Genomic DNA, 144179 nt, shown 5'->3' on the forward strand with positions numbered 1-144179 from the left:
AAGCTCAATTAACGTGAATGCAACAATTGCAGGGCGGAGCAGTAGAAATCACCTTGGCTGTGAATTGGGAAATCCAAGCACCAGATCCAGCTCCGCCACTAACGAGCTTTGTGGCCAAGAAGAAGCAGGCTCATTTCTCTAGGTCTCAATTTTATAACCAGCAAATCTAATTCTAATCTCTAATTGAGAGAGAGGGCCTTCCCGAGGAGTACCGCTTAACAGACTCAAAACCAGTCAGAGCAACCCCATCTCCAACCAGAAGGTGAACCTCCGCCGAGCGTTACTGTCCTCTCTGCAGTGAGGAAGTTGGCTCCTTGGTCCATTGCCATGAGGAAAACAATTGCTGGGACATCACTCTGAAACACCCTGACCCCAAAGCAACCCAGGAATAATTCCATCCTTGCCTTCTCACAAGCCACCTGCCTGAGCTCAAGCCAGAGAAGAGAGCAGATGAACAATGAATGTCACGGCAATTAGTTTTGGCAATTAGGCAGGCAATTAGTTCTGCAGCATGTAGAATGGGAGGAGAAAGTAAATCAGTGCTGAGAGGTGACAAGGAAATATGATTAGGACATCAGCTTCCAATGACACCCAGGTGGAAAGGCGTGCATCAGGGTCCCAGCCTCCATTCCCATCGCTGCCGTGACAGAGAGGGGCGCTTTCCAGAGGTCTGTGGAAACAGCTGCTGTCATGGAGAGGGTTTCAGCCCACTGTTCTAGTGTCTTCCTCAGGTCACTTCGCATATCTAGTGTTCACTCCAGGCTAAAGATCTAGCTGGTTTCTCACCAAGGATTCTGCCCACAATGTTAAATAAACGGACCAGTAGTTTCCTCGGGACTATCTTTTCTTAGCTGAGAGTGTGTTTGGTTTTTTATATGTGTGTTGTTTTCTTTGTTTGTTTTAATAGTTCTTTTCTAGGAACAAATTAATCCCACATTTTGCTTGGGGTGGATCGGAGAAGATGTTATATAATTGTATCATATAGTGAAGGAAACAGCTGAGCTTTAGAGCCAAAGACCTGGGCTCGCATTCTCTGCTGCTTGCCAGGCTCTGAGCTTTCGTTTCCTCAGTTCCAAAATGGGCACAGTAATAGGGTTGCCAGGTAAACTACACCACATTTCAGTGTCTTCTCCAAAGACAAATTAATTTCACAGTTTTGGTGAGTATATTTATATTAGAAAAGTATCTGTTTTTTTCTGAAATTAAAATTTAACTGGATACTCTCTATTTTATTTGCTAAATCTGGTAACCCTGGATAATAATAATGCCTAGCCCAGGGAGTTCCTGTGAAGATTAAATCAAACATATCTAATACAGAAGCAGAGGAACGACTCCAGTTACTTTCTCTTCACTTGCTTGTTCCACTGAGCACAGAAGCATAGAGCAATGCCAACAGCCACAGACTGACTCAAGGCAAGAAAAAACCTTTCTAATGGGTGGCTGCAGGCTAGGGATTGTTTCCCAGGCCCAGATGCCTTGAAGAAGAGAATGAAGCACAAAGGAGTAGCTGGATATGACCCCCAGGTAGGTCCCTTCCTACCCTGAGATTCTGAATTGGTATTTTCAGCTGCTTTTCCCATGAGTAAGGCCTGAGAACAGCTTCAGAGAAGACAGAGTGCAATCAGGAGTGTGGCGATGTACCAGGCACCGAGCACAACCTCAGTGTGTCCTACACGTTCACAGTGGTTCTTAGGAAGAGTCAGGGGTGGGATCCAGCGGTAGATTTCACAGAGATTTCACGCTTCGCTGTTCTCAGCTGGTGTTCTGATGACCCACTTAATCAAAGGCACCTTCAGGATTTGTGAGGCACGAAGCTTAAACAATTATGGGAGCCCTCTTTAAGAAAAGGAAAGCAGATTTACAAATACAAAATTAGGCATGAGAGTGAATATTTACTCAGAATGAGAAAATAGATCATGACAAATTACAGGAACGCTGGAGAATTAGGTCTCTTTCTTCTGAGTTCTCTTCAAGCAATTTACCAGAAATGCTGACATAGAGATGTTTCTGATTGTAACAGGGCTCCTCTCTCCACCTGGAGTGTCCTACAGCTTTTAGCAACTCGTGCTATCCCAGGGTCCAGGCAAGTGAGGGGACCTGTAGCTTACACTTTATTAGGTTCATGGTATTATCTCCTCCCGCACTTAACTAAATACTTTTATAACTGGGCTTATTACACAAGCAATAGTGTAAGAGTGTTAATGGAAAACTAAAAGGAAAAAAGTAGGGGGCAAAGGGGACCCTTCATAATCCCACCATCTTAACCAACTGTTTCCTTTTTCCATATTCCTTTTTCAGTCCATGCTCATATATGCATAATTTATGTAACTGCAATCATGGTATGGATGCAATTTCATATTCTTTTTCGCTTAACATGCCATCATTTTCCTATAGTGCTCCATTGTCTTAATCAACATGGTATTTCAAGGCTGCATAATAATCACGTATCCTACCATTGTCAGAAATTCATGGTATACAAATGAGAATTATGAAGATGGGAACTAAATTTTACCTGATTGTGGACAGTTCTAACCTCTAAAAAAATTTTTTTTAAAAGAAAGAAAGACCCTAGCAGCATCGTAATTCACAGAAGCATAAATAATCTGTCAATTTAAAGAGAAAAATCAGTCAAACCAATTATTAGGTGTGGGCAGATAAAGAAGCTATCAGCAGGTTGGATTTCCACTTTTCAACTCATTTCTTCAGTTAAGCAATTGAAAATCCAGTGCAAATGACCCTTCTCATGGGGTTATTGAATAGAAATAGAGACTGCCATGTGATTGGGTACTACAGTGGACATTTTTTTCCTAAGGAGTATTTCCTAATGGAAAGTGTTCCTACAGAAGTTACACCACGTCAATTCTATGGCAATAATTTAATTATGCCAATTAGAGTGCAAATTATTCCATAAAACACCATAAGGACTCTCTCAGAGAAACTTCTGAACAAAATGTTTCAATAGGGCCCAGTAGTTTTGCCTTCCTGGGTGGCCATCAGGCATTGAGTACAGTATGATTCATAACTTCATAGAACAGCTGCTGTGGGAGGACTCCTGTCACTCACGGCCCCCTCTCTACCCAAGACCATGCCCCCTTACCTTTTACTTTCTCAGCTTCTCAGTGGGATGCAGCAAGCCAACCACCCTGTAGGGGCTGACCTTTTAGAACTCCAATATAAAAAGACTTGTGGGGTAAAGACATGGCGAAAGAGTCAAAAGTTCCTATTCTAAATTCTCTGAGTGTCATGTCAGATGGCAAGATCAGGGTTTGAGAGATCTTCTCTGTGGTTTGGAACTGTCTCCACAGCCCATCCAATTCATGAGTAAAGAGAATACAGTTCATCACAACTCGCTTATAGCATTATACCAAGATGGGTATAGGCTACTAAAATTGTGGCTAAGTCATTTTTAGAATAGCTTTCACATTAATCAGTGTGACTCACCTTATTTGGGGGTTCCTAATATATCAAAAGTTGTTGCAAAGGTCTCCATGCGCTTTTAAATCTGCACCCCTCATGTTCTCATGTTATGGGCAGGATGTTGGATCAGAAAGCATCTGAGCAGGGGCCAGCTCTCCATTTCAGCTGAAGGTGTCTTGGATGTTGTGACAATGTCAAGGCTTAGACCCTCCCCAAGCCTCAACTTGTAACATCCTCTCAAACTTTATGGCTTTTGTGCCTTGTAATGAGAGGCAAGATTTGGGAGGTAGGTACAAAGAACTGATTTCATAGGGTGTCCTAAGGTATTCATCTTCCTTCTGCATCCGTGACTCACCTAACGTCCCGGGGGTGGTGATGATCAAAGGGTTTCTGCCTGGCAGAGACAAAAATGTGTACAGTTACTCTTTTTTAATTTTATAAAAGCCAATGTCTATGTGAACCAAAAGCAGGGACTGAGATTCTGACCAGCCAATTTTCTCACTGAAGCTTTTGTAAAACGAAATTTTCTTTGCTTCCTATTTTTATGCTGTCTTATAGTGTTGCTGGCACGGGCAACAATCACACTTGGCGCTTCTGTCGTGCTTTTCATCCAAGGATTTCAAAGTGCTCCACAACAGGATTTCATCCTCACTGCAGGGAGGGAGGAAGGTCATTGCTATTATGCCTAGTGAGCAGATGGGACGCTGAGGGGTGACATGACTTATATGCATGCCCTGCAAAGCTGCAGGATGCAACCAGGTTAGAGCCCCAGCTCCCTGATTCCTAACCCAATCTGCTCTTCACTTGTCTGAACTGAGGTGGCCTCTTCTTCGAAGGGCTGACCATCAGGCCCAGTGTGACACGTGATGAACAGCTTGTTAAGCGTTTTCCTGGAAAGCCACGGTACCAAGGTGACCGACCTCAAGGAGAAACCAGGAGCCCAAATAAAAAGAGATTTGATTTGTTTTTGAGAACTACTTGGACAAATAAGCCTAAAAATTTAGCACAAATCTCCTGAGTGAAAAATGGCTACCAGATTTCAATACTTGAAAATATCAAAGTCTTGGCAAGGAAGTCCAGCAATGGGAATCTTATACTCTGCAGCTGAGTATGTAATTAGTACAACTATTCAGGAAAACAATTTAGCGATAACTTGTAAAATTGAATATGCACACACTTCAACCCAGCAATTCCATTCCCATGTATCTGCACGTATGAATACGGATACCTATAATCTGTATATATTCATGAAATGAAATATTTTCCAGGGGTGAAAATGAATGAATCACATCTTCACATAAAATATGGATAAATCTTATATATAGTACTTAATGAAAAAAAAAGCAAGACTGAGAAGACGAGACAAAAGATGAATCTATTTTTGTGCAGCTCAAACATATGAAAACCAAGCATATGCTTCAAAGCACAAACATATACAGGATAAAACTGTTTTTTAAAAAAACAAAGGAATGATAAAGGCCAAGCAGAATGGTGGCTACATCTTGGGAAAGGCAAGGATCTGAGATTGGGGAGTGTATTAGTCAGGGTTCTACAGAGAAACAGAACCAACAGGACACGGATAGGAAGAGATTTATTAATAAGGAATTGGCTCATGTAGGGAGGAAGTGCCATGATCTGCCACCTGCAAGCTGGAGGGCCAGGAAAGCCAGTGGTGCAATTCCAGTCCAAGGGTGGGAGAAGGCCGCTGTCCCAGCTCAAGCAGGCAGGAAGCAAAAGGGGTGAATTTTGCCTTCCTTCACCCTTTAGTTCTGTTCAGGCTCTCAACAGATTGGACGATGCCCACCCCCACTGGAGAGGACAGTCTACTTTACTGAGTCCACCAATTCAAACGCTGATCTCCTCCAGAAAAATCCTCACTGAAACACCCAGAAATGAAGTTAATCTGGGGCACCTCACGGTGCAGTCAAGTTGACACATAAAATGAGCCAGCACAGGGCGGCACACAGAGCAGTTGGTATGTTTTAGTTCTTGGGTTGGGTAGTGGATTTGTGTGATCTTGTTCTACCATTTTTCTTCAAAATTACGTATATATTACACATTTTCTTTTCAAATATTATGAAGTAATTTTAAGTCTGATGAGGTAAAACTCAAAATAATAAGTCTTTTAAAGGAAAGCGTAGGCCTCCCCCAAGGGTTGTGCGTGTGTGTACATGTGTGCAGAGTTTAATATACTGCCTAGCGATCAGAAACACAAGATTTTTAAGGGTTCATATTTTAAGAACAACTATCCAACAATAAATCAAGAAAAGTATTTGAAATAGGTGTGACATAAAAAGAGTTATTATGGTTCGTTTGTAAAGAGTTCATATAAATTGAGAAGCAAGGCATTAAAACAATATAAAACCTAGGAAAATATATGAACCAACAAACAATTTACAGGAAAGTTCCAATGAGAAAGATCTGAAGAAAGTTTAAACTTCATTAGTAAACAGAGAAATGCAGATCGTTTAGGGTAATTTTTTTTTAACCTATAAGATTGGGGAAGATTGAAAAACTGCTCAGTGCAGGCAGGAGGACGGTGGAGCAGGAATAAACACTGCTGATGTACAAGATTTTCCGGAAATGTTTTGGAGATAGGACTCAGCAGCTTTAACTAAGCCCATAACTTTCACCCAATAAGGTCCTGGAAACCTTTCCAAAAGAAATAATTAGAAACCCAAAGTTTGATGTTCACAGCAACATTATCTTTAGCAGCAAACATTAGCCTAAAGGCTGAACAATAGGAGAATGATTAAATAAAGCATAGTACGCCCTCGGTGGAAATCATTCGGCCATTAGCAACGGTGTTTTCAAAAAGTATTTACTGATATGGAAGAATGCTCATGCTAAGTGAAAATCAAGATACAGCTTGTTTATACCGCACAATTTTTGATTTGCAAAATATATGTTTACACACATACACAAAGAACAACTCATGGAAGGGGTTGAGAGCTTCAGTAGCGATCCCCGCATTATGAGCTCATGTGTGGTTTTTAGTTTCTTTTTTATTTCCTTCCACGGTTTCTAAACTTTCTAGTTTACTAGTAAAATATAAATATTTTCTGAGATAATAGAAAGTATCTACAATAGAGGGACAAGCATTTCCTGGAACACGATGGTGCTGGATGGTAAAGTGTCCATTGTAGGGTGATCAACTCTCCCAGTTGGCCTGGGACTGTCTCAGTTTCAGCAAGGAAATGTCACATCCTGGGCACCCTCTCAGCCCCAGGGGAAACGGGGACAGTTGGTCATCCTACCGTTTGGCCTGAAAGAATCCTTGCCGTGGAAAGATTAACCCAACTGTAAATCACAACAGTAGTCGATAATTCCCTCAGTCTCCCTATAGAGTGGCTATTTTGACCTTGCAGATTTATGAAGATTTTTAAATAAGTCACATCTTAAAGAGCTCGTTGAAAGCAGAGCAGATTGCGTAAATGCTAAATAGGCTGGTTAAGCTGCATTATCCGAGCCCTGAATGTGGACTCAAATAGGTCAGGAAACAAGAACTACCTCTGGTCTTAGGGAAGAGAAGTCTGTTTATCTCTCATTTCGTTTTTTGTGCTGTGCATATTCTTTCCTTTTGAAAGAGTGGGGGTGGCAGGTGTATCATGTCACCAGAGGAAAACTGAGCTCTGGAGAATCAGCTTAGAGGGTGGAGCGACCCCCCCACCCCCGACCCAGTCAGGGCTAAAGCCCCCTACCCCTACCCCCCATCCCCCGACGTGGAAGAACAAAGACTCAGGTTAGAGATGGTCTTGCCTGCTTTTCTCACACAGTCAGGACAAGGGCCCTCCGGTGCCAAATCTACGGGAAGTTTTCTCCATCTTTGCTTAGGAAAGCGTCTTGAAAACATGATAGACTAGGATACTGTGTGCACTAACAGCAGTGTCTGTGTCACAGACGAGAGTTCAGGGGGTGACAGAGATGTCAGATGCCTGTGTTTGAGTCAAGCCTTGCCACTCCAAGCTGCGTGAGCACCTTTGGTCAGTCACTTAGCCACTCTCTGTGCCTCAGTTTCCTCACATAGGAAGTGGTGATGGTAATTGCACCTACCTAATAGCGTTGTGAGGATTACATATGTTCATAGATAGTAAGAGCTTTGAGCCGTGCTTGGAGAGGGGCACACCATCAGTTTATCAGGGAGCATGTCTAAAATCAGCACCAGGTGTAGCTAAAAGGAGAAGCAGGATGGAGCAGAGCAAGAGGTTGAGTTGTGACGAAGTCTTGACAGAGCCTTTGGGAACTGTCCAGATCTGTCCTGAGCTGAGGCGAGAGGATGCTTGGCCTTGATACCCCTGCAGTCCATCAGACCAGGACCACCCCAAACAGGGGGCATGACCCTGGTGTGGCAGCCATGAGTCACCTCTCAGGTCTCCTCCTGCAGACCCAGGTCTGGGATCTGAAATCTACGCTGAGTTTGTGCCTGGAGGGGTACAAAGGCAGGTCCCTTCCTGGGAGGTCAGGGACTGATCTGACAGCTTATTTCGTCTGGAGAAATCCCAACAGTCTGGCTGAACCTTCCTGAGATTGCCCAGTGGTCTAGAATGCTTCCACCTGGCCTTCTGCCCCTCTCTCCTTTACTTGGCATCTGATTCCTTAAAGTTTGCGGGGAACACCATGATGTGCCACCCCAATCTCCCTTTAGGAATAAATTTTAAAGTTTGCTGTTTTAAATCCTCTTTCATTTTATTTTACTCTTTGAATATGTAAAACTTGACACGATTCAAAAACCAAAACTAAAAATACTAAACAAACAGAAACAAGAAGTATAGTCAGAGAATTCAGATGCCCACCCTGAAAGCAGAAAACAGGATGGAGGAATTGTTCTAGACTAAAAGAGACTAAAGAAATGTGGTGACCGATTGGCTCAGGGGAAAAAAATCTGCCTAGCTGGAACTAGATATAAAAAAACAAATACGGCAAAATACTAACAACTGTTGATCTAGGTAAAGAACATTATATTATTGTTTGAGTTTTTCTGTAGATTTTGAGAGTTTTCAAGAAAGTAAATTCAGGGGGAAAGTAAGAAGTCTCTCCTTGCTGAAGTGTCTGGCACTTGAGTTCTTATTTATCTGCAAACATGTTAAAAGAGAAAAGATTATCAACACGACCTGAGGGGAGCAGATGAGTCAAACAAGAACACTGCACTCATTTCTTGTAAATCAGGCAAGAATTAGGAGATGGAGATCTCTGGGTTTTAATACAAAACACACTTTAATTCACAACGAAATTCTAGACGCAAGAATTAAGCACATAATCCGTGAGCACTTAGAAAGGAGAGCAGTGATGACTGGAGACAACATACACTCATGAAGAACAGGTCACGCAAAACACACCTTTCCCAGTGGGGAACATCAAAGATACAATATAATTTAATTACAACAAAGGATTGGAAAAAGTCTATCATATTGGCTATGTGATTAAAATGGAGAAGTGTAAGCTGGGTTATTAGCAGAACTTTCCTTGACATTCTTCCCATCCTTCATCCCCTCACTCTCTCATGCAGTGTGAAACACGTGTCCAGCACTGTGCTGGACAACCACTCTGTTAGAATTAATGAACGCATCACTGTCAGCCTAGACTTAAAGGACAGTTCTATAGAGGTCTCCAAAGTGTAACCTGGGGCCAAAAGCATCGGAATCACGTGCGGTATGAAATGCGCATTCCTGGAGTCACATCCCACCCTTACTGGATCAAAATTTCTAGAAATGAGACTCGGGAATCTACGTTTTTGACAAATGTCCCAGACAATTCTTCTTGCGCACTGAAGTTTGAGAACCACGCTAAACTTCTTTGCCCTCCATCCTGAAATCTTAAACATTTTGCTTGGTGAATTCTATGAAGCCCAGTATAAATTTTGCCTATCAAATTCGTAGCCGACTGAAAGTTGGAGGCAAAGCTGATAAACTGTATTAAAGAATTAAACTTGAAAAAGACCTTGACAAAGGAGAAGGGTGGAATGAAATTAACAATATACAACTTAATAGGGTTAAATGTTAAGTTCTACGTCTAAGGTCAAAGAATCAACTACTTAAATACAAGGTAGGAGAGCTCCGGGCTGACAGCAGTTCACTTGAAAAATATTAAAAGTTCAATGAGAGCCAAAAATGTGGTATTATTTTTTTTAAAAAACTAATACAAATTTTAGGATGCATTAATAGAAAATGAAATTAAAGAAAGGGGGGGCAATATTGTACCCATCATATTTTGCATTAACAGAGCACATCTATTTTAAAATATTTAAATATCTATTTTTAAAGAAGACGCTGTCAAACTAGATTGTGTCTGAGGGAAGGTGAGTAGGTAGCAAAGTGTCTTAAACCCACCTCATATGAAGAATTAATTAAGGAATAGAATGTGTTTCATATAGAAAAGTGAAGATTCACATGTCACGATGGCTGACTTTATGGGACTGAAAGCCTATCGAGTTGGGAAGGAATTGATTTTTTCTGTACAGTTCCATAGGAAAGAACCATGGACATTGGGGCAAAGTTATAAGGAAGTTATATTCGGTTTAATGTAAAAACAAATTATGTAATGGGGCTGGCCTGGTGGCATAGTGGTTAAATTTGCATGCTCTGCCTCAGTGGCCCAGGGCTTGCAGGTTCAGATCCTAGGTTCAGACCTACACATCCCTCATCAGGCCATGCTGTGGTGGCAACCCACATATAAAAATAGAGGAAGATTGGTAGAGATGTTAGCTCAGTAACAATCTTCCTGAAGCAAAAGGAGGAAGTTTGGCAACAGATGTTAGCTCAGGGCCAAATCTTCCTCACCAAAAAATAAAAAATAAAAAGAATTATCTAAGAATTAGAGAGCTTTATATTTGATACAGGCTGTTCCCTTTTGAGATAGTGAGTTCTAGCAGTAGGTTAAAACATTTGTCAGAGATATTCTGGAGAGGATGCCAATCAATCGATCAATCAATCAATCAGGGGAGGACTTACATCGACCAACAGTGATGGTAGGCTAGGAACTAAGGAGTATGTTTAACTCAACCTCCATAACTGAAGTACAAAACTCTTTTTTTAAGGAAAAGGAAAATAAGTAAGAAAGGATACCTGCATTACATAGATGGTCCCTTCAAATGAAGATTCTATTCATTAAATTTCTATCTACCTTTACCCAGGATTTTGGTTTCAATGAGAAGCCTTCAGATACTTATCTGGTTATATCAGTCACTCATCCTTCCAAAGGAATCCATTTCTGACCTCTTTTAAGGGGGCTATTTTGGAGAAGGCAAGCGTCAGAATGACCATAACACACTTCCACAGTCTCCTGCAAAGGAAACCTGATCACGGTGAACCTGTAAACTGAGATTTTAATCCCTGAGCTGTGTGGCTCCACCGACACAATGGCCTCGCTCACCAGAAGGGGGAAGTGAGCTCAAGTGCAGCAACAGGTAGGCTGGCTGGTGCTCCACAAGGCAGCTTGGTGCAAAACCTACGTCAAAACGGGAATAATGGTGATTAGCTGAAGAAGGCATTATCGTCCCTCTTTGGGAGAGTTTTACATTTAATACACGAATTGATTTCGGCATTTGGAAAATGGAGCAGAAGCAAAAGATACCCAAAAGAAAGCAAGGCTGTAGAGGCTATGAAGGACCATTGGATCTACTGAAATTATTAGTAAGCAAAAGCTATAAGAAAGTAGAAACCAAAAGATATATATAAAGGAGTGGGGTAGGTGGCTGGTGGGAGTAAGAACCTTTGAAGCAGACGTGTGGATCCTTGCTAGAGTTAGCTAGAGGGCAGAGGATGAAGAATTCGACTACTGATGTGAGGTCAAGATAGTTCAGTTGCCGGGGCCGGCCCCATGGCCGAGTGGTTAAGTTCTTGCGCTCTGCTGCAGCGGCCCAGGGTTTCACTGGTTCAGATCCTGGGCACGGACATGGCACTGCTTGTCAGGCCACACTGAGGTGGCATCCCATCTGCCACAACTAGAAGGATCCACAACTAAAATATACAACTATGTATTGGGGGGATTTGGAGAGAAAAAGCAGGAAAAAAAAGGGGGGGGGGAAGATTGGTAACAGTTGTTAGCTCAGGTGTTAATCTTTAAAAAAATAAAGATAGTTCAGTTGCTGGGGCCAGCCCAGTGGCACAGCAGTAAAGTTCACACGTTCTGCTTCGGTGGCCCGGGGTTCGCTGGTTCAGATCCTGGGTGTGGACCTATGCACCGCTTGTCAAGCCATGCTGTGGTGGTGTCCCACATATAAAGTAGAGGAAGATGGGCATGGATGTTAGCTCAGGGCCAGTCTTCCTCAACAAAAAGAGGAGGATTGGCAGCAGACGTTAGCTCAGGGCTAAACTTCCTCAAAAAAAAAAAAAAAGAAAGACAAGAAAGAAGATAGTTCAGTTGCCAGAGCCATCTTGGATGGTTTAGCTAACTGTTCTTTGAACAGCACTCCAGTCTCCAGCCTTAGCTGTTGTACTGCTCTTACGATGTCCTTATTTCTAAGTGAATCCTATACAACACTTCCCTGGAGGTTTCCACTGAACCAAAGAAAAGACTGTGTCCCAAGAACCGCCTGGGACATGGCCCAAGCAGCTGGTCACAGGTTCAACATTTCTTTGCAGTCTCATGTTCGTTTTATCTTTAAAATTTCATGAGAAATTTGCATTCTCCTCTTTAAGAGATCTGGACTAGTTTTTATATAAAAAAATATTTAATCTATTGAGGAAAATTAACAACTCAGGGAGATACACTACATTTTTTTTTCACTTGCTTCCCATAACTCCTGGCCGATAACTCATGTAATCCTCTAAGCTATGGCTACCTCAGTTTGAGAAACACGGTTTTACAATAAACTTACATTACTTGAGGTTGTCGGATTGACTGTTCCCTGAGGATTCCAACTCATGCAGTGGTTTTATGGAGATACGAGTGTACGTGTGTGTGAATCCCGTTCCAGAACTTCTTCTGAACCACAAAAGCCAGAACAGATAGTATTCTAGATGTCTTAGACACTTGTTAATTTATAATAAAATTAAACACATGCTACGGAAAAATGGAATTTAATGTTCGAACCCAAATATGCTATTAGTAGACATTTTTATATCTTCTTGTATGTTAAAAGTAACTGTATTTTGTTCGCTCTATTGTCAGTTTTAATTCCCCCTCTTTATTGTAGGCCTGCAGAGAGTCCATCTTCTTTCACATAAACCTCACCAAAGCAATAACAGGAAAAAAAGAGAGAGAAAGCCGTGAACATGAGTAATAAGAAGAGAATTGAGGATTAGAACTAAAACTTACTCAAGGTGTAGAGTTGCTGGTAGAGTAATTATTTCTGTTAAATCTTATTTTAAAATTATGTTAAAAATTAAGTGTTTTTATACGCTGCAGTGTCGGTAGTTATTAAATGTTATTATTTATTAAAACCCTAATAAGAATTAGATTTTTAAATTAAATATTGACTCCCAATAAATTAAAATTAAATAACGAAGCCTAATATTAATGGTGAGCGATGCCAGGAGAGGAGGGGGTCCATTGTGAAACCTGCTGTTTATAAAAAGTTTTATGTATAATAATGTGTCAAAAGATGATAATTTTCCAAGCCACCGTTTGTGTCCGTCGCTAGTATCTACTTTCTTTAGAAACTGCTTTGCACTTCCCAAGGACTATTATATCCAGCGAAATTTACTGAGAACCCACTAATGACTATGCCCTGCAGTTTGGTTCAAAAGCCTTTATAGGACAGTAATACGTGCCAGACAAGGTGAGGGGAGAGCACTCAGATATGGCCCTGCCCTCCAGGAGCCCACAGCCTGGAGAGGGGCAGGACGAATAAACACATAGTCACAGGGCAGCACGATACATGCAAGAGGGGAAATGTGGACGAGGCTCTTCTGAGAAGGGTCTTCAGGCATGCGGTGGTCCCCGGGCAGGACTTTGACAGCTGAATATCAGAGCGGAGGATTCCGGGCAGAAGTCCTGAGCACGTGCAGAGGTGCGAAGCAGCATAGGGTGTTAGAGCGACAGCTATAATTTCAGCGTGACTGGGAGAGGTTAGAGGAAATGAATTGTAGCGTGAGTGAGAAAAGAAATGAGGTCATGGCTAGATTTGTCCTTTCTTCCCTCCGTGTCACCTTAGGCAAATTACCTGACCTCTGTAAGCTTCAGTTTCTGCATTTAGAAAATTCTTTCCCGGAGTTCTTGTGAGAATCGAATGAGATAATGCAGTTTAAGATTGTGGACAAGGACCTGGTCCCTAGAACTCAGTGCAGACTAGCTGCTCATGGTGTTTGTGCAGTTTGACACAACTGAATACAGAAATGGGCACGCCAGGCCCGTGATGGCACAGGATCACCTCGAACTCACTGACATGCCAATGTCTATAAACAAGGGCAGAGCGAAAATGGAACTCTGGTGTGCTGCTGCTTCTGTGTGTGTGTGTGTGTGTGTGTGTGTGTGTGTGTGTTGTGTAAGTGAGAAAAAAAGAAGAGGAGAGAGGGAGAGGAAGAAATCGACTCGAGAAGCAGGAAATTCACTCCACTTGTGTCTTCTACCCTCTGAATCCAGAGGATTATAATACTTAATCCACTTTCCGTAGTGGAGTAAGTATGATAGTAGTGCCCCTTTTCTTCTCCCCCTAACACCTGGCCTGGACAAACACGGAGCTTGTAGGTATGGCACATGGTCCTCCCGCGCTCCCTCAGACAGGCACCGGAGCGGGCCAAGTGAATATACCTGTACGGTGAGCGATGACTCTTACAGTGAAACACAATACACTCTTTTTTAACCACTTTATTGAGGTATGGCTGACATACGAGAAGCTATACATAATTAATATGTACCACTTGATGCATTTGGAGATCAGGATACATCCATGAAACCATCACCACAATCTATGCCATAACCATACCCATCACCCCCAAAAGTTTCCTCCCACCTTCTTCTTCTTATTTTTGTGTGATAAGAACAGTTAACAGCTACCTTCTTTGCAAATTTTTAAATATACAATACAGTGCTCAATAACTGGAAGCACTTTGCTGTACAGTAGATCTCTAGGGCTCATTCCTCTTGTATAACTGAAACTTTATACCCTTGGACTAATCCCTCTCTGTTGCCTCCTCCCCCCAGACCAGCAGCCACCATTCTACTCTCTGCTCCCGTGAGTCTGACTATTTTAGATTCCTCGTACAAATGGTAGCATGTATTATTTGTCCTTCTGTGTCTCGGTTATTTCACTTGACATATTGTCCCCCAGGTCCATCCATGTTGTTGCAAGTGGCAAGGTTCCCTTTTTTTTTTTAAGGTTGAATAATATCCCATTATATACATATACCACATTTTCTTTAACTATTCCTCTGTCAGTGGACGCTTGGGTTGTATCCATGCCTTGGCTGTTGTGAATAACGTTGCAATAAACACGGGAGTGCAGCTATCTCTGAGATCCTGATCTTAATTCCTTTGAGAATATACCCAGAAGTGGGACTGCTGGATCATATGGTATTTTATTTTTAGTTTGTTGAGGAACCTCCAAACTGTTTTCCATAGTGGTTGCACAAATTTACATTCCCACCAACAGCGTACAAAGGTTCCCTTTTCTCCACAACACAATACACTGTTATTAAAATTCCTCACATCGAGGTCCAGTTGGATATCTTTCTGTTTTTTTGATAGGAGAGTCACCTTGAATTCATTTATCTGAAAGCCAATTTCCCTGAACCTTGCCCCCAAGCTTGCATCCCCTTCTCCGCTCCCTACGCTGGTCAATAATGACATCATTATACACCTAGAGCTCATGCCAGGCACTTGCAAGTCATCCTTGGTCCTCGCTCTCCTTCACCAGCCACACTCAATCAATCACCGAGTTCCAGTAAACCCAGCCCCACAAAACCAAGCCTGTCTTCTTCCTTCCTCTTCTCCTGTGGCTTCCTAAGTTCAAGTCCTTGTTATTTCTATTTTCAGGCAACATACCTGTAAAAGCCTCATGCTGGATTGCCTGCAACCAGCAGGCCCATCGCACATGGTGGCAGAGAGATCTTCTGTCACACTCCTCTGCTTCACATCCCTTCCATGTGCTCTGTTGTCTACAAAATAAAGTGAAACAGGGTAGACAAGGTTCCTTCTGCTCTGACCCTGCCCCCCTCTTTAATCTCATCTCCCACCACATCACACTTTGTGCTTTGTGCTCTGGTTATGCTAAGTTATCGGCTGTTTCCCAGAAAAACTCTTCCAAGGCTCTGTACCTTCACCCCTGCAATTCCCTTTGCCTAGAACTTTGCTACTCAAAGTGCGGTCCATGGACCAGTAACAGCGGCATCACCTGGGAGCTTGATAGAAATTCAGGCTCTCGGGCCTCACCCCAGGCCTGCTGAATCGGAATCCACATTTTAATAAGATCCCCAGGTGATTCTGATACATGTTGAAATTTTAGGGCTCTGCCTGGAATGGTCTTTCCACCTACTTTGCTCATCTCACTGGTTCTCAGTCTTCGAGACCCAGTGCCCCCTTTTTTACATTAACAACTAACCTACCCTTTACTATCTTGGAATAAATGTCTTGGATAACATATTTATGCTCATAATTTTAAAAAATCCAACGTAATACTTTAACTGTAACATGAAAAGGCAAGTAGTATGGAATAAAAAGTGTATTTATGTGTGTAAATGCTTGGGCACAACTACACTCAAAGACATAGCCAAGTGATGAAATGCTTGCCTAGACTCACTGGGGATTGACAGGTACAGATGAAGACTGATTCAGGTGTATTGTACTGGCGGCACAAATGCCACGAGCAATGAGACAGTCAGTGATGTGACTTTTGAGGACGGTGAACAACCCGTGGCAAAGTTCCAATGAAAGCAAAACACAGTCTTTCTTCAACTCACAAGGGAGTCATATTCCTGGAAAATGCAGTTTTTATTAAAACTGTGCCAAGCCTACTTTGTGTTTATGTGTGACAGGAGTTAGGTTTTAGGCTCAGATCATTATAATCAGATTGTCACCTGCATGAATGTCTGCAGGGACACTCAAAGGTCATGTTGGATGTGGGATGACTCCTCGTCATAGAGGACTAACCCATGCACACAGGACACCTAGCATCTCTGGCCTCCGTCCACCACATGCTGGGGACGGCCTCCCATCAGGGACCACCAGTAACACTCCCTAAGATTCCCAAACTTCCTAAGGGGGCAGTACCTCTCCTGCAGAGAACTGTCAGTCTGCCGGATGCACTCAAAGGCCACCTCCAAGCCTCAGTTGACAGCCACGCTCTCCATCCTGCAGCTTCCCTGGCTCTTTGCTTCATGGCGCTCTCTTAGCTCCCTGAACGTGGTGCTGGCCCCGTCCCTTGTAGTGCAGGAGGGCAGGTGTGTAGGGCAGGAATGCCTCTTAAACACCTTCATACCCCCAGGGGTTCCCACAATCCGAAACTGGGTAAATGCTCCACACAGCTTGCTGAATAAATAACTTAAAAAACAAAGTAAAAAGAACAACTCTGAGAGCATGGGTAGTATAGATACTGCCATCCATAACGACCGAATGTTTTCTAATGTGTCTACTTTACGCTGAAGATAAATGATAAAGATGGACAACATTTGCAATCTTTCTTTTTTCTTATTTATAGCTGCAAGTATTTCTGTATAGTCTTTATTCTTTCATTCGACATATTCAGTGCCAATTGCGTGTCAGGCGCCGAGGTGCACATTCCTTTGAGGAATTCACAATGTGTCGTGAGAAAGAGCTAAAGGCACACAACGTGGCATATTTACATGTGACGTTCTGCCTCCCTGGTGGCACCAAGGGAGGGAGTGACTAACTCTGGCCAGGGGATTTGGGATCCATGTCCTCCAGATATAATAGTGTAAGGTTCACATTTTGGGACTCTCATATAAAGGCAGAATGAAGAAATACATGATTTATTCACTGATGACACTTTTCAAAGTCTCTCTCAAAAAAAACCAAACCACTTGAAGACAGGCATTTCCTCAAAGGTTTATTGTTATGGGGATACCTGTTGACCCTCTGTTGGGTGACTCGAGGCCCTTCTACAGACCTCAGATCTTCCGGTAAAACTGGTCTTTCCAGATGGGATGGCTCCATCACAGCGTTCTTCTCAAACAGGCAATTTGAAATTAATATCATTTTTTCCCCCACTAATGTATTGAATTTGGTACTTGTTCCCTGAGGAAATTGACTACTAAAAAAATGTACTCTTTAAGTTCAAATAGTAACTAGAATAGGTCTTGAAGATATTTGTACTTTTAGGGGTGGGTTGAGGGGATGGTGGTAAAAAATTAAAACAAATTCTTTTGACACTTCTAATATTTAAGAATTACAACATATGTATCTCCCTGGTTCTTCTCTGTCCCAGAGTATTCCTGGCATGTCTGAGGCATGTAACAAATGTTTGTCGAGTGAATTAATGCATTCATATGTAACTGAAATGGTCTATATTTCCATTTGTTCCAAGCTTCAGAATTTTTAGTACAATTGCTAAGCTTTAGGGAAGTCAAAAATGTTACGGAAAGCAACTGAGAAGTGTTTCCCTTCCCATCCTGGAGTGAATGCAGTCTTTGAGGCACTGAGGACTCGTGGTCAGGGAACACTGTGACCCCCCAAACCCCACACAAATGTGGGCTTCTTTTGTTTTTCTCCTTCTCTCCACCGGTTTCCTGAGCTGGTGCCAGCTGAGTCTAGATGGTGCGCACTTTCCACTTGGATGAAACACTCCCTGCCCTCGGTTGTGGGAGCTCCACTCTGCTGCCTCCATCTGCTGCTTCTGATAAATACTCATATTTTAAATATATGACTACCAGTTCACGCTCAAAGTGGTTTGCCGGCTCACCACAGAGCAAACAACCCCCCTGGCACAGAGCCACTTCTTAGGTGGAAAGAATCTGGGCAGACAGAAGACATCTCTCTGAGGGAGGAGAGAGGAGAGAGAAGGGGGAGGAAATTGCCTGGAGAAACTAATGACAAAGACCATGTCTGTGTCCTGTGAGTCTCCAGGGACGACTGGGATCGGAAACCAGCTCCAGGGTGTCTATGCAGAGGCTGAGCGGGCCTGAAACGTGGCCATTCTGAGAGCGAGCAGAGGTGAAGTTGAAGAAGATGCTTTGCTTTTTCTCTGAAAACGAGTTGAACATTCTTAGCCTGGTCGGCTGACAACCCTCCATTATGAATAACCTCCAGGAAACTAAGATACACAGGAATTTGCCTCCAGCCCTCAAAGCTTCCTCGGGCACATACACTGTATTCGCCACTCTTCCAAGCGCCCCTGCTAGTTTTGGCTGGCAGTTGCCTTCCTTTCAGTGTTTCTTCCTTCCAGCAACTGATCTCTAGCCAGCATAATCACCAATTGCATTTGGGAAAGATGGAGTAGCGCAGTGTGGAAGGTCTCCCTGAAGAACCCGATCACAGCAGGAGCCACTGGGGTAGATGTTTATTCTCTCACAACTGTGGAATCCTAGAATGTTAGTGCCAGAAGGAGAATTAGGGATGATCTAATCCAATTCCTTTATCTTGAAGGCATCTTCAATGTTCACGTCCCAAACTGACTCCTGATAGCCCCCTACGCCCCCACCAAGTCTCCCCTCTTGGTTTTCCCCATATCCCCATTCGTGACTCCATTTCTCCAGTTCCTCAGGCCGAAAACCTTGGAGTCATCCTTGGTTTCTTTCCTTGGTTTCCGTGATTTCTCTCACACCCCATATCTGGTCTGACAGCAAATCCTGTGAGCTCTACCTTCAAAATACAGCCAGCATCTGACCCCTTCTCGCCACCTCCATTGCCGTAACCCTGGTCCAATCCACCCTCATCCCTCCTCTGGATTATTGGAACAGCCCAAGGACCAGCATGGGCCAAATCTGGCCTGCCACCGGGGTTGGTAAATAAAGTTTGACTGGAACACAGTCATACTCATTAGTTTACCTTGTGCTACGACTGCAGCGTGAAGGAATTGCATCAGAGACCTCATGGCCTGCGGAAAATATCTACCATCCCTGGCTGACCCTTGCAAATAGCGTGTTAAATTGAAAGCTGGATAATGTCACTGCCCTGCTCAAAACCTTCTGTACCCCCCTGATCTTCCGACTGTTCCCCATACGACTGATTGATTCTTCCCTGCTCACTCTCATCGGGCCACACCATCCACTCGCCCGAGCTCCCCCTCCGTCCCCCACGCCCTGCTCTTCCTCACACCGGCCAGGCATGCTCCTGATGCTTGACCTTGCCTAGACTGTCCCCTCTGCGGGAAACGATCTCCACATTGACAGCTACCTGACTTGCTTCACTCCCTTTCGACTCCAATGTCACCTTCTAGCGAGCCTTCTCTGACCACCTGATTTAAAACAGCACTCCCTCCCCATCCTTTCTCATTGCTTTCTTTTTCTCCATAGCATCTAGCACCACTTAACATTTCCTTCTTTTACTGCTGCTGGTGTCTCTTCCCCGCTCCCCACTGCGTGCAAGCTCCATGTGGGCAGGGTTCTGCCTGGTTTCTTTTCTTGATACACTCACGGTGCCTAGGCATGTACTGGGTGTTCAATAACTGTTTTTGAATAAATAGATAAATAAGTCCTTGGAAGTGGTGATGCTACAGCAAAGGTGAAAAGCATCAGTGTTATCAGCAAGTGTTTCTACAGACACTCCTGCACAGGACAGCATTACTAGGGCGCTCCAGGCAGCAATGACCGTGGACTTGGGGAGCGCTGTATTCTTCCCTTTCCCACCTCCCTTTTTCCATCTGATTTCCTACCATGCGACCAGTGTCCTCATGTGGTGTATTTCAGATCTCACTCTTTCTTTTCCACCTATCATTATTAAAACATATCTCTCTGGCTTCTATGACTAAAAGACTCTGGCCCATTCTATTCGAAGCTGATAAACTCATTAAAGCCCAAATATTAATGAATAATAATGTTTCTCGCTCCTAGAAAATAATTTGCATTTAAACAACTTTCAGTGTCTGCCTGAATCCAAAGAGGCCAGTGATGTGGGAATTCCCAGCAGGCCAGGGCCTGGGCTGGCTGGGGCAGCCACAGAAAGTCTCTGCAGCAAAATCAAATCACAGCTGCTGTCCACTTTGGCTCTGCAGGGTGAGTCCAGCATGTGCGTCCTCATCGGAGCATGCGGGCACACAGATACACAGGGTGTCAATTAGAGGCACTGAGAACGTCTTAACTTGCATGGAAATGAGCCTGTCACTTGTGATGTATCTACACAGTTACATATATTACTATCGATTCCTTCCCTGAGCACTTTGATAGCTTTCCATCTAGCTTACACTCCCGCTGGCACAAAGCCGCTTCTTGGGGAGGAAAAGGAAGCTGGATAGGCATGAGACTCAGGCCCCGACGAGGTGAGTCAGGGAAACGGGGGCCACTATTGGAGCACAAATCACAAGCATGTTCCATGGCCTACTGGGGCCATACTTACCATGTTCCAAAATGCAGTGAGGGTTCTGAGAGCAGAGAGGAGGAAAAGATGGAGAAGTGCAACCTTTTCACCAAAAAAGGACAAAAAAATTTCCTGGTTCACGAGATTGTGTGCTGTGCAAGGAAACCGGTAGTCTGTCTCAGGCAATCCAGTACTACCAGACAAAATTAAGAGAATCATTGGAACAGCTGAAGAAGAGGAATATAGCGAGGAAAACAGCCATTAGTATTACATTTCTGTGGTAATATCCATGAATACTAACATCCATTAGTACCACAGTCAGACAAACCTGAGAGATTTGTCTCTCTGGAGCCCTTCTTACAGCTCCAGAAGAGGTGCTTGTGCATACCCCAGGGACAAGGCCACTTTCTTTTGGAGGACAGAGCAGGTCAAAGGACAAAGAGCTCTTTATCCTGGTTTCCCAGGACCAGCTCCAGGTGGTCTAGCCCACGTGGCTATTGAAATGAACAAATCCTTTTCTTTTGTGTTATGAGAGAGTATGACTCATTTCTCCCCTGCTCCACGTACTGCCACGTAGATGCCTCTGAATTTGTCAACTGGTGAAATGGGTATTGATCTGTCATTGCTCCAGGGAATCCCGGTTTCATTTGCTTCATTCCCTAAACAAATCTAAACAAAGAGATACAATTGTGTAGCTCTATGGAAGATTTCTACATTTTATCAAAATAGCATCTTGTGAGTGGAAACTCACAAGAGATTAGCACAGATTTCAGGTACTAAGCACCTTGATGGACACAGAAGGAAGGCAGTTTGTAAGCAACAATGAAACCAGTTTCTTAAACTACTTCTGAGTTCATTAAATATAGAAGTAAGGAGAGCCTCAAGTCACCTGGATGTACACATTGGTTTCTATCAGAATGGACGTAGGAGATGAGCTCCTTCATCATGAGATGTCAGAGAAATTCCACACAAGAGGCTTCTCTTGTAGCTGACATGATTCTACCTCCTGCGTGCCACTGATGCAAGCCCTGATATCACTTCCCCTACATTAAACCCAGCATATGTGGGGTTAAGACCAAAGCACTCTTTCCCTGCTTACTCTCCAGCTCCCTGGCTCCAGAGGCAAATGGCCAAGGCCACCCACCTGGGTGCCTTATTATCTTTTCCTCCTCCCTGCAAACAATGTCTCAAGGCCAAATGGAGGCTGATGGGAAAGCTCTGACCAGCAAGGCCACTGACTCCCCACGCCTCTCTACAAGCAGCCACACCCGTCACAAACCTTTAAAGCCCCTGGCCTCCCATCTTTCGGGGAGATGAGGTGAAACAAGACAAATTTGAGGGCTCACTCTCGTCTCCCGGCTGACGTCACCTGAAATAAAAACCCTTTCCTTGCCATAAGCCTGGCGTTTCAGTTTATATTTGGCCCCTCTTATGTGCCGGGTAAGGAACCTATATTTATAGGCGCTAACATCACCACAGCTCAACAAGAGTTTACGACCTGTTTCTCACACAAAACGCCCAGTGGGCCAGGAGACAACTGAGCTTTCCAGGATTTCTCCACCGAACCATAGGTGGGTCTTTCCCACCAGATCAAAGGGGATAGAGGAGCTGATGATATTTTTACCAAGATGAATCACTTCCTAGGCAGGCCACTTGACTTCTGAGATCAAACCCTAAGCCAGTGGCTCTCAAACTTTGGGGTGCATCACCTGGAGGAGTCACCTGGAAGACTTCCTATGACAGATTGCCAGGGCCCACTCCAGCTTTTTGGTTTACTAGGTCTGGGGTGAGGTCAAGGACATGCATTTCTAACAAGTGCCCAGATGCTGCTGATGCTGCTGATCCAGGGACCACACTTTGAGAACTACCTCTCTAAGCACAGTGTTTCTGTAACTTTTCCTTTCCTCCTGCCGTTGTGGTTCCCGGGGCCTGTGGTTGGGGAAGAGAGAGCAGAAGCTGCGGCTGCAGCAGCAGCAGTTGGCACAGGCGAGTCTTCAAGTCCAGGCTGCCATTCAAGACAGACAAATATGTGCAAGTGAAAGGGACACAGAAGAAGGCAACCTTCCTCATGATTTCAAATATGTGCATCTGTCCTGTCTGGCTGGTTGATCTTAGTTTACCCACTTCACTTTTAAAGCCCATCTGATGATAGCCGGAGTCTGCCAGCCCACACCCATAGCAACTAGACTAGTATTAGAGGAAAGTAGATTGGCCGATGGACCCAGAGAACTCATGTAGCATCGATAAACAAAATTCATAAGGCAGAGTGTCTCGAGTCATTTTGCACAAGTGGCCATGGTGGTGCAGGGAGGAGCACACCTAGAAAGCTCTGGTTTAGGCAGAGAACCTGGCGGCTGAAGGTGGGGAACTCTCCTGAACTGGAGACGAGACTGTCTGCCTAAAATGCAGACAGCTTCTCTGCAGCTAATTTCAAAGAACATCCATTGCTCTAGGCTTCATTCTTTTTTCTTTTTCCTCTGGAAAACTTGCCCCTCTAAGAACACAAAAGGTTGTCTTTAGAATCTGTTTCTTTCTACACCTTAGCCCCAAAGAGGAAGTACAGGGCAGTGAAATGCTGCCAATGGAGTTGGGACTAAGAGAACAGCAAACTTGCGAAGTGGTTTTGGTTAACGCCGGCATGCAAGGGTATGTGTGTATGTGAGGAAGGATGTGGGGAGCTGCCCTAGCTGCTGGGAATCTCTCTGAACCGCTGAACTGTGGTCATTAAACACAGTTGATAGTGCCCCTCAGGAGAGATGACACATTTATTTCTGTTCTTGTTGTGTTTCCTCTGTAGGTCAGCTGGGGTTCTGCTTTGCCTCGTCCTCACTCCAAGACCCAAGGCTGAGGGAGCAGCCACTGTCTGGAGCATTGCTAATTGCCATGGTGGAGGGAAAGAGAAAGTGGTGAATTGCATTCTGGGTCTTGATGCTTTTGCCCAGAAGTGACATTCTTTACTGGCTATAGTGGGTTGATTAGTGTCCCCCCAAAATTCATGTCCATTCCTGGAACCTCAGAATGTGATCTTATTTGGAAATAGGGTCTTTGCAGATGTATTTAATTAAGGATCTGGAGATGATACCATACTGGATTTAGAGTGGGCCCTAAATCCAATGACTGCTGTCCTTCTAAGAAGAAAGGGCAGGGAGACAGAGAAGAAGGCCATGTGAAGATGGAGGCAGAGACTGCAGTGTTGCAGCTCAAGCTAAGGAACTCCAGGGATTGCCAGGATCCACCAGAAGCTGGAAGAGGAAAGGAAGGATTCTTCTCTAGAGGCTTCAGAGGGAGCGTGGCCCTGTTGACACCTTGATTCAGACTTCTAGGCTCCAGAACTATGAAAGAATACAATTCTCTTGTCTTAAGCCTGTTTGTTTATGGTCATTTGTTAGGGTGGTCCTAGAAACTGAATACACTGGGCAAAGTGAGGCACATATTCATACCCAATTTCAAGGTGATGGGGAGGCACAGGCCTGCCATGCTGGACAGTCTCCCTCAGATCAATTCTCCACCCTTCCATCCTCCGACCTGGAAAGCTAAACTTCAAGATCTGCATAAACAGACTCCTTTCCCTCTGGCTTCTGGTTGAGATCTGCCCGTAGCAGGAGTTCAGAGGGTCGAGGAGAGCGAAGTCAGAGTGTTTACTTTGCCACCTTCCTCTCTGCCAGGCTGGTGGTGGCTGCATTCCTCCACCAAAGGTCATGCCTCCTGCCAGGCAGCCCCTCCTTCAGATTCTCTTTTCTTTCAGGGTTCTGGCAACCATTTCTCCCCCTCGCACCTCCAGACCTAGGGACCTAGGGGCGACAGCTATTGCTAGTTAACAGTGCTTCGCCACTCCTTGTTGATTTCCCTTAACCCCGCCCTTACCCTTATAAACAGTCCATTTATTAAACTCTTCTGAATAACTTCCTTTGAGCATGCCATCTGTTTTCTGCCTAGACTCAGTGGATACACATATCACGTACCTAGGAGGACAACTGGAAGTTTGGTGGATGCAGTGGTGACCACATCACTATGTGGAGAAGCAGCCTTTGCGAAACCATAGTGGGAATTGCAGTGAGAGTGACAGACTGTACCATTGCTTTGCTTCCACTGTTTCCTCTCTCTGGCAGAGGAAGGAGCGTGAGCTCTGAAGCAAGACTCAAACCCCGGCTCCACCATTGATTAGCTGCGATGTAAACTTCTCTGAACCTTAGTTTCTTCATATGCACAATGGGTATGGCAATGCTTCCTGAATTATTGGGCTGTGATGAGGATCATGGGAGATAAATATGAAAAGACTCTCACTAGGGCAGGCAGGATAATGCCTCCCCCAAATTTCCAAGCCCTAATTCCTCAGAATCTGTGAATATGTTACTTTCCATGGCAAAAGAGATTTTGTGGACGTGATTAAGGTTACAGACCTTAAAATAGGGAGATTATCCTGGATTACCCAAGTGGGCCCAATCTAATCACTTGGGCACTGAAAAGTAGAAGGAGAAGGCAGAAGAGGCAGTCATCGCAATGCGGCAGAAGAAAGGGAGGCATAGAGATATGGTCGGAGACTACATGCAGCTACACCTCATGACCCAAAAGAGGCCTCTAGATGCTAGGGAGCCCCCCAGACAGCAGCCAGCAAGGAAACAGGACCTCAGTGCTACAGACACTGAATTCTGCCAACCACCTGCATGTACCCGGAAATGGATTCTCCCCTAAGCCCAGAAGGGAAAGAAGCCCAGCCAATGCCTTGATTTCAGCCTTCTGGGAACAGAAGCAGAGGAATCAGCTGAGCCCATTGGACTTCTGACCTAGAGAACTGTGAGAGAATCAATGAGTGTTGTCTGAAGCCCTTAAGCCCATGGGAGTTTGTTCTGGCAGCAGTAGAAAATGAATACACTAGCAGGGAGAAGTCTTGGTGCATAGCACGCAGCCACTACATGCATGTTACGTGCTCAAAGAGGAGAGTCAGGCAAGATAGGAAGGGGCCTTCCCAGGACCCCAAACATCAAGTACTCTCAAAGAAATTCACCTGCTGTGGTTTTACAACCTAACCCCGAAGCTGGCTTTCTCGAATGCTTTCCAGCTGTCTTGAGCATGGGTCCCCCAACCTGAGTAGCCTCCAGCACCAGGAGGAGGAGGAAGAGGAAAGGCTGTGCTTCTCCCTGATTAGGTGAAACAATCCTGTGCACAGCTGACACCCAGGAGGAAATTCACGCCAGATCAGACTGTCATCTCTCTGGTAGGATATACCTTACCCAAACCCTCCGACTTACTGCCCTCCTACCATGAGGCCCTTTCTGTTTCTAATATTTGCCCTTAGCTGAAGTGCAAGCTAGGAAGATCATTACCTGCTGCTGGAGCCTTCCTCCTGTCTCCCTAAGCCAAACACATCCCTCCAGCTACACGTCAACATCTTGCAGCCACCTAACCACGCAAACCCAGTCCTTGCCCAGAGCGCACAGACCCTCATTGCTACAACGCTTTATTTGATGACTGGGGCTCCTCTGCTTTAATAACTGGGTTAACCTGAAATAACTGGGTAAACCTAGGGCACTGCGCCCTGAGCCAGGAGTCAGCGATGTGGGCCCCTCCATATTCAATCACCAGCAAAGTGTGCAGAAGAGCGAGGATTAAGGGCTGCCCACTGAGCACAGACATGTGCCTCTAGCTTGAATCAAAAATGTAGCCACTTCCCCAACTCATGGTGCTTCTTCAAGGCTCCAGACCGGCCACTGGTGATCCTTTTGATAATAATTGTCACTGCCCTTCTAGGAGATCCATCTCACTGTAAGACGGTTGTAATAATAAGAGCTAATATTGACTGTGTGCTTACTGTGTACCAGGCCCTGCTCTATGTAACTGCAAAAGCGTCAACATTAAATTCCCCCAGCCAATTTGAAGAGTTAATTTTGATTATTTTTATCATCCAGCTTTACAAACGAGGAATGAGGGCTCAGAAAGTTTAAGGAACTTGCCCAAGGTTAATTGGTAGTACGTGGCTGAAGGAGTAACTCAAACCCAGGCTAAAGTGTTTCTGTGTACTACTTACCACACTGTTTTCTCTTGATTGATTCAGCACACACAGGGCCCTTAGGTCTCTAGCAGGCAGTGTGCCAGACCCTGGAGAGACAAATATGCCCAGGAAAATTTTTATTTTCTCTTAGCTGGCATGATAGAAGAGGAGAGAGATACGTAGAAAGAAATATATATTAACACATTCTTTTAAATTCTAAACTTTTTTTTACATTAACACATTTTAATAGCCACACAAAGTATAATGGAAGAGGTAATCAGACCAGCAAGGTGGTGGAGAGTTATAGGAAAGAGGAAAGGCAGGATTGAGAAAGGCTTCCTGGAGGAGGTAAAATTTGATGTTGGCCTTGAAGGGTGAGTTGGAATTCTTTGGATTGAAGAGAGGAGAAAACATGGGGAAGAATATATGAAGCAGAGGGAACAAACAGCATGACTGAAGCAGAGAAACCTGAAACGAGAGTAGACCCAGCACTGGAAAGCCCAGCATGGCTAGTGTAAAGTGCCTGCCCACGGCACAGAAGTTATCCAGGACCACCTTGGCCAGAAGTGTTAAAAATACGAGACTCTTCATTACAAAACACATATTCAGAGACACCATGAAGAGACAGAATACTCATGTACTGCAACCAGCTTCATTAATAAGCCAAAAATTGGAATTATTGACGCAAAGAACCTCTGAGATGCCTGACAAGCTTCAGGGTGAGTTCAATAGTTCGGTTCACAGACCTCTGATATGTCGCATAAGCTTCAGGGTTAGTTGAACAGTTCAGGTTACAGATGTTTACTGAATACCCCTTTATGCTGGGAACTTCGCCGGACACTCAAGGAAGACACAGTTCCTGGCCTTGGGAGGTTTAATCATTCGTTCGTCCTGTTAGCAACTATTTGTTGATTACCTACGAAGTGCCAGGCAATGGGGCTAGCAGTGAACTTGACTCATATGGTCTCTCCCCTCATTGAGTTTACAGTCTAGGAAGGAGTCATTATTACACAGGAAGATAGCCACAGAAACAGATAATTTCAGTATAATACGATAACTGATAGTCACCAAACATGACTAAAACACAGAGAAGGGGCATTTAACTTTTACTGGGGTTTTCTTGGGCTTTGGGCTACTGTGGGGTCCTTTCACAGAGGTCTGCTGATGCAGAAAGGTACGTGTGGCCCTGCACAAAGCATGGACCATGTATAGTTCGGCGGGTACAGCTCTGAGCCGACGCTCAGCACCACCAGGTGACAGACCATCGCACTTCATGCTCCTATATGGGGCAAAAAGTGTCCGGTGAATAAAAAATTACAATAAGGATACAAGTGTATCAATGTAAATTTTTAGGTTGTATTATATCAGTATGGACTAAGTGGTAGGATAGATACAGTTTGGAGAGGACAATAAAAGTAGACGTATTGTTAAGATAGGAAGTGAAAGAAAAGGGCTTTGGTCCTGATCTGAGAAAGAACGCTTGTGAATGTTTTCACTAGCCTTGGAGCCAGGTAAACTTCAGTCCAACCATAACCCCTCCCTGAGCTTGGGAGCAAGTCTCACCTTCCTGGTGTATAAGGGGTCCCGACAATAGCAAAGGTTTGGAGTTGTAAGTTTATTCATCTGTAAGGGGAAACTATAACATCTTTGATGTTAAAGAGTGAAAAGAGTCAGGAAATGAGGCCCAGAGAGAGAGACATAAACGAGAGGGACAGGGAGAGAGAAATATCACACATAACCGTGGGCAAGGTCCTCTCTCCCCCTCTCTCCCTTGTTTCCTCAACACTAAAACGGAAACATGATACCGTTCGTTCCACCGCGGTTATGAAGATGAACTTCGGTAAGATATCCTATGTGCACTACCTCTATTCAAAAGATTTTAATATCCATTACTCCCTCACCTTCCACCCAAGAAACCCTGTACGTAAAGATAAGATGAGCTCAAAATACAAATAGAAATGCATGGAAACATTAAAAGGGGAACACAAATGTAAGATACTGGTTGGATACTGGAGAGAGGCACACAAGCTTATTTCAGAGAGAAGGCACTGGAACCCAGGCAGCTTGCTTTGGATTCTCTCTCCTGGAACAGACATCCTCTGCCTCACCATGAAAACATACCCCAGCTAGATTCCCAAGAGCAGAGGTGGTCGCCCAAGTGACGGCTCATTCACCTGACTTAGGCCTATTCCATTTTCTGCACAAAGCTACTTTAAACACATACGCTCAGCAGCTCCCAGTATAAAACAGAGCATCCATCGATCTCTACCTCTGAAGGTTGGGGACAGTCCTTCCCAGGCACTCTTCAGCTTTAGGGGGGTTGGTTGGTCTCAGGGACAGCTGACAGCCTTATTTAGCCAACCAGCTGCTCTGTGATACACAATGTCCCGAATGCTCAAAGTCTGGTGGATGATTCTTTTGTATCCGTGTAAGCAGCAGTTAGAGAAGGATCCATGAGTCCCTTTGGTAGCCTCAGGGTGTCAAGGCTGCCATTCAAATCATTACCACCACAATTATTAACCATTGTTTGAGAGAGAGATCTGCCAGGCAATTGTTTGGTGGGGTTTTTTAATCATTAAAAACAATCAAATTTCACTGGAACAATCCCTGCCTCAAGTCACACCAACACATTTATTAAACCCCTTCTGTTTGCCCAGTTCAACAGGAAGTCTTGAAGGCAGGAATACTGAAAACACTCTCTAATTTCAAAGAATTGATAATATTGTGCGCAAGAGGTTTACACAAAAAAACTATAGGAAAAAGTTACATAGTATATAATACACTGCTACAGAGTGGAAATTTTGTTTCCTGGATCTTATTACTAAGGGTATGGGGTACAATGGAAGAGACGCCATGGGTGGAGGATTTGAAAAAACAGAACATTGTGATGGGGAATTGCTTTCTTTTCCAGCAGGTAAGAGAAAACCCACCACAGGAGCGGACAGAATATGCACCCCATTAGAGCACCCGCCAGATCCTGGCTTTTTGACGAGAGTTCATCATTTAGGATAAATGTTAAAGGTAGTTTTAAAAGGGCTTTTGCTTCCGGATGAGTGATGTGGCTGGCCTCTGTGATTCAGTGAGATATTCAAATGCCTTGTCCATGCCGGGGCTCAGGGCCACCTTTTGAACCCATTTTTCAAGCATGTTAAAGCCAAACAGGGCACAGAGGGCTCACTCGGGGCTCAATGATGTTCACTGCTGGAAGGGATTTTTTTTTTTTTCTTTTGGGTCAGGAAGATTGGCCTTGAGCTAACATCTGTGCCAATCTTCCTCTATTTTGTATGCGGGATGCTGCCACAGCATGGCTTCATGAGTGTGAGTAAGTCCGTGCCCAGGATCCGAACCCTCCAGCCCCAGCCCGGGCCACCCAAGCCGAGAGCGTGAAATTAACTGCTACGCCACTGGGCGGCCCCTGGAAGGGATGTCTTGGATGTGTCGCCAATGTTTGCGACCATGCCCGATCGTCCCTGGGGTTTCAGCCCTAACCACACCGCCAGCGTTTACCCCACAGGTAGAACTTGTTTGTTTAACCCTGTTCAAAGGATGAAAACACCGAAGCCCAAGGCGAGAGGGAGACTGAACCGCAGCGGAAACCAGAGCAGATGGGCCATTGACCCGAGCGGCGCGCGGGCGTCCCTGCGGACCGGGACAGAGGGCGCCCGGCCGCGATGCCCTCGCCGACCCGGGAGGGGCGCAGACGCCGGCCGGGGGCCGGGGAGGAGCGCGGTCTGGGCTCTGGCGGGCGGGTGGGCGGCGCCCGGGGCTCCAGAGGCGGGAGAGCAGGGAGGGCGAGCGCAGGGGGCCGTGGGCCGGGCGGTGCCGGAGCCAGGAGGTCCCGGGGGAGCGTGGGAACAGACGCTCCGCCTGCGGGGGAGGGGCCGAGGGCGTGACCGGGGAGCCCGGCGCGCGCCACGGGCGAGAGGGGGACTCGAGCCCGCCGCGTCCACAGCCGCGCCGGCGGGCGGGGGCGAGGCGAGTGCGCGTGCGCGGCCCGCGAGCGCGGGGGAGGGGGCGCGGAGTGGCGGGAGCGCGCGTGCGCGCGGCCGGGCAGCCTGGGCGGCGGGCGCTGTCGTTGACAGCCGCGGCGGCCGGTGCTGCTTGTGGCGGCGGCGGCGGCGGCGGCGGCGGCGGCGGCGGCGGCGGCTGCTCCAGACACCGGCGGCGGCGGCGGCGGCGGCGGCGACGGCGACCCCGCGGCGGCGCGGAGATGTGGCCCCTGGTGCTGCTGCTGCTGCTGGGCTCGGCGTGCTGCGGTGAGTGGCCCCTGGTCTCGGCTCTGCGCCCTGGGCTCCCCGCCCCCGCGGGCGTGTGGGCTGCGCCCCGCTGGCCCCGCGGCGCCTGGAGCGGGTGGCGGGGCGCGGACCCGGGAGGGCCCCGCGGGCAGTCGGGCGCCCCTTTCCTCCCCTTCCCTCCTCTTCCTCGTCCCCTTGCGTGAGAGCGGGGCTCATCTCCTTCCCCCGCTGTCCACCTCCGGATGCACACCCCGAGGAAGACTCCAAACCGTGCACCTTCCGCAACAATTCAGTGTAGACAGAGAGGGCGCGATCGGAGGCGAGGGGCTGACAGCTGTTAGGATCCCTCCTTTTTCGCACCCCTCTCCCTCCTCAGTGCTTAACCGCTGTCGGCGATGAAGGAGGGAGAGTGGGAGGGCCGGGCCTCTTGAGATGGAAGTGCGTATTTTGGCGAAGTCTGCAAGACGGGGTTTCTCCTATTTGCCCTCCTACATGAACGGAGGAGTTAAGGGGACATAAAGGACCCTATTAAGTAAGTTTCATTTCCAACCCAGCATTTAATCAGAAGAATCTTCTGGCCATCTTTTTTTTCTAAACCTAGAAATAAGCTTCCTTATTCTTACCCACTTTTTTTCTCGCTACCCCCACGCCCCATCAACCACTTTGATATAGTCCAAATTTCACGTTCACATTTTCCCACTTTATTTGGGGGAACCGTTTTAAAAGTAATCCGGATTTCTGTTGAAGTATAAAGACAGTACCCTCTAGTCCAGATTTGCGTCAGAGTAGCGTTTAGCGTCTTTTGACGCCAAGGGCGTGTTGGCCCCCCAGCTTTTGGAATCCATTTCTCTTTTTTAAGACGTGTGCTTCGTCTGTAAAAATTGAGGAAGGAATAGGAGTTTCCGTGGCTCTGCAGTGCCTGTCACCCTTCACATCTGTGGAGCCTTTTGTGAACTTTTTGTAAGATTCAGAATTGTTTGAGTAACAGTAGCAAGCGATTGTTACGTTGAATTCTAGAAGGTGAAATTTATTTACATTTTAAACTGGTTGCTAGCCTCGCTGTGCCTTCTTAGAGGCTTGTGACTTCAAGCTTTTTCCAAGATGCCCTTAAGTCCCTGCTTCTCACTTTCCCTGCTCTCTGAAACATCCTGGGGTGTTGGAGCTGTTAATTTCAATATTTCTATTATCTAAAGGGTTGCTATTGATAAGGTAGTGTTTCCTGTCATCGTCATTAATGGCTTGTTGCCATTACTATCATTATAGCTAAAATAATACTGCTTTCAGAAATCTGTTGTATAATCAGACAGCCTTCATTTTGAACCAGATTATAAATTTGTAGTAAAATATCTCTTATTCGGATGGTTAGTGTCAAAGCTAGTTTGAAGAGTAAAAAAGTGTAAATCATGTACTGTTTTAAAAATAAGGGTCCTGTTTTCAAGTAGATTAGAAAGAATTGCTGGAATGGTACTTTTGGGACTAGGAATTCTGGTAGGCCTCCTTTAGTAATAGTTAAGATTACATATAATTAACACTCATTTACATACAATTTTTAATGTGCTGAAGTCCCTACAGAGTCATAGAATTCAGACTTTATGGTATTCTATTATACTTGGTTAATAATAACCTAAAAAAAAAGAGAATAGACGCATTATGCATTTGAGTTCTGAGTGTTGAATATAAAACATTAAGTGAGTTTGTCATAAGATATAATGGACTTTTTGTGTGTTTTTAATGTGTAGTTTTAGAAGGACTGTATAAACAGATGTTCATAGCCTCAGAACACAAATAGTCGTAAACCAGGGTATTTGGGAGACTGATTTTGGGATCTAGAATGAGAAAGGTAGTCATGGACTTGTATGTGTGCACCGGTTAGACTTTGCTTTCAGTTTCAGTTACAAACGGCTGATAATCAAGGTAGCCAGTTTCCTGTAAGCTACCACCATTTCAGTTGGCCTTTGTGGTAAAAGGAGTTATCTAAAATGCCTTTCGTCTAATTACAGGGAAACTGCAAACCCCATCCCCCAACCCCCATCCCCCGTGTATCGGTTTACAAGATGCGGAATGAATTACTGTGCTCCTTTCCTCCCTCCCCCTCTATGTCCAATTATAATTGTTTCAAAGCACATCAGCAGTTTCTGTAGTATTCACTAACTGGAAATAAAACCTCACTCAATGATAGTGATATGAACTTTTTCAGTGGTTGAATGATTTTTCTTTGTTCAAAGTGAGTTTTTGAAATCAAGGGTAAACATGAGTAAATTAAAAAACATTTTTATTGTCTTAAGTCTAGTAGTAATTTGGCTTGCTTGGACGAAAATGTTTTCTTTTCTCCTAAAGAATATATCCCTTTTAAACACAAGTTGCCATTTTAGGAAAGTAAATGCCTGTTTAGAAATACTTATTTATGGGGCCGCCCCAGCAGTCTAGAGACGGCGTGGTAAAGCATTACACTAAATGCTGCCATTAGGACACTTGCTCATGCTGTCATCTGTATTTTGGCAGATGTTTTATCTTTGCCACTGAGTTGTTAATGGAGATTTGAAAGGCCAGGTTCTAAAGATGAAAAATAGGTGTTTTTCCCCAAATTGATAAATATTCTAAATCCAAAATAATCACTCGTATTATTAAAACTAAGTTGGCATTCCTTGTTGTTAACTCAACGATAGCTACTATAGGCATTGTTTTTAACATATCAATGTTCTTTTTTTGTGACATAATTTTCATGTAACAATTTTGCCCATCTTTTAGGTTTTTGCTCTCATAGCTTTTTATACAAGATAAAAATTTCTGTGTTTTTCTATCTTGTGTCTCAGCCTAAGAGAATGTGCTCTTGGTTTGTCATAAAGCTACTTTCACTTTGTGTACTGGTGCAGGCATTTCTTCTATGGTAAAAAAAAAAAAAAACCCAAAAACCCAAGAATAATAGTATAGGTTCAGTTTTGCTAAACTCATTGTAGTAGTCAGAGCACCCAGGAAATTTGATTCTGATATACCCAGACTAAAACAAGGACCTGGATTTCCCCTCTTTGTGGTTAGGTGGAGTTAAAACAGGAATCAAAAGCTACACCCTTCTCTGAATAATTCATTCCATATCCATGGAGCAGTTGTGGAAGACTCAGAATCTGCTCAACCCCAGGGTTTGAGATTTAGATTAGGAGAATAAGTGTGTGTATTTGAATACATGTCACACTTAAGGGTCAAAAGGCAAGGTAAGAGATCTGGCAAGTGCAGGGTCCGTCAAAATTGCTTTTTCTGTTTCAAGCCAGTATGAACCCAAAGCTATGCTCTAAGCACTTTGCAAGACCCCCTTGCACATACAAATTTCAGACTGTATGCTTCTTAATAACTTAAGATGTAGTTTATAGACAATAGGGATTTTTCGTCTTTATCCCTCGGTGGTCCTTAATATATTTTAAGTGCTTGGTAAGGCCATAATTGGGTGTTACTGACTTTAAACTGCCCCCTGTAATTCTAGGTGGACTACTTCCATTCTTATAAGGCCACTTTTAAATCTAGTGAGGGGATTACTTTGAGTCAAACTAAGCAACTTGTGAACACACCCCTCTGTACCTCAGAATGTATCCGGTCTCTATTGAGGAGAGATCTGACTAAATACTCGTTTTTGTCCCTAATTCCAAGCCGATTCAGTTTGAAACTCTGGTTCCTACGAGGGGCTAGATCAGATGGCAAAAACTGGTAGGATTCACTTCTGGCAGGTATCTTTACTCCATTTCCCTTAGTGACTGCTGGGGCTTCTCTCCCCATTCCTGAACATCCATTCCAAGCAGATAATTAACTTCCTACTCTACTGCGAAAAATAGTGATGTGTGGTGTGGATTCTCTCAACTTGCCTCCTACCATTACTAAACTTATCTATAATATCTGAAGCAACCTTCCTCTCATGCTCCTCCTCCACCTAGTTTCAGAAGGATAACTATTCACCTTTCCAAGGAAAGGACCACTTGTCTACAGCTCGATCACTTCCACCATTTTGGAGATCTGCCCAGTTAGCTTAATTCTTCAGTCTTGTATCTTGGATTTTTTTCCCTCTCATTTGGCTCCTTCACCTTAGCCTGCAGATGTGCTCAAGTTTTACCCCATATTAAAAAGAAACAAACAAGAAGAACCAAAAAACCTTGCCCTTGTCCCTGCCTCCACACTCCTTCCATTCTTGCCTTCTCCCTCTGCTTTCTTACACTGCTGCATTTATTGAAGAGAATCACTGAGTCTTCTTTCTCCCTTTCACTTCCCAAGTACCATCACTTGTGGGACTGCTGATTCTACTAGTCTATTGACGTTGCTGCAGATAAAGAAGCTAATGATGTAATTTTCAGTCTAGAGGCTGTTTGTCCTCATTCCACTTACCATCTATTTTGTCCATATTAAGAGCCTTCCTTGGTGTCTGCGGTGGTGTTTTTTGCTGCCTCACCTACTTCTCTCACTTCTTTTTCTGGCTTCTTTGGTTTATTCCTCTTTAACTGTTTGATCCATAAATATTGGTGTTCCCCAACATTTTACTCTCTGGTACCTGCTGTGTGTGCTTTGCAAGAACTCTCTGAGCAATCTTGTTTATGCTCATGATTTCAGCGACCAGCTATCTTCTTGGCGATTCCCAAGTCTTTGTAGCTCCAATCTTTCTTCTTAAATCCAGATCCATATATCCTAGAATCTACTGGATATCTCCATTTTATTGGATCACATGTACTTTAATACTCAGCCTATTAAATATTGAAGGAATATTCTTCCCTAAATCTCTTTTCTCTGTAGTTAATCCACAATGTAACTGGTTACACATACTGCTTTAACTGATAATTTTAATGTTTCTCCCTTACCTCCACATCTGACTTATGTTGATTTTACTTCTTTGTTTTTCACTGTAATGTTTTGGCCTTCTCTCTTCTTTACCTAGAAAGCCCTTCCTTTCCATAACATCCCTGCTCATTCTTCAAGACCCAGTTTAAACATCACTCTCTTGGAAGATCATTCTTAGACACATTCCTGTAATTTTTAAGGAACTCCTCCATCCGACCTGCAACTGACATCATTGAGAGTTTCCATTAAATTATGTAGCTTCATGATTCCATTAGCTGGTCTATGGACATGAGAAGCAGTGGAAGATTCTCTTGAAATATAGAAGAAGAGTGAATCCTCTCCGATATGATTTTTAGCTTTTTCTTTCTTGGGATTCATACTTTAAATTTTTTGCATTTATAAGGAATGTATTGAGTCCTGGTTGGTGGACCCTGAGTCAGGTCCATAGGATACCAAATGAAGATATTATCCTTGCTTTTCTACCTTTTGAGCCTAATGGAGAGAGATCAGTTAAGTAAAATAGTAATTACAAGATTCAATAGGAAGTACAGCAACAACACTGGAAGGGGGCGTGATGGGAGCAATAAGGAGCAGGTGAGTACCATTGAGGAGAGGTAGAGAAGGGTACAGAATTGAGCATCTCAGCTGTGCTTTAGCAGAAAGAGCCAAAGTCAGCAAACTATAGCTGCCCTGTATTCAGCATTGCTATGTGTGTGAAAGGCAGTGCACTAAGAGCTTCATGGTCTTACCTTATTAAATCTTAACAAAATCTCTATGAGGTCTATACTATCACTACTCACATTTTATAGATGAGGAAACTGATGTTCAGAGGTTGAGTAACTTGTCTAAGGTTGTATCTCTAGGAAGTGCTGTCTCGAGCCAAAGTCTGACTCCAAAATGTGTGCTGTTACCTCTGCACCCAGTGAAGGGTATGAGTCTCTTTAGGCTAGGGGAGCAGCATATGCAAAGGCATGGAGATGAGAGTGCACGTGCATATTCATGGATTGCAGCAAGGTCATATGATTGGAGCTTAGTTTGGAAATGAAGGAGTACAGGAGGCGGAGCTGGACAGGATCTTGAAGGACCTAGTTTGTGTTCCATGCTGATGCACTTAGAATTTAGCCTAAAAGGGGGAGAGGGTGTTGTTACAGTATATTAGGCAAAAGAGTGCACATTTGCATTTAGAGCAGCTATTTTGGGAACTGTGGAAAATACACTGGGGCTGAGACAGGGAAACGTTGAGGTTGGAGGCAGGGAGCTGGTTAGGAGGGTATGGCTATAGTTCAAGGGAGAATTGATGAATGTCTAGTTCATTCATACAACAGACATTGGATTTAGGAACTATTAAATAGGTTAAGCCTACCAAGAATTCTCCGTGGCTAAGGAGAAGGGGGAATCCAGCATGATTCCTAGGTCCAGTTCTGGTTGACTGTTAAATAATAGAGAACACTTTAGGTAGCTGAGATTTTGGGAGGAGGGTAGGGAGTAGGTAAATAAGATTTTGGATCTGTTGACTTTGAAGTAACAGTGGTACATCCAAGTGCAAATACACAGCGGACAGGTGGCTTTCCAAGGTCTGCAGTTAAGGAGAAAGGTGGGGCCTGGTTAAATAAAATGTGTGTAGGTAGTTAAAACCACAGAGTAGGGAGAAGCCTGGGTGGAAGGGCAGTGCTGGATAGGAAGGCCGTAGGAACACTAATCTTTATTGTGAGTCAAGGAATAGATTTCAATAAAGGAAAGAGAGCTGAGATGGGGTGGACAAAGCAGTAGGATGAAGTTCAGAATCAAGAGATATCACAGAGGCCAAGGGACAAGAGCAAGAAAGGAGCTGCCCACTGGCTCGAGGACTGTAGAGAAGTCAACACAGAAAGCAAACCGTGCACGTATGAGTTTTCACAAGGGATTGCTGGTGACTTTGGCAAGAGCTGTTGTAGTGAAAAAAGGAGAGGTGGGGAGGTGGAGGCCGGGTGGCAGAGATTTAAGAGGTGAATAGGAGGTGAAGAAATGCATTTAGATTATTATTTTAGGATGCTAGGGAAGAGAGAGGTGAGTATGAGGGATTAAGAAGTTGGCTAGTATTCAAGCATTTTTTTAAAATGTAAAAGAAAATTAAAAACGTGTAAATGGGATAGAGGGCTGTAGGAGGCTGGTAATCGACTAGAGAAAGGCCTTGAGGACATGGACGGTTGTGGAGGCAGAAATGGAAACGAGTTCTTAGGTGAAGGGGTTCGTTTCTGAAGAGGAGGCTGTGGGGGGAAAAGAGGTGTAGAGAGTTGGGGTTGCAGGTAAATGTATAGGTGGGACTATTGGAAGCTTCTGGCTTCTCATCTGAAGGAGTCACTTTGCATTAATAAACGGACAGAGGGCTCCTTTGGAGAGTACAGGGTTTGGTCTTGCAAAAGGAGAGTGATTTAAGAATTGTTACAAAGGAGAGAAATTTTACGTGGAACATGCAAGAAAGATGAAAGATCCAAGGCCCAGATGGGTGAGGACTGTGACGATCTTCTTTTGTCCCTGTAGTAGCAACACAGACTTTCTCAGAAGTCTGTGAGATGGATTGCTCTCCTGCCCATCCGTAGCACTTTGCTCACACAGGAAGGATGGCGCTTATGACCTTGGGTTATACAAAGTACATAACGTTCCCCCAAGACAGAATTGAAAGCTTCTGAAAGATAATTCCTGCATTTTTTTCATCGTTGTATCCCCACATCCTATCACACTGGTTCAGTTAGATAGTTCTCAATAAATGCTTGTTGCATTTTTAAATTTCTGAGCTGGACTTGTATTCTGTGACTATAATGCATTGAGCCTTCTTTGCAACATAGTAGCTGTTTTCAGGACTGTGATATGAGGTGGTTTGGGTTGGTAGTCCGTATTCACAGAGGTTGTAAGGTCCAATATTTTTGGTATTTGTTATAAAATAATTTTCTCATTTTGTTTGTTAATTTATCTGTAACTCTGGAATCACTGATGGTTATATTTATCTGTTTCTATCTGATTTAGACTCCTATAGGCATATCTTGATTATTCATACTTTCCTCATTCATGTTAATTATCTGTGTTCCTTTATTTACTCTCTATATTTTAAATCTTTCCTTCACTTTGCTGTTTCATCAGAAGGCAGTAGGCAAAAGAGAGAAAATGCAAATCAGATAATTTTACTAAATCGTTCTTTAATAAATGTTTATAGAGGATGAAGTTGTAGTTAATAGCTGGTGGAGTGACATTTTTGGACTACCCTTATTTATTAATTATTAGTGCAAGGGTTATTCAAGTTATGGTTTATCCAGGTCAATTTTACTTTGGATTTTATTGACAGCATTTATTCTACTTAAATTGTTTCAGCTATAAATTTTTTTATTACAACAATTATTGCAGTACAATTAGTGCTTTCTGTATTCTTTAGAAAAAATTCCTTCTCTAAACGTAAGTTATGAAATTGTAGTGTTTGCCAACCATTTCTTACTTACCTAGAGCCTTCTAGAAAAGTTCGCGAAAATAACTGAACTCTTCACTTATATTTCTTTTGTTAAAGGATAATTTTTAGAAGATACAATTTTGACTCAAACAAATATAAAATGAACATGTGTCAAAGATTTTATTTCGTACATTAATTAATGAGCAAACCAGGAAGATGGTGAAACCGTCTTGGTTTTAAAAGAAAATTGGAAGAACAGACACCTTTATAGGCAACCAGGAATGCTGAAATGGATTTGCTAATAGATGCAAAATTGGTCAATATCCTGGGGCAGTAAAATGTAATTTTTTGAAATCCTCTCTTCCACTAGGTGGAAATCAATTGCAGAACAAAGCTTATTTGTATCTCTATGGACACGAATCATTTGCATTATCATCAGTTTTCTACAACTTACAAAATTGTGAAAGAGCCCAGTCAAACACAGCGAAAGGCACAAGGCCCTGTAGAATCAGATATTCCCAAAGGATCTGTCAGACAATGCCCAGCATGCCACTGAAACGACACCTGGTGATCTTTTTGTCCATTTCATCATCACTCACCATAGTTTCTGACACTTTCCTTCCTTTCTAATTCTAACATCACAGCCACTTTCTTCTCTCCTTGTTGTACACTATAGTCTTCTTCTCAGTGCTTCTTTCTCGGGGGAAATAGTTCACGATGTGCAAGTTTTGAAGAATGCAGTTGGAAATCCAGGTATGCCTGGAGCTTTCTAATATTTGAGTGGCTAGAAATGTAGAGAACTGGGAAGACATAAGCTGTGGATGCCCACAAGGTGGGTTCAGACTGAAAATTACCGGAAATATAGCAATAGACCTGCCAGTCCGAGAAGGTCCCGATCATTACATGAAAATGCCACACTACCTAGTTTTTGTAGTATCATCCTCCATATTTATAGCACAGGGGACCTTGCCAATGTACTTTCTCCTTTGGTGCTCACCACAATTCTGTGAGGTAGCCCACTGTTTGTTTTTGACCTCTTCCTTACAGCAAGGAAACCAAGGCTTAGAAAAGTTAAGTGACTCGCTTAAGGTCACATACTGAAAAGTGACAGAGATGGGATTTGTACTCAGACTTTCTGAACGTTGTTGAGTTCATATTCCACTCTGCATCCTAGCATTCAATTCAGTGGGCATTTATGGAAGAATACTAGTGTTCCTAGAATAATAACATCCTATGCCCCTGCTTTTTATTCCCAGTTTATATGGAAAGAAAAAAGCTTAAGGATGAACTATTAAAGTTGATATTTTATTTATATTTGTTAATGATTGGCTTTTTGAGAGAAAAGCCAACTACTTAGAGAAAAGAATATGGAAGACAACTACAGTTTCTCCACATTCTTGCGTGTTTCAGATGAAAGAGGAATCGTTGCCTTTGCTTTCCCTTTCTCTCTCTTATAAGGTAACGACTGGTAGTTTATTCTATTGAGAAGAGTTGACAGAATATACCCCACTCATTAGCAGTATCTGCTCTTGGTTTCAACTAGCTTTTTAGCTTTATTTTGAGCGGCTTATGATTTCTAGAAGGAGGAGTACCTGTAATATACATTTGGAAATTTTTATTTGTGGTTTCAATGAAATATAGGGGTGGGAAAATGCCTTTCAATTGTGTATAATCCTTTATAATACTTGCATACAAATGTCTGTTGCTGTCTGTATTTTGCAATGAGGAAATAGCCACAGAGAATTTTTTCTCCTTAGCATTCTAAGACTAGTGGAAAAATGTGATATGATTTATCCAATTTACTTTTTATATTAAAGTACAGTAGAGTCTGCCACTTTTTTGAGAAGTGCAACATAAGGATAGAGATAAACTTCATATCAGTTTTGCAAGTTGTATTTGGAGGAAGTGTATAGAAGTTGAGACTGAATATAATATTTGGTTAGATTTTCTGCTCAAAATTTTCGCATGGTAAGGGCAGTATTTTTCTACATATATCGGTAGGCAGTAAAGATTACTTCAAAGCTTCCAAAGTCAGACACTACACCTGCATGTTCCAACATGGTTGCTGAATTTATTTCCAAGACACATGGTAATGTATACTTTGTATTACTCAGAAGTAATAAGGAAAATTTATAGTGTTGCCTACCAGCTATGCATAGTGATATTAAAATAATTTGTTTCCTTTTTTTTATCTTGCCCATCTTCTCTACAGCTGCAGTGCTTTCTTGAGTGAACAACTGAAGCATTATTCTTTATCTTAAGGGTTTGTAACATACCTATGATCTTACAAAATTCTACAACAAAATGAATTTTCTTTATTTTTCTTTTCCAGGTTCAGCTCAGCTAATATTTAACGTTATCAAGTCTGTAGAATACACCGTTTGCAATAAAACTGTCATCATCCCATGCTTCGTTACTAATGTGAAGGCGACAAACATTAGTGATATGTTTGTAAAGTGGAAATTTAAAGGAAAAGACATTTTCATCTATGATGGACAAAATCAAAATCAAATGTCCCCTTCCAGCGAAGGCTTTAAGAGCGCAGAAATCACACCCTCAGAGTTACTAAAGGGCGTGGCATCTCTGAAGATGGATAAGAGTGATGCCTGTGTAGGAAACTACACCTGTGAAGTAACAGAATTAAGCAGAGAAGGCGAAACCATCATAGAACTAAAATATCGTGTCGGTAAGACTTCTATAACAGCTTTTCTTTTCTTTTTCCTGCAGCAACCTGATCCTATTAGAAAGGGGGTAAAATGGGACTAGGAACTCCTTTGAATCAAAAAGCAGGCTATTAATAATAAAGGTTGATGTAATGTTTAGCAGCTTTAAGATCATGAGTTTTATCTTACTTGCTCTTCTACTTTTCACAGTGAAACTCCTTTGCTGTTTGCTCATTTGCATACTGTGTAGTTCTCAGACTTTTGGTCTGAGGACTGTTTTACTGGGGTGAGCGGTCCTGGTGTCATCTACTCTGCCCTTCTCTTTGCTGCCATCAAAAGTACTTTCTTTCACGTGATTAATTTTCTGGCTTCTTTCCAATTATTGTCTTTTTTTTTTTTAACCTTACACTTTGATCAAGGATTGACAAATCCCAACTATGCTCCCTCTGGAAAGAATGGATTAGAAGGAGAATCAGGAGGTTAAAAATCACTTATCCTGGATGATTCCTTGAGGTTTCCTGTGCTTAGTCTTGCTTTACTGTTCTTTTCTTTGGCCAAAATGTGGGAGAGCCAAGGATCTGATTTAATTTGTTTGAATTCACCTTGGCTATAGCACCGTGATTCTGCACTTTCCTCACAAACTTGGGTTGATGAGTTGTGTAAAGTAGTAAAGTTAGCTCAAGTCGACAGTGTGTTTTCTTTTCTCTTCCTTGCTGTGCCAGTCGATGTCTTCAACCACATACAAGTGCATTCTGACTCTCTATTTTGAAAGCCCTGTTTAGAATCACTAGACATATTACTGATCTCAAGATTAGACCATACCTTGAGAATCTCTGCTTCAGATGAGACTAGAACAGTTCAGTTGGATCAACTATTTGCCTTCTACTCTTCTAGTGTTTACTGCTTTAAGATGTCTGTTACCAGATTGGGAATGGGGTGTTTAGTTTGATGGAGTATCTTGACATTGCTCAGGATTAGGACTCAGGAGATCTGCGTTCTTTCCCTATTCTGCAACTTAACTATTTACTTATATGATCTTGAGAAGTTACTTTACTGAGTCCAAGTTGCCTCATCTCTAAAATGGCATGAAAATAGATCCCTGCTTTTATGTTTGCTATAGTCTAACGAGCATCAAATGAGATCCCTCATGTACAAGTTCTTTGTAAACCAAAGTGCTTTGCAAACATTAGTTGTGTTCCTGGGATGTTTGCTTTATGAAATGAGACATCTGGTTCTTGAAGCTGGCCCGCAGTGTCGTGAGAGGGATTTTAGCGCACTGAGGAGGGGGCAGGAGATGGCTTAGACAAGGCTAGCAGAGTTTGGAAGGCTTTTCTGCTCAGAAATCTCTCTTCCGTTGTAACTATTATTAATTTGATGTTAATTTGGGCTTAAGGAGCTTTTTTTAATGTATACCTTTCAGCGCTGGTCTGATCATTCAGTCATATGCCCTGTGACTGACTGGGACTGGATGATCTAATATCCAGTTGAAATTTTCCTGATAAAATGTACAGTTTCCTGGGAAGAGAAAAACAAGACCTGGGGGAGCAGTCATTTTGGAGTGTAGTAGAGATCACCGAAGGGTAAACTGGTAAGCTCAAGATACAAGACTTGAGAAGCCAGAAGACGGAATGAAGGTGATTGGGAAAGGAACACCAGTACCAGAGATGAAGGCAGAGTTTCTAATTTTATGGGCGGTAGTTTTACCATTCTTTGTTTTCAAGGTACCCTATAAAATATGAGCTGTGCTTACTTTTGGGGCCATTAAAATGAGAAGGAATTGTTTTGTTGTAAAGAACGTAGAAGATTCTACCAGAGGTCCTAGACATTAGGCTTCACACGTATTTTTTTGGAATAATTATAGATCACAGGAAGTTGCAAAGATAGAACAGAGAGGTACAATGTACTCTTCATCCAGTTTCCCCCGTGGTTACATCTTATGAAGTATAGTAAAATGTCAAAGCCAGCAGGTTTACAGTGGTACAGTGTGAGTATATTTCTGTCATTTTATCACGTGTATATTTCTGTAACTACCACTGCAATCAGGATATAGAACTATTCCATTAATACAAATATCTTCCCCCTCTGTAACCCCTTTATGGTCATAGCCCTACTATCCCTAACCTGGCAAGCACTAATTCGTCCTCCATATCTGTAATTTTGTCATTTCAACCCTGATATATAAATGGAATCCTCCATCCAAGTTGTTGTGTGCATCAATAGTTCGTTCTCTCCTTTGTTCTTTTGGCTGAGTAGTAGTCCATGCATCGATATCTCACAGCTTGTTTAAGCGTTCACCTGTTGTTGGACATTTTGGTTGTTTCCAGTTTTTGGCTATTACAAGTGAAGCTGCCGTGAACAACCACATACAGGTTTTTATGTGGACATAGTCTTCATTTCTCTGAATAAATGCCCAGAAGGTCCATTACTGGGTTGTATGTAAGTATATGCTTAGTTTTTAAGGAAACTGCCAAACTGTTTTCCAGAGTGGTGGTTCCATTTTACACTCCCATCGGCAACATACGGGTGATCTAGCTTCCTCATGTCCTTGCCAGCATCTGGTGTTGTCACTATTTTGCATCCATTTTTTGACTGAACAAAAAAAGGAAAACCTCCTTTGCACAAAAAGGTTAATTGGGGCAGGACTCTTCTTGTGGAATGCAAATTTATTGTGATAATGATACTTACCCATCATGTAGACTTTGGGGATTTAGGTAATAGAAACCATTTCTACTATGTTGTGCTTTTTTGCAAATGCAGACATAAATGAGGAATAGAAATTGCTTAATAGAGAAATTGCACTCAGTAGAAAGGGGAGTAATGGTGGCCATTCTTTGTGCCCTTTTTTGGAGCACTCAGACTGAATATGTGGAAATATTGTCTATGAGATAGCGTGGTGCCTGTGGATAGCACAGTACATGGAAGGAGCACAGGACTTGAATGTAGAAAGCTTTCTCTGGGCTTCGCCATTTTCTAGTTTAAGAAACCTTGGGTAAGAAAATCAACCTATCTGGGCCTCAGTTTTTTCTCTGTAAACTGGGGATGCCATCTCCATCACAGGATTGTTTGAGATGTAAATAAGTTAATATCGCTCTTACTTAAACAAAGATTTATTGAGTGCCTACTGTATGCCGGGCATTGTGGATTCAGTGATGACTGAGACATGAACCCTGCTTTCAAGGAAGTGATGGCAGTACAAATAAGAAGAGTAAAATAACCTAACGTCTATTTGAGCACATGTCGGATACATTAAGTTCGTGTATCCTGTGATCTTTTCGAGAACGCTAGGAGATAGACACAGGTCTTACCATTTAACAGATGAGGAGCAAGTGAGATTTAGGGTACTTGTTCAAGGTCAGAATCATAGCCAGGATTTTAACCTAGATCCGTCTGTCTTCAAAACCCAGTATTTTTGCCATCATACTATACGGTTTCTATGAAAACACCTTGTAAACAACCAAATACCAAATGTAAATAATAGTTATAAAATTTGTTATTAATATCTATCTTTATATTATTAATGATGCAAAAACTTAGAAGCTTACCATTTTACATTTCCCTATTAGGATTTTGTTTAAAAAGGTCAGTTCAAGTTCAGCAGAATTGCTATTTTCTGTCATTATCAGCATGATATACATTACGTTCATAATGTTGACGTGAAGGATTGCAAGATTCCTATATCAGTTTTCCAGTGCTGTGTAACAAATAACCACAAATGTAGCTGCTTAAAACAACACCCAGGGGCCGGTTCCATGGCCGAGTGGTTAAGTTCGCACGCTCCGCTGCGGTGGCCCAGGGTTCGGATCCTGGGCGTGGACATGGTACTGCTCGTCAGGCCACGTTGAGGCGGCGTCCCACATCCCACAGCTAGAAGGACGTGCAACTAAGATATACAACTGTGTACAGGGAGGTTTGGGGAGATAAAAGCAGAAAAAAAACAAACAACCAACCAACACCCATTTATTCACTCTCAGTTTTGTAGGTCTCAGTTCTGGTCAGTGTGACTGGATTCTCCACTCAAAGTCTTAGAAGGCTAAAATCAAGGCGTCGGCCAGGCTGTGTTCTCATGTGGAGTTCAGGGTCCTGTTCCCAGCTCACATGATTGTGGCAGAATGCAATTCCTGGTGATGGTAGGACTGAGGTCCCTGTTTCTCTGCTGGATGTCTGCTAGGGCTTCTCTCAGCTCCTAGAGGTTGCCCCCATTCCTTGCCGCACAGTCTCTTCCATAGTTAAAGCCAGCAAAGAAGACTCTTCCTCTTGTTGAATCCCTCTCACATGTTGAATTTCTTTTGTTAGGAAGAACCTGGATTCTCCTAAGGATTCACTTGATTAGGTCAGCTCCCTCTCTCCCAAGGACAGTCACCCTTTGTTAAAGTCAACTGCTTGGCGACCTTGATTACATCAGCATAATCCCTTTTGCCATATTACTCAACGTAATCATAGGAATGAAATCTGTCATATTCACAGTCCCACCCCTCCTTCAAGGAGAGGGGATTATAAAAGGCTGACTGCAGGGGTCAGGGATTTGCTGGGGGGAACCTTTGAATTCTGAGTTTGATTAAATAACTGAGGGCTGTAGCCTACCCAAGTCAATACATCAAAAAAGCCGTCACTATCCTGAAACATCATATAAAAATTTGGCTTGAATTTTAGTGTTGTAAATTTTATTGTGATCTTCTTTTGTTAGAAACTGGTGTTCTCTGTGTTTGTGAAGGTTTACCATGTATGTGTTTGAAGGAGGGGCACACAATTAATTGGAGTGACCTCTTCACTTTTTTGGCTTATCCCATTTTGCACACAGTGATAAAAGAAATTAAGTCCCTGTCTTTTGTAATACTTAGACTTGGGAGCAAAATTTACACACTCATCCGTAGACCACACCCTCTTAATATCATTTCTTTGCCTTTCCACCAATGAGAAGTTCATCTTCCTAGGAACCACTCTACCTGACCAGGAATTGGGGGAGAGTAATGTTGGCAGAGTTGTCAGCCATAGCTTGAGTGGAATAAGATTATGGATGCCCTTGGGTTATCTTTCTTAATCCTGAGGTGGAAAAATATTTGATGATGTTCTTACTCCATTTTAGGCTTATTTTCTTAGTGCCGTAGAAATTGAGAGTTGACAGATACCTTAGAGAAGTATCTTGTCCCCCTCTCCCCTTGGGGAACAAGAGTTGAGATCATCTGACAGTACTACCATAGCAAATCAATAGCTTCACGGGCATATAGTGGTTTTGTGTAAAGCATTGTTTTTTCCCCAGCGTCTCATTGTTCTTGAATGTCCAATTCATTGATCCTCAAACTCTTCCCACCGTAACAAGTTAGAAGTAACATATTCGTGTCGGTGGAAGGAGGTAAATTACAGCAGGGATCTGCGGCAGTGATTTTAAACTGAGAGAATCATGGACCTCCCACCCCCACCCACCCAGACACTTACCATGGAGAACATATTCAAATCTTGGGGTGGGAGCTGAGAGGGGAGAGCGTGTGCAGTTAGAGTAAACCGCCAGGTGATTCTGATAATCTCCAGTTCAGAATCACTTAGACATAAAATTTTTTGTTCTATAATCCCACCCTCTTTCTGTCATTGAACTATCTCTTAAACTTATTATTTATGCATAGAAGCTTGGAGTCATCTGGTAGTCATCTAGTCTGTCTCACCAACTAATTCATGAATTATTTCTATCACACCCCGGGTAGTTGGTCATTCCAACTTTTTACCTAAAACACTTGACCTGATGAGACTCTTACTTCCTTAAGAATCTTGGTCTATTGTCAGGCAGTGCCAGTTCTTCCATCAGTCAAGCTAAAACTTGCATCCCCAAAATTTCTCACTCACTGGGAAGGCTATTGTATTTCTCTCCCCAAGTTTATTCTTCTCTAAGGTAAAAATCCCCAGTTCTTTCAGCCGTTGCTCATGGTTTCAGGATCCCCATTCTAATCACCTTCCTTTGGAACGGTTCTGTGTTATGTCTCTAAATATGATGAGTAAAACTGAACTCAGGACTGCATTTGTGGGCCACTTCCACGGCCCACTACCACCCAGTTCCTGCAGTGACTTTCTGATAGGTCCTGCTTCTCTATAATCCATGCTCCACATAGCTGCCAAAGAAGATTTTCAGTGAGTCAGATCATTTGTCTTCCCTGTTTGAGGCTTTCCAATCACTTGTTGCTCTTACAATAAAATCCAAACTCTCTTAACAAGCTCTTAAGACCCAACGTGATCTTGCCCCAGCACACTCTTCCCATCTCATCTTGTCTCACTAAATTCTAGCCACAGTGGCTATCATTTGGTAGCTTGAGCTTGCTGTTCCTTTGGCATCTCTTCTTCCCTGTCTTCACATGACAGGCTTCTTCCCATCCAAGGCTCAGATCTAGCTCCTCTCCCCGGAGGCCTTTCTTTAGTACCCACAAGAGTCTGTTCTTCAGTCCTCCCCCTCCTCAAGCTCATGGCCCCACGTGCCTTGTTTACAGCTGGATGTCAAATACCTAGAAAAGTACACTACCCATGGTGAGCTTTCAATAAATGTTTGAGTAATAAGCAAAAAATGAGTGGTCAGACCAGGGTCACATGCACTTCTTATTTTCGCTAGTAGATTTCCGTTAATATGTCCTAAGATTGTTGAAGATTGTTCTATTGTGTAGGGAGAGAGGCCAGTGAAACATTTCATTGTCAGCTCATCTTGAATATGAGATCAGATACTGACTGTGTTTTGAAGTAGAGCCCACAGGATTTTCTGTCAGACCAGATGTGGGGTGTGAGAGAAACCAAGCAGTCAAGGATGACTCAAAGGTTTTTGGCCTGAGCAACTGGAGAAATGGAGTCACCACTACGGAAATGGAGAAAGTCAAGAGGAGAGGTGGGGGAATTGGGGAAGGGGTATCAGTTTGGGACATGAAAATTTAAGATACTTAAGATCCTTAATTCACTGTGCCTCAGTTTCCACAGTGTAAGGAAGGGTTAATAATTCCTCATATAATAATTGTGAGGGTTTGAGGAGTTAATGTACACTACTCAAAACAAAATAGTAGAGAGAGTGGGTAGAGAAAAATATAAGTTGATTGAGAATAGTCATTAGATCACAGAGCTTTTACCAAATCCTTTGGACATTAGATATGAAAACTTAAGTCTAATTCACAAAGGTTTTTCCTGGTAGGATTTTAGACTGAATTGAAATGGGTTTTCTTTGGTACAGGAAGATGCTCGGTAATTGAGTTGGAAATTAAAGTATAGATTCAGAGTATCTGAAGACATCTCTGTCTTGGTAAAGATCTACAAACATGGGAGCATCAAAAACAAAAAAACCCATCTTCCTTCACTCACTAAACTCTCTCATGGCTGTTGGAACCATCAAGAGCAAACCTACTGGGTCTACTATGTATAGGGCAAAATGCTAGGTTCTGGAAAGTTACTGTCTCTAAGATAGAATTTATAATGTTGTTATATTCTGAGGATTAGCATGAACATTTTTACCTGAGTTTAATGTTATAAGCTTAACACAAGAAAGGCATGGCTAGCATTATGGTGTGAAAGCCCACAAGGTTCCTCAAGCGCTCATAGGAGAGGCAGAGCCCTGGAGGGTTTGAAAGGGTTGATCGCAGAGGAACACCAGTGCTTGCTACAGGCAGTATGCAGAAGTGTTCTTCCCATGGAAAGTCCCCCATGTTCAGGCACCATTTGAAATGCTCGCATTTACTTCGCTTTATTGTTAGAGAAGGAATTTCATAGATAAAATTATGGTCTTTAGAGTTGATAAGATGCAATTAAACTTAATTTTTTTAAAGTTCTCAACAAATCTCACTTGATGTCTTAATATCACAGTTTCTTTTCTTTCCTGCTTTTTCTCCCCAAATCCCCCCAGCACATAGTTGTATATTTTATTTTATTCTTTTGAGAAGATTAGCCCTGAGCTAACATCTGCTGCCACTCCTCCTCTTTTTGCTGAGGAAGACCGGCCCTGAGCTAACATCTGTGCCCATCTTCCTCTACTTTCTACGTGGGATGCCTACCACAGCATGGCTTACCAAGCAGTGCCATGTTCGCACCTGGGATCTGAACCGGCGAGCCCGGGCCGCCTAAGTGGAACATTCGAACTTAACTGCTGCGCCACTGGGCTGGCCCCTAGTTGTATATTTTAGTTGTGTGTGCCTCTGGCTGTGGCATGTGGGATGCCACCTCAGCATGGCCTGATGAGTGGTGCCATGTCCACGCCCAGGATCTGAACCAGTGAAACCGTGGGCCGCTGAAGCGGAGCTCGCAAACTTAACCACTCGGCCACAGGGCCGGCCCCTTGCAGTTTCTTTATATAGAATGTGTGGCTTTATTTTCGCTGTCTAGGTAACGTGGCCCACTTAATAGAGCTTCTTTAATACCGAAAGCCCCTCTCTTACTTTGCATGTAAACAGTCGTTTGAAGCCTGATTATTCATGAGTATGTCTTCTGTTCCAGAGTAAGTTTGGGAAAAGATAGGGCTCGCACTGGTCTTGGTCTTAGTCACAGTAAGGCGAGGAGGGTACCCAGTTGTACACCTTCCTTACTTTCCTCCTCTGAGTCAGTCTTTACAGGAAGAATTCACTGTTTCCTTAAGGTAAATTCTTGGCGCGTTACACATACGGGTATTCACGGAGGCGCGCGTTTCGCTCATGGTGGTTAACGGTTACGGGTGCTCGCTAAGTGCCAAGCCTTGTTTTAAGCAGCCCTTTACATGGATTGACTTTGTTAACGGTCACAGCACGCCTTCACAGTGTGGGTACTGTGTTGCACAGTGTAACCGTGTGGACTCCGAAGAGCAGAGAGGTGTTAAGACTTTGTCCAGGGTCATAAAGATAGTAGATTAGAGTTGAGTTTGAACCCAGGCGGCGTGGCTGCAGAGCCTGGTTCGGCTCCTGTGCTGTGTCACCGCCTGTAAATCCTAGGTTAGGGACAAGGGGGTGAGAAACACGCAAATAACTCGTTTCTTGTGTTATAAGTGAAGTTTGTTATGTAGTAAATTATATGTGTAACTTGTTATGTATTTAAGGCCACAACTTTAATTGATTATCTTCATTTTCCATCTACACAATAAGATATGTTGTTGACCATTCGCTGGCAGGACTTAAAGTGATTGTGGTAAATAGTAATTGTGATTTTTGTTTTCTTTCTTCCCAGTTTCGTGGTTTTCTCCAAAGGAAAATATCCTCATTGTTATTTTCCCAATTTTGGCTATACTTCTGTCCTGGGGACAGTTTGGTATCGTGAGTAAGTATTTATTTCTATTTTTCGTTTATGTTTTACTGATGAAATTGTTATTTCTGGGTGGCACTATTGGTGAAATTTTTTATTTAACTAAGTTGTATTATCAGTAAGTGTGATAATGTGATAAATAAGAATATACATACTCTGCTTGAAGTGTATATTGTCCCCCATAATTTGCTGTGGTTCACTTTTAATTCCAAAGAGGTTTTTTTTTTTTTTTTAACTTAAGATTGAATAGTGGGAATCCTGATAATAACAGTACCTTAAACTCGTGCTGATTTTGATGTTTCCAGAGCATTTGCACACGTCATTCTCTTTGGTAAAGAGATGATCACAGCCTACATGAGTGTTAAGATCGGAGGTTGTACTTTTGAGTATTAAGACTTTCCTCTCTTTAGTTTCCTGGTGTGAACTTCTCTGTATACAGGTGTTTGTTCTTGGAAAAGGCTGGTTGGAACCATGTTTTGCCATCCTCACTGTACGACTGTGCTGCTCTAGGCAGTGGGTACAGGAGAGTTGTGTTTTTTGGTCGTGTTTCGCTGTGATAATCGTGTGACCAAACTTCCTGGGACAAATCTTAATGCCGTATCAGATTTAGTATCAACAACATAGAATGATGGCTGCTAGGTAAAAAGTTCACATGCGTTCTGGTTAATGTTTATGCTCAACCGTACTTCCATACCAGTTTGGTAGAGGAAATTTACTAAGTTAGTGAAGTTCTGAGGTGACAGTCTAAACTTTTAAGCTTTTAGAATGTAAGATTTACTCCTTGTCTTTCTGTAGCACACTGAAATAGTCAGCCATTGAAGGCCAGTAAATGTTTACACAAGGCAAGGAGTAAATACTGCTGATTTCGTTTTATTTATTTCATTTTGCAACCTTTAAAAAAGTGAAAGCTAGTAGAATGTTGTAGTGGATTAGCCTATTGTATATTTCATGAATTTTACTCAGAAGTTTAAGTCCTGTGTACCTAAAGCGATGTATAAAAATGGAAGGGAGATGACTGGTTATATATTTTGAGGGTTCTTCTCATTGTTTGGCACTTTGGAAATGCTTTGTGATTTCAAAGCTGTTCTCAACTTTTGTGTAAAAGGCAAGACAGGGCTAACAGTGACAACTGTCAAGGCGTTTCACAATTCTCACTTTCAAAACAGTGTCTGGAATTCTTGTAAGCTTTTCACATCACCGGAAGACTAGTCTAGCATCAAGACCTGGTCAGTCTTCCCTGATGTTAGGGGAAGCTTTTAACCCTATTGGCAGACCCAGGCTTTCAGGCCCGCCTCAAATGATTTAGGTAGGACGTAGCATTTTTTTAAGAACATGAAATTATTTCACAGTAGTGTGAGTTGTTTCCAGTTGGATTGATTGCAGTTTGCTGATCATGGCATCATCATCCGTGACATTGACATTATTTTTAGTAAACTGAACCAGGAGTGAGTCTGTTCACCATCAGCCATGTTTTTGCAAAGTAAACTTTACAGTTTTTTTTCAAATAATACATATCACTTTATTTTATTTTATTATTATTTTTTTTTTTTGAGGAAGATCAGCCCTGAGCTAACTGCTGCCAATCCTCCTCTTTTTTGCTGAAGAAGACTGGCCCTGAGCTAACATTTGTGCCCATCTTCTTCTGCTTTATATGTGGGACGCCTACCACAGCGTGGTGTGCCAAGCGGGGCCATGTCCGCACCCGGGATCCGAACTGGCGAACCCTGGGCTGCCAAGAAGCGGAACGTGCGAACTTAACCGCTGCGCCACTGGGCCAGCCCCTACATATCACTTTAGAATATCTTATATAATATAGGAACTTATAGAGAAAAAACAAAAACCATCTAGAGTCCCACAACCTAAGAATAAACTATTGGTATATTCTAGTGAAATTCCTGCTTCCCTTTCTTTCTTTTTCTATGTATCTTTGTTATCTTTCTTAAAAAAAGAAAAACCGTAAATGGACTCATATAGCTTATATCCTTGTACATCCCGATTTCCCCCCAGAAATCTTTCTACAGCTACCTGTGCTGTACTGTCACAGACACACTATAATTTACTTACCTCTCATCTTGATGCTTATTAGGGATGTTTCCAAGTTTTTTTGATACTATCAGAGTAACTCTGCTAAAGCTAAGTAAGACTGGAAATGGCAGAGGTATTTTAAGGCTCTTGATTCAAACAGCCAAAATGTTTTCCGGAACATTGTATCCATTCCTCCCCCGCAGAGGAGAGTACCTGCCTTTCCCGTTGCAATCCTGAGCGCGTTAGAATTCTAAAATCCTTGCTAATTTGATGGGTGAAAAAACAGCTTGTTTTAATTTTCATTTTTGTGTTAGTGAGGTTGAATGTTCTTTTTTATATTTAATCTTCTGGTCACATTTTAAGGAGTGTGGTTATGAACCTAAAAAAATATTTGGGTGGCAATCTTTTATTTAGGCTCATCTTAGGATGAGTAAGTGTGGGGTGTGGGGGCCTGTGGGGAGGAGGTGCCTGTCTATTTGATGCCCCCAGTCTGGATTCATATTTAAAGGTGTTTATGACAATGGTATCTACACATTTGTAGGGCTCTTCTGTGTATGACAGACACTGCGCAGAGACTCTGCATCTGCGATCACCTTGACTTCTCCCCGGAAGTCAGTGGGGCAGGTGCTACTGTTATCATGCCCATTGTATGGATCAGGAATGGAGGCACAGAGAGTTTTCCCATGATCACCCAGCTGTTTCCTGGTAGGACTGGGATTGTACCCAGTGCTACTGACAGCTACACCACGCTGCCTGCCTGTCTTGAATTTGCTTTAAGAATTTTTTTCCGTGAAGGGTGAACCTATATCGGGGTACACACCCTGAGTAGATGAAACTGTTATTAGCAGAGCAGAATGTGGACCTGCTTTGTTTATTTATTGAGCAAGTGTCTGTTGACAGTGCCTACTGATTGCTGTGTGCTGGGCTCTATGCTCGAGAGGTGGAGATGAAGTGCGTGCTGCCCCTGGCTTTGTAGCACTGACATTTCGTTGAGACATGGAAGTCTCATATTCTGCGCCTTCTGTCACATCTTTGGGATGGACATGGGTCTAAATCTACTTTTCTTATGGCACCCTTGGTGAGAGGCCTCCTGCTTATGGCCTGGGGATTCCACCAGCCAGGAGAGCCCCTTTGTGTCCCATTTGCTGCTTGGTTGTGTTCTTTACAGTGAGATGTCTTCCGGGCCCTAAAGTAGTAATAGTAACTCAGGCCCGTGACTTTCAGTTTCTAGTTCTCCTTAATGTTTTCTGATTACCGTTTATGGTCTGTACTTGACCACAGGGTGTTTTTCTCTTGGTTTTTCTAGCTCTGCATGTCAGTCTTTTGGTCATCTGAGGTAAAATCAGGACTTTCCATAGCCGAAACATTCAGTAAAGATAGCAGATTACGCCTTCACTCTGAGGAGAAAGAGCTTCTTTGTCCCAGAATTGTATCTTCCCTGTGTCTCAGGACGCCGTTGGTCCTCCTGAGGAGGAAGACTGAGAAGACTTCTCACCCCCAGAGCCAAGCCAGGACCCGGTGAGCTCTAGGCCGTCTTTTGAAGACAAAGGTCTCCAACAGGGCAATGTTCCTAAACACCTTGGCGTTTAGCTTTAACTCACGAACTTTTAAGCAGAATCTTATGCTTATCAAACTGCTCAGAAATTACTAGAATCAAACACTGAGCCTTAACCAAAGTAACAAATCTCTAATAGTATTGCATTTCAGGCAATTTTTTGATTTTTTGATTTTTGTTCTGGAAACTGTAGGAACTCAGTTGCCACTTCACTGACAGTTAAGTTTCTGGCTGATTTTCAGGGTTCTTCTTCCTCTCTTGACAGTATATCTGGTACTTTCCATCATTTACATGTTTGATAAATGATTTCAAGTGCTGTCCACCAAGATCTTTAGTCCTTGTAGGATTCAAGTTCAGTTCCATCTCAGAAACTGGCTAACACACTGAAGTCCTTTGCGATAGGTCTGTCAATTCTTACTTGTCCTTCCTTCAGTCTTTTATTGTATACAAGGAGTCCTCGCTTCACACAGAACTGCGAGACCGCAAACATGACCGTGGAAGCTGAAACTCTATTCAGCAATCTAATAATAAATGTGAAAATTACTGTTGCTCCGTGACCTTTAAAATTTTTGTTAAAACATTAAACACTCTCTTACTGTCAGTAGTAACTGTATTAGGAAATGAAAAAAAAATAGTAAAATGAATATTTAGTACATGGTACATTTAAATATTAAAAACATTAAGAATTAAAGTGTTTTATGAAGAGTACTTTGAACCATGCTTGCCTTTTTCTTGTGGTATAACTTCAGATCAGAGCAAGCATCTTTTCTATGCCTTGGCGGCTTGTCGTACCCCTTTCTAAGTTCAGATCAGCTTCCAACGTTTTATCCTTTGCACTTTGAGTCTCATGCACTCTCTGTGAGAGTTCCTTTCACGTGAAGTCTTTGCCAGAGTCACTTCTTCTGGGACATCCTCATTCTTTTTGTCATGACCTCCTCACTGTCCTCATTTATGCCATTAAGTTCACGTTTGCTAATTTCCTCTGGCTGCGTGTCTGGAGTCACTTGAATGGCAGGAATGTTGATATTCCCACTGTCAGCTGTCTCTTCTGGAACGCCATTTACATTCTGTTCAAATTTCATTTCCGGCGTTATCACTCTTCCTTTCTTTACTCTTTCACCTTTGTTGCCTTGTTTCCTCTTTTGATTATCTATTGTAAAATGTCATGTTGGTTTATGACTGGGAGACAAGGAGGTAACACAACACATGCTTTGCTGTCTGTGCCTGAACTGAATTCGTCTGTGCAGGAACCAATCCCCAGCAGTCTGGAAGATGCAACGTGATGAGTCGCTGAGCTTGATGCACGTCTCTGTTACTTAGGCAGTGATTTGTGACTGAAGAGATGTTGTGAAGTTTGCACTTTATGCAAGTACTCAGTTAGTATATTTTGGTAACTGAAATTTGAACTGTGTTTTGGCGGGACTTGTGTTCTTTAACTAAACCATGGTAACAGAAATTCCTGCGTATCAGAACTATGCAGAGCAAGGACTCTGTGATTTATTTCGGATGTGTGCTTTCTAGGCATCTTTCGTTTCGTTTGCTAGCTTTCTAGCCTCTGCTCAAGATTATTCCACAAGGATTTTGGTAACTGCTCAGAGGTATTTGGTTAGTTGTCCCTGTAGAAATCATTGTTGGGAAATTGAAGGAAAAAAATTCTCCATCACAACAGCGTGGAGACCCTAAGTCCTTGAGTCTCCTCTTGAGGACTACTTAATGTTGAAAGTAATTAGACCATGAAAGCACAGTGAAAAGAAGGCGTGGAACAGGGAATTTCTTTGTAGATTAGAAAATCATTCTGAAGGAGTGAGGACATTAACTTGCACTAGGAAATTTCTATCCAGGAAGGAAAATATTTCTCACAGTAAATATTATTACAGAAAATCATTCTGTGACCTGGGTGATGGCCACTGTTAATAGGACTTTGTTATTAAGTTTACTCCGAGTTCTATTCAATAATCTTGAACTCCCAGTGCTTTCCCTTGATCCTGTCCACATAATTATCACATTCTGTTGTTAAATGGTTTTATGTGCTGATTTTCTTATAGGGGGGACAGAACAAAACTGTAGCTCAGCGGTGTACTGTTTTGTAGAAATGCGGTCGCTATTCCTTTGACCCTTTCCAAATTCAGACATCCCGACTTCCTGAGTACTCTCTGAAGTTGTGGCTCCATCCACAAGACCAGAGAACATTTGGAACCAAGGAAAGGAAGTTCATGTGTTGGATAGCCTCTTCTTTAATCTTTTATATTCAAAGTACTTACTGCACAAAGTCTGGGCTCTTTTATTTCTGGGTCCTATATACTGGGAATGTTATTTCTAGTCAGTATTCATTTTGACAAAATCATTTATCAAAGCAAGTTGAATAGTGCATAGAGTTTATTATAAAATTATTTTACTTACCTTCTGGCAAGTGATCAGTTTATAACTGGAATTAATATTCACTTTTCTCCAGCACCAGTTTCAGAAAGCCTTCATTATTTTTTAATGAGTGTTTTTAAATATTTTTAAAATAGTAATTTATATTTAATTAACTTAAAAATTTGAAATTGTAATTTCACTTTAAAAGTTATCAGATGGGCTTTATCCTGTATCGAAGACAATATTGATTGGCAGCTCAACAGATACTGATAAGATCCCCAAGTTACTTTCTTCGAGTTATCAGAAAATAGCATTATAATAATAAAATTAAACACGTCTTGCTTTATGATTTATTCTTAATCTGGAATGCATTATCCCTGACTGGTAGGCCTTCCTGTCTCACCGCTAGCTCACTGATCACTTAGCAAGGGACTATCTCAATGTCATGTCTTTGGGCAGATGTTGGACTCGTGGATTTTTGGTTTCTGGTGGATGGACTGTGTTCTACGTGGGCCTGTCGAATACCATCTTTGGATAATCATGACAACTAAGAGAATAGATTTTATTTGATCTCCAAGCTGACCTGGTAATTTCACTAGATTTTATCAACCACAACCTGCATTCTGTCTTATACATGCTTTATATCAGTCACAAGGAAACAAGAAAACCTAACAGAACATCTATTCATAGCATTAGCTGTTCTTCAGGGGGCCAGAGGGACATGTCATTTCTTCATTCACATGAATTTGAAAGATTAAATGCATAAAAGGGCTTTCTTTGGTTAGAGTACACCCCATCTTTTATTTAATTGGGGAAGAAGATCTGGGAGTAACTCCCCATCACTCAGTCCTCCCCAGCCCCCGACACACACTCACACCTTAGGATGTAAGGGCATCAAGGCAGGAGGATCCGTCTTTTTTGTTTAATGCCAGCACTTAGAATAGTGATTGTCACATAGTAGGTGCTCAGTCAATTATTGTTAAATAAAATAATCTTCTACCTGTCCTTTGATTGGGTTGATATGATTTGGGCTAATAAGGGGACCTGGTATCTGATGGGCACACAGTAAATATTTGCAGAACAAATGAATGAACCAACCTCGCTCATTTCTGAGAAGTAGCCAGCTCAATTTAATTATTTTATAGAAGGCATAAAAGGGAAAATTTTAGAATTCCTAATTTGTTGACAAAAATGTGATATGGCCTCTCCATATATTTGGTATTTCTGTATCAGGCAGCACTAAGGTTATAAGTTTTTGTTAAAAATGTAAATGCTGACAATGCTAAATACTGGTGAGGATATGGAGCAACGGGCACTCTCATTCATTGCTGGTGGGAATGCAAAATGGCACAGCCACTTGGGAAGGCAGTTTGCAGTTTCTTACAAAACTAAACACTCTCTCCATATGATCCAGCAATTGCGTTCCTTGGTATTTACACAAATGGAATTGAAAACGTATGTCCACACAAAACACACACATGGATGCTTACAGCAGCTTTATTCATCATTGCCAAAACCTGGAAACAACCAAGCTGTCCTTCAGTAGGTGAAGGGATAAATAAACTGTGGTACATAACCACAATGGATATTATTCAGTGCTACAAAGAAATGAGCTATGAACCCATGAAAAGATGTGGAATAACCTTAAATACATACTACTAAGTGAAAGAAGCCAATCTGAAAAGGCTATGTACTATATGATCCCAACTATAAGAGATTCTGGAAAAGGCAAAACTATGGAAACAAAGGATTAGTGGTTGCTCGGGGTGGGTTGCGGGTGGGGGCCAGATGCATGGACAGAGCACAGAGGATTTTTAGGGCAGTGGAAATACTCCGTATGATGTTATGATACTGGATACATGTCATTATACATTTGTCCACAGCCATAGAATGGACACTACCAAGAGTGAACCCTAACGTAAGCTATGGACTTTGGGTGATGCTGATGTGTCAGTGTAGGTTCGTCTTTGGTAAACAACTTACCAACTGGCGAGTGATGTTGATAATGAGGACGGCTGTGTTGGGGGGACAGGCAGGGAGTATATTGGAATTCTCTATACCTCTCTCTCAATTTTGTTGTAAACCTAAAATTGCACTAAAAAAATTGTCTTAAAAAATGTAAACACTATTACTTCCCCTATTTAATTTTCTGTATTGATTTCAATACTTTTAGCTAACGAGAATTTTTTAAAATGTGCAGATTTTTAGAATTAGGTAGGTTGTCTTGCCAAGGCAGCCAGAAAATCACACCAGGAAGTTTGATAAGAGCGTTAAGAATGTGTTAAATTATCTTTATCTTAATGCTAATGTTTGGGGAATTCCTTGAATTTATTTTCATTTAAAGTTTGATAGGCTTGATAAATAAGGATAAATTCACTTATTAAAGAACAAGAAAAGATCAGCAAAAAACCATCCTTGAAATTATTGGATTCTATGGCGTCTATATCAGACTCCTGACCCTTTAGCTACATTGAGAAAATTGACAGCTGGGCTAACAACAGGATGCCTTCTCCCCACTTGCCATGGGACCTGCTAATATGTGGCCATTGTGAGCAAAGAAAAAAAGTCAAAAGAAATTCTTTTTAAAGGTCCACTAAAAAAAACCATGGAGATAATCTTTTCATTGCCTGTGGTGACTTAAGTAGATCCCACTAATATTTTGTTAGAAATGGCTGCTTAATTTAAGGAAGAGTCTAGGTAGCTTTGAAAATTAGTAGTAGTTGAACCGATTAACAGGAACTAAAGCTACCTCCAATATGTAGTGAATTTATACGCAAAGATTTTGAAAAGGCCCTTCTGTGGTAAAACACTGCTGATAGTAGTATTTTGTGGTATTTTATTTTTGTTGCTATTGTTGGCATTGTTTTTCTCCTATAGCTCTTCTGAGCCTGAAGTGGTTGAATTTTAGGTGAGGTTCAGACTTTTATTTTTGTTAAGAATGGTGTAAGTCAGCCTTTTTGCATGAACTTTGACTGTACTCGAATGTGAATTCTTGTTGCTTACTCTTAGTAGCTCTTTTATGTATTGAGTTGAACCTGGGAGAGTCTCTTATGAATGTTTGATTGTTTGTGAAGTACATTGGAGACAGTTTCTATGTCGTAACCGTTTTGTAGAACTTTCCGGCTCTGTGTAGATAGCAATATACATGGGATTAAAGTGGAAACCCTGCCAAATGACTAGAGAAGATTTCTTTCTCTGTCTGTGGCTGTGCCTTTTGTGACCTATACACTGAGTTTCATCCTTGCCAATTTGAACGTAGAAAATAGGAAAGCTGTGAAAATCCGTGTCCTGGAAGAAGGTGGGGACGTGACTGAGTCAGAGGCACCTAAGTTCCAAGGCTGGATGGATCAGTGAGAGCTTGGGGAACTTGCCATATTGTTTGTCTCTCTTTTCTGATTTGTGTGGACTTCAGTTACTCTCCTTCAGGACTGATTATTGCTCAGCCCTCCATCTCCCCCTGAAGAGAGTAAAATTGAGAGAACAGTCTAAAGTCTTGAATAGGCAGAGATTTCAGCTTGCCTATGTTATACCCTAATCACCTTAACCATAGGTTATACGATCACCTTGGGTTACAATACCTAAACAGAGATTTTATCACAGTCGTTTAGGGGGTTATTTGTTGTTTTTACTGTATTTGATCTGTTTGTAATTATTAAATGCAAAAATTATAAAATATTAAATATAAATGTAAAATATTTAAAAATAAAATATAAAAGCAAATTAGGGGCTGGTCCTGTGGCCGAGTGGTTAAGTTTGCACGCTCCACTTGGGCGGCCCAGGGTTTCGCAGGTTCGGATCCTGGGCGCGGACCTGGCATGGCTCATCAGGCCATGCTGAGGTGGCGTCCCACATAGCACAACCAGAGGCACTCACAACTTGAATATACAACTATGTCCTTGGGGACTTTGGGGAGAAGAAGAAGAAGAAGAAAAAGAAGAAGAAGAAGAAAAAGTTGGCAACAGTTGTTAGCTCAGGTGCCAGTCTTTAAACAAACAAACAAACAAACAAATTAAATGCTGACTATAACATTTAAAAAAATTTCTCCCTCACAACAGTCACACATTAATTAATGGCATGAAGAACACCATGTGTGGGTGAAACACAGCAGAATTTCAATCACGCACTCTGTTTCTCTCCACTACTCAGTCTGCTTTAAGGTTACTTTTAACAGCTTTCTTGGTGAAAAGTTAATATTTACCAAACAAAACCGAAAACATATAGTAAAAGATAGAATATATTTAGGGTTATCTATTACACTGTTCTTTCATGGAAGGTACTGGATACTTGGCAGTAAAGCTGGAATCAAAACCAATAACGTGGATGATGAATCCTCTTGAGTACTTATAGTTTATTTTGATGAAATTATTTCAGTTGAAGAATTTAAGCATTTCCCCTCCCTCTCAGGATTTCAAGAGGGTGTGATTTGTCCAAAGTTTATTCTACTTTTTCAAAATAAAATATCCAGATTTCCAGATGGTTTACTAATTTTGTATAAGGTAGAACAAAAGTTCTCATTTTTTCAGTATGACTAATTAGCCAGTATTTCCCAACAGCATATGTATATCAGTTGTAAATCTGAGGCAGGTTTGCTCCTCAGGGGACATTTGACAATGTCTAGAGACATTTTTGATTGACACGGCTGGGAGGCTGTTACTGGCATCTAGTGTGTAGAGGCCAGAGATGCCACTAAACGTTCGGTAATGCACTGAGCAGTCCCCCCACAGCAAAAACTTATCTGGCCCCAAACGTTAATAATGCCTCGATTGGGAAAGCCTAATGTGTATAACTTCATTCTTTAAAGTGTAGGGGAATAAAGCATTGCCTATAAATTCAGCATCCATATTTATACTGTCATGACGCTATTTAGCCGTTGACTAACTATGAAAAAGATTTGGGGTGGCTTGACATGATGTGAAGGAGTTGTCCCGCAAAGGCTATTCAATTCTAGTAAGTTATCAGTTTGTCTCTGCACTTTATAAGTTATAAGGCTTCACTTCTTGTGATTGAGTTCCTGTAATTCTTTGTTTTTTTTTTTAAGCACTTAAATATAAATCCAGTGATACAAAGAAGAAAATCATTTTTATATTTGTTGTTGGACTGGTGCTCACTATAGATGTCATCGTTGGAGCCATTCTGTTTGTCCCAGGTAAGATGCCCAGTTACTATGAAGGAAGGCAGGATTGATGCAGATGGGGGTGTTCCGGGAAGTGGGGGTGGGGGGGTTCGTATGAGAGTCCTAGGGCTGCTGTAGTGAATTAGCACAAACTAGGGATCTTAAAGTAATAGACATTCTCTCATGGTTCTGAAGGCCAGAAGTCTGAAATAAGATGGCCTCAGGGCCACACTCCCTCCCAAGGCCTTAGAGGAGAATCCATTCCTTGCCTCTTCTAGCTTCTGGTATTTGCTGACAGATCTTTGCAGCTCCTGGGCTTGTGGCAGCGTCACTCCACTTCTGCCTCCATGGTCACATTGCCGCCTCCTCTCCTCTGTGTCTTCTCTGTGTCTGGGTCAAATCTCCCTCTGCCTCTCTCTTACAAAGACACTTGTTGTTGAACGTAGGGCCCACCTGGATAATCCAGAATATCTCCTCCTTTCAAGATCCCTAACTTAATCATATCTTTTGCTGTATAATGTAATATTCACTCTCTTGCCATATAAGTTCATATTCACAGATTCTGAGGACTGGGAGGTGGTTGTATGTTTAGGTCCACCATGCAACCCACCACAGAGACAAGCTTCATTGGCCAAGTCATGGCAGTGGGAATGAATGTGGGGAAAAAAATCTGTCTCAAACAGCAGTTGCATTTGGAGCATGGGAAATAAGGGTGTGCAGCAGAGATGGTCTGGGTCTCAAAGTGTAGACCTGGAAAGCCATTGTTGTATTTTGAGCAGAATACAGTATAGGTGTCATGTTTAGGAACATAAATTTGGCAGCTCTGTTTGCAGCTGGAGTTAGTGAGGACGTGGGGAGGAAAGAGATGAATTCAGAAGACAACTGGAAAGAACAACTGTTTTGACTTGGGATAGATTGAATATAGAAAATGAAGGGAATGGTAAGAGAAGACTCCAGTGGGTCACTGGAATCCTGTAAGGTAGTTAAGAAGGAAGTGGAGCCAACTCAAGGTTTTGACACGTTGAGACTTAGATGTTGATATTTAAATGTCTTAAGTTTGGTCTTAAATAATCAAAAAATAGTGACGCTTTGTGCAAAGTTTCAGGGGAAACATTTTTAAACCTTTTGCAGTTTATAAGAGTAGTATTGAGATTCATACATTTAATCAATTAAGTACTTTAACTTCCAGTAGAGTAGGAAGTATGTAGGAAAAGATTTTAAATATTTTTGTTTATTGACAGGTGAATTTTCAACAAAGAATGCTTGTGGACTTGGTTTACTTGTAATACCCACAGCAGCATTAATATTACTTCAGTACTGTGTATTTATGATATGTGAGTATTTGTTATGACATGATTTGACCCATCTTTTTCATGTAAAAAATGGAATTTTGTTTGAGATATTCTTGTATTTTTTTGAACAACTCAGTAAAAGTTGGTTTATTAAAAGATTTCCTAAGCTATTCTTAGTGACGTTTTCCTCATATGGATTAATTTTAAGGTTAGCTTAGTTTTTCAAGATATTCAATTATTTTGTAAAAAGTAATTTTCGTATATATTGGATGCCAACCAGTAGATTTTTAAAATTATGCTGTATAATTTATTAATGATTATCTTCACATTCTTATTACAGTTTTTTGAAATTACGAGTAGATATTAAACATGCTCTCTCTCTTTTTTGCTAAGTCTCTCTGTTAAAAAAACGAGTTCTACAAAATAGGGTTATAAATCACAAATAGTGGAAATGTATCTTTCTTAACTATTGGCAAATCTTAACATTGTAGTTTTAAAAGATGATATAGATATCCAACCTATAATTGGTATCATTTTCACTGCATTTTGGGAGTAAATCACTGACATATTTTCGCTACTATTAAAGGGTCTATTTTTCTCTGTTTGCACATCTAACTCTTGGCCTTAGAGCCTGTCTCTGGCTTGCTGTGCATTGGAAAGGTATCACTTTGTTATAAAATCACAGATCTAGATGCAGAAGATAAAGTTTATGATGTTTACAGTGGCATGTGTACGTAATGGTTCTCTCTACTGGTGCCATTTTGTGTGCATGTGGCAAAGCCATGCCTAATAGCCATTCATATTGTAAAACGCACGGATGTGGTAAAAGCAGCAGTGTTCTAAGATTTTGGGTAAAAACTGCCAGTCCAGCTCAGCTCACTGTGAAAATAAAAGGCTGCTGAATGTGTGAATGCGGAGCTGACTGTTTGTGTTGAAGACAAGGTTTAGATCCCTGGGGAAGCATCTCCCATCTGGCAAGGAGCTCCAGACTCAGTCTTTGGTCCTAGGCTGTTGTTCTTGATTGCACGGAATACCAGCAGGACTGAGTGCTTCTCCAACACTCTCAACATGCTTTTCCCCCCTCCAGCGTTCAGGATGACCGCCTTCACCATTGCCATATTGATCCTCCAGGGGCTAGGCTTTGTGCTCGCTGTGGATGGACTTAGCCTCTGTATCACAGGTAAGGGTCACATTTTCTCTAGTCCTAGTTTGTCTTACTGGGGATTTCTCTTGGACGGAGCTCTGTTTTCCTCTTTCATTTTTTTTTCTTCTTTTTAAATTTATAGGCTATTTTTTAGAGCAGTTTTAGATTCACAGCAAATTTGAGTGGAAAGTCCAGAGAGTTCTTATATACCCCACACAACTCACAGCTTCCTCCATTATCAACATCCCCCACCAGAGTGGTACATTTGTTAAGATCATTCAACCTATGTTGCCACATTATTACCACCTAAAGTCCGTAGTTTGCATTAGGGTTTGCAGTTGGTGCCGTATGTTCTATGATTTTCATAAATGTATAATGACGTGGAGCATAGTCGTAGACGTAGTATCATAGAGACAAGTTGCACTGCCCTAAAAATCCTCTGTGCTCTGCCAGTCATCCTGCCTCCCCCTAAACCCCTAGCAACCACTGATCTTTTTATCGTCTCTGTAGTTGTACCTTTTCCAGAATGTCTTGTAGTTGGAATCATACAGTATGTAGCCTTTTCAAATTGGCTTCTGTCACTCAGTAGTAGGCATTTAAGGTTCTTCCATGTTTTTTTGTGACTTAATAGCTCATTTCTTTGTGGCACTGAATAATAATCCGTAGTGTGGATGTACCACAGTTTACTTATCCGCTCACCTCCACGTGCAGGTTTTTGTGTAGGCGTAAATTTTCAACTCCATTTGAGTAAATACCAAGGACTGCAATTGCTGGATTGTATGTTAAGAATATATTTTGTTTTGTAACAAATTGCCGAACTGTCTTCCAAAGTGGCTGTACCATTTTGCATTCCCACCAGCCTTGAATGAAAATGCCTATTCCTCCGTGTCCTCGCCAGCATTTGGTGTTGTGAGCTTTCCTTTTTTATCTCTCACTCCCCCGGGTCCCCCCACACCCACTCTGCCCAGCTGATAATAATACTTTCCACATCGCCATGAGAATATTGGCTGTATATGGCTTGTCAGCTGATGGTTCCAGAGCTAACCTGTTGGACCTGTATTTATGGGAGAACTTTTGAAATAACCAGGCTCCAATTGGTTGTAGCCTTAGGCTTTACACACCATTTTCCATTAGTCCTGATATGATAAGGTACATCTTATGCAAACAAAGGCTTTTTTCTTTTTTTTTCATTTTGTTTCTTTTTTCTTTTAATAATTTCTTTTTTTAATAATAATAAATTTTAGACATTTTGCTAATGCTGATGAACGTATATAGATAATTTTTGTTTCTTGATAATTAGGATCAGTTATTTCATGTGAATTTCTAATGTAAAATTTCGTTTGTTTTTACAGAGTGCACCCCAGTGCATGGCCCTCTTCTGATTTCAGGTTTGGGTATTATAGCTCTAGCAGAATTATTTGGATTAATTTATATGAAATTAGCTGGTAAGTCAACCTTATTTTTGTTAGCCTATGTCAAGAATTTCAAATATATAATTTGGAAAATGCTTTTGGTTACTTCTTATAGTGTAGCCCTAAAGAATATATTGGTAACTCCAAAAATAAGAAAACGCACTGAATGCTGCTATATCTTTTAAGTAATAAAGTTGGAATGATTTGGGGGTAATGAAAAAAAGTAGAAGACATGACTAAATTAAAAGTTTAGGTGATAAAATAGTTTAAAAGAAAATGGCTTTATGTTTTAGAATGTGTAGATGTTTTTATACTAAGTAAAAGGAGAGATTGTTGAGGATTCATTTTAATTAATACAAGAGGACTTCACTTGGCCGTTGTTTCTGTGACAGAGCTCTCTCAAAGGGACCTGTTTGTCACTTGCTCTTCTTGCAGACTGTCCCCAGACCTGGAGTCCCTAAGTAGACAAGAATCGAAATTCAAAATCCATCACTTTTGTTAACTAAAGAGCAGTGTCCCCTCACACTTGACTTTAAAATATTTTTGGTTAAAACCAATGTAATAAAAACATTGAGTTTTAAAATTTAGGCTTTTACTATTTTTAAAATCAATTATTAGTAAGTGTAGAATTATCTTATTGTTTGTAAACTTTGTATTTAATCTGCCAATTTTCAAATAACAGGTTCTTTATGTATTTTTATACATATATAGAAATAGATGCTATTGATGGTGCCCAAAACTAGTATGTCGTCTTACTTAAGCTAAAAATGTTCCTTACAATCTGGTTTATATTAATCTCCCTTTAAAAAAACTCTGTTATTTATTTATGAAGTAGTGCAAATACTTAAACATTGGTCAAAATAATCAAAAGTTACAAATCAGTGGAGTAAAAAAATCAATGTTTCTGCTTTGGTTTAGGTGAACTTCGCTGTATGTGTCTCTAAAAATGAATACAAACTTTAAATTGTTGTAGTGACATAATTTCCCCTATGACTTGCATGGTCCTGGCAAAGAAATTTTACTTTCATTTCTGAACTTTAGCTTTTTCTGACTGATCGATCATTCAGTTCAATTGTGTTGTATATTCTTTGTCCCTCTTTAATTAACGCTTATTGGATAAACAATTAAAATTCTTAACTAAAATCTACCTATCTTTAGTTTATGTGTTTATAAGTTATAATTGTTACCTCAATGAAATGTTCTTAGTTCAGGCCTCATAAGGCCAAAAAACAGAATTAAGACTTCCAGAGCAGAACGGCGTCTGTTTGGGAGCTGTCATGAGGATCACATTGTGAATGTGGAGGCGTGCTCTGTTTTTGTTGAGTCTTGTACTCACCATTTGTCTGATTCTTGAAGATGACCCTGCTGGTTCTGTTGCTCCCTATGAATGCTTGAGGACAGTGTGACCTGTAGGACCAGCACAGCGTGATGTGGTATTAGGTGTCTTTGACTGATGGTCGGCTCTTTGCTCTTTTTTCCCCTCATCTGGATTGCCCTCCCTTTTATTCCCACACTCCTCCAACATCTTCCTCGTCTAACAAAGAGTGACGTTCAGCACAGATGCCCATAGGTCTGGAGATGCGGACTCAAGTGGAAATAGGCATTGTCTAGGTCTGGAGATGCGGACTCAGGTGGGAATAGGCATGTCTAGCTGCCATCCCCTTGCCTTGCTCTCCCCACCCCACTTCTCCATTGCTTACATCCCTAAGAGGCCTGTGAAACCAGTCGAATTACAAACATACTGTTCCCACGTTAAAATCGAACTGAAAGGGAAATCCTGAGACACTCCCCCAATTTTTTTTATTATAATTTAACATATAAACATACCACATGTAAATTAAGCATTTAGTCCAATTTTATTGACATGTTGAGAATATTCTAAATTAACTTTTCCAGTCAACTTGTCTGATGCCAGAGTTCAGAGGCACTCCTTCAGTCAGTTGAAGGGCACGAACAGAAAAGGTACAGGAAAGCTGGTCTTTAGATAATGTGGTAGACTAGGAAAGTTCGTGTTTCTCCTGTAGAATCTGAGTATCTAAATCTGAGTATATATGTAACGTTAAGGTTGCAAATTTGAGAATTTGTATCAGGAAGTAAAAACTGTAAATGTTTCCAAAATAATTTTTACGCATTGCAGATGCTCTCTTTTGGAAAAGCCTAACGAATGTGTCTTGACTTAAATGCAATAAAATCCTCAGATACTTTAAAAGAAAAAATCCAATCTGTCTCTGTAAGAGTAAGTTAATGTCCCCATGAGAAGTTTCACTTTTATGATTTTCACTATTTCCAAGTTTAAATTTGTAACCTTAATTGTTACTTTAAAGAGTAGTTTTAACTTTCATTTTCTATGGTCTTCTTTTTTAACTGTATTGGATTTTTTTTGTTGTTGCTAGAAGCATTTAAATTTTATGAAATGAAATTAGAGGCTGGGAACAATAACAATGTGAGAGCATGTAGAAGGTTAGAAGGAACTGATGAAACTCTCCAAAGTTGTGCTTGTTATTTGTATGCGGTGTTCAGAGCCATTCTTTATAAAGGTCAATTCTTGTGCATTTTTTAAGCCGTTATCACTTAATTCAGTATAAGGGCATATGATCGTGTTTTGATACAAATCAACCTACTAGCAGTCAGAAACCATATTTACCATAACTTCTCAGATATTTTAGGATGACACGGAATACGTATATAAAATTCAGTGATATTTTCTTACCCATTGTTGGGGAGAGGTGACTGATATGAATAGAAAAAATATTGCTGAAAATTCAAAACCTAGACATATATATATGGCATGTGTCAAGTGTTTCAGGGAGAGAAGAACAAATCAAGAAGAAGCTTTGCAAGTGAGCTCATATGGAATGCTCACGGCTTGTGGTTTAAAAATATATATATATATATATATATATATATATATATGTGGCTGTCGATGCCTTAGGCATGTGGTAGCAACGGATAAATCACAGTCATTCTTTGGGCACATAGGACATATGCCCATTGGAGAGGATTAACTCAAGTGAAATTAACTTCTGCACTGTTTGGTTTTATAATATTAGAAGGAGCACGGCTGACTGATGTCCTTTTGAGTGACTGTTCTTTGTCGATCTCTTTTTTCCGGAATGGGCTAGTCAAATATGATGTTCCTTGGGCCTGAGAATTGAAACTGTTAGGGTAGTAAAGGAGTTACTTGGCAGTTCTTGATACTAATTCTGATAAATAAATTTATGAACTCAAAAATATAACTCTAAATCTTACCTCTGACCCTTCACGTTACTAATCAGAAATTTACATAGCTATCCAGTTCTTTTCTTCTTGATAGAACATAGACGTAGGACATGGTTTAGTTGAAGTAAGTTGTGTCTGGCTAGCCTGTAGACTGGCTGCCCTTGGGTCAGGTCTCACCCCTGTTTTCTATCAGCTTTGGAAGCTTGAGAGAGTGGATGTGGAGGAGTGGTAGTAAATAAATAGCATGGAACACGAGAGCACTTCTGGGGGGCCTGCCTCAGTCTGCTCATCAGCAAATCCAGTGCTGTCATCCAATCCAGAGGACGGTGGAATTGACTGCTGTATCCAGTAGCATCACCCTCTTACAGAGGGATTCACAGGATGTTGCCGGTTGATGTGTTTCTATCTGTAGGACTCTGATTCTATATTTAGGACTGGTTTTAGCTGCTCTGGGACCTTCTCACTTGGGTTTTGTAAGGAAGTTCTCTCTTCTTCTCTATGTAACTCAGGCAGTTCTTTTCACTTTTGTCACTTTCTTCATGCCCTATATGCCTTCAGTTTCATTAACCAGTCCATTTAGAAGCTGTTAAGGGTAACTCAGAAAGCTACAGATACACAGAGAAGGGCTTATTTGTCACTAAACCTAGCTGTCTAGAATAATTCTTTAAACTCAGAGGGACCTGAATATTTTCTTTAATTTCATAGCTCTCTGGAGCTTTGAAAACTGGAAAGATGGAAGAAGGACAAAAGAAGACTAGGCTACAAGGAACACGAGCGCTGAGCGCGGGATGGGGATGCAGTGGAGGTGGAGATTGGTCGTTGCCACGTCCTGTCCGTGTGCTGGGTGGAGTAGGGAGGGATGTAGAGTCTACAGTGGTGAGGAGAGGACAATGCCTTTCCACCATGAAGTGTAACAAGCGGCTGGTTTATGGGGAGATATGGCATGCCCAAATCAGAGAATGTGTATTTTTATCATTTGATATAGGTGGATTATTTGCATCATGTTATTCTATCAATGCATATAATCAAGAATGTTTTGTATTTTTTAATAGACTATTAAAGTTGGAACTCATTCAGTGGATTCTGGCACCTCTAGTTTTAGCTCTGAACATTTTGTCTTAAAAATTAAACATTATTTTGCCTTAATTTATTTATTAAATTGATTTTCGTATTTTTTGATTTTATCAGCTTCCAATCAGACGACTATACAACCTCCTAGGGTAAGTTTAAATTTCGTAAATGAATTGGGCATGATCACTCGATGCTTTAGACTGAGGAATGGTAGTTGAGATATTGAGTCCTTTTGCTGTCTGTTTAGTGTAACACCAAGTTAAGGGAAGGTTGAAGTCATTTCATCACCTTTGCCTGGATAGATCCAGTTCTATTTTAAAACCTATGTTTGGTCATTTAGTAGCAACGGGTGGAGAGAATAAATGATTCCTGTTAAGATTATGCTGACTTCTTACACCCAGAACTGGAAAGTTTATGTATGAGAATAATGGTCATTATCTCTGCTGAAGGAAGCTGATTCCAATATATTGCCTCACCTGTTGGATCCATTTGGTGTACATATACAAAATGATATTTCAGGTTTAAAAATAAGAGAGAGAGATTTATATTTAATTGATTTTATTAAAAATCTGTAAAATAAATGTGAGTGTTGCTGAAAAATATCTATTCTGAATTGTGATTTGTTTCCCTCCTTCCCTGATTTTATAAGCATCTTTCTTCCTCCAAACTGAACTATAGTTTTCACCATATTTTGGATACCTTAATAAGCTGTCTCAGAAAATTCCAAGAAAAGGGGGAAATTTAGGAGATAAACTGAGGGGGATATATGAGATGGGTGAAAAAAACCTTTATAGAAACTCATCATGGTGAAGGCGCAAGAGCTACTTTATGAAAATAAGATCTGGAAAGTACTATATTGTACTCATCTTCCTGTAAAGGATTAATGAGAGCTCTATCTGGAATGCCAGAAGCAAGACTCCTGTCTGTGGCAGGAAGTGAGAGTCCATCTGCCCCTGCATCTGACACGCCTCGACAGACATGCCTGAGGGGCAGGGGAGCAGGGGACGTCTTACCACAGGTGTTTCTTCTAAAAAGATTGGTGCCATAGCTACGCTGGTCACAAGGAGCCAGCAGTTTTTAAAGTGTCTCCGTTAGAGATAACCCAACCATCAGACCCTTAAATCTTAGTACATTTTCTTTCCCTGTTTCTGAGTTCAATCTACATGACTTGAAAATGATTCTGTTTCGTTCTCTTCTCTTCTTTAACTGTGTTCTTTATTATCTTGCTATTTATGTTTCTGCTTTAGTAATTTTTTTGAGAAGTTAGGATTTCTTGAACTGAGAGAGGCAGGGTGGGATGGGAAATTCTGCATAGAAAAAGAATATGAGCACAATATTACAGTTATTATTAAACTATTAGCTAGGCTTGGCAAGCTTTGCTTTTTTAACCTTTGTTGCCTTGTTGTGTCTTTAGACGATAGGATTCACTGCTTGCTACATAGTTTAAATGTTAGCGTATATATTTCAGTATAAAAGGACATGAAATAAATTCTATTTTTATGTAAATATATTTTAAATATTTTCCAGAAAGCTGTAGAGGAACCCCTTAATGGTATGTGATTATTACAAACTTATATATTCTTCTTGATCCATTACCAGACCATTATTTAACTGGCTCCCAAAGCAATTAGGATACTCTGTCTACGCCTTGGGAAGAATCTAGTTCTTTTTCTTACCTTGACCTCTCTTTTCTTGATTATTCCTCAAGAGTCGAGTATTGCTTTTGTAATGTTCTCACCCTGTTCTGTGCACTAAGTAGTTGCTGGTGCTAGCCACATGATATTTGGGCAAGGGGACCATTGCCTTTTTATGTTGGCCAAAATGAAGTGTAACACCCCCAGTAGAGAAGAATCTCAGCCAATTTCAATTTCTGATGTATAAATTTTAGAAAGATACAGTCTGTCACCATGCAATGGGACCAGGCGTCTCTCTTTCTCCCTAAAGCTAGATCTGTTTTTCCAACTAACTTTTTTTCCTTCGTGGAGCCTTTGGGTATGATCCACAGGAAGGCTTTGTAATAAAATGATAGCCGTAAAATTAATTTGGCTTTATAGCAGCGGAATAGTTGGCATGACATTGCTGCATGTTTACTTATTTAGAAATGATTTCTAATGGTGTAACTTTACTAACTATCTGCTTGGCTTGTTACTAATTCTTAGCATTTAAAGAATCAAAAGGAATGATGAATGATGGTGAGTATAAAATGCACCTACCATTAGAGATTGGTTAAAATATGGACATTGAAAAGAAATAAAATAGCTTCTCAAAAGTATGGCTTTTTTTTTTTAAATAAAAGGGACACTGCCAAATCTTAAAGGTCTACCTTTCTTGATTTATGAAACTTAAATCTGCTCTGTGAAAAATTGCAAAACTAAGACATAAAAGCTGTGGGTGTCACTAATCAGAGTGTTTAGTCATGTTGCTCATAGCAAAGAGAAATTACTACTTTTTCAAAAACATTTTTCCAATGCAGTGTCCGGTGACTGTAACTTTAGAATACTTTTTGTAAGACACATAGATAATCTGGCACAAATCTTAGTCATCTTGACAGTTTCTTTTGTGCTTTTCTTGCAATTTTGTTGCATTTAACCCATGGAGACTTAATAATCTTGTGGGAGAGGATTTAAAAAGAGAGAGAGAGAAATGCTTAGGCACTCCTGCATTTTCTTCTTTTTTCGGAAATCTGGGCTAATAACTTTCAATTTTTATTGAATACTTCAAAGACGTATATTTGTTAGTTCCCAAAGATAAATAAGTCTGAGATATTGAGTGCTAGAAGTATTCATTTTGACTTCACCTTAACATGCTATAATACTTCAGTTCTGTTAACATTTTAATAACGTGTTTTTATCATATCAAAATTTCTTCATATTTTTGATATTTACAATCATCCCTTGATCATGGAAATAGTTTGTTTTCTGTTTTACTGTTTTAAAGTCTGTGACCTCCCTACTCACCTCCATGGCAAAGTGCAGCATTTAACTCAAGAGGCTGTATTCCCCTGAGTGCAATTAATTTTTGCATAAGACTAAAAACACGTCAATTGTGTATCAGTGGACAAAATTTAAAGTGATGCTTAGGTTGTGTTCAAGAAGGAGTCATAGACTGATCCCACTTTTGTAAGTGTGTGTTACAGCCTTTATTACAAAAATGCATGTTTTGTTATACTAACAACTGCCCTCTTAAAAAAATTGTAGTTAGTAGGAATACATTAAATGACATTAAAAAAAGAGCTGGTACCTGGAATTGTAGTGTGGTTAGTCTGTGTTTACATCCTGATGCTCTATATTTTCATTTCTTTATTCTTTCCTTTTCCTACTGTGGTGTCATTCTTCCATTGTTGTATGAAGAAACTAAACTCCTGTTCTCCATTTTCAGAAAATCAGTATAAGAACCTTGAGTGCCTCTTTCTTTGTTAATTTCTCTTAAGATGTGACTTTTTTTGAGCCATTGTATCAAGAGATACAGGAGTTTTTGTGCATTCATAGCACATTAAATCTATGCTGACCTTCGAAATTCCCTTAATTTAGCTAATATTTAACTGTTTAGGATTTGTTGGGTTTTTAAAAAATGTTTGTCTGGTGACCTCTTCCTGTTGACAGCTGCTCGATGCTCACGGTGTGTCTGCCTGGTCGGTGAGAGAGGTCCCCCGTACCTTCCTAGGGACCACAGTGCCATTTCCTCTTTCACTTACGAGTGATCACCTGTTTATTTCACTTACATTAAATGAATGATGTAGACCCAAAGTGAATGTGATCAAATGTTATTCTAGGATCAATATCTTTTGCTTTGAAAAATCAACATCTCTCGGCTTCTCCTCAGCTAACCCAGCAAACAGAGATTATCAGACTTTGTTGATTTTTATTTTCATTTGGCATTGGCCTTTTACTTACTGCAGCTAAAAAGGCTAATGATTTGCCTGGTTTATTTCTATGACCCTTGCAAATCTAAGATTAAGTACTTTTTCTGGATACTATTTTTACATACTGTATATCTGAAACCATTCCAAATTTTTTAAATATATCAGCTTGTTAATGCATAGAAAATAGACATGAATAACGATTATATGTTTATTTTTCTATTTTCCAGAGTAACTGAAGTGAGGTGATGGACTCTGATTTGGAGAATAGTAAGATGTGAAAGGAATACACTTGTGTTTAGCACCATGGCCGTGATTCACTGTTCCGGAGAAGAAAACAAGAAAAGGAACTGGTTTTCCTCTATGGGAGAAAGTAAATCATTGACCTTTAAATGATTGTTACAATTAAGTTTTTATTCAAAGCATTTGTAATTTAGTTAATAAAAGAATTATGATCTGTGTTGTGTGCCCAATTGAGATCTAGTTTTTTGTTGTTATTTTTATTCAATTAGGGGCAAAAGTAGAGTGAGCAACTTCCAAGAATGATGGCTTTCAGATCCCAGGGCCTCTTAACTCTAGGTCACCAGTCTAAATTGGTCAAGTATGAGAATTACCTGGTGCTAACCTGGTGGTTACCCAGAGATATCTATGAAAAACAGTGGCTTCCATCCAACCTTAGCAAACTCAGGTTTGCAGCCGCTTTAGCAGTTATGGTGGTAGCTGAATGATGTGTCTGCCGCTTCTGGGTCAAGGGAATAGCAAAGTAAGTACGAATGGGAATTTGGTTGGGAACATCTTATATGCCACCTGCGTGTGATATGATTCTGATGGAGATCATGGTCTTCATTCTTGGGGGTTGCCATTCACACATTCTGTCTCCAATATGCAGTGTAACATCCTTTCCAGATTTAGGATAATTTTATTGATGGATTTGTTTTTCTTTTATTCAAAATAACACTTTAAACCCTGTCTTGTCCTCCTGTTATTTGCTTCTGCTGTACAAGATGTAGCACCTTTTCTCCTCTTTGAATGTGGTCCAGTGACACGGTAGCGTCATTGCAGAAAGGAGCCAGGCTAGTTCTCAGAGAACTATGTTCACACAAAAATAGCGATGGTTGTAACATATGTATTCCCTTCCTCGGATTTGAAGGCACAGTCTACAGTGTTTCTTCACTTCTTTTCTGACCTGGGGCATGAAAAACCAAGATGGAGGTCTGAACTGTGAGTCTCCTGCATGGCAGCATAATGTATGTCACCGTCACGCCAATAGGCCAGCCCTCAAAAGGGCGGTTTTGTTACTGTTGTATCTGTGTAGCATGGTAAACACTCATCATCTTCCTCCTGTAGTCCTGCCTCGTACTCCCCTGACTCTGAGATTGAGAAGTAAAACAGAACCCCAACATTTCCTACCCCCGTTAGAAGAAGATTAACATTCTGACAGTTGTGGTCGCCTGGAGTACTTTTAGATTATTAGCACTCGTTTTCCTTCTTCGTGGGTGTGTGTTTGTGTGTGCACGTGTATATGATAGGCACATGCATCTTCTGTATGGACAGCAGTGGGGTGATACCTATAGGAGAGCAAATGTTAATTTCATGCTTTTAGTCAAAACATTTAAAAACAAAGATCTTTATTGGGTGGAATTATATTTGATGTGGATATTTGATCACTTAAAACTTAAAAACTTCTAAGTGATTTGCCAAGCTCTTTGACTGCTCACCAATACCCTCTAAAAATACTAGTTATTCTTCCTGTCTGTGTAATAGTAAGACATTCATATTTGTACTTGCATTACTGGTAGTTCTTTCTCAGTCCACTGAATGTTCCCATGTGCCTCTTTTATGCCAAATTAATTGTCATATTTTAGGTTGGGACTAAGTGGTTTGCCCATGCAAACCTAAATTTATGCCTTGCTGATGCCTCTCAGAAAATTGAACACACTCTGAAGACAGCTCTTCTTGGGCAAAAAAGAAAAATATGTTTCCTTCCCTAATTGTGTTGCTGTCCAAAATATTATCATATGCAGAGGGAGCTGCATTTCTTTATACAAATGCAATGGATCGTGCTGCTCTTTTTCCTTCTAAATATTTGTTTTACTAATATCATTTGTGACTTTGGAAGTCAATTTTTATGAAAGGAGGGAAGAAGCAGATGGACTTGAAAAAGATCCCAATTCCTATTCTCTATTGGAAGAAGTCAGGTATGAAAATCTTTGTAGTAAACTTTTTTACAAACTAAAGTTGCACCTTTCAATACGCAGTAACTCCTCATTTATTTGATTTCAATCTTGGACCTTATCCATCCTTGTGTTCTCTTGGATGCTACCTGTCTTCTGAGGCATTCATTGCCCTAGACAACGCACAGAGGTAGCCGGAGAGATGCCAGACGAAATCAACTCTTGCTCTTAGTAGTTGTCAGCTTCCGGAAAAGGGACCACAGCAGCAGGGCCCTCTTGCTTGGGCATCATTGAGCCCGTTCATTCTCTTTAAATCAGACTTGTAATGGCTCCCAATTTTCTGTCACACCAATTTAGAATTTCTGACAATGTTTTGAGCATCATACATCTGTTTCCCCTCATAATCTGCTTTTTACTCACTGATCCCAATTTTTGCCATCGACTCTTCCATTCACTTTTATTTATTGTACGTCCTCAGAGTGATGCCATTTGTCATTTTTGCAACAACCTTTCTGGCCTTTTTGGCCAAATAAAATTTTCTGTCTCCTTCAAAACATTATCCACCAGCCCTCCCTTCCCCCCGGCTCTCCTTTGCAGCCGCCTCTTGTCATCTCTTACTTACCTTTCCTACTACTTGATGTGTCTCTGCTTAGCTCTGTTGAGTTTTTCTTTTTGTCTTGCTTTTCTCACTGGATTTAAAAATTCCTCCACTCGTAGCAAGAGCCTTTTTTCCTTCCTTTCTCTTCCTGCAGTGTTTTGCATACATTAGGCACTCAGTTCATAAGTTTAATGATTGAAAGTTGGCTGTATGTAGATTTCCCACTATTTTTAATAGGGTGAGCTAGAGAGTTTCTTTTTCGACAAATTTCACATGCTCTGAAAACCTTAAAAGGTGATGATTTTTTCACGTGGAAACTCCGGGTCCATTCTGTTTAAATTTCTGAGAATGTCAGAATTAAAATAATGGGGCTATCCCGTAATTGAGACTATTGCTGTTTTCAGGATGCTGTAGTCAATGTAGTAAGTGACCAACCAAATTGTGGTTTGAGTTAATAAAGCTCAAAAAGTGATGTTTACTCCTCCATCTCATTAATAAGAATTAAGTCCTATGTCACCTTCTAGATTTCTGTTGTCCTAAAATGGGTATTCAAATATAGAGAGCTGTGGTGTATGGAAATACATACTCCTTTATTTACCTGTCATTGGAAACTAGAGAAATGGTTGCTGGGCAACCTTTATCTTCTTATTGTGTTTTATTTGATGGAGAGTTTGTTTAGAAACATTAGTTTTACGTGTGTTTTATTTTCAGAATCACTAACTGCCATCACCTACTGGGGTCCTTTAAGTCATTTTCCATGGCTAAGAGGGAGAAGCCAGGTGACTTTCAAGAGCTGAGCGGTGACCAGGACGTCTTCCTGCCTTTGGCTTTTGACAGCTCGCTCTTATCGTTGAAGACCAACTTTCCCATAAATTTAGCCTTTTGGAAAAAAGTGTTTGTAATAAGCTTCTCTGAAAGGCGACATCAGTGGAGCCTTGAAAGTGTCGCTATCAGGGTTGGTGAGAGAGGGAGAGATTTTTGTTTTTATTAAACAGAGCATTATTTACAAAAAGCCATTGTTGGAAATTAGTTCCCACACCGTATAAATATCCATTAACCACTCGAAATAAAGAAAACTCCAGTGTTGCTATGTGCGAGATCCTCTCTTGGGGGCTTTTTTCCATAGCAATTAAAGGTGTGCTATTTGTCAGTAGCCATTTTTTGCAGTGATTTAAAGACCAAAGTTGTTTTACAGCTGTGTTGCCGTTAAAGGTTTTTTTTATATGTATTAAATCAATTTATCACTGTTTGAAGCTTTGAATATCTGCAATCTTTGCCAAGATACTTTTTTATTTTAAAAAACATAACTTTGTAAATATTGCCCTGTAATATTATATATACTTAATAAAACATTTTAAGCTATTTTTGTTGGGCTATCTCTATTGCCACTATAGCCTAGCACAGGCACATTTCTGAGAAATTTATCAATGTATTTGCAAGTCCATATCCTAAGTAACAGTGCAAAGGATGACAAAATAGTAATTTGTAAATTCTTTTTTTAAAGTATAATATCCGGTAAGTAAACTTTTAATCAGAGCAAAGTTTTATTAAAAATTTGGAACAGGGGCTGGCCCCATGGTCAAATGGTTAAGTTTGCGCGCTCTGCTTCAGCGGCCCAGGGTTTCGCCGGTTCGGATCCTGGGCCCAGACATGGCACCGCTCATCAAGCCATGCTGAGGTGGTATTCCACATAGCACAACCAGAGGCACTCACAGCTAGAATATACCACTGCATACTGGGGGGCTTTGGGGAGAAGAAGAAAAGAAAAATAAAAAAAGATTGGCAACAGATGTTAGCACAGGTGCCAATCTTTTAAAAAAAAGTTAAAAATGTATAAAAGAAGTTTGGAACAACTCCAGCATGTTAATTTTTCCCATGGTGTAATGAAAACACCTCATGAGAAAGCAGGAGCCCTGGGTGCTAGTCCTGCGGTACCACCAACAAGCAGAGCACTCCGCAGGCCACTTACCTGCTCTCAGCATCCCTCCTTATCTGAAGAATGAGGTGAGCCTCTTCCCAGACTGAAATGTAAATTAAAATGGTTCTCTATTTTAATTGGTTATCAAATAGGACTATTTTGATTACAAGCGAAAGAAAGCCTGAATCTAAGAAAAATGGGATTTATTGGCTAATGTACCTGAAAATTCACAGGTACAACTGGATCAGAACAGTGTGATGAGGATCCAGCATCTCACCAGCGCTCAGCTCTGCTCCTCCCTGTTGCCTCCTTCACAGGTTGCGTGTGATGGCAAAACAGATGATCGCAGCCCCAGACCCGCCTTCTCCCAGGCTCGGGGAGAGCAGAGGGGAGGGAGGAGTGCGTCTCTCTCTCACTAGTCCCATCCACCTCCCATCGCACCTTGGTGCTCTGACTGGGTCACGTGCCTCCCTCCCTTAGTCACTGAGGCCGAGGGTCAATGATGCTCTGATTGGGCCGGCCTGAATCCCATGTCCAGCATGGAATGGAGGTGGTGGGCTCCATCCAGGGTGGGGATGGGGGACAGAGTGGAAGTTAACTTGAAGCCAAGTCGAGATTATTACCAGATGATGAGATGCCATTCGATTTTCAGGCCCAGGTATTCCTAGTCAGTGCTGCCTTCCACGCAGGTATGTGCTCTGTTATTCCACATTGTGCTTGTGAGTGTAGACCAATTGAACGGAAAATAATATTTGGCAGCAAAGTACCATCTCATTCCTTACCTCATAAGCAATTTAATTTTTATGCATTTCTGAGGACTTTTTCACTCTCAGCAGGAGTAACTAATGGAGTTCAGAAAGCATTTAATGGCCTACCTCCCGCACTGAAAGCTGCTCTGTGTAGCACAGAACCGTACTCAACCTGATTGGAACTCCCGCGGAGGGGTAGGCTTCCAAAGGCAATGGGATTTTATTTTTGTGCGCGGCTTTCCTGCTCAAGGCCTCGAGTTTGACAGCTTCAGAAAATAATGGATTCTGGTAACCCCATCCGTGTAGGACAGGATTTCACCAGTGGCTCAGAAATTGAAGCCCAACCTCCAGTGTGTGGTGGTAGAAGTGAGAGTGGGCCGGAACCCTGCTCCGGGGTCTATTTTACATAAATAAGCTTCGGGCTCAAGTACCCATCCATCTAGTCAGAGGGAAATGAGGTATTTAACCCCATTTATCAATAGTTAGACTGATTATGGAATGTTGAAGAAAGCTCTACACCTGCCTAGAAGTGAGGGTGGATTTAACGATTAGAACTCTACGTAATTAGCCGTCATTGACAGTCATGTGTTGCTTAACAACAGGGATAGTTCTGAAAAATGTGTCGTTAGGCGATTTTGTCATTGTGCGAACATCATAGGGTTTACTTACACAAACCTCTATGGTATGGCCTGCTACACACCTAGGCTACAACTGATCTTATGAGACCACCATCTTATGTGTGGCCCATCATTGACCAAAACGTCATTATGTGGTGTATGAGTATTTATTTAGTCATTTGACTAGAAAGCAGCAGCTTTTCAGTTCTGATAATAGTCAGATGTTGCAACACCATGGCCTGGTGCTTGGATCTGGGATCCTCCTCTTAAAATAATCTTATTTGATCACTGACCTGCTTTCCAAAAAAGACAACTGTCATTTTGCTTCCTAATTTTCTTTGAGTCATCTGTGAAATTCCTCAAGTTTAAACTGACAACATATAAGCAGATAGACCTCCTAAACAAGTGGATCGTTTGCAAAGTTTAAGTGTGTTTGTTTAAAACGTGGAGTATGTCTTCCATGGAAACTTTATTTTTAAGGTAAATAATAATTTATCTCTTTCGGTCAGTCCATAAAGGCTTTCTCCATCATTTTTATTAAAAACATTCTTTGCTTTGGGGTGCTGTAGTTAAGCTGCACTATGGGAACTTTTGTGTGCATACCAGTCATTGTATAAATTCTGTGGGGAGATACATCTCTCATGCTGAGGGCAACTGGAAAGTACTGGAACCTTTGCTCTCCCCACTGCTACCCTTCTTTCCCTCGTAGTTGTAGGAGAAGCTGCCCCACCGGCCGGGGAGTGTGCCTCCAGCCCCGCCTCCTGGGTGGCTGGTTCCAGGAATGCCTTTCCCTTTCCGTGGGCTCTCCCTACCCACCCAACCCCCGGGCCCCAACGGCTGGTAGTGTTCATAAGCTTCGGTTTTGCAAGTTAGAGGATGCATATATTTGTTTACCTGAAGAAATCTTTCTTTGTCGCAGTGTCATCAAGTGTTAATTCTCATAGTTGAACTGGCTAGGTATGTATCGTGGATTTTTTCTAAATTTGATTATCCTGGATTCAATAGAGCCCATGTCTTCTCATATCTTTAGCTATAAGCCTAGCTATCAAGAGACTGTTCTGGAAACAGCTATTACTAAATGGAACAGAAAATATTACCTTGGATCCTACGTGGGATTATACGTGAAAGCATCAACAAATGTCAATAGTTCTCACTTCCATTCAAAGAAAGTTGCCAGAAAAGTATGGAATCTTTTTGTTTGCTTTAAGCTGATTGATAGATTATTGGGCATTTTTTGCCTAAAATAATTGTGATCTGAAATTATACAAAATTTTTTTTCAGTTTTTCCAAAACCATACATTTGGTAAAAATTAAATACTCTTGTGTTATTTTTATGTCTCTGGAAAAGTATTTAAATACAGTCTCCTGGAAAACATTTGGCCAAAGGATTTGACTGGAATAGTTGTCAAATGTCCTCCTTGGGCCTTTTGGCTGGAATAGTTTCCTTTGCTGTATTCGTGGACTAGACTTCAAGAGACCAGCCAGCTCCTTGCCTCCCTCCTCAAAAGCACCGGGATTCTCCAAAGGCGACATAATATAAAGTGATAGGAAGGCCTCAGAACAGATTTTTCCTGAGTGACTGGGTCCCCTGGGGCCACTCAGTTGCTTTAACATGTGTTAATGAGGCCAGCAATGCCCACCTGAGCCAGCTCCTTATTTCTATGACTCTGTCGTGTTCCTCAAAGGATTTAAAGTGCCCCATTTGGGTCAGGTATTCTTACACAGAGAAAAGCTGCTTTCCATGATCACAACCACTTCGGTGCTGTCACAGATCGGCGTGGGCGTCCGAGGAGAGCAGAACAATGGAGGGTAAACAGTTCTAGGCAAAACCTTGCCTCTAAATGCCTTGCTCAAAGCTACTGGGCACTGAGGCCAAGAGATTGGTTTATGCATATAAAGAACAGTTCTTAATTTTTTTCCTTGAGAAGCAAAGCCATCAGAATAATTTTCACTGTAGAAACCAAATTTATTTAAAAAAACAGAAACAAAAGAAAATTCTTATGTCAACACATTCTGAATGGCTGGATGCTGTCCAAATGAAGCTGGCAGTGACACAGGTGCCAACGAAAACAACATTTTATGAGTCTCCGGTCTCTGGTCCTCCTGGGTATTTTTATTCTTCAAATTGAAGATGAAAATAAGGGTTGCTCTCTCAAGGTGAGGAGAGAGAGGAGCACGTGTTCTTCAAAAGACTCAACAAGATAATAGATTTTTTAAAAAGCTGTTGCTGAGTATACTTACTTATAGTTTCAAAGTGCTCTTTTTAAACGAAATCTTTGCAAGCAATAGTAAAGAAATCTAGAACCCCCTGGGGTGATGGTTAGAGTCCTGTGAGGGATTTAAATCTAATTATTAGCCTGAAAGTACAGAAGAGAAAGAACAGGCTGAGTGGCAGCCCAGAAAGCAGTAAGAGCCGTGGTGGTGTTCCGCAGGCCAGTCATTAGTGCCTTTAAGGATAGCTCAGCACATTTATTCTTACCCTGGAAAGAAGGCCACAGAGGCGTCAGTGTTTTCTGAGAATAGTTCCTTTTTCTATGGAGTGGAGATGCTGCTATGCTTCTAGATAGCACCTTCTGAGCCCCTGGTCGACCTTGGAGCTGGCTCTCAGTGCAGGCACTTAGAAGACAGATGACATGCACAGGGGCGGAGCACCCCATACCCTGCACTTCACCAGCTGTGTGACCCTATGCAGTAACCTAACTTCTCTGTGCCTCTGGGTCTTCATCTGTCTAATAAAGATTAAATGAGATAATGCATGTGAAGTATTTAGCACTGTGCCTGGCCCAGCAAGCACTCAGGAACTGTAAGTTATTTCTCTTTGTCCTCTTCTTATTAAATGTTGGCCAAGGAGGGAAAGAATTTAGCATTAAAGTCTAGAGATGAGCCTGACGTATACTAGGATATGTATCTTCCTGTGTTGCGTTATTCCCAAAGAAGCAAATAGAACATAAAATGGGAGTATAAAAATGACAGGACAGGTGCAACCTCACTGCAGACGTGCTCGCTCCGGACACAATATTCTTGCTAGGACACCCTCTTGGTTCTGTAGGTGAAGCCAGAGGACAGGAGTTGACATTAGAGAAAGGCACCAGATAATCCTATTTACCCTTTCTTGGAATGCAAAGAAAATGGAAGAGAAAGAGTTGATCTTGGTAGCACCTGGAAGGTCTTTGGGACCCCACTTTTCCTGTCAACATCACTCAGCTCACGCATTTTTTCATTCGTGTCAGTGGCTGATTCTCAAGACTTCCAAAAATGTGTTAAGAGCAGACCCTCCAATCACTCTAGATGGAATGATTACAAACTTGGAGCTGCCTGTAGGCTAATAACCAGCAGAAGCGAATCCAAGTATATGGCAGTGAAGATGGATGTGGAAAATATTGAGGCCTAGTAAAGATTATTTCACAAATGGAAGTATTCCAGGCAGACGGGTTTTGATAAGGCTTAGGTTATACTGTCATCAGCCCACTCTCTTCTCTAAAATGGTTAGAGTCTGTGCTCCATGATCCTCTGGGTGGCTATAGAAAGCACAAAAGGCAGCTGGAGACAGGCTGTGAATTAGAAGTGGCCTTTCCTTACTTCTTGTCCGCCTACTCATATGGCCAGGGACGATGTCCAGTTCAAGGGGGGATTGAATGCCAGGTGGGGCGATCTGGCCTAAGTCCTTTGATCAGAGCGCAGAAACTTGCTTTACAGAGTGCTTGATGAAAGGCCCCAAATTCATTTTAAGGCACGGTGTCTATTAAGCCTTTGATCTTACCATATTCTATACTTTCCACAGAGAGGGGATTGGAACCGTCCTAATATGTCAGTGATTTAGCTCCTGACTTCTAACTTGGCCAGAGATGTGTGGTGAATCAACACATCATAGTCCATTAAAAGATGCTTCACTGTTTATGTTTGTTGGGTGTTTAGAAATGCAATAACCATGCCGCAGTCTTTTCTAAGTCTGTCGTCTGTCTCTGAGGGAACAGAAAGTAACACAGAGAGCCAGTCACAGCACCCACAATTCTATCAAAAAGTGGGCACTAGCATCCTTCATTAGGAACATCGCCATTCCATGCTACCAAACGATGAGTATTTATAGACACCTCCCTCCCATTTCTTCCTCCAAACCAATCCCTTGCTTCCTTACACCCAAAATAAAGGTACACTGTGAATCATGGCATTACCAGTGAGTTTTCAGTGGGAAGGGTGTTCTGAGCAGTGAAAAATATAAATGAATTGATTCTACACTAGAATTAACCGTGGAATCAGTCAGATAAATAGAGCACAACTAATTGCATCCAAGCAAGATTAACAAAAATGTTGTTCTATGGAAAGAAAAACATCAATGACATTGATGAAAATTAAGCAATATCTCGGTAGAACTAGTAAATAAATAAATATATATCTGCATGTTGAATTAAAAGCAAGACCCAATTATGCCTAGTTTCTTACTGAGCTGCTTAAATCAAGAAAGTCATCTGTATTTAATCAAGACTTCTGTGTCACATACAAGCTTTGAAGACAGGAAGTAGCAAGGGTGTATTTAGGAGTCTCATGTGAACGCCTCACAGCTTCCAGTTTATAGGTCTAGAGATTTCCATTTGGGATACAGAAATCTCCTGGAAGTGTTATGACTGTAAAGCCATTTTCCCTATAACTTTCACCCCATGATTGTGATGAAAAGATACCATATCAGGCTACTATAAGCAAAGCTAAAATTATTAGTATGTTGTTTTTTCTGATAATAAAAGCAACACAGAAATGCTCAGCAAAGCTTTTACTTGAGATTTTGCTTCTTCTCAGCTCAATTTCCTGCAATGTTCTAGGCAATGCTGTATGCATTAAAGCTCAGATTTTGAGAAGACAGATTTTCAGGGTTGTCCCCATTTGCTTTGTCTAAATACCTTACCACAGTCAATTTTCTAAATTATTTACTCTCCATCTACTCACTAAGAGCCCAAAGTGAAATATCTGAGTTAATCCTCTTGCTCAGTTCGGTGATAGTCCGTCCTCAGTGGTGGGGGTGCGGTGGAGGTGGGAGGCACCCTCTCTAGAGACCCCCGAAGAGAGAGTGTCTTGAAGACTTGAGAGGTGCAGGAAGGAGAGGCCGGGGAGCAGGAGATGACTGCGACCGGTCCCAGAGTTGTGGGTTTGGCCCTCACTAAATCATTTCGTGCCTCATGTTCCCTCACTGGCAGGAATATTGCCAGGATTGATGAAAAGACAAGTGAGATAACTGTCAAATGCCTCAAAATCCTTGAAAGTAAGATGTTGTGACATATAAATCAAAGTCATTCCTTATTTCACTATTAATTATACAGACCTCTTTCTTTTCTTCTCCATCCCACAAGGTCTTTTTTCATCTTTCATGAAGGTCTCGTCGCTCACTGGCTCTTTCATCCTGTGAAAATCACATTATCAGCAACCATTTCTTGAGCACCTGTACCATGCCAGGCATTACGCAAGGGCCCAAGAACAGCCAGGAGCAGACCGGACAGACACAGTCACTCCAGGCTGGGGCATATAATTTAGTAAGCTTCTTACTTTCTCTGAACTTTCATCTTCTCATTTGTGACATAGGAAAAAAAAAAAAATAGTGATCACACTTTCCAGAAATGTTTTGAGGCCCACATGAGATAAGGTGTATAAAAGTTTCTAGTGGAATACAATCAGGAATTTAATAATGTTACTTCCCCCACCTCCTTCATAAGCAGGAAAAGAAAAAACTCTAAATCCATACATTTCCCCATTTCTGAACAATTTTTTATAAAAGTTGTGGTTGGACAGAAAACTGAAGGTCGTGATTTAAAAGAATGAGCTAGCTGGGATTAAACAGCAGATCACAGGTTAGAAAGCATAGGATGAGCAATTCCTTCCACCACTCCCTCCCTGCCAGGATACGTTCCATCAGGGGGGAGCAAATCCTAGGGGGGAGCAAATCCTTCACGCGAGTGAGGAGTGTGTGGATTTGAATCTCAAGCAGATGGAACCCTCTGAGCTGGAGGATGGAGGGAGAAGCCGTGGGAGGTGGAGCAGGTCTCCGCAGAACCTGAGCTGGCCTCCCTGGCCGGCCGGCACAGCGGCTCTGGGAAAACTGATGGAGACCCGTGGAAACCCTCCTCCAGGCCTGCGCCCCTGTCGAATTTGCCTGGCATGGGCTCCATGGGCATGGGTAACCCCAGACCCTGGCGGCAAAATAAGCAACGGACACTTTTCTGGATGGGTCTCAGGTGAATCCTGCTCACATCCAGAGGAAATGAGAAAGTGTTGCATGTTTTCCCCAACTTCAGTTTTCCGTCTGACCTTCCCCAGTTTTTCCAGCCTCAGCTCTGAAGTTCAGTCATTTAGGCAGTCCCAGTGCCCAGTTAACCTCTAGAGAAGGTCTCCAGGGGCTGAGTGTGGACGGTGGAGGCAGGGTCAGCATGTACAGTAAACAGAGTGTGGCACGGTGAGGCAGGAGCCTGGGAGGCCCTCCTTCAGCTGTCATGGATGAGCTGTGGGCCCCAGAGTGGTGGCCGGGGCTTTCTGCATCTCACCTTCTGTATGTGTGAAATGAGGGGCTTGGCCAGAGGCCTCAGGGGCTCACCCCTGTGTTTCTGGTCTGTCATCTCCCATGAAGTCAGTGAGGACAACAGGACAGTGTTTCATCTTTAACCTCCACACAAGGAGAGGTCAGCAGGTGGCCTGCAGAAGGGGTCAGTGCCCCAGTGACTACTTCAGGGTGACATAAAGACCCCAGGAAAGAAGTTCTGGGGAGCAAAAGAGATCGCACCTCTGTGTAGCCTGCACCAGCCCCTGGCATGCCTTAAGGACGCAAGGCCCAAGTCAAGTTCAAAGACACGGCCCTCCTGGTCACTGAGGATTCCCAAGGCTCCCAGCTGCATGAGGAGGGGTACCTGGAATGTCAAATAAGGAATGATTTGGCAATACCCCTTCAACATTCAGAGCAGAAGATGGGATACAAATGGGCCACAGGCGGGTGGATTTTATTTGGTGTACACAAAGTTTGAAACCACATTTGCACCATTAAAAGAAAAGAAAAGAAAACCAGCAAAAATAAGAGTCTACATTTTAAAAAATCTGAATTTCCAGCTTCTGTTAAAAAGGTCGAAGATCTAGCCACCCTGGGTCCACGTGCCCCCACACCCAGTGATCGGCGGGGGCTGCACAGCCTCTGCCCTCCCATGGAGCACCCTCCCCAGGTCTTCAAGGCCCCTTCCACAGTTTCTAATTGAGCCTGTATTTTACCTTTTCACTTGCAGCAGAGAAGTAATCCACAAGAAGTGAGAAAACAAAACATGTACCCAGAGACTGCTTGTTTGACCAGCAAGTAGGGAAAACATCCTTGTGGAAGTGAGGGATATGGCTAACGTTGACTATGCAAACCCTTAGCATGCTCCACTCATTTGCATTACCTGCCTGATTCTCAGCAGCATTTTATTTCATGTGCTCTCCCTGGAAAACTTAGAGGATGGAAATCTGCAGTTAATCGGCTGCTTCCTCCAGCCCCTCCTCCTCCAGAGTTATCCGAGGTCGTGGTGGGAGTGCCTTGGCAGTAACCTTGGCAGCAGTTCTCTTGTCTTTAGCTCATGCTTACTTCACCACCCGCAGAAAACAACAAATCTCATCCATCAGTCTTCAGGCAGGTAGGGATTTAGGAAACTAAACTTTAACTTGTTTGTTTGCAATACTAATAACAAGAAGTTCTATTATGATCTTCTCCGTCTTTCACACAGATGAGGAAATTCAGGCTCAGACAGGCAAGGAACATGCCCAAAGGGTGGAACGCCAGTATCGGCTGGTCTAGAAAGAGGGTTGAGAAGGGAAATTTTCCGTGCTCCTCTCCCTAGGGAAAGCAAGGTGCCCTTCCTCCACAACTCCCTTCCCGTTTCCCCCAGCATGCATGCAGTATGCACACACACTGGCCCTCAGGCTGTAAGCTGGCCAGCTCCTCCCAGCCTCTCCTGGAGTCACCCTCATCTAGCAGATGGGTTGTGCAGGGAGAGGAGCCAGCTGGTGTCTGCATGCTGTGGGCCTGCTGCCTGTGGGATGGCCGCTGCCAGCCCCTGCCAACCGAGGCTGATCATGAAGAGCCAGGTCCTGGAGTCCTCAGCAGAGCCACTGGCCACGTGTGGACATGATGGACCAGAAGCTCCCCCAGTTTTCTACATAGGGCTGCCCAGTGTTGCCCGGTTCCCAGCAGGGAGGGCATGGGCAAGGGGGTAAGCACTCATCCCAGCTCTACCAGGATGCAGAGGAGCCAGGTCAGTAATATTGTGATGCGTGGACTGTATATAAACATCCTGGAAAAAGAGCATCCCCATGGCATCAGCGTTGATGGGGCGAAGGTCCTGCCCAAATGGGGATCCTGGGAGGCCTTTCTCCAGTCACTTTCACTCACTCTGTCCCCATTTGGTGAGCACCAACTCTGTGAGTGCTAGGCACCAAGACAAACACACAGTTTCCCCAGCCTCCCTGGCTAAGGCCACACGATCCACAGAGGAGCTGCTTTGGTGAGCATAAGTCAGAGCTGGAGAAAACCTTGAGAAAGTTCTGAAGCTTCTGTGCCTGAAGTTTCAAGTCAGTATGGAAGCAGCCAATTTACCGGCTATGGACTAAACGTGTCTCCCCAAAATTCGGATATTGAAGCCCTAATCCCAATGAGATCGTATTTGGAAGCAGGGCCTGTGTCAGGGGACTTGGGTGAAGTTAGGTCATGAGGGTGGGGTCCTCATAATGCGGTTAATGCTCTTATAAAAAGAGGAAGATGTAACCAGGAAGTCGGCTGTCACTAGATACTGAATCTGCTGGAACCTTTAGCTTGGACTTCCCATCCTCCAGGACTGTGAGAAATAATTGTTTGTTGCTCAAGCCGCCGAGTCTATGGTATTTTGTCATGGCACCCCAAGCTGACTAAGATATCACCCAAACTCAGTTCTTTGGAAATGAACCCACCAAATGATCGCTTTACAGAATGACCAGATAACTGCAGGTACCATTCAAAAGATTCGGCTAAAAACTTCCACTCAGAGTGTGTGCCGATGGAGCCAGACCTGGGCTCCAGAAAAATGGTAAGAACTTAGGTTTCCACTATGTCCTAACACTGCCTGAGGTGCTTTTATGAATTTCGTTATAATGTAAATCTCAGAACACTCAGCAGTCAGTTTCTCCAGACATGTTTTATCCATGAGGCATGTGAGGCTCAGAGAGGGTAAGAAACACATCCAAGGTCACCCAGTTGGTAACTGATACAGCCAGGTTTCAGCCCAGTTTCTTCTGGCTCACAGCCCCCGCTCTGTTCTCTGCAGCTGGGCCTGGGACGGCTGTGCAGGAGAAACATTTTCTGTCTCAGACTGTCGAATTCACCTTGACTCACTGGAAACGCCAAACCAGCGGCAAAGGTAGTTTCTAAAGAGTGCGCCTGGAGTTACTTCTTATGTCCTCTTGTTCCAGACGACTGAGACGGGTTTGCTGGTGATAAGACCGGAGGAACCTATCTCAACTGGCCGGCTGGACTCCGACACACTGAAAGAAAAGGTACGTAAAGGACAAAAACCACAGTTACGCTGAACATAGTGATATTTTCTCCTAGGAAATCCTCAGGTTTTACAACCAAATATTTACTATAGATCCCCCCAAAATAAGAATCACTGTTCTTCTTTGATTCTAAGATACATAGTTTGGATAGTCTGACGTCAGGCTGTGTCTTAAGATCAACGTCTTTTCTCTTCTTCTCCTCTCCCACCCCAAGCGAGCTTTGACCTTCAAGTCAGAGGAATTGAAATGCTGCAATTCAAACAGCCCTGTGTCTTAATATCAACGGTCCTTAGAAAGGGGAACTATGGAGTAACGACAAGAAGTCTGGCCAGAAGAACACTAATTTGTTTTTGTATCCCCAATACCTAAAGTGCAATATGCTTTCAATGTATGTTTGTTAAAAGGACAAATACTTCAATAAAATAGACATTGAATTTTTTTAATAGGGAAACTTTAAAACAAATGCCAAAGTACAGTGTTTTATAATGAACTCCCTTCATCCAGCTTCAGTATTTTCAACTCATGGCCAATCTACTTCCCTTCTCCACCCCCTCCCTGCCCCAGATAACTATGAAGCAAATCCCAGATGCCAGGGCATGTCACTGATAAATGTTCCCACATGTATCTGTAAAAGACAGAGACCACCCTTTTTATAAAGATCGATGACCGCATTATCACAAGTTCCTGCAAATCTTCATCATGCCTCTTAAAACCAATACTAATAATTCCTTAATATCATCTGATACCCATTCGTATTTACATTTTCCTGATTATCCTAAATAGTCTTTCTCTCTCTCTCTCCTGTCTTTTTTGACGGTTTATTTGCCTCAGGATCCAAACAAGGCCCATACCCTTTTTCCCTGTTGGTTGTGTTGTTGTCATTGAAGGAACCGGGTTTCTGTCTGGTCGAGTTTCCCACGGTTTGGCTTCTTTTGATGGTGTCCCCATGACGTTGTTTAGTGTGTTTCCTTTTCTCCTGTGTTTCCTATAAAGTGGTACTCACAGCTGGAGGTTTGTGCAAACGCAGTTTGGATGTTTTGTGCTCCCATCAGGACACACGTAGTGCCTCGTTGTCCCTGTCTTTGGATGTTGTTAGCTGTGATGATGATTGCTTAGGTCATAACCAGCACTCTTGAAATGACTGCCCCATTTACTAAAACTTCTCCAAAATATACATAAAACATAACGAATCTGAGATGGATACACTACCTGTTCAGCCTTAGGTCCTGTTGGTTACAAAGAAGAGCGACTCCCTCGGGTTGGGCTGAATAACATGGGTCTCTGGTACGTCTTCTGCTGTGAGGGGAGAGCTGTGTACCTTAAGAAAAAACGCACTGCACAAATGTGTGTTTCAGTTAACAAAAAGCGGGGGAGGATGGGGACCACAGGAATCCCTGTAACAAAATCATTACTTATAGTTTCAAGGTCATGGCTAGAATACTGACACTACACATGAAAATGCAGCAAAAGATCCCACCTCGCACTTGCTCAAGAATCCTGCTGTAGGTGTCCCCAGCTTGGCGCTTCTTGCGCGCCTCCATCACGTTCAGCAGAACAGAGGGGTTGTGACACTTCTGCCAAGACCTTCCAGCTGCCCACAGTTCTGTATTGGTGTCGAGAGTATGCACATGTCCCCTAGTTAATCAATCCTGTTGTGTCCCATTTACATAGAAACGCCCTCTGTGTACACACATGGCACTAAAGGAGCTAGGAATCTCACAGGCTCTCTGGGAAAGAGCCAAGTGTGTATGCAGACCTCCTGGAGGCCTCGGTTGGTTCCGAGGCAGCTGCAGGGACCAGAGGAGCCACGATCAGCATGGCTGTGTGTGCAATTCTTTTTGGGTGTGTCCACGTCTCTTCCCAGGATGGACTAACTTCGTTATGCTTTACTGTGTGTGTCTCTGTGAGTAAGACAGGCATTTGAATGCCCAATACATCCATCTGGCACTTTCAAACCTTTTTGGCCACCACTTAATACATTTTTATCGTCACCAAGTACACACAAGCATGTAGGTGAATGTGCGTGCTGTGATATAGATATACACACACATATAATCATTCAAAGTCAAGTTTCACACACTGTCATGCTTACTCTCCGTGATATGTTGGGATATTTTCTTTTCTATTCTATTCCTTTGTAAAAAAAAAAAAAAATGCTGGTTATGACGCACTACATTTAATTCAAAACCCGTTGATGGGTCATAACTTTCATCTTGAAAACTATACCCGACAGTGAAGGCAGAGATCAGAGAGCATCAAAGTAAAGTTCTTGGGAACTCTACTGGTTCCAAATGCAATAATTGAGACTCTTCAGAGACTGGAGCATCATTACACCGTGAGTCCAGTCAGAAATCAGAGCATGTTTATATTTGTCACGTAACGCGGCATCACTACTTCAACCTTCCATGATCAGACACCCCTTTGGCTATAATTCATGGTCAGGTTAATCTGGGGAGTCAATCCCTCAGGGAGAGAGAAGCCCCTGGGCCCTGAGAACCCTCTAGAAGCCCTGCCTCTCCTCTTGTTGCTGTGATGGATCTGCGCTTCTGCACAGTAATCATCCCTCACATGAACCCAGCTCTATTTTTCTAGCTCAACAGGACACACTGTGCTCTCTGGAGCCACAAAGGGGAGAAAATATTCCCCCCGATGCTCCTGCATGATGAATTCTTCCACCTCTACATAAAGCCCTGCTTACAGAGCTTGTCTTTTTGGCTTTTTGAACGTCCAACTATGACAGGAGAGCTGGGCTGGAGAACAATAGCGCTGCTGCTGCAGCCGGCTCGTGTTGCTCACATTTTTCACCCCTTCCTTGTAAGGAGCTCCTAGCTCCAGGGGAAGATAGAAAGACAAGAGGGAAGGAAAACCCACACAAAATCAATAAATTTACCCTTGAGATTAAGTCACTCTCTCGGATGGTGTTTTCACAGTACACATTTTTTATATATTCTGTTTAGATTTTAAGATATTTGGGCAGAAATCAAATTTCCCTCCCGTTTCTATTCACCACCACTCCTCACACACACACACAGACACAGACACACATAGAAGGAGATTTCTGTGACGGAGTTAATTTCCCATTTCCTAGGAGCACGAAGCTCTTTCTCCAGAATGTGATCAACTTAGAGGCATTAGCGTATGAGTTTAGGAATAATATTTTTGGTAACTAGAAAGGAGGAAATAACCCATGAGTCATGAAAAACCTGAAAAGATTATTCTGATGTTTGTTTATCTTGAACTAAATTTGCAGGGAAATAGAATCACTCCAGCAGCTAGAACTGCACACTCACAGTCTTTTGTATGAATTAATTATACTTAACTGCTCTGTAATGTCCTGATTAATTATTTCCTGTTCCAGTCGGTTGATTGTGCATATTTGATACGAATCCTGCATCATGATGAGAATCTTGGACCTATTTCTCATCTTGCTCCAGTCCCCTGTAGAGTTGATCTGAACAACTCACTTCAAAGGAGGCCCGTGTCTTCATCAGTGCCCCAGGAGGGCTGTGTCAGCACAGGCAGTGACAGAGCAACTGTGGTCTGGGACCCAGGGCATGGAATCGCCATGTCTGCATGGGCAGCTAGAGACTTTAGCACTGTCTGTTTGTGAGAAGCATAAGCCTCAACTTACACAAACACTCGGTGCCCTGTCACCCACCAACAGCCTCTCTGATGTGTCCAGAGTGAGGGCTCTACGGAGCCCAGTGGACATGGCCAGGGAGGTCCTGCAGACAAGAGAAGCTGATGGTATCAGTTTCTTCTTGCTGCTGTAACAAATGACCACAAACTTAGTGATGTCAAACCACATGATTTTATTTCTTATAGTTCTATATGTCAGAAATCCTAAAATCAAGATGTTGGCTGGGGTGTGTTTCTTCTAACAACTCTAGGGGACAGTTTGTTCTTTGCCTTTTCTGGCTTCTGGAGGCTGCCACGTTCCTTGGCTTGTGTCTCCTTCCTCCATCGTCAAAGCCAGCAGAGTAATATCTTCAAATCTCTCTCTCTCTCTCTCTCACCCCTTGCTTCCATCATTGCGTCTCTTTTCCTCACTTTCCTGTCTCCTTATTTTCTTGATGAGGATGCTTGTGATAATATTGGTTTCAGATAATCCATGACAATCTCCCCATCTCAAGACCCTTAAGCGTGTAAGTCCCTCAGCTGTGTAAGGTAGGTATCTACAGGGTCTGGAGATTGGGACATCTTTGGGGGGCTGTTATTCTGCCTTCCGGACTAACAATCCAAGCTGAGAAGGAGCCAGTGTTTTCGGGCCCAAGCCTGGGTATGCTGCTGCCCTGCTGGCAGGGGAGTGTTTAGTCAGGTCTGCACAGGGACCAGCGAGAGGGTGGAGCAGCAGTCAAGAGGTGTGAATTCTAATCTGGCAGGATGGCTTAGTTTATACCCCCAACCACCCTGCTTTTTCCCAGGTTAAAGATCAACTTGCATTCAACTTGCCGTAAAACCATAGAGCTGTTACTCCAACCACCCAAGATACCAAATTAGCTTGTAAATGTGGACTGAGGATAGCGGAAAGGTGACAGTGAGAATGTGAACAATGGGAGTGCCCCTAGAGTTAAATTACTAAAATCAACACAAATGGATGATTTTATAAAGTTGTGCAGTAAATGGGTTAATTCCAAGCTACTGCGGGCATCTACACATTTAAGGGAGCAGCATGAGAATAAGGAAGATAATAAGCTTTGGAGCAGAGAGGTGCACAGAGGAGCACAGAGTCTTGGCCCTCTCTTGCCGCTTTCCCCTGACCCACCGCCTGAGCCTGTCCCCGACAAGAGATGGGCACATCAGACCCAGAGCCTGAGGTCCTTAAGTCTCAGGTTGTGGAACCGACTGCTCTTTGCTCTGATTCCAGGCTCACCACGAAACCCTGGGAGCCCCCCACGCAGGAGAGGACAGGCTGTCAATCTCTGGTCGACTTGATAGATCGAGTCTGTTTCTCATAGAAAATTAACACACGGGCACGCTGGCTTGCATATATTAATGCCTTGGGAGTTTAGTTGGCATGAGTCAGCACCTCAGAGCTGTCAATCTCTGGTCTGCGTGACAGATATATGCTCTCATTTCTCATGAAAATTAGCAAACAGCTATGCTGGTCTATTACTGCCTGGGGAGTCTAGTTAGTGTGAGACAATATCTAAACTCTGACCAGCTCAAGGGGCCCTCCCACCCCTTGCCCCCACCTTCCACATTTCCCTCATTCTGAGCCTTTCCTCGCATGTCTCTGGGGGCCTCACACAGAGGGCAGTGTGAAAGGCGCCCCCTGGAGTAGCGTGGCCCCACGGTGCTGCAGCCCTGCCCTGAACAGCTTCCAGTGGGCTTGGGGGCTTCACTTCAGAGCTGCTTCTTTTAAAACCTCCAGTTACCCCTCAGGGTTCTCCAAGCCTTCCTGTTTCCCGTTCTCAGAATCCTGCGCTTCCCTTTCTTGCCCTCATCACCCTCACTTGACGTCTATCGTCCCCACAACAAAGGGAACCAGGTTTGTTTGACTCACTCTTAGATGCCCAGCGCCCCGCACAGTGCCTGGCACTAAGTGGGTGCTCCATAGACATCTGTTGAACAAGTAAATAAATGGGTGCTGTCCTGACCTCCCCTCATGCCTCTTTTTCAGCCACTAGAGAACAGCGAATGGATGCTAACACAGCAAAAGATTCCAGAATGGATACTCGAAATTAAGGGAAAGATCACACTCCAGATAAGACAGAGAGGGCCTTTGTGGAGTTAAGATGGGGATGTCTTCCCAGGAGCAATGGAGGGACGGCCCATTAGGACAGGCTGTGAAAGGACCATGCTCCAGCCATGACAGGAGGCAATGAGGTCTCTCTAACAAACAGCGGACATTTCTATTTGAATGTCCCGACCTTACGGCAACTCAACATGTCCCAAAGCAACTGTGTCATCTTTGTAATCTCGACTCCCAAGGGTTCCTGTTTCTGGGGTTTCCCAGCATCTTCACTTTGGAATTATTTAAGATTCCTCTCTCTTTAAAGTTCACACCAGTTAATACACCAACAACTCACGTGGGTTTCTAATATCTCTGCTGCCTTAATTCCTAGTCCCACCGTGTCATACACCTGGGCAACTACAGCGGTCTCTTGAGTCGGCTTCCAGTGTCTGGGCTTTCCTTTTCCTACCTATATTATGGCTTGAAGACTTTTATTGAAAAACAAATACCACTTTTATAACCTCAACTCCTCCCTTTTCTGAACCTCCCTCAGTGGCTCTATGACTCCACACTCTCAGCAGACGTGCCCTCGAGGCCCTGCACATCTGCCACCTTTCACCCCTCCTTATCTCCTGCCGCTTCATCCCCCAAACCCTGATCTTCCTCCATGATTCCCAGGCCATTTCTCCTCCTCCATTAGGGCAGGCACATCCTATCCCTCTCCCTCTAGAGGCCCGTGCCCCGCCGCCCCCTACTTTTGTTCAGGCTGGGTTGTCCTCCCTTCTGTTCCCCTTGTTTGAGCCCCATCTATCTTTCACAGCCCAGTTCAAGTCCCAAGGCTTTCATAAAACTTTCCTTGATGCTTTCAACTCACCTCTGGAGACTGACAGAGCAGACAGAGTGTTGAAAGAACTCAGAGCTCAGAGTGCAGCCCCGCTTTACAGGTCGGGCTGACAGAGCCTGACCTCGCTTGCTTTTCTGTACCATTCATCATGGCACCTAGTCATCGGCTGCCTCTGTTCTTACTGCTTCCCATCTTCCCTATCAGGAAAACGGGCTCCAGGAGGACAAGGGACTCTATTAGGCTTCTTCTGTAGCAACCTCAAAATCTCACTCTGTGAAGGATTTAAAAGGCTCTCAACAAATACTTGCAATGAAAGAAACTCAGACAAAGTGGGTCATGGCGAGTATAAGGAAATGAAAGTAGAGGAGAACGAATCTGGCTATGGGTATTTCCAATCATTGTCAGGTGACAAGGTGGCCTAGTTCTCAGTGGCTCATCCCAGTTTTGGTCTAACACAGCTCTCCTATGGAGCGGATACCTCAGTCCAGGAAGGAGTTGACGGCTGGCAGCCATTTGCTGAACATATTCGTCACAGGTGGACAGCGTAATGGGTTGAATAACGGCCCCCCTAAAAAGGTATGTCCACTTCCTAAACCCCATAACTTGTGGTCATGACCTTATCTGGAAAAAGAGTCTTCGCAGATTTAACTAAGTTAAGGATCTTGTGATGAAATCATCCTGGATTATCCCAGTAGGCACTAAATCCAATGACAGGTGTCAGGAACAGAAGAGACAGAGAAGATGAGAAGGGCATGCGAAGATAGAAGCAGAGATTGGAGTGACACAGCCACAGCCAAGGAACGCCTGGAGCTGCCTGAAGCTGGGAGAGGCAAGGAAGGACTCTCCCCTGGAGCCTTCAGAGGAGGCACAGCCCTGTGGACAGGTGGACTTCAGACTTCGGGCCTCCAGAACTGGGAGAGAATATGTCCCTGTCATTTTAAGGCAACGAGTCCCTGGGAATTAGTTTCAGCAGCCTGAAGACACTAATTTAGACTACAAGTGCCTCCCTGAAGGAGGACCCTGGAAGTACATCTGTCTCTTCTACGCTGTTCACAAAAACACCAGTGATACAGTCAAGCATAAACAGGTCATTGTAACCTGATATGATCGGTGTCGGCATAGTATTCCCAGCGTGTGAGTGCACCCAGAAGAGAAGTACTTGTCCAGTTGATGCTGGAATGGGAGCAGGGGAAAGAGGAAGGGACAAAGAGAGGCAACATAAAGGAAGATTTAACTTTCCAGGAAGGCTTCTGGAAGGAGGAGACCCTGACCTGAGTCTTGCAGAATGAGGAGTTAGCTGGGTGTGGAAGCTGGAGGAGCTGTCACGCAGGTGGCACAGCACAGCAGTCAGCGCAAGTGTGCGACAGGAGTGCAGAAGCCCAGATGGCTAGGTGGGGTCAGGTCTTTGAGGATTTTCTCCACCCCATTAACAGCTACAGGTTTTCCTCTTAGATCTGATCGTCAACTGGGGTGGTACCAGGGCCATGTCTGAGAATGTGTGTATGCATTTCTTGGTTGTCACAATGACTGGGGGTTTGTGTTGGCATTTAGTAGCCTGTGTCCAGGGATGCTTAATGTCCTTCAGTGTGAATGGACAGTCTAGCACAATGAAGATCTTCTTGTCCCTCCAAAACTTTCAAAAGAGCCCCACGCCCTTGAGAAAACCTACTGGTGATAATAGGAACCACTGAAGGGGTTTGAACCGGGAAGTGACAAGATGGGACTTGCAGACAGATCATTGTGGTGCAACAGCAGTGTGAGATTCAGTGGGGCAGCGTGAAGGCTTGAGAAATATTAGGAGGCCATAGTGCAAGTACAGTGAAGACGTGATGAGGATGTGAAGACCTGAGCCAGCAGAGGAAGGAGGGATGGCAGGAGGGGAAAGAATAGGGGAGGGGATTGGGAGGCAAATTCAGGAGACATCTAGGTAAAAAATGAAGGAATTTGTATTTGAATAAGAGACTGCATCTCAGATTTCTACTTCAGATGTCTCATTAACAGATACTAAGTATAAAAAGAGAGTTACTAGAGGGCCAGCCCAGTGGCGCAGCGGTTAAGTTCACATGTTCTACTTTGGTGGCCCAGGGTTCACCAGTTCGGATCCCAGGTGCAGACATGGCACTGCTTGGCATGCCATGCTGTGGTAGGTGTCCCGCATATAAAGTAGAGGAAGATGGGACAGATGTTAGCTCAGGGCCAGTCTTCCTCAGCAAAAAGAGGAGGATTGGCAGCAGATGTTAGCTCAGGGCTAGTCTTCCTCAAAAAAAAAAAAAAAGAGATTTACTGGATCATAATTCAATTTGGAACTTGTTGGTATTGAGTGGCCCACGAGATAGATAAGCAGAAATGCCCATTAGGTGATTGAAACCTACTAACATTCCAAAGATGATGAGAACATTGTGATCTCTGAAGAGAGTATTTCCAAACAGACTAGCAGAAGGTGGCTTCCATAAGTGGACAATTTGAAGCCTCAGAAATTACTAGTCTCATCTTAAATGGGTCGGGTGCTTATAGTTTAGTGCCATTTTGCAAGAATCTGGTTCGTTTAAATAAAGGACAAAAGAAATTCTTGGCCTTCAAATGAAGGGCTTCGTTTGCGCCCAGGTTCAACTCCTAAGGAAGATAACTGCTCAGGAGCACAGGGTTCCTGTTCTTGTGTAACAACGAATGCGATTGTTCTTGTGAAACAAACCGTTGGACAAAACACAGCATTAGAGTGGTTTCCGCAGCTAAGACTGGAGTAAGTGTTGACTCTTGGCCTTTGAAAGAAGAATCCAGACTAAAGAAGGCGATGTCTCATTTCCGAAACCTTTTTCTTTGTGATGCTACCTGGAGCACTTGAGATATTTCTATCAGCTTATGTTTGATGGTAAAAATAACTTCACTATTTTGCTTGAGTTTAGTGGGGGTAAAATTTCCAATACTCTTCATTTTCTTTAGCTATTTCCAGTCCACTAGAACTCCCAAAAGTTCTAGGAGCTCATTCTCACTCCTCAATTTGGTACTTTATGTAAAATCTAGGAAGGCGGGGGCCATGTGTGACCAGTTCACCAGTGACTCCCCTGTAGCCAGCACACCATCATGCACGTAGTAGGCACCCAGTAAACATTTGATTTTTGAAAAACCTTTCATTCCAGGGAGTGAGGGAGACGGTCATTAAACAACTAACCTCGGCAGTAATTCCTGAATTGCTTTTTGATGAAGTCTTCCAAGGGGAAGAACAGGCAGCTAGGAGAAAGGACAGCCCATAGGATTGATCTACTCTGGGGAAAGGAAGGCTGAGGAAGAGTCATTTGAACTGAGCTCTGAAGGCTAAGATGAGTAGCTCTTGAGACGGGAAGTAGGAAGAACAGAGGCAGAGGATGGTTAAGTGCTAAGATGGATGACCCAGATGAGTGATGTGAGTAGGAGATTAGGAAAGAGAGAGAGGATCGGCTCTGTCAGCCTCAGTTTCCTGACCTGTAAAGAGGGACTGCACTCTGAGGTCTAAGACCTTTCAACACTCAGTTGGTTCTGCTCTGAGTCTCGGTATGTGTGTTGAAATCATCGAGGAAAGTTGCATGAAGGCCTTGGGACTTAAGCTGGGCTGTGAAGAGAGATCAGGCTTAATAATTGGGGAAGAGAAGGGAGGACACATCAGGTGGTGGAAATAATCTGAGCAAAATTACAGGAACAGGAAGGCACATGGACCTTCTGGATAGAGAGGGATATGATTTGCCTAGAGGGGGAGGAGGAATTTAGGAATAAAGGAAGAGAAAGATTTATGGTAGAAAATATTAGGCCAAATCATTATTGAGCAAGGAATAGATGATTTTGTATAATCTCACAAAATTCCCTGAGGTCAGGACTGCGTTTTGATTGTCCTAATCTTACAAATGAGAACATGGAGGCATAGAGAAGTAAAAGAACATGCTCAATGACAGGTGACAATCAAGAGGAGGAGCCAGGAATGCAATTTGGGCAATCAACTCCCCAGCTACCACTGGGAGGGCAGGGGCACGTGTGCACAGATAACCAATGAGGGGTATTTCTTATTGCAGTCCTGCAAGGTGCCTTGTGGCATGACTTAGCTTTTTATATCCTTTCTCCCCAATTAGTTTACAAGCCCTGTGAGTTCAGGAAGAGAGACTCTGTCATGTTTCTTGTAATTCTTTATAGTTCTAGATCCCGGACAAGGACTCAACCCTACATTTTTGATTGGAGAAGAGTCTTCTGTACCCTTGTGCCTGCCTTACACCGGACCGCCTTCTCTCCATGTGCCCCTCACAGCCTGGCCAGGAGTGGACACCTGAGTCAAGGTCAGCCTATGACCTTGAGATTAATTACTGATGGGGCTCTTCCCACAAGCAGTCTCTACTAGATAGTATCTATTTCAACCTATTAGACCCCCTTATGTAGGGTCTGAAAATGACATATCTAGCGAAAATCATCGATCCGTAGCAGGATGGAGACCAACTGATATTCAAAAAGAAGAGAGTAAGCAGGAGCTATAAAACAGAAAAAAAACAGACTAGAGTCAACAAAGAGTCAAAGAAAGAGAAGTTGAAATGGAGTAGCTGAGTTGCCGTAGTAAAAATACTGGGGCAGAGAAGGTGTGACTACTAGCAGGACACATTCATGGGTGTGTGACCTGTGACCTCGCAGCCTTGTGCTCAGAAAGGCCTCCCACTTGCTGTCATAGTCTTGAAATTCTTAATAAGTTTTAAACAAGGGGTTCTGCATTTTTATTTTGTACTGGGCCCCACAAATTATGCTATGAAAGTGACTACAATGTCAACAAAGATTATGATTTTTAAAAAATGAAGGGTTGGGATTTGGACAGACTTGAAACTGAGAGGGACTGATGTCGCATCCATGCCGCTCCATCCTCAGGTCTCCAGACCCACCAATCACGGCCTGAGCAGGATTCTGTCCACTGCCTCCAGGATAGTCTGCTTAGAACATGAGCCACATCACTCCATTTAAAACCCTCCAATGGCTCCCGACACCCTTGGGTCAATGCCCTGTGTGATCATGAACTTGACACTCTTCAATGCACCTACCTTTGTCTCAGAGACAAGTTAAGGACAGGCTCGGAGCAATTTCATTGAAACACCCTCTAAAAGAGACACCAAAATATAACCGGGCACTAAATTGTTACCAGAGAAATATCTCCTCTCAGAGATTACCGCATGTTTTCGGAAAGTTTAAAATACAGGGTGAAGGGGAGCTTAGCAGGGGAATTGTGACCCTTAGCAGAGGTGGGAAAGATGAGGCCCTCCGAAGGGTACACTGCAGGAGTAATGGAAAATGGCCAGAATGAGATCGGAGGTCAGTGGAAAGGGACAATCTGAAGTAAGGAGACCCCAGCTGCCATAGAATGCCCACTTGGCTGAGTCGTATGTGATGTTTGGGGTCGGAGCTAAATTAGGACAGCGGATCAAAGGAGCACGACCTCCTCTCCTGCCCTTTTCCAGGCAGAGCTCAGCCTCTCATTTCAACAAATGCTGAGTAAATATTTAAAGAACAAAATTTTAAAGGGTGCTGAGTTATCGGACTGCAGGGCCAGACATGTTTCAGTCTGGCATTGCTCACCCTTGCTCTCTTTTCCTGTCTGGCAGGTGTGCACTGTCTCTCTCTCTCTCTCTCTCTCTAATTTCTCACTTTGTCTCTCACCTTCTTGCTCTCCCTCACCACCCTCCTGGAAAATATTACCTCAGGGACTTCTCAGAGGCTCTTTCCTCTGTGCTTTCCTTCCTCTGCATCTGTGGTCCAATCAATCAGGGCTCAATGGCAGGATCAGATGAACAGAGGGCACTTCAGGCATGGCAGGTACCAGGCAAAATAGACTTCTCTCCAATTCCGAAAAGTAGGCTCTGGAACTACAAAGAAGTATAAGAAATATGGTGAAACCCGAGTTCTTGCTACGAGGCATCTCAAAGGACTGCGAGCCCCTCAATGATGGAGATTGTGTCTCCTGTTCTATCTCTGTCCTCCCCTCCCACTGGGCCCAACCCTCCCATTGGACCAGCCCCTCCCAGCGGTGGCTACAGCACAGACTGAGGAGTTGGAGCCCGTACTGGATTCCCGGCCTCACCACTGAATGTTTATGTGCCCTGTGCATGGTTTTGTTTTGTTTTGTCTTCTTTTTCTTTTCTTTTTTAATTCATCTCTGTGCCTGGTTCCTCATCTGTAAAGTTGGGATAACCATGGAACAATACCAACTACAGAGCCAGTAGGATTAAATGAGACAATTCATTACTTGGCAACATAATTGCATAAAACATTTTAATTATTAACGAAGTGTCTGGCACTTGGTATTGCTTTGAACCTCTCAACCCAGTAAGTGCTGAATAGATGTTCCTTGCATTGAATTGAACGCTAAGTCCCAGTGCTAAGCTCCCATCACTGCATGCTCACCTCTCTCTAACCTCACTCTCCTTCTTGCCAGAATCCTATCTGAAGTTGAGATAAGAATGACAGGAATAACCCAAATTCTCCATTCCAGGCCCCATAAAGTATTTTGAATTACAAACAGAAGCAGAATGTTTTCTGGCGGAATATTATTATATTTTCTTGAAAGACTCTTTAAAATATTCATCTACCACACTTAGTGAAAGGGGTCCAGTTTGCAAAGCAGGTGGGAGATATTATGAAGGTCTCTGCTGAGCAGTGGAAGAGTGTCAGTTGGTGGGAATTTATTGTGTGCAGTTCATGAAGCCCCAGGGTCTTGACGGCGGCATTTAAATGTTGGCAAGAATAGCACTGAAAGCAAAGCTGACACGTGAAAGAATGAGGGGCCCCGGGGCTGCCTTTTGTTCTTTCAGAAAGATCATAGCATATTAATAGGAGCAACTCCTAATTCTTCCTCAGCGGCTGCCACATCAGTCTGAACACACGAGCCTTCCGTCTTCTAGATGGTCTATTTGATTGTAATGGAATGAAATTTAACAGGGCCCTTCCTTCCTTCCTGCATTCTTTCCTTCTTTCCTGCTTTCTTTCCTTCCTTCCATCCTCCCTCCCTCTCTCTCTCCCTTCCTTCTTTCTCTCTATCCTTTCTTAATTCAATCAAGAATATTTAAGGCCATCTACCAGGGACCAGGCAGTAAACCATATTGCTCTGATACACACCCTCATGAATCTTACAGTCTTACCAGGAATATAGGCGCTGAATGTTAACAAATTGGAAGTTGCCATGAGAGTGAGAAGATATTGGACCCAACCTGGTCTGGAGGGTGAGAGAAGGCTTCCCGGAAGAAATGATTTTCCTCTGAGACCCGAAAGATGCTCAGTTCTGCTAGGAGAAACTGGCTAGGCAGAGAGGAGTGTGGGGTCAGTCGGGGCACTGGGAGAGGGCTCTCTTCTGAGTGACAGGGGCACATGGGACCCAGGGCTAAACCTGCAGCTGCTCAGCAGAGCCCCTCGGCCCTTCATTCTACCACGTCTGTACCAGGGATGACTTTGCCTTCAGGTGAGATCAGCTGCCATGTCCTGTTGTGATTCGAGGGGATGTTGTGCCCCACTCTGGGCTTGGTAACAATCAGCCATCACTTCCAGTTTGCGCATGTGGAAGTCCAGTCTCCGAAAACCAGAGCAGGTTGCCCCAGACTCAGCACTGCGAGAGGCGGAGCTGGAATTGAAACCCAGGGCTCGTGTCTCTAAAACACGTGCTAGTCCCATAACACTCAGCTAACTCCTAGATGGCCTTCTTAGGCAAGTCTTCCTGCCTGCAAATACCATCTTGACGCAGATGCCTGAAATTCCTCCACCAGAGAAGGGTCGATACCTTGGAACAGAATGTGGTTCTTTTTCCATGTCCCTGTTTTAAAAACAAACACTGAGAGTTCCTTGGAATGTTGTAAATGCTCACGATAAAGAAAAGAGGCCAGAAGTTTCTTAAAGTTGTCCTTATTGTTTAAATCATGAATACTTCCATATCTTGAGTCCTTTTATTTCTTAGACAAATACATTATAAAAAATTAAAATTTTTTAAAAAATGAAATACTCCTTGGGAGGGGTAACCTGTTAAGTCAGTAACACTTAAGAGTGTATATGTTTTCTGGGAAATTTTCATCCTAACAAGAGAAATGAGGGCAGCTCATAAATTATGGGTGCCCACTGAAGTTTGAGATGGAGAGGCAGAGAATACAGTGCTGAACATAAATATCATCTTCCTCAGGATTCTACCTCATACCAACTCTTCTAAGTTATGAGAAAATATTCTGCATTCCCCAAGTCTGGCTCATATTTCCACTGGACCTTTGCTCAGTGTTCACTCTGGATGGAGTATCTTCTTATCCCTTGAAACAGATTTCACCTCCTCTAAGAAACCTTCGTAGACCTCCTTAGTCAGAAATCATCCGTGCCCTTTCTCTTCCGTACTCTGCTGATAGCTCTGTTATTAATCCATTATAGCTTTAGTACTCGCCCTAAAGTTAATTAGGCATTCACCTGTTTCCCCTTCTAAATCGTGAATTCTCGAGAATCATAGCTCATTCATTTGTGTATCTCCCACAGGGCCCAGCTTAGTGCTGTGTACACAGTAGGGGCTTAAGAAATGTTTAAAGACGTGAAATGAAGATACATTCTTCCTAGCTTGAATAACCGTTCAGTAGGAATTTCTCCATAAACGGCCAGAGTGAGGAGGTTTTCAGCTCGAGCCATTTGCAGGATTGCCATGGCCTTGATGGGTTTTCTTTGATCGTAAAAGAAAAGTAATCCAAATTCTCTTTCCTGCGATGAGAGTCATAATTTCAAGAGACAGAGCTGTTCATAGGCAAACATTTTGAATTCTGTACTATGTTCTCAGCCAATTAGAAGCAATTGGATTTATGAATTTTTTATTTTACTGATTGATTTTCTATTTAGTTTCTCCTGAATACGTACTTAAAAATCTTTCCATAACATTCACCCTTTTCGTTGATTTCTGGCCCTAGAGAACCAACCTTTCAGCAATTATACAAGCCCTTCACACATTTTTTTTTTTTTATGCATTCCACTTCTTTTAAAGTGGTTTATTGAAATCCTCTCCAGATAAAAAACCTTGAAATCATTAAGCAGATCACTGTTCAGAACCACATTAATTCTTCTTTTTTTTCCTTAAAGGAGATGACTGGTGGACAGCTTAGAATAGCAATGAGGTATGGTATTTATCTATAATACCTCTTCCATGATGAATAACTAATTTATACAAAATCCCATTACTCAGAACCTTTCAATCATGGTAGAATGAGGTCTCTGATTTGGGTCCTGGTTGATTTAGAAATGGCTTCCCTCCCTGGGGACATTCATTGCTGCTGAGGCCAGCTGGTGATGGGCGTGAATTTGAACACTGCAAAGCTGGGAATGTGAGTAAGAGCTTGTTAATTCCCAGTTTAAAATAGCCTGTGGGGCCTGGGGCCTTGCCCACTGCTATTTTCTCCAGGGATTTCAGCACCTGTCCAGCATCCTCTCCCTGCCCTAAAAGCTACCACCACTGTCCTGATGGCTGTGGTGTCTACAGGGAGCTGGACTTCATCAGCACCGAGAGCTGTTGAAGCATGAAGCCTCAGACTCTAGGAGAGTCCCCTCCTTGACCACAACCTCTGCTGGCCTGGCCCTGCCTCCAGGAAGCCGTGTTCCTAAACCTCATCACAGTACCCACCATTGCTTTCCTACATATAGAGGAAGAGCTGTTGGGTCTGAACACTGGCTGGGCCCTTCCAGAGCATCCTGCTCAGAGATTTTAGCCTAGGAACCCTCACCTTGAGGGAAGTCAGCCCTGAGCGCCCCATAAGGAAGAACAGACAAGAAGAGAGCTGCTCTGACTGAGGGGTGTGTGTAGACTCCCAACTACTCTTCATGTCGTATGTTCTGGTTTTATAAATCACAGAATGGAAGCCTAAACATGTGGGATTTTGAATAAATTAGGTTCCTAGCCCCAGACTTTTGCTTCTACAGGTAACGCAGAGCCTCAGCCCCCAGCGAAATCCCTCTTCGCGGGCACCTCCCGCCGAATATTCTTGGCAGGCTCCAGAGAGTTTCTCTCATAAGATCATGAATGAAATCATTCAGCTCCCCACGTGGGCCCAGTGTGGTGTCTGTGCCCCATTCCCCTCTCTCCCTCCCTTGTTGCACTCCTGGGCCCCATGTAGGTGCTCATAAGTCCCAAAGGCATGGCAGCCACCTTTGCTGGGCACGCCTGCCACCCTCTGCAGTACCACTCAGCTTTGGCGAGGGCCCCTGCTAGGAGATGGGAAGACCCCAAGCTTGACCTCCTCCTTTACACAGTCCATTCTGTTCAAAGGATACCAAAGCAAACTAATGTCCCAGAGTATCATTTGTGAAAATAGCTTTTTGAATTTGCTCATAGCTTCTCTCCAATGACCTGAATTTTGAGTCAGTAGAAGGCTGGCATAAGGACCCATCTGTGTGCCTGAGAACTAAGCTTTGGTCCCGGGCCTGGCTGATCGTCTGGATTCCACCCTCCACAATGAGTTCCCATCTGCGGGCTCTTCGGTTTCTCCAGCGAATCATTTCTTCTGGCAGTTCACCAGATGCACTGACTCGCAGTGGTGGATGAGGTATAGACAGAAGCTGGGTTATCTCCTCTGGTCCCATCGCTGGACTCCTCTCTACTCACCCCTGCCCCTAAACACACAGTAGAAAAAAAAATTGTAAATAATTTAAATCAGAATTGCTCTTTACCAAAATGACAGATCAGGGTATTTTGAGAGAAGACAAGTTTCTAAAAGCGAAAATTAAGTTTATCTTCACTATGCGTCAAGGAGAACTGATACTGGAACAATCAATTTAGAATTTTGATCAAGCAAACCAATTATATTGCATGATCTGAAGAGAGCACAATGATATAGCTACTCATTGGGAAATGTGGGGAATTTATACACACACACATCCCTAAACCAGAGAGGAAAAGAGGGCACCTTTCCCATTCCCATTTCCTCCCTTTGGGATTGGTTTAACGCTTTGCTACATGTGAAATAACAAAAATTATACATTGGTCTCTGCCTGTCATTCCTGACACAGGGTTCGTAAAAACCTTGTAAATTCCTAAGTGATAAGAGCACTGGGAGCATCTTTTGTTCTTGTCAGGCGACTCAAAGTGGCCTCCCTGATGGATCCTGAATGGGGGCTGGTCACCAGAAAGACCAAGCCATGGCTAGAAGTTTGCCATTTCCAGCCCCACCCCGCCTCCTCTAGAGAGGGGAGAGGGGCTGGAGATGGACTTAATTGATCATGACTGGGTCATGAAGCCTCCATAAAATCCGGAAAGTATAGGGTTCGAGGAGCTTCCAGGTGGGTGAACACATCCATGTACCGGGAGGGTGGCCTACCCCAACTCCACGGGAACAGAAGCTCCTGTGCTCTGGACCCTCCCAGACCTCGCCCTGTGCATCTCTTCATCTGTCTGTTCATCCGTATCCTTTATCATAGCCTTCCATAAACTGGTAAAGTGTTTCCCTGACTTCTGTGAGCTGTTCTAGCAAATTGTTGAATTCCACAGGGGAGGAGATCACGGGAACCTCCAATTTGTAACCAAGACGGACAGAAGTTGTGGGTAATCTGGGAACCTACTACTCGTGAGTGGCATCTGAAGTGGGGGTGGGGGCAGTCTTATGGGACTGAGCCCTTAACCTGTGGGATCTGATGCTAACTCCAGGGAGCTAGTGCCAGCATTGAGTTGAATGTAGGGCACTCACCTGGTGTCACAGAGAATTGTGGGAAAACCCCCACATCTGGTGTCTGAAGTGTTGTGAGTGTGGTAGTCATGGGAAAATAATGGAGAAACCCAGGAGGAGGCCTGGGAGGTTTTCCAACACACACTCCAAGTGTGGTCCACAGACCAGCCACATCAGCTCGTTAAAAACGCAGGCTCTCAGCCCCCACCACGGAGCTGCTGAACCAGAATCCGGGTGTTAACAATGTAGGAGATGTGTACACACTTTAAAGTTGTGAAGCACCTCTTTAGACATTATTAACCACTTACGCATACAGAAAATATGTTTCAGATCCTTTCAGAGTTCACATGTGAACGAGGTAGAGGAAGAAAGGAGTCTTGAGGAACTTGGAGAGGAATAAAGAGAAAAAGTGATTAGGAGGGATGCCGGGAATGCTAGAGGAAGAAAAACTTCTTGCTTCTCAGTTTTGCCAAAGACTGGCTGTGGGCACCAGCCTTTGCAGTTGAAGCCAAGAGGAACACCATCCAACTGTGTAATTTCAAACAGGAACTGTGGGGTTTTCTCCAACTCCACTGCTGGGCCGAGATTCGGGACACCGGCCCAGCAGACCCGGACCCCGGCTCTCCCTTCCTGCCAGATTACAGTCCCAGAAGGACCGTTTAAGAAATTGATCGCTGGCTTGGGAAAGAAGACATATTCACTGTTGATTTTCCCTTGAATGGAATCAGTGAACACTCCGCCTCCAGATTTATTTCCAGCCGCTGACAACAATGTTCAAGACATGTAGGTGGGAGAAGAAAATCCTAACTTTAGAAGGTAGCAATGATACATCCCAAGTTTCTTTCTGTTTAAACCTGCTTGTGCTGAGGCAGTTAGATATCTGCAGAACAGAAGTAGGTAAGTACCTGGCCTTGCAAAATAATGCATCTCACGGGCAAAGACGGGTGGAGGTCAGCAACTAAAACGTGTGAAAACCAGACCCGTCTGTTCTCTGGGCACTTCCACTCCTCAGCATGCTGTCCTAATGATGAGTTTCCCACTGGGAAAGCACCAGAGAATGGCATTACAGGAATGCAGGTGAAACCTGCACAGCCATGCGCCTTGGCTGTGCCTTCTCTGGCTCACACTTGGTCCAGCCATGGGATCAGTCAGGGATGGGAGTGCAGCCGCGTACACACTCTGTGCTCACACCCTGCTCTGGGGAAATACCATCATCCTGTATCCTTTTCTTTTCCACTCAGAGAATCTGTCTTGGTGACCCAGGAAATCCAGGGCTTGCTACCAGATGCTGTGCTGTGGACATGGGGCCTCCGCTTGGCCGAACAGCACATCAGACAATACAGAATTCGAAGTGGAGTCAGGGCGATGCGGCTCGCTCGCTGCTTTCTGAGCTGCGGGGACAGGCTGCTATTAATCACTCCAGGTCCATCTATCAGGCTCTTCTCATTTGGCCACGGCTCATAGTCACAGAGGCACCGCCAGGGGCCCCTGATAAATCAAATCCAACAGTTCCATGATAAGGATGACACAGGTGAATGGGGGACAAAAGCGTACAGTCTTAACCATGTGTCCACACTATTAAAAAAGTGGAAGAAGGATATGTCTGCTGACTGCCAAGTGCCAGAGACTATTAATTTCAATCTCTCTCTCTAATGCTATTAAATCTCCACCACAGCCCTGTGTGGAAATGAGGATTATTCCTGTGTTCAGATGAGGATGCTGAAGCTCAGAGAGGTTAGGAAATGTGCCCAAGGTCACACAGTCAGTGACTAGTGAAGCTAGTATAGAACTCAGGTCTAAGAGAATGGCGGAAATAACCAGAACAGAGAGGCAGATAAATAGTAGAGAATTGAGTGAGGGGGCTTAGAGAAGATGAAAAGAGAAAGAGGGAAAAAACAGAACAAGAGGAAAAGGCCAGGGGCAGAAAGCAAACTGCCCTCATTACCCGGGTTCCTGTGCTGGGGTCCCAGCTTGGCCACTTCCAGGCTGGTGACTTGGTACAAATCTTATAACCACAGTTTCTGAATCTGTCAAATGAGCTTAGTGATATCCAGCCAACTGCTTTACTGGTTTGTTAAGAATCTGTGTGGAAAGTTCTGCAAAATTGGAAGTGCTGTACAAATGGAAGCTACTCAAATGGTGTTTAGAGGATGGGCGCGAATCAAAAGGCCAGGCCTCCAGCATCAAGTGAAAGAGAAAGTCTACCATATAATGAACAGAACTGCGAGGAGCCCTGGCTTCGGATGTGCAGCCGCCTTGTAGGAGCACCTGCCGGTCTTGCTTCGCATCGCACCCGCCCCATGCAGGGAGAGGTGAGCCCACTGCCACCAGGCATTTGCTGCAGGTGGAGAGGGCAGAGAACTGAGCCTGCTGCTTGTCTTTCCACTGAGGTTTCAGAGCGTGGAAAGCCCTCCCTAATCCTGCAGGGGAATCCAGAGTAATCACCCCTTCCTTCCCGGGCCAGGAGAATATCACTGAGTTGCCCAGTGCTTGTGTTTTATACTTTTATTAATGACAGCCTGGTAAGATGACGAGAACAAAAACATGGTGAATTTTTGTGGGGTTGAGGGTGGGGAGGGAGGAGATCTGGGAGGAAGGAAACAGGAAGTTTGCAAGTCAATTCCAAGTAAGGGATTAACACGACAGGAGTACTGAAGAAACTTTGTTGTGAAATGAAGTCCGGAAAGATGAAACCAGAGGTGAATAAGTTCATTGGGGAAGCTTCTCTTGTGTTTTTGTGCAGGGCAGAGGGCCAGAAAGGAGAAGGACTCATATGAGCAGTTCCTTTGAGGCGAGGACCATACAGGCATTTTTGACTCGGAGGCCAGGGAGCTCCCCGGAGTGTTATCTGGGCTGAGCTGGAAACAAGGCCTGGCGGAGTCTATTAATGTTGCCCGACTAAAGATGAGCACAGGGCTGCATTTGTAAATATCCACTGTTCAGGATGTGCCTGGAGATTTCCGATTTTCTTCAGTAGCACTGCCCGAAAGGTATTGCAGGAAGATGCCGCCAGATGAAGGAGAAAGGCCTACATCCAAAGATGTGCTCCTGAGAGGAGGACACAGGAAGCTCCTTTTTGCTTTTTCCGTCCTCCCTTGGGAGGGAGGTGTAGTGAGCTGGATGGTATCCCCTAAGATATTACTGCATCCCAACCCCCGGACCTGTGCCCATTACCTTGTTGGGGAAAAGGGTCTTTGCAGATTTGATGAAGTGAAGCATCTTGAGACGAGGAGATCATTCTGGATTATCTGGGTAGGCCCTAAATGCCATCACAAGTAGTCTTGAAAGAGTGAAGCAGAGGGCGATTAAACAGACACACGGAGGAGAAGGTGATGAGATAGAGTAACGGGACTTCAAGCGAAGGAAGGAACGCCTGGAGCTCCCAGAAGCTGGAAGAGGCAAGGAAGGATTCTGCCTAGAGCTTCTGGCGGGAGCGTGGCCCTGCCGACACCTTGACTTCACGCTTCTGGCCTCCAGCACGGTGAGAGAACACACTTCTATTGTTTTCAGTCCCTACATTTGTGGTAGTTTATCATGGCAGCCATTGGAAACTAAAACACTCTGTAATGGGAAAAAGTTACCCAGCGGCAGAAACGACCCGGAGTCCTCTGACCTCCCTCTTGGCTCTAGGACTGGGTCTGTTTGCCAGGACCAGGCAGCGGTTCTGTGCCAACCACGTGTGGAGATTCAGAGGGCAGGAGACCCCCAGTGCAGGCTCTCCACAGAGGTGCACCTGAAATCAGGGGCCAACCATGAGAGGTGAGGACCACACTACTGGGGATGAGAAACAGACACATAAAACGGGAGCTGTACCTCCAGGATCTCATCAGATCCCCGGCAAGCCTGTGAGCCAGCCCTGAAAGCTCAGAGAGTTGAGCATGGAAGGAGTGGCTCTGACCTGGTTTGGAATCCCAGCTTCCCCATTCAGTGGCCATGTGACCTCTACCCCTCACCCCAACTCCAGTTTCTTCATCTATAAAATGGGAATTATGAAACCTACCTCACAGGCTTGTTGGTGTGAGGTTTAAAGGCAGAGCCCCAGGCTTCCTGAAAGGGCCTGGTAAAGGGCTATTTCTATTGTTGCCCAAGATCACAGAGGTGGTGAGACAGGTCTGCCTGATGTGCAAGACACGATCCTTCTGGAGCCGGAGGCTGTGCCATCACGCAGGGATCAGACTGTCTACGTGAAGTTGCTCATTTCAACACCCACACAACACCAGCTCTGTGCCGGATATTCCTGCCATGCTCAGCACCTACGGTCTCTGCTCCCCAAACCACTGGGTTACCAACCTGTCAACCACATTTCTTAGATGCCCCGGCCAGCAGGCCTCCACTTCAGTTGCTGCCCATGGGAGGCCCCTGCAGAAGAGCAGGAGGCAGACAGAGAGATCCTTTTTCTGGCTTCAGCCCAGGCCCGGGCGGCAGCTGTCCAACACCAGCTCCTGCGGGGCAGCCGCAGTGGGATCCTGCAGGGCCGCGCTGCTCCCTGCCGCCTTCGGCTTCAGAAGCTGCTGCTCAGCCTGCGGGCTCAGAGGCCAGTAGGTTCCTCCGGGATTGAGGGGCAGGGCGTGACTTCTTGGTGGTACCACTCCTCCCATCCCCATTTTTGTTCCTTCCCTTCCAACAACGTGGAAGCTTCACTCCCCATGTGAAATCTCTCTTCGTTTGAAATACCTGCAGTGACCTCCGTTTTCCTGACTGAATCCATGACCAGTACATCAGTCCTCTGCAGAGGCATGGGGCTCAAAGCGTAGAGATCTTAGGGGCCCCAGAAGGCCACCTTCACAGGAAATACAACCTTACATTTTCAATTAGAGATAAGCCTTAGGATAAAAGTATGCCAGGGAAAGCTATCATATTGGCTCCAGTACCTACAGGGGGTCATTGATTGCATCAGAGTCTGTCTTTAGAGAAGGTTTTGTAAATAGGGCAGAGAAAGAAGAGAGCAGAAAGCAGGAAGGCAGAGAGAGGCGGCTGGGATGAGAGACAGGAAAAGAGACAGAATCCCACAGAGAGAGGACACAGTATCCGTGGGGGAAAGTACAGGCTTGCCCAGCAGCCCTGACTGTAACTTCACTTTTTTTTTTCATTTTTTTTAAGTTGTGGTCAAATACACATAATACAGAATGTATTATTTTAATCATTTTTAAGCATACAGGTTAGTGGCATTAAGTACACTCACATCGTTGTGCAACCGTCACCACCATCCATCTCCACAGCTGTGACATCTCTCCAGACTGAGACTCTGTACCCATCACACACAAACTCCCCCTGCCCCTCCTCCAGCCCCTGCCGCCACCACTCTACTTCCCATCCCTAGGAATCTGGACACTCCAGGGACCTCATGTAAGTGAAACCATACAATATTTGTTCTTTCTTGTCTGGCTTATGACGCTTAGCACAACGTCTTCAGGGTTCATCCATGTTGTGGCGTGTGTCAGAATTTCCTTCCCCTTAAAGGTTGGCTAATATTCCACTGTATGTACATACCACCTTTTGTTTATCTAGTCATCTGTCAATGGGCACTTGAGTTGCCTCCACCTTTTGGCTATTCCAAATAAGGCTGCTATGAACACCAATCTACAAATATCTGTTCATGTTCCTGTTTCCAATTCTTTTGGGTAGAAAAATTCTACACGGAAGTAAATTTGTCAGATCACATTGTGATTCTAGGTTTAATTTTTGAGGAGCCACGATACTATTTTCCACAGTGCCTGCAACATTTTACATTCCAACCAGCAATGCACAAAGGGTTTCAATTTCTCTTCATCCTTGTGAACACTTATTTTCTTTCTTTTTTTTTTTTTTATAATAACCATCTTATTGGGTGCGAAGTAGTATCTCATTGTGGCTTTGATTTGCATTTCCCTAATGATTAGAGATGTTGAACATCTGTTCATGTGCTTATTAGCCATTTGTATATCTTCTCCGGAGAATGTAACTTGACTTTTTCCAGGAATTAAAAAGAGCATAAAGAGACTTAAGTCTGCAGGAAGAAAAAAAATGTGACCCCCTCCCCTACATGAGCTTCAGAGACTACGAAAAAAATTTTTTTAAGCATTTGTGAGATCACATTCCTTACATATATTGGGTGCAAATGAATGCAGAATGGGATTTTTCTGTCTAGTCAAATAAACTTAATCAGGAAGCAGATTCCAATATAAATTCAAACAAGTTGTGAAATAAAATGCATAAAAGCACATCAATTTCCATTGAAGGATGCATAAAACCCTATAAAAATAGAACTCCCCTTGTCATCCAAATTGCGATTTATATGTGTCTGGGCTTCAGAAGTCGAGAAGCTGCTTTCTAGGCTCCTGCTGAAGGGAGGAGGGGCGAATGCGAAGAGAACAGCAAATCAGTGAGAAGAAGAAACAGAACTGCTTCCTGGCTTCTCTCTTTCCCATCACACCTGATGCCCACATCAGTGGTACTTGGAGCCATGCAGGAGATAAGGCTCTCTGGGGGCAGGAGGAGGAGGAAGACTGCCCGCTCACATCTGCTAAGAGCATTTGTCTGAAATGGGCATGTGGGAGGGAGTCTATCTTCAAATCTAGACACAAGAGAGATCTCATTTGCTTTCATAATTCCTTCCCCCTCCCTCTTCATATTTTTACTCTAAAGTGTGTGCAAATTATTCAAGCATCTGGGACCTGATTCACCATCCCTCCCTCTACAGCTTTTATTAAGCTTTGTGCCATTCACAAAAGGATAGCAATGAAGTTAATTAATGGGCAAGCTAATTGGAATCTATATTGCATCAAATTTCTATCTCAATGTTTTTGGCAAAAAAAAAAAAAAGAAAGAAAGAAAACTGTACCAATGCTAACAGCGAATGGAGTGACTGATACAGAGCAGATGTTCAATATGTATGAATGAATGAACACCCGAAAATCTGAGTCCCCATCATTTCTTCCCTGAATTATTATAATTGCTTCCTAATTGCTCTCCTTGCATTCCACCTAGTTGCTGTCCACCAAGGCGTGTAATTGGGAGTTACCTTTAACTCCTCCTTGCCCCCTTTCCACCAGTCATCCACAGTCAAGGGCTACTGTATTGCCTTCTAACTAAATGTACCCCATTTCTGCTCCTCCCCAAGCTCTCTGCCATGGTTTAGTTCCAGCCCTGATCAAATATCACCTGGTTATATTAATAGTCTTCTAACTGTCCTCTTTTCCGACGAACTCTCCACATTCTAATACATCCACTAAAATTCCAACACAGTGATCTTCCTTTTCAAATTAAATGACACCAGGAATACCACTTTCAGAAACTTATGTAACAGAAACTAGAAGCCTATGTAACGTTGTTTAATAGGCATGCGTATGTGAAGAATATATGTACAATGATGTTCACTGTATCATAAATTGTCATACCAAAAATTGTGAACAAAACAAATATCAATCTATATAGGAATGGTTAGAGAAATTGTCTATAAAGTGAAATACTATGACAAAGAAGTAGGTAAGCATAGATGAACTGGCATGGAAAGATGTCCACGATAGGATTATCTTCAAAAGAAAAGTTGCATACAGCTGGCAGAATATATAGAGACAGAGCATTCTGTACAAAACACATATGAATTGTGTAAGACAGAGTTAACAAAGCAGGCTGACTAATCGTTTGAAAGATTTGCTTACAAGATTAGTCCTTGGCTGGAATGTGGGAACTTGGAGTTCAAGAGAGTTCCCACCATTCCCAACTGGTAAAAGCGGCTCACTAGCCTAAATTGTTTGTACCAACAACGTGGTTTATGCTCAACACTTGCTTTCCTTCAGGGAGTCTGAAATTTTGATATGTACCAGTTAGAGGCTGCGTGTGACCAGCCTGCAACAAAAACCCTGGACACTGAGTCTCTAAAGAGCTCCCCTGGTAGACAGCATTTCACACATGTTGTCACAATTCGTTGCTGGGGGAATTAGGTGTGCCCTGTCTGATTGCACTGGAAGCTTGTGCCTGGCTTCTCCCAGACTTTGCCCCATTCACTTTCTCCCTTTGTTGATCTTGCTCTCTCTCTTTTCACCGTAATAAATCTCAGCCAGGAGTATGACTATATGCTGAGTCCTGTGAGGCCTCCTAGCACATCACAGAACTTGGGGGTCGTCTCGGGGTCCCTCAACTCATAAATACATAGCTTTATTTATGTATGCATAGGAAAAAGTCTGGAATCGCTGGGGATTTTTACGTGTTAGTAGTGTATTGAAATTGCCATTTCACCTCTTAATGTGTAGTATTTTTAAAGCTATGGGAATACAACCGAGCTTTAATTTTTGTGTCTTCAGTAACTCACCATGTTTTCATGATTGCTGACACACACGTCCCTACACCATGATGAGTCCCTGGGGGGAGAGGTCCTGTCTCACTTATGTGGAACATCTCCAGTGACTAGCATTGACCTAGTACATAGTAGGTGACATAGTAGAATTGATGACGCTAATTGAATTTGAAAGAAAGTCAAGCAGAGGGACCCAGCAGCAATTTAGAAATAACCTGAAAAGTAGTATTTACAGGTAGGATCTCCTTTCCTTTTGTTTCAGATTTGCAGTACCTTTATTTCCCGACTTGTTTCAAGCCTCCCCAATTTTCACTCCTATTTAGAAGAGATAGGGAAAAATAAAAACAAAGAACAAAAAAAGAGAATTGAGATACAGTTAGATGAGGATAGAAAAATAACTACAATTTAAATTTCCTCTCTCCTCCGCTCAGCCAGAGGCGATCAGTTCACCCTTTCATTTAACATAGTTTATCCAAAGGAGGACAGTGTGTCTTCTATCTCAAAGGACTCTCTGTTGGCAGCCCGAGCGCCGTAGCAAAGAAGGACCTCGTCTGTGAGGTAGGCAGGGAATGAAAAAATGTGGAAACCTTTTAAATGTTCTTCCTTTTGAATGTGCGGTTTTGTAAGACTGATTAAATACCTGAGAGATTGTAGGGTACCACGAGGTGACAATAAGCTATATCAAGTGTTTATTCAACGCCTCAGGTTATACTAACATCAAATTGTTGGTTTTTTTATTTCACCTGATATGTAAAATTAAACCATCACAGATTCAAATTCGGGAGCCAAATCCTGAAGACTTGTCCGAGTGTAGATTTTAAGGGGACATAAGTCATTAAAGACCCACACAGGAAGACTCAACTACTGAGTAAAAAGTAGGTTGTGGGGGCCAGCCTGGTGGCATAGTGGTTAAGTGCACATGTTCTGCTTCTGCGGCCCTGGGGTTCGCCGGTTCGGATCCCGGGTGGGGACATGTCACCACTTGGCAAGCCATGCTGTGGCAGGCATCCCATATATAAAGTAGAGGAAGATGGGCACACATGTTAGCTCAGGGTCAGGCTTCCCCAGCAAAAAGAGGAGGATTGGCAGCAGATGTTAGCTCAGGGCTAATCTTCCTCAGGAAAAAAAAAAAAAAAAGCGGGTTAGGTCCAACTTACTTTCTTTTGAGTTTTAAACTCCATCTTAACTAGGAGCCTGTAATTCAAGCTGGCACTGAGTCAGTATTTTTTAAATTTCTTCTTGCTTAATCATAGATATGCCATGTATTATATAGACAGCCACAAACCAAGATGGCACAGAAATGCATACTTCATGTATGTGTATGAATTTTTTTATCTCCATATTGCCGCCAATCTATGAAATATCCCCACTTGAAAATGAATAGATTCAAGTGGTCAGGCTGGCCCTACCCAGGATCCGAGAGTAATTTAAAGGCGTCTAAAACCATAATTTAGAAACCATTACGTTCCCCTCTGAGCTCTTGGGGCCATGGGCTTCCAGCCACGGTCTGGAAGAGGGTTTATCCTGGTGAAGGACCAGAAGCTGTTTTACATGCTGAAGAATCCATCTCCTCTAGTTATAGAAAGTCAGAGTTCGCTTGACATTTTCATTCCTAATCGCCATTTTTCAAAGTACATTCACACTTCAGTTGGTTCTGAGTGGTCATAAATGGTGTCAGAACTTGCCTGGGGTCCATCTCGATGTTCCCATAAGGTACACTGTTTAGCAAGTGGACAGATTTCTTCCATCTGCCATAATATATGGCCCACAAGAGGCCAAATACAAAATAGCATCTGTGTGTGTGTGTATGTGTGTGTATAATTGTATCATATCTCAATGAACAGCTAGCTTCTCTTTTTAAACAAAGGAGGGTGGGGGAAAGTTGCCTGTGCAGACTTTGGCCAATTTCCCCCTTTTACATATGGGTTTAACTGATTAATGAGAATCAAAGGTTTAAAGTCAAATATACGAATTAGAATTCAACCCAATGCACAGTAACTGAACAATTAATTATTTGAATAAAGCTCACAGGCAGTGAGTCATGCATGTATTTTAGGGAGGAGCGTTCCAGGCAAAGGAAGTAACAGTGCAAAGGCCCTGTGGCTGAGGAGGGAACGAGTCAGACGAGAGGCACTGTTCCGGGAGGCCAGCTGTTCAGGGGCCAGATGTTGTAGGGCCTGGAAGCCATTGTAAAGACTGGCTTTACTTCGCATGAGGCAGAAAGCCACTGGGGGGAGAGTTTTAAGCAGAGGAGTGACAGGATCTGATCTAACTTTAGCAGCGTCACTTTGCTGCGCTGATGAGACCAAGAGCAGCACAGGTGGAAGAACAAGGAAGATGTCAGGAGCTATTAGAAGAAACGACAGAGTCTTGGAGTAGGGTAGAAGAAACGGTCCAACTCTGGGTGCGTTTTGAAGGTAGAACCCTCAGGGTGTGCTGACTAGTGGAATGGGGCGTGGGAGAGAAGGAGAGGTTTTGCTGACGAGCAGCTGGAAGAATGAAGCTGGCGTTAATTCTTCATCTCATTTCTTCTTTCAGTAAACTGCAGCCATCCGTTCTCCTGGAGTTAGAAAGATACAGCACCAGCGACCCGATGGGCGGACAGTCTTTCTCAGCCACAGGGCAATTCCAAGGATGCGTCTGGGGACTGGCCTGGGCCTTCCCAAGCTGCAATCGTCTGAGCCTGGGCACGTGGGGCACCAGAGGCACGAGAACAGGGGAGGGGACTAGGAGCCAGTTTATTTGAGGAACTGAGTCATTCCCCCCAGGAGGACCTTCCCCAAAAGAAAACAGAGTGTGAGTCACCAGACTGATGACAAAGAGTCCTTAGCATCAGGACGGGAGGGGAACTTCCAGAATCAGCACAGGCAGCGTCTGACTTCTGACGGGTTCTTCCCCAGCCCAGACCTGCACTGACTTCTACCTGGGTCCCAGAGAGAGGATGTGGTAAGACCTGAAAGAGCAGTTTCTGCCGAAAGCTCTGTGGGACCCCTGGCCTGAGCTGTATCCAGTTGGGTCCTCCTGCCAGAGTGTGACACTGTCCCGGGCCTCTTCCCCCCCACCACGCAGGGCTGCCTGGGGCCCAGCGAGTAAAAGAAAGATAGATCTAACCGGGCTCACTCATGAGTGGATGCAGGGGATCCCCTGGGAACTCCCAGAAAGGCTTGAGGGGAACCACACTGGGCCGCAGTGCCTGCCTGCCTTCAGGGCTAGAAATAACACTGCAAACGCACAGACTCTAAGTCTTCGATGGAAGTTGATTTTTTAGGCAGAAAAAGACCTGCCTGTGCTCCCACTCAGACCTTGGAAGGGGTCTGACAGCTGGGAGTTGGGATTGCCCTAGGTATGGCCAGGGTGGCTTTTGCCAGGGGCTAAATTTGGGACCAAAGGAACAGTATGATCCACACCAGGGATGGGAGTCTTCACGAGGCTAAAACACAGAGATTGGAATGTTTTTGCCTTTTTTTTTTAAAGTGCGACTCTGTCGGAATTAAAATTTTTTTCTTACCCCTTGTGTGAGGGTTAAGTTGCAAAGTGAGAGCAACTATGACGTTACGTGAGAGAAGGAGAAAGTGGGCTCAGGGGAGCAACTGGCCATGGGCTCTGCACAACTGAGACTCTACTCTGGTCCCAGCTGCCAGTGGACCCCAGCCCTGGGATTCCTGACCTTGGTGTTCTGCATAAACACGGGCAGGGGAGCTAACAGGTGGGGCTCTACTTCTCGCCTCCAAGATGCCTTCACCTGCCTCCGGGGTCCTCACATGCTGCTCATGGAATAAGCTGGTTTTCCTTCCACCATAGGTAAAGGGGGGCTTGAGTGCTCCCAGAACCTGTCCATCTGGGGGTGTAAACAACCAATGGCTCCCTACTGGGGGTTGGAAAGGTTGGTGAAAGGAGGAGGTGTAACACTCAGGAGCAGAGTGGGGTCAGCCAGTTCAAACGCCAACTTCACTCCCCAATTTCCGCAGATCTTGGACAAATTATCCAACCCATGCAGTGGATCTCAACCGTGACTGTACAGAAACTCACCTGAGGAAACTTTAAAAATCCCAATGCCGAGGTATCATGCCAGAGGAGCCAAATCAGAATCTGGGGGGTGGGAGCCGGGATCAGTATGTTATTAAAGTTCTCCTGGTGCTTTCTATGCCCAGCCACTGTTAAGAGCCATTAGTTCTCAGGCTCCACCCCCAGGGAACTGAAACAACCTCCATGGGGCCACGTTTTACAAAAACTTCTGAGTGCTTATCACTGGCAGTTGGGGCTGACAGCGAGACTCTCTCCTTGGGAATGAGGCGAGCGTGCTACACGCATCAGGCAGTGGTCAGGATTAAGGGAGATAACATGTAAGGCACTAAGTTACTTCTTGGTTCTCAATAGGCATTTAATAAATGGTCGGTATTATTATTTTAAAAATTATTATTATTGTTGCTGTGATTATTAGAAACCACAAGGGGAGAAGAGGATGAAGGAAGGAGACCAGAGGTCATAAATACAAACTTGGAGGCATTCTAGGGTGGCCAAACCTAACTCCACCGACTTTTGAGTTAAGCTTAGAACGCTAGAACCCTGACTTGGCCGCTTGTCTAGAAACGTCTCAAATTCCAATTCCACGGCCAATCCCTGATCGTTAATCAGAGCTTCCACCCTTATTCTGCCACGGTGGCGTGGTTCCAGAAGTGGAGGTCCCGGGAGGAAGCAGCTGCCTGGGTGTGGTCTGGAAGAAGAAAGGGAAGTTTGAAAAGAGGCTCCAGACTGTCCACTCTTTAGCTTTGCCGATATCCCTCCGCACTAGCCGCTGGGTACCGCAGTGGACTTGAGTGAGAGGAGACACTTCATCAGTAAAAGGCCGAGGTGCCTAGGCAGGCCCTGCCTAGTGCTGTCAGTGACCCCTGGATGGGAGCTGTAAAAGGACAAGAGGACAGCTGTCGCCTGGGAGATGCTGGGTCCACAGGGACCTTCTTCCTCCACCAGGGAAAGCAGTTCAGCTCTGGATGTCCCTTCCTGTCCCTTGGCAGCGTGCCGTGTGTCTCAATGTCTGCTCCTTGAAATCAGACAGAGCTCTCAGCTACCGGCTAGTGTTTGCTTGGAACACACACATAACTTCTCTGAACCGCAGGTACCTCATCCAAAAATTGGGCCGGTAATACTTACTTTGAAATTGGCTTCGTGAATGAGAGACAACTTCCACAACTGAATTGAAGTCAATGAAATGAGGCAGCGCAGCAGCCAGCCCGGGGAAGAAACTCCCAGAGCACTGACCTCCTCTCGGACAGGACCTTCTTCAACAGACCAGCCTCCTTGTTTCGACCCCAGGAGTCTCCACGGGGGAGCAATGAAGTGCAGTTGGCTCAGTTAGAAGAAACTCTTAAGGAAGGAACTGATATGTCCTGCGCTATCTGTTGGGCCCCTATAAACACAGCCTTTCTACAGTGAAGACACCAAGTGTGGTCTCAAGGCCCTGGTTCATTAGCGATGTGGGCTCCAATTGCAGCCAGGGAGTCAAAAGCTGCTGCCGTCTGAAAGGCCCATCACAAGTACCAATGCCAGCCCCGCCCTGGCAGGAGGCGCTCCCTTTAACGACTGCTCACTAGGTGATTACCAGGAATTAATTCAGGAGGGAAGATAATCAATAGATGGCCCACTGAAAGTGGTCCATTAAGGCAGAACGGCTCTTCTCTTCACGTGTGACGAATGGTGCCTTTAAAGTATTCAATACCATAATAAAGGTTGTAATTAAGTGAGGCAACTTGGCATCTTTATAACTGCATGCTTGGAAAGATTTAAACTTCAGATTGAGACACAGGGTAACATTCATAATCCCTCAAATGGGTTTCCTTTCTAGAAGAGAGAAAATAATGTCTGACTCTTCTGAGAAGCTGACGGGGCAGATCTGTCTCCAGATCTTTCCAGAGTTAAAAGTAAGAGGTGACTTTGAGCACCTCCTCTTTGGTTCTCAGGCTTTCCTGGCTGGCTTAATTATTACCATCCTCCTAGTGGGAAGAAGGCAGGAGGGGAGAGGCCCGGGGGAAGCAGTGCTGGTCTGGCAGCCTCAGCAGTATGCAAATCCCTGGGCCACACACAAATGACTTCACGGAAGTACAGTCAGGCTTCCCAGACCAACTCATCTCTATTTCTGTTGCTTATTATTAAAAGACAAGCACTTATGCCATCACGTGTCCTTTTGCCTTCCCTCATCTGTTCCGGAGTTTGCACATGCAGACCGCATACACTTCCAATTAAAATCCAATTTTTTCCTTCCTCTGTAGGTTTGAGTAAAATTTTTTTAAATGCAAATTTCAGATACATATTATAATTACAAGTCTTCTATTTGGCAGTTTGCAAAACGGATGCACTTTGTAAATTATCATCCCATCCAGGAGATACACATCAACCTCTGGACATTTGCAAATGGCTGCAGACATTGTCAAATATCCCCCAAGGCTTAGGGCTGTGAGTCTGTGAAGAGATTCAGCAAAAGAAAGAAGGAAGATGCTTTCGTTCTCACACTTATTTGTTTGGCTGCACACTGCCTTTGATCACAATCTGTGGAGAGTGTTTATGGAAAAATCATGTATGAATCAGATAGTGTCGTCCTGGGAGACTCTGAAGCCCGGTGGACAAAGAGTGAGCCTGTCAGAGTCCAACCGCGCTCGCTCTCTGCCACCCGCCCCTCAATCCCAGGGTGCCCCCATCGCGGTCATTCCAAATTCTGAGTATTTAGCCATCTCTAGTAGAGATCATAGATTTCAAGAGTGAAACAAAATGCTTGCGGAGCCCATAAGGGAAGCTTTTAAACTTAAAACTTATTAAAGTTGAACTTGGTGTTAGGTGAAAATATCTTGCTTTGTGTGCTGGGGGAAGGACATGAATGTTTGTAGGGGACACAGTTCTCTTCTGACTGTTGGACAAACAGTGCTGTCCCAAGATGCAGAGGGGAGAGGAGCCTTCTCGGGCCTTCTCCGGGCTTCTCCCTCTCCTCCGAGTTGAGCCTGGAAGAAGTTAGTTTAAGCGTGCCTACCAGCTGCAAACACAGCCACCGAGGCGGTCAGAGTAAGTCCTGCACTTATGTAAGGCTCAGATGCTGTACTTTCAGATAAAATGTAGGGACTGACGAGCGTATGCAGGACATTTAGCTGTTTAGAGTTCAAAGAAAACAAAAGTGATGCTTCTGGCAGGGCTGCCTTTGTGCAAAGCGTTGAAAACTGCTCCTCTGGATCACGGCTTGGTCTAACCACCGCCCACAAGGCTGCCCTTTCCTCCTCTGGACAAAACCCCATGCCGGGAAGGGCTCGCTGCTGGTGAGGGGAACTTGGGCGGGGTTGCAGGCCCCATTTGTCCCCTCAGGTGGCTGGGTGCCCTGGTGGTGGCTCTGAGCTGCCAAGTTGCATTGGGGTTGGATCTGACTTGCCGAGTTGCGCTGGGATTGGACTGAGAGTACCCGGCGCCGGGGAGATGAGGGTGAGAGTGGAGTCAGAGCTGGTCCGGCAGGCTGGGCCAGAGTGGAGAGGGGAGCGGCAGGCACCTAAATCCCGGGCCCGCCCAGAACTTCAGCAGGTGGAGCCCAGGCAGGCAGAGAGCTGCACCGCTGCCTATTGCTCTGTCCGCCCAGAGTGTGAAATCGCCCCTGGGAAGGTTTCAGGGACTGGATGCGGCAGATCCTGTAGCTTCAGCTGTCAGAAGAGGTCCCAGACGAAGATCACAGTTGTCTGAAGGCTTCTACTGCCTTAAAGGTCAGAGCGAAGCTTGCCCAATCCCACTGTGGTCAGGCTTCCTCACTGCCATTGCCGAACAGATGAGAATCCACACCCCTGGTGCCTTCATTCATTTGTTCAACGAATACTTACTGAGTGCTTGGAATGTGCTGGGTGCTGTGCTCAGTGCTGCGGAGATAGTGCTGAGTGAGAAAGATATTCACCCTGCACTCCTGGAGTTTAAGGTCTAGCAAGAGAGATCGACCCTAAATAAACACTTACATGAGTAATGGCACATTTAGTTGGATCATTGGATTAAGCGCAATGCCATTGTCCTTCGAGGGCTTGGCCAGGCACGGGGGCTCTTGACAAGCTTTCTAAAGGAACTCAGGCTTAATTTGGAGAAGTGCAGACGCGCCATGTAGAGTCAGAAGGACTTGGAAGGCCATCTGGTCGCCCTGCCCCTAGTGCACAGATGAGTGCATACAGGGTCATACTGGGTCAAGAGGAAACTCGCCCATGGTCACGGGGCTTGCTGAGCCCACAAACTGAATTCGAGAATGTGTATCAAACCATGTACCAGAGTATGCAAACGTGTACCCTGATGCACGCTTCAGAATTCTGCTAGTGGATAACAAAAGGCAGAGGGTTGGAAAGTCCCAAATTACAATGCGTGTGTTTGATTTTGGAATATATGTGTGCATAACCTAAGAATCTGGGTGTGGTTGGAGTCCTGGGAATTTCCTTCAAACAAAATGATGAAATTACACAACAGTGACCTGACTCACAAGTTGCCAGGAAGCTGTCCAACAGCTCCACCCAGGTCATTGCTCAACTCTTCTTCTAAGCCCGCGTCTTCCTGGGAAAGTGGATTTCTTGGTGTCAGAATGAAAGAAGACTTCTTTGCCCCACCTTTTTCTTGGAGGCACAGAACTCACATTCAGGCAAAGTAGACAGGAGAGAGTGTTTTATTTCAAACAAGCTAGAATCAAACTAAGTTGGAGAAAACTATTACTAGTAAGTATCCAGGGTGTTTCCAAAACAAATATCTAGCGTACTTTCTGAGGACTCTGCCCCCATTCAAGAAGTCTGACGTTACCGGAAGGTTTGGGAATCCCCTAAGGGCTGGTTTGCTGCTGCTGACAGATAATTTCATAATGCTCCTCCTTCGTGGCTTCCAGAGGCTGCTCATTAGGCTGAGTAGTTCCGTGAACACATTATTTTCAAGAGATGACTTAAATTGAGCATTGGTGGAACTGTTTGAAGATACTTTTAATGTAGTGGTTAAAGTTGGATGACGTTACAATCCCAGTGAAGCATCTGCTGGCAGGAATACTTTATATATTTAAAGTATTTTAATTGTTTAGGTCATAAAAATTGTGTATTGAAATGGTGTGAATTTGGTTGATTTCACCTTGCAGTCACCCTCTGGTTCAGTCTATGAGTCACCCTGATGCCACAGTTTCACTCCACCAAAGGAGATTCTACCCCAGAATAAAAGGATCCGAAGGAATAAGTTTCAGATTTCTTTTTCCTGTGTTCTCTGGAGCCCAGTAGACTGCTCAGGTACTTTGCTGCCACTCAAGGGAGTTACTCAAGAAGCCAACCTCTTCCTGTTTCTTCTGCTCAGTCTCCCAAGGACCAGTTGAGGATCTAGGGGCTATGGCAATAAACTTTTTCAGGAAGGCAGCCTCCCCCTTGGGTGTCATATACTCCTTTGTCCATACCAGTGTTGCTTAATGGCACCTACCTAGAGTGAAAAGAATCTTGCAGCGAGGGCAAGGGACACGCAGATTCCAATTAGAAATGTGGAGATTTTGAAATGGGCAAAAACGATTCCTGGGTGTTTTATCCAGGAGTCATCTCCATCATTCATTGTTTTTGAGATCTTTTACAACACTGTAAGTTGTAGAAAACTGATAATGATGCAAATTATTCCTATGCATAGAAATGTACATGAATTGTGTCTACTTGAATGCAATTGATTATTGCCCTGTGGATACTCACCAGTTTTTCATCTATTCATTTTAGCCTTCCTGATCGCTCATATATATGTCTGCTCTGGATTCTCCTTTGAACCACTTGTAACACTGTATTGGCTTTCTCATTAATTACTGAGTTAAATAAAATCCCTGACGTGTTCGTTTTATATTTGTATGAGTGTCAAGATTTACACTATCTAAAAATATTAGCCTTTAAAATAAAGGTAAGCTGTATCTCATACAATACAACTGTGGAAATATTTCTTAATATGGATGGAGATGATTATAAAGTAGGAGATTTTAACAAGTTCACCTCTATAAACTGCCTAAGATGATAACAGAGAAGAATATTAACTAAAGTAACTGAAATACTGAAAAGGGGCTGTCCATCTTGGGTTCCAATATACAGAAAAGGCAGGTGGAGTAGTTACATCAGTGGGTCAAGAGGATGGGCCCCCCACCCTGGTTGGGGCTTCAGGTCATTTCCCATGTCATGACCACACCTACTTGAGTGGTTGCAAGTCAAAACAAGGCACTCCAACTCGAGGCAACATTGTGGATCACTTCCCATGGCAGGATTATGTCACCGTTATCTGTTGCCTGCCCAGGAACCCACAGCCACGGGAGACTTGTGGAGCTACCCAGAGGAGGCTCCTTCCTTCATAAAGATACATAACCCAAGACCCAATGTAGAGGGACACAGCACAGCTACCTGATGGGGCACAGGCTCCTTTCTCTTGTGTTTTCTCATCTTTACTTTGATTACCAAAACTAGAAAAATGAGGAAAAGAAGAGCAACAAGTGCACGAATTAGGTGATAAGCTACTGCATTTATTCTTGGTTTGTTATCACCTGACTTTAGGAAAAATCTATTCCCTAAGGAGAAAATGTAAGGGTTCTCACGTTAGGTTTGATATTCAAATCCAAGGCAGACATTACTCTTCCACAAAAGAAAAAAGATCACCAACCACAAGATCCTGTTTTCATTTTTCTGTGTGTGTGTGAGGAAGATTGGCCATGAGCTAACATCTGTTGTCAACCTTCCACCTTTTGCTTGAGGAGATTGTCACTGAGCTAACAACTGTGTCAATCTTCCTCTATTTTATGTGTGATGCTGCCACAGCATGGCTTGACAAGTGGTGCCACGTCTGCACCCGGGATCCGAACCTGCAAACCCTGGGCCGCCGAAGCGGAGAGCACAAACTTAACCACTATGCCACGGGGCCAGCCCCCCATTTTCATTTTTTAAATGTATTTTTTAAATGTCTGGAAGAATATATGCAAAAAATTAAATATCTCTGATGAATTACAGGTGATTTTTATTGATTTTATTTTTTGGTGACTTGTTTTTTCTAAATTTTGTACAATAAACTTGAATTACATTTATAATATGAGAAAAAAATTAAAAATAGATATACTGAATTTAGTCCTAAAATCTATTAGACAGGCTTTTTAATTTAGCAAGAAAGAGACTTAGGTGGGTTACTTTCAGTGATTTTTTTTTTACATAAAAAAGACTTCCCATCAAGTTGGCTCATCAGCTGGCCTGTCACCACTCTGGAGCCAGAGTCTCACAGACTGGCATATAGAGCACGTCTCCCTGAGAATTAGTTCAGTTAAACAGTAATATCCTCGGGGAACTGCAGTCCAGGTAAATGACTAATGTTATGACTCAGAATTTATCATAGATCTATAATTTTTGAACAAGAGGGAAATTCTTTTCAGGTTGTGTTCAGCCTTAAAAATTGCTTTCTGGGGCTGGCCCAGTGGCGCAGCGGTTAAGTTCGCACGTTCCGCTTTGCTGGCTCAGGGTTCGCTGGTTCAGATCCCACATGCGGACCTATGCACTGCTTGTCACGCCATCTGTGGTAGGCGTCCCACATATAAAGTAGAGGAAGATGGGCTAACAGATGTTACCTCAGGACCAGTCTTCTTCAGCAAAAAGAGGAGGATTGTTGGCAGATGTTGGCTCAGGGCTAATCTTCCTCAAAATAAATAACATTGCTTTCTGCTGGCCCAGGAAGGAGGAGATATCAAAATCTTTCACCTATTGTGAAGGTCAGAGAGAGTTGAAGCTCAGAGATAGAGAAACTGAGAATTTTTTGCAATTCATATAAAAATTCCTGGGACCAAGGAAATGATCAACTTGAAACAGATTGATATTTGAGTGACAAAAGATAGAGAATGAGGATGCAATCCCTAAGAAAGAAGAGAGACAGGGATATCTTACTGTTTCTTAGGAGGAAGGGATTGGATTTTAACATCAGAGCCACACTGTGTGTCTCACATTGAATGGTCCATGACTGGGCCCACAGTAAGGGCTTATGTTCCGTACGAGCTGAAACGTCGGGGATGCCTAGCGGGCCCATGGGCCAACTTCAAGCTGTTGTTCACATCGGGGACTAAGGAGCCTCATGGCATGGAAAACTGACTGGACATTTTGAGAAGGCTCACTGAACTCTGGATCTAAAAATCCCTAAGCCAGAGGAAAACAAAGGTTGCCTCTTGACCCCCTCCTCTCACCCGGCCTGGGCAGTGTAGGGGTGGAGCAAAGTTCCCGGAGGAAGCAGGAGAGCGGCTGTCAGAGCTCCCTCAGGCACAGAAGTTCAACGGCCGGTGCCCAGCTGGCTGCCAGGCCAGCCCCATGTGGACCAGTTCTGCAAATTACAGGGAGAGACGGCGGTATAACAAAGAGCAAATGACTAATAGTAATAAGGAAACACTCAAACAAAAAATCTAACAGCCCAAGGCAGCACAGTTGTGAAACCTTGCAGTGTACTTCGGAGGGGCATCTCCTCCCTTCACTTCAGAAAGAGAAATTTGGTGTGGAAAGGAGCGAGGACGACGAAACACACTGAGGATCAAGAGAGAATCGTAACAAAGTGGGCAGTGGAGGAAAATGGGGCCCCACGGGCTCTGCAGGCGACTTTGTGGCCGTGGAGTGAAGGACTTCCTCTGGCCGGTAGTATGGTGGGCTGCAGCAGAGAATATATTTCTTCTTCCACTGTCGCTTGTGGGACATGCTGCAGCTCTGCTCTGGCTCAAAGAGGAGATGAGAGGGGCTGAAGACCCTGGAGCTACACCTGCGGACAAACTTGGGAATTACTCTTATTTCTCTTAGAAAGACTGAATTGTGGTGGGGCCTGGGCAAACACCTTTTCAGCTAGTGGCTTTGATTACTCTCCAATGGTATATTCTGTTGTCACTCATAAACGATGTAATAAAAGGACTCCTCCATGTATTGTTGGGCATCTTAGCTAGGTGTTTCCACTGGAAAAGTTCTGTGAGCTTTCTAGCGCCCACCTTCATGTAAGGCCGTTGGTGGGAGGGTGATTAGTATCCCTCTTATGAAAGCAACTGCACTATGTAGAACTCATGAGTTTTAAAGGCATTTTTACTCTTTGTATGATAATTCCGTTTTTGGAAACAAAGAAATAAATGCTAAATGCAAAGCTATGTGCACAAAGATGTTTATGATTGTGTTACTTATAAAAGTCAGAAAACTTCTTTCAGTCTAAATTCTGGAAAACTGGAGATGGTTTAATTAAGTAAATTATGAAAATCCACACGATGGATGTAATGAAACTATTAAAATGATGGTTATAAAGTTTTTTATGTCATTGGGATATGTCTATGATATAATTTTAAGAGGGGTAAAAAGCAAGCTAGTAAACTTTAATACACGATATAAACTCTCAGCTACATAAAACACTATGCATTATGCATAGAAATAGGAAACAGATTAAAAATCATCTCTCAGTGATAAGGTTATGTTTGATTTTTATTCCTTTTTCTTTCACTTTTTAGATCTTATTTTCCAAGTTTCCATGTAAGCGTGTAATTAATTTTTAAAAAGAAATGTATATGTATATGTGCGTGTGTGTGCACATATGCATATATACTTCTATGTACACATACGAGTGCACACACTTTTGGGGTCTTGACAGGAAAGCAACTGGCTCTTGCACAATGGCTGCCATGTGTGTTACAAGCTCACTATTCTTACCGATTTTCCTTTTTTAGCTTGAATAACAGCTGTAGATCCATTTGTTTTATTCCTTTTATTTCCTCTCCCTGTAAAAACACACACCACATACACAGCACACTCAAACAGAAATGCACCCACACACATGGCTGAAATCTTTGTGGACAGGAACCTGAGATCAAAGGGTAAAGAATATAAAATTCCCCTTTAAATGTTTCCCCTCTCTCCCTTCCTTTCTTCCTCCCTCTTTTTCACTTCCCTCCTGGCTCTCATTCCTCCACTGTGGGGCCTGTGGCATGAGGAGAGAATGAGCAAGACAGGCCTGGGGGTGGGGACAGAGATGCCAGCAGATTTCCTTGTCAGGATTAGAGGGTAGTCCGTGTCAGCAAGCAACGAGCCCAAAGCTGCTGCGATGGGGCCCAGGGAGCGATGGAGAAGGGCCTGGGAGGCAGAGAGCTTGGATTAGATGAGACAGGCCATTTGGAGCCCAGTAGATTCCCCAGCAGGGAGCACCAACATTCCAGAGAAGGCCCACTAAGGAAGCCCAGGGCCAAGGTGCAGGCCTGGCCTGCCAGCCTGTCCTGTCTCCCAAGTGCCAGGAAACATGAGACTGGCGCAGAGTCGTTCTTTTTCTGTGGGTCGAAGGGGCTCTTTCCTGCTCCCTTCCCCAGCATCCTGGCTTCGTGTAAAACAGAGGTCACAAGCTCAAAGGCCCCAGGATTGGGCTGTTATGTAAGAGAGGCAGGCCAAGTGATGAACACAGAGCGACAGGGACCGAGCCTGCCGGGGAGGGCTCGCTCTCTGAAGTGGCTCGGCGCACTTTCCAGCCAGCACTTTCGCTCAGCGGGCATGAGGCTGAGGGTTGCAGGTCTTCCAATTTTACAAGGGAAGCTGAAAATGTAGAAGAGCTGGGAATTCTCCACGTGTGTGTGCGTATGTGTGTGTGTATAAGAGATCTCGATTTTTAAAACATTGGCTCAACTAAAAAAAAGACAGCATTGTGTAGACCAAATACACCATGTCTGCTGACTGGATTTAACCTATGGGCCACTGTTTCGGGAATCTCTGAAATAAACCATGTAACGCTGCCTCCTTCCTTCCCTTGCAGCTAGTAAGGAACATGATACCTCCTAGAAAGAGACATATATTTACTTCCTATTGCATGCACAACAGACCCTGGATACCATAAGGATACATGAGAAATGCCAAGTTATTCTCTGCCTTCTAGGAGCTTCAAGTGTCATTGAGGCATGAGACAGTCACTCAGGAAAGTCAGGTCACGGTGATCTGCAGAATTCTGATATCAAGGCCTAAATGGAGCAGGTCAGATAGACCAAAGTCACCTTGAAAAGAAAGAATGGCTTTAGATCTATATCAAAACTTGACTGCAGGAAAACCAGCGGTGTGAAAGTATCTAGGGTATTGTTCACTTTCATATTCCCAGCGCTTGGCATATAGTAAATGATGTTCAACAAATATTTCTTGGATAAAAGGATAAAAGTATTGAGTCATGGGAAAAAGTCAGCCTTGTGAACTTAAGGAAATGGGGAAAAAGGGAAGCAAATATCTTTGCTGTTGATGGTGACACTCAACAGAGAGGCACTGAATTTGGGGGCCAGAGCATTTGGTCACTAGGGTCCCCATTCCTGCTGAGGGGCAGTGGAGTGTAAGCAGTTCTCCCAGTAAGCCACATTAGATGGTTCACGAGGCTATTTTCCTTCTTTGCTGAAATGTCTAGTCAACCTCCAAATGACTAATTAAGCTTCCCTGACATCTTGACCCTGGGAGGAACCCCTGGACAGGGGACCCATGCATTCTGCTCACATGAATGGCCTGTGTCTCCTTGTGATGATTTGCTCCTGGTTTATACATGAGTCTTTGGTTAGGGTACTCCACATCCCCGGGCCAGACACTGCTCTTTGAGATCCCGTCTTGGTAAGTGCAACTGATTTTCCTCGCTGGCGCCTCAAGTTCACCATCCCTTTCATCAGAACTAGCACCATGGAACAAGGACCTAAGTTAGCCAGGCAGACAGAACACACAGCTGCAGCTCAAAGAAAGGAGCAAACATTTTGTTTTGAGTGGTCAGGAGAAGGGTCAGGACAGGAGGGGCTCTAGGAATGGGTCTTAAAAACATAACTCAGTTTTGGAAAGGTGGAGAAGATGGGGGAAAAGCAGTGTGGAGGGGGTGATAAAGATTCCTTGCTCTATCAGAAAGGTTGTTTTGGAGGAGTTATGAGAGCGAGAGTTGGTTCGGTCAGCCCAAAAGCCAGGCTGAGGGTTTGGACTTTAGGCAACAGACTTATGAGGGAGAAACTACAGTTCTGAGGAAACCAATGACAGGATGGAATTGGTGTCTGACTTAGGTCTTTTGGCATGAGTAGAAGGGGCTGCATTGCGTTCTAATGATCGTTCAGAATTAACAAATCAATTCTAAAGGGCTTTTTGTGAGTCGAATGGGGGCCTCCCCAAGAATGTGAACTGATGGCAAATGCCTGACGCTTGGTCTCCGGGAGACAGGTGGACAATTAAGAACACATTGGGCCTGGGATTCCGGGAACGAGCTCAGCCATGGAGAAGGTGACATGAGAAACGGCACAGTGAACGCAGATCCATCATTATTAACAGCCCATCTCTGCAGTCCTGATGGAGAGAAAGTTCAAGGTTTTGGTATCATTGCAGACAAGGTTTCCAACCCAGCCATTTACAAGCCCTTGGAAGCACCCTTAGACTTTGGCAAAGCCAAGAAATCAAAGTTGCGGCCCTATGACTCCCCCAAAAATTAAAAGTAGAAGGAAACTTCCAAGGACCTCGTGATCACAGTTTCATGAAGAATTCTGGGTGGGCAGCAGGGACAAGTGGTCACAGGGCCCCTTTGATTAGCTGGGGAACTTGAACAGGTCACAGGTATCTGGAGCTGCAGTTTTCAATCTGTTTTGGGCCCAGAACCCACTCTTTAAATGAAAATTCATCTAGAATTCCAATACGTGAACTCGATGGAAGTGTTCAGGCTCTGGCTACAGAACATGGGGAGTCCTTTCTCATGGGCCTTTGCCCACTGCACCTTCCACAGCTAACCCTCCTCCACTGCTGGGGAAACTGAGGCACGTCTGCTGAAATCCAGAGCTCCCTGGAACATGCTGCAAAACCAGCCGGGCTAGACTGTAGACCCACTGAATGGAAGATTGGTTTAGCTGTTGCCCAACGTGATAACAGCCATTGTAGTCTTACTTTGAAGTAGCATTTATTTCGTACTTGTTATGTGCCAAAGAGTATTCTAGGCACTTTACATGTGTTAATTCATTGAATCCCCTCACCAGCCCCAGGAGTTTAGGAACTATCATTACCCGTGCTGTACGGATAAGGAAACTGAGATCTGTGGAAATTTGGCATCTTGCCCAGGCTAGTAAGTAGTAAAGCCAGGATTCGATGCCAGGAAGTCTGATTTCAGAACCGGCCCTCTGAATACTTCAGTCTCGTTGGTTCTGCCTCATTATCTGGGGAAAAGTATTAAACTTGTAGGATTCGTGTAGATGTGTCTAGTTTTCTTTCCCTTCCCTAGGACGATAAAAACAAGCAGAGGAGCCAATCCATGTTCGCGGGGGCCTGGACTCGAGGCCAGTTTATTTCACGCATCTTTGCATCTTTGCAACACTGGAAACAAACGACTCCCCCAACAGCGTCAGGGAAATGTGACGTCCCTGCTCCGTGTTCCACAGGAGGAGGGATTGGAGCATCGAAGCCGTAACTGTAAATATCAGAGTTAATGAGGGATGCCTCCTGCAGACCCGAATGAATCCATTTTACGGGTTTGTCATACTTCAGGTTAATATGATTCTGACAAATAATTATGTTGAAAACTGGACAGGGACCGAGAAAGTTCTTATTCCTTTTGAATGTTACAGCAGATTCTTTTGGCCAGTTACAGGGTGATGATGCCAACACAGAAGTGCAGAGCAAAACTGTAACAATTTGTGGCATTTAGACAAAGGGGCTCACACTCCGCACCCACCCTGGCTCAGGCAGCGGGCTTCTTGTCGTCTGACTCCCTAACGAGCGGAGCAACTCCTTCCCATAGGCTACCGTACAGTTAGATCTGGTGTAGATACAGGAGGACAGGGTAGAAGGAGAATGGAATACTAATGAGGCTTTTCTTTTTTTTTAACAGCGACTATAGGCTTTTCACGTGGAAGGACATTTACGTTGGGTGAGCCCTGGAAACGGGTTTTCAGTTTGAATATGTCAAACCCTGATGGCAGCTTTTTATTTGACTGGAAGGATGGCTTATTCTCTCTTGGGTTAATTACAGTGGCCTCTGAGGGGAAAGGGCTTCTTACTGAAGAAGGGAAAAAAGACCCACGTGGCCGTGACATTTGCCATCATCTAATTGGGTTGTCCTGAAGTCCTGGAGCTGTGTGCCAGGCTGGAGGGCTGGGACTCCAGGAAAACTGACGCAGGGAAAGCATTCAAGTTCATGGACCTTTCCTTGGACACAGGGGGCTTTTCTGCAGCGCTGTGGGCTGCTCATGGCACAAGGGCATCATCCCGGGGATGCAGACTGGCTGAAGTTCAGCCCTTGTTCTGCTCACCCAGCCTCGCTGTCTGGAGGATGGGGAGCCTTTTCCGCTTAAGCAAAGGTGCTGTGTGGTTAGCAGTGGCCCTCAGCTCATCCAGCATGGACAAGGACCCACTGCTGGGCTGTTAGAGGAACTTAAAGCAATAGCTTTACTGTGTCTTTCTAGCTCTTCCAAACAACTCCCATTTGCCCTCTGTATTCTTCTGCCTTATCATGCTCAGCCTCCTCTCATGTGGCACAAAGAGAGTGAGGAAAGACCGAACTCACTGATAGAACAGATTGGTGGTTGCCAGAGGCGGCAGGTGGGAAGTGGGCAAAATGGGTGAGGGTTGTCAAAAGGTATCAACTTCCACTTGTCAGATAAAGAAGTCCTGGGGATGTAACATACAGCATGGTGACTATAGTTAATAATACTGTATTGTATATTTGAAAGTTGCTAAGAAAGTAGGTCTGAAGAGTTCACATCACAAGAAGAAAAACAGCAATTATGTGAGGTGAGGATGTTAACTAACCTTACGGTGACAATTTTGCAACACACACATATGCCAAATCATTATGCTGCACACCTAAAACTAACACAGTGCTATATGTCAATAAAAAATTAATTAATTTTCTAAAAAGAGAGAGTGAGAAATGGGGCATATCCTTAGGGCTACACTAAGAACAAAATCCCGTTTGGGCTGACCTACGTTGGCACTATTTCTTTTCATCTGCAAGAGCCCTTCCTCACTATTGCTGATCCCCTCTGCATCTCTCGGGCATTGCAAGTCAGCTGTTTCTTCAAACGTCCCCACCAGAGCCCTCTTCCCATAACCTAGGTCAGCCTCAGCTTTATACAGACTGAAACTTAGGGAAACTGCTTCAGCAAGAAAGCACCTCAGAAACCGTCTCTCACCAATCAGTCAAAACCAGAAGTGAAGACTTTAACACAGTATTTTTCTTCATAACATCCTCTAAAGCTGTTCTGTGTTAAATTGTTCAGCTAAATTCTCATTAAGATAAGTGTGGTGGCTTCCACGAAAAGGCATGCCAGAATATTGCCATGAGGGAAAGTCTCCGTTTTTGAGGACAGCTGCTCCTTTCTGCCATCCGAAAAGTTGCCAGTAGTGTGGGATCCTCTTCAGGCCACTAAGCACGACCCGAGGACCCTCTGTCAGGGCCCCAACCTCAGTCGGGCTCACTTTCCCTTCCTCCACCACCCAGTCTGAACAGGAGGCCTTTGGCTTGGGTGGAGCCTTCTGGAAAATAGAGACAGGCCTAACTCTGTGAAGCTTAGCCCTTGAACATAGTAGTTGGAGAACAGGTCTTCCCTTTTTACTTTCCCAATCTCAAGAAAGGATAATGCCACATATTTTTCTAAAGAGCAGACACGCAGCATAAGATAAAATCATTTTTTTTCCAGCTAAGACTCCCGCTGGGTTCCCCAGCCAACTTTCTGCAGCTCATAGAATAAATACAATTCCATTCACCCCCAGCCCCAGATCCATCATCGCTTGGCTCTGGACGAATGGGCAGGTGGTGCTGCACAACAGGACTTGGATGAGCTCTTTTTTCCTTCCTGGACGGAAGAAGGAAGATTAACGCAAAATCTTTTCTATTAGTGAATGACAGGCTAGACAACTGGGAGGCTCATGTGAATTTCATCCAGGAGGAAAGTACGGAGGTGGTTATTGGAAGAGTCTTGCCGTCTCTGTAAAGGCAAGTCTGGAATCTGCCAGGCTGACCACCATCTCCCGCGAGGTCCAGACTGGCGTCCTTAGATGGAGATGTGCAGCTAGGTGGTGGGGAGGTGGGGGAGCGAGGGGATAATAACGCAAGTGGGTGCAAAGTGTGTCCGTGACCAGAAGTATGAAGCCCTACTGGAAGGCATTACCTACTTTTAGTTTTGTTTCCCTTTAGATATTGGAAATTTGTGGAAATTCAGTGAAGTAGCCTCAAGAAAGGGAGAACATATAAACATATGTAGATTTTCTTTATAAGTTAATAGAGCTTAAGTGCCTTCACTTGCTTGGGTCTTCATGATTGCTGAGAGTTACTGGGAACTGTAGAATGTTCAGTGGAGAGAGGAGGTCAGGTCGTAATTAGGAAACGTTTCTGGATAGGCACATGCTAATTTCAAAGCTTCTGAAGCTTCCATGTATAAGCACACACGGAGCTGCCAGGTCTCTGTGTAGCTAACAGGTGGCTGTGAAGTGGTAGTGCCTGAGGAACGCTCCGTTCCTTTGGCATCTGTAGGCCCTGAGGCACAGTCTGGAAGCTGGAAGAGGAAAAAAGGTTGCTGAAGGCTGCTTTGCAGGAGACGTCAAGTGCTGAGCTTCCCAGGGGCACGTCAGTGGTGAGGGCTAGTGTGGCCATGAGGAAACAGTGTCTCCTCCTCCGTGGGATATGGACCTTCCTGTCTCTGATACTGATGATTGTCCCAGGGCCTTATCCACCTGTGAAAGTGTGCTGTATTTGATCCAATGATTTCCCGTTGCATGACCTTGAATCGTGAGGAGACGTCCGTACCTGTAGGGGCACCACAAATAGCCCTGGACTTGGAACGCCAAAATCTGTCCTGAACCATCCTACAAATCCCTCTTCCCACCGTTCCCTGGGGGAAGGACGGGATGGATCCCGGGCCAGGATAATCCTTCTGAAGGGGAAACGAATTTTCTTAGTGGAATCTACGTATGAAACCACTGTCAGAATTCGTGAAGAGTCTGAGATCTTTATCTTACAAGCTAACAGATTAGCCAGGCACAGTTTTGTTTGTGTGTACCACATAATACATACTTTTATTTATATATGTGTATATATACACATACAAATATATATAAATGTAACAGATATATGTGAGGACACACACACACACACACACACACAGAAAAAATGAGACTTCTGGTTCAGAGACAAAGGCCAGTTATCCTTCTCAACAAAAGCAGCATATCAGAACAATGTCCCCTACAGGGCTATGCAGCGAGAGACAAATGGCACCTACACATGCAGTGGGGTTCATTATTAGAGAGGACCCCCACAATTAGGAAACTATGATCGTATATAGAGCTGCTCTTGACCTGCATATCCTCCCCTCTGGAGAGAGGAAAACCTTCACTTTAATCTGGAATTGAAGCTGCTCTCCTTTGGGTGGAGGAAGGGGAGGTCTTTATCTTTCCTACCTTGAAATGCCTCTAGGGAGGGCGACATCCCTCAGCTTTAGCATCTGGAATGTCTCCTTATACAAATATGCTTCATTGGGCCATAAATGTCTTTTCTCAGAGGACCCGGATAGTTCAGAAATGTGAGATATTCATGGACAATTGTCTCCCAACAGAAACACATAGTTAAAATCAAAACTCCTTTCTCTCAACAAAAATCCCTTTCTTTATATACAGCCCTTCAGAAACATTTTATGTATTTATACCACCTCATATATAGTCATGTGCTGCATAGTGACATTTTGATCAGTGATGGACCACGTGTATGTCAGTGGTCCCATAAGATCAGTACCATATAGCCTAGGTGTGTAGGAGGCTATACCATCTAGGTTTGTGTAAGTGCACTCTATGATGTTCGCACAATGACAAGATCGCCTAATGATGCGTTTCTCAGAACCTATCCCCATCGTTAAGCGAAGCATGACTGTAGTAGCATTTTAGAGACTAGAAGTAAGGACAGTAAAGTATAGCTGACTTCCATATTTATCCTTCTGTCACATGTGGGAAGCGACATTCAATTCAGGGACACTGGGGCCCAGGTGTTCCAGGCTGTGACCATCAGTAACATGAGTGGTTATAGCCAGAAGGATGGCAATAAGGAACACAGAATGTGAAAAAACATCTGCCCAGCGGACACCTGAATGGGAGACGTGAGATAAACTCTCTCTCTCTCAAAGTTTGGTAGAAGAGTGGGATTCTCAAAGCAGGGGAGTCTTACACTTGGAGTACAGGGTACACTTACATGCTCCAAGGTGTAGCTGGCTTACTGAGTTCTCCTTGACCTACAGAGAGGGTGGACCATTCTCCATCAGAGGAAGCCAGGCCCTGAACACTGGCTCTTCACTCACCTTTTTTGCACCGAAACGCTTTTGACTCCCCTGCACACTGCTCTTTTGCTAACGACTATCTCCTCGGGCTTCCCTAAAAGGAAGACAGAAGGGCTCGTTTCTTTGTAAGGTGTGTAGGAACTCGGCCCCAAGAATAAACGCCTTCTTGACAGTGTAGCCCGGCGCTTCGTTGGCACCCACCTGCCTCACGTGGGCTGACTTCCTGCCTGACCCCAGGAAGGCCCTCAGATTTTCAAGCTGCAGTTATAGTTTGCCAGTTTCCACCCTACAGCATACCCACCTCTTCCATGCCTCCCTCTGCCCAAGCAGGAGATTGATGATCTAACTCCCTATTGCAGGTGGGGAGGGAGAAAGTAATAACACGAAGTGTAAGGATGGGGCTACTCTTTGTCTGAACCACATGAAATTCTTTCTGGAAAGCCAAAAATCAGTTAAATAGTGGCAATTTCACATGATTCACCTAATGGCTCTTCCTGTCTAAAGAGGCACCGTGGGGTATAACTCAATTGCCCAAGTCAACTAGACTCATTTGATGCCCACGATTCCAACTACTGCACACACACAGATGACTCAGTGTCTATCTCCAACTCCAGCTTCTCTCCTGCCCCACTGGGCATCCCCATTTGGATGTGACAAATGTGCCTCAAATCTGACATGTCCAAATTGAAATCATCCTTCCCCTTCTCAGACCTGCTCATTTTATATCCCTTATGGCCAATGGCTCCACCATCTGCCCAATGTCACCAAGGTCTACCCAGAGAACATTCTTGGCTGCTCTCTCCTTAATCTCATCCAGTTGGTAGACACATATGTTAATAACATCTCCTTAATGGTGGCTGATCTATTTCCTGCTTCCTCACCGCCCTCCTCTAACCTCTTAGAATTTCTTACTTGCATTCCAGCAACAACCTCCCAACTGTGTTCCCTGCCTCCAGTTTTCTCACTCCTCTAAATCGCACAGAATCCTTCAACCAGAGAAAGAGTTCTGAAACACACAGCTCATTGTTGTTCCTCTTCATGTCTCCTGTTGCCTCAAGATAAAGTCCTCACCCCTTGTGGCCCACAAGACTTTGTATCTCGTGGTTCTCAAAGGAGGATGGGCTCTAGCAGCACCATCCCTTTGGGGTTATTTGGGGTTTCTCAGTGACCAGGATGTTACTGACAGTGGGCAAAGGCCAGGGATGCTGAACAGCCAGCATGGGAAATGCAGTTCTGCCCAAAGAAGAAGCATCTCATCCAAAGACCGGGAGCTCTTGAGTTGAAACACTCTGCTCGGCTCCTGACCACTTCTTCCGTCTCCTTTCCAGCCACTCAAACTTCTTGACTCTGAGCTGGGACTATCCTGAGCTTTCCAGTTCTTGGAGGCACCTATGACCCTCTGCTCTGTCTTTGCCTTCCTCACTCCTCCCCAGCCCCACTCACCACTTCTTAATTTGCCACCTCCTTCCTGCTTATCCTCCTAGAACTCAGCTCAATGCTATCAGTTTGGCATTCCCTCCCTGCCCTCCCTTCCCCAGCCCGGGGCTGGAGCCTGGGCTCCAAACCCCTTGCACTCCCCTCTCTACTCAGGTGTTTACAGTGTCTCTTCATTTGTAGGTATCTCCCCGTCCACTGTGAGCCCTGCAGGTCAAGACAGGGTGGTCGGTTTCTGTATTACAGCACAGAACTGATATATAGTAGCTTCCCAAAGAATTTTTTAAACTATAGAATATCTTTCCTTTTTTGGCCAAGATTTTTAAAATCTGAAAATGAGTCCATCTGCCTGGTAAAAAGTCCAACAGTACAAGAAGAGAGACCATGTGGTATAGTGGATATGGTTACCTGAGTTTAAATCCAGGTTTCACTGCCTAACTTCCCTGTGTCCCCCTTTCCACATCTGTAAAAAGGAGGTAACAATAGAAGCCCTACCGCATAGTGACGAAGTGCAAGTCCTCTGCAGGCTGAGCTCAAGTCCCAGCTCTGCCGCCTACCAACTGTGTGACCTTGGGCAAGTTACCTGACATCTCTGTGCCTCAGTTTAGATAAAGGTAAACTAAAGATAATAAAATCTGTCCTGTGGGCTTTTGAATGATTAAATGAGAAGATATATACCAAGCACTTAGCACAAAGGGCAAATACTCAATAAATGTTGACTAATATTATTATTAATAATCAGAAGAGTATTAGAGTATATAAGGAAGACAACAGCTTGCCTTACCATCGACAGGCATCATCAATATTTTCTTGTATATTCGTCCAGAAATGTTATATACATACTCAGTGATGTATTTCTGGGTTTTCGAAAACAAACAAGAGCAAGCTATGCGTTCCTTACTTCTCCTCATGCAACAGTACGCTTAGAGACCTTTGCCTGACAGCACGTGCAGATCCAACTCACTGTTTTAATGGCTTTGTCGCATGGCAGTTCCACGATTTATTTACTAGTTTCATAATTTGTTTGGACCAGCCCTCCCTGCCATTGATAATTATTTCCAGTTGTTTGCTAATGCAATAAAAGTTCGCTGTTGAATAAGTGCATTCATCACAGATATTGCTCTCTCCCTTCACAGAAGGCGGGCTCAACTTAGTCTCCAAAATCACAAGGCATTTGGGCTCTAATATTCCTTGGTGATGTCCTACATTGCCTCACAATGAAGAAGTAGAAATGCAAATGACCTGGGGCCATCTTGTCTCTCCCTTGACTCTGGTTCAGGCCCCCACAGGCCTTATAAAGTGGACAGTCTCCATTCAGAGAACTGTGAAATGGGGTGGAGGCTGGAAGCTTTTATAGGGCAAAGAATAGGGAACAAGGAAGTAAGGATAGTGCCCAGGGTTGGTTTGGCATTTGGGGTCGGCTGACTGGATATACTGTGTTTCTGGTCAAGCAGAGTGTTTACAGGAACATGAAAGCTGTCTCAGTTTCGGTTTGCTGAAGTGGCCCCCTGGGCAGAAGCCGCTCTACCCTGGGCCAAGAAATTTATTTCAACACTACACAGGGGAGAACAACATGAAACTAGAAGCTCAGAGATGGCTGCAGCTGGGCAGAGCAGGGAAACATGCTCCTTCATCTTTCCAGAAGGGGAAAATGATTCATAACTGTCAGAAAGCTGATAAAAATTTTAGAAGCATATGAATCAGTTGTATAAATTATAAAACATAAATCATGATTCGATTTGTTCTGTGACAACTAAAAAAATGGCTAATTTTTCATCAATATAGAAAATAAATATGAATCACTAGAATATCCGAGTGGTTGTTCCCACTACCCCCGTCCCCTACAAATGTTATCCGCAGCTTGTGCCCACGGGTGGAATTCCGTATCAGAAGTGGAGGAGGCTGGAGGGAGTGGTGGGTCGAAGAAAGGACCGAGATGGAAGAGGTGGGAAAACGACAGAGAGAATTTCCCCTCGTGACCCCATTTCGCCTGGAGCCGCTTCTGCCTGGAGCTCTACCACAGAAACAGTTCAGAAAGGAGGCCAAAGCAAAAAAGCTCCTTTGTGAAGCTTTCCATGGGTAGACGTTTCTGAAACGCGGATTGTGTTTCTTCCCGATTGTGCAGGTCTGCAGTCACCCACGTCCTGTCAGTACAAAGACTGAGACGGTAAACCCACTTTACAGAAGTTTCTGGAATCCAGGCTTCTTTTCAGAGACAGAATGGCTTGAAATAGACGGCTCCCCTCTGGAGGGTTTGTTCCTCGTGGCCCTGTGTTTGCCAACTGGAGAGGCAAAGGCGGGAGTCAGCCCCACGTTCTTGGGATCTCTCTTCTGGGGAGAGAGGGGGGCAATGGGGATGCGATGAGCTGTGAAGAAACACCCCAAGTTAACCTAGAGGAGCAGTTCGTCATTCTACTGTGTTTTGTATAGAATCAACCATTTTTCAATCAGATAGAGGCTGTCCTGCCTTCATTCATCCTAATCCTCCATTTCTGCCCCATCAGTCAGATTGGCTGAGCAAAAAGACTAGTGTGTTCATCAGTGTCTGGAAAAGCCAGATGGACTTCTTTTAAAGCCTGGAATGCTTTTCACTGAACGAGGCCGAGCCTCCGTCCAGACGGTTCTGCATGGCGAGGCCGCCAGGTGCGGTGGCTCCTTGGGCTGCAAGGGGTCGGGATCTCGTGTTGGACTGGGAGGGCCAGAACGTCCCCACTGGCATCCACACAGCAGTGAGCCCGGCTGGAGGGGTGGGAAGAGCGTGGGCTGTACAGACAGTTCCGAGCAATATTCCCTTCCAGCGCTCTGACTTCATTTCTCGTGGTTGGCCCTCGGTACGTGTTAGCTATTACGACTAACATTTACTAGTGACCAAATGGCACCAGCTCTAAGGCCCGGTTATCCTCCAGTCCCTTGCTACTCACAGTGCATCCACAGATTGCCTTCATCCTCATCGCCTGGGAGCTTATTAGAAATGCAGACTCTCAGGCCCCACCCCACAACCACTGAGTCAGAATCTGCATTTTAGCAAGATCCGCAGGAGCTTCCCACCCACAGTCACTTTTGAGACGTCCTGCAGTCCAGTTAGTTAGTCAACACTTCCTGCCTCCCTGAAGGGTCAGCCCGCCTGCTCTGCGTTACTCAGCAGGGCAATCTCCCCCAGGTTCTCCTGTGGCGAGTATTTCTCCTCAACCCAAATCCAGACACGTGGTCAAATCAAATATGAATTGACTTAGTGAGAGCAAGGGGACACAATGTAGGACATCGAGTTTTACCATCACCATGTTTAACTCCCACTTCATAACCATTTTGCTTCCCTGTTTCTGAAAAGGGTGGAGAATTATTTTAAAATCCACCTCTCCAGTCTGGTCGTGGATAAGGCTGTGTGGTGGCTTTTTATAAACTCTGCCAAAACATTTCTTTTAAGGAAAAAAAGACTTCCTACAGATACCTCGTGGGAACCTGCCCTCTTCCCATCTTGCTTCTGGGTGGGGGTCAGTCACTGCACTGATGGAGCTGGTCCGTGTGACAACCTGGCCTCCCCGCTTCAGTGCGTGTTACAGGTCCTGCATATGAAATGCCCATTTCTTTCCACTGGACATACAGGAAGCCAGGCCATTTGCAATGGCAGTTTTTGAACATGACTCAATGCCTCCTTGCCTGAGAACAGCAACTCTGCGTCAGGACCAAGTGAATCAGAAGCAGAGGCAGCTGCTGCTGCTAACGCACCCGTCTCCTGGCCCGAGGCCCCTGCTTACATCTGTGACGCCACGGAGACCCTGTTAGGAAACAGCAGTGCTGCCTGGCCCATGAGCTGGGACTCAAAACGTTTGTGCAAAGAGCACTCATCTTCGTGTTTTGTAAAAATTTTTTGTTTTTCCAATTTTCTGTCCTAAAAAAAATGTACACGTCCAGTGTGTGAAACCTTCAGCAGGAATGGTCTTAGTCAGGTCCCCTTGACCGAGAGCTGTGCAGGTCCTGGGCTGCATGGGAATTGCCGAGACCCCTGGAATCTAGGAGCGGCTGGCGGTGGGTTCTGGAGGTAGAAAGATGTGTTCGCTGGGATTTTATCATTTACAGGTTAAAAAACCCAGCTCAACCCAGCTCAGGTAGCTTAGTGACTGGGAAGTGTGCTGGGTGGCTCACAGGCAGAAGACAGTATTTCAGAACCTGGGCATTAGGGACTCTGATGGGAGTCTTAATGCTTCCAGGAATTTCTCTCCTTGCAGTGTGTGTGTGTGTGCACGTGTGTGTGTGCACATGCATGCTGGCTCCCTCTGTGCCACTAGAGAAGATGGCTGCGAGTAGC

At 43.6% G+C, this 144179-nt stretch overlaps 1 protein-coding gene and 3 long non-coding RNA genes across 9 annotated transcripts; 2 read left to right on the plus strand and 2 right to left on the minus strand.

The window, feature by feature from the left end:
• The first annotated feature begins 30527 nt into the window (after positions 1-30527).
• On the plus strand, positions 30528-78281 carry CD47 (CD47 molecule). 6 transcript variants are annotated; one of them, XM_070582818.1, is made up of 11 exons: positions 30528-31008; positions 41550-41903; positions 51025-51114; positions 62076-62183; positions 63392-63484; positions 64530-64622; positions 65939-66031; positions 70406-70437; positions 71816-71840; positions 72448-72480; positions 74378-78281. In XM_070582818.1, exons 1-11 carry the CDS (start codon positions 30963-30965, stop codon positions 74380-74382), a joined length of 972 nt encoding a protein of 323 aa, XP_070438919.1. In that variant the 5' UTR covers positions 30528-30962; the 3' UTR covers positions 74383-78281. The 6 variants fall into 6 exon arrangements, with proteins under 6 accessions (XP_070438919.1, XP_070438916.1, XP_070438915.1 ...); XM_070582819.1 differs by lacking the exon at positions 30528-31008 and adding an exon at positions 32040-32196; XM_070582814.1 differs by lacking the exon at positions 72448-72480 and having other exon boundaries at positions 30785-31008.
• LOC139077044 (uncharacterized) lies at positions 31325-31886 on the minus strand. The gene is made up of 2 exons (XR_011529208.1): positions 31749-31886; positions 31325-31475 (listed from the first exon to the last, which is right to left on the minus strand). It is a non-coding gene; the product is annotated as an uncharacterized lncRNA (long non-coding RNA).
• Positions 78282-89351: 11070 nt separating the features above from the next.
• Positions 89352-90717, minus strand: LOC139077045 (uncharacterized). Its single transcript, XR_011529210.1, has 2 exons — positions 90580-90717; positions 89352-89716 (listed from the first exon to the last, which is right to left on the minus strand). It is a non-coding gene; the product is annotated as an uncharacterized lncRNA (long non-coding RNA).
• A 17534-nt stretch (positions 90718-108251) lies between these two features.
• LOC103553507 (uncharacterized) lies at positions 108252-119688 on the plus strand. The gene is made up of 2 exons (XR_011529209.1): positions 108252-108803; positions 118720-119688. It is a non-coding gene; the product is annotated as an uncharacterized lncRNA (long non-coding RNA).
• Positions 119689-144179: the final 24491 nt, after the last annotated feature.

The sequence above is a fragment of the Equus przewalskii genome, chromosome 18 (genome assembly GCF_037783145.1).
Source record: "Equus przewalskii isolate Varuska chromosome 18, EquPr2, whole genome shotgun sequence".
Lineage (NCBI taxonomy): Eukaryota > Metazoa > Chordata > Mammalia > Perissodactyla > Equidae > Equus > Equus przewalskii.

Excerpts from the sequence above, each read along its gene's own strand:
- CD47 (XM_070582818.1), top strand. The coding sequence starts at position 30,963 with ATGTGGCCCCTGGTGCTGCTGCTGCTGCTGGGCTCGGCGTGCTGCG. Across the intron at positions 41,904-51,024 it reads AGAACTAAAATATCGTGTCG|TTTCGTGGTTTTCTCCAAAG; the intron begins GTAAGACTTCTA and ends CTTTCTTCCCAG. Across the intron at positions 70,438-71,815 it reads CGACTATACAACCTCCTAGG|AAAGCTGTAGAGGAACCCCT; the intron begins GTAAGTTTAAAT and ends AATATTTTCCAG.